The 143,178-nt window shown below is 45.8% G+C and overlaps 2 protein-coding genes across 4 annotated transcripts in view; one reads left to right on the top strand and one right to left on the bottom strand.

The window, feature by feature from the left end:
• Positions 1-17,312, top strand: part of ATAD1 (ATPase family AAA domain containing 1) — a 49,239-nt gene extending 31,927 nt beyond the window's left edge. For all 3 annotated transcript variants that reach the window (XM_051982648.1, XM_051982649.1, XM_051982650.1), the window contains 6 exons: positions 3,782-3,982; positions 7,624-7,730; positions 10,070-10,159; positions 12,232-12,282; positions 15,576-15,709; positions 17,165-17,312. In XM_051982648.1, coding sequence (XP_051838608.1) covers positions 3,782-3,982; positions 7,624-7,730; positions 10,070-10,159; positions 12,232-12,282; positions 15,576-15,709; positions 17,165-17,285 — 704 coding nt within the window. In that variant the 3' untranslated portion in view covers positions 17,286-17,312. The remainder of the gene's footprint in view (positions 1-3,781; positions 3,983-7,623; positions 7,731-10,069; positions 10,160-12,231; positions 12,283-15,575; positions 15,710-17,164) is intronic.
• Positions 17,313-23,600: 6,288 nt separating this feature from the next.
• On the bottom strand, positions 23,601-86,766 carry PAPSS2 (3'-phosphoadenosine 5'-phosphosulfate synthase 2). The gene is made up of 12 exons (XM_051982640.1): positions 86,201-86,766; positions 41,783-41,900; positions 39,029-39,264; positions 38,122-38,260; positions 35,615-35,733; positions 35,383-35,496; positions 34,277-34,388; positions 31,443-31,648; positions 27,295-27,430; positions 26,670-26,938; positions 25,923-26,152; positions 23,601-25,006 (listed from the first exon to the last, which is right to left on the bottom strand). Exons 1-12 carry the CDS (start codon positions 86,225-86,227, stop codon positions 24,865-24,867), a joined length of 1,848 nt encoding a protein of 615 aa, XP_051838600.1. The 5' UTR covers positions 86,228-86,766; the 3' UTR covers positions 23,601-24,864.
• Positions 86,767-143,178: the final 56,412 nt, after the last annotated feature.

The following is a 143,178-nucleotide window of genomic DNA, read 5'->3' as shown; positions in this document are numbered from 1 at the left end:
ATAAATGAATATTATATTTTAAGTAAATACTCTATTTTATTGTTTCATTACCCAGATATTTAAAGAAATACTTTTTCCCCCCCTAGGTAGTTAATTGGGCAAATCATAAGTCCATTTTGTATATTTCAAATAAAATTTGAAAGACGGTGGTGGTAGAAATTGCAGAGCTCTAAGCCAGATTATTTCAGAGTTTTCTCATTCTAGATTTGAAATTGTAGAATTTTGACCTAGTTTTTAGATTGTAACGAGTCTTTATAAAGACAATGGCAAATTGCAAGTGACTTAGAACCTACAGTAAAGGTAAGCTAATTTTGAGACAAAGGATTAGGGAAAGAACATCCTTCTGATCTGAAACCAAGTTCTTAATGTGCCCATCGGCAATAATCTACTTGATTATCTTGTCTCTCTTAATCTCGTGCTCAGGAGTTGATGGGGTTTGTTGATCTGTTTTCAAGGCGGACAGTGCATTTTTAATTTACATTTTTAAAATTTTGTACTTAAAAAAAAAAAAACCGGAGCTTTTCCATATATAAAATAGGAGAAAGAAGATGAGTGTGCCTGAAACTAGCCATCTGTGTGCTTATTTTTAAAAGTACTTAGAATGTGCTGGTTGTCCTGCTCGGTTCGCTCTCCCACGTGGCGGGGGCAGCACTGATGCACCAATGGCGCCATTGGCCCTCTTTCAGTGACCCTGGATGACTGTTTTCTGACTCATGTTTACGGGTTTAGTTGTCTTTGAGTTTGCCAGAGCTCTCGCAAAGAGCAGAAAATGAAAAGTGACCCAGAGGAGCCGTCCTTAGCCAGGAGCAGGCAGTCTGACCTGGGATTGTAGACCCAGCCCTGGAGGCCACTTTGGCACTGTGGGCACAGAAACAGTGGGTTTGGTTCCCCTCGTTTGCCAGGGAGACTCAGTCTGATCCCTTGGGGCACTCGGTTGTTATGTCTTGTGCTCCACTCTCCCTTGGGCTAGGTCATGAGAAGTGACCACTCCCCTGGAAACCATCTCAGCAGATGCGCTAAACCAGGTTGAGGGTCACCAGAGGGGAGGTAGGGAGATGGCTGTCCCTAAGCATCTGAAGACCTCCCCAGCAGAGAGGGCAGATGGAGCAGTGTATCCCAGCAGAAAGCGGCTGGAGCGAGCGCCATCAAGGATGGCTGGGTCACACGCTGCCTCCTGGGCTGTCGCCGGCCATCCTGACCGCTGTCCTGCCTTCGGACTTTGACGGCAGGAAGAGAGCTCTGGGCAGCTCTGCCTCCTATCCCAGTCCACACGAGACAACATGATGATGTCGGTCCTTTTCGAGAACGAATATGAAGGGCGAAAAATGGCTCCCACTTTCTGGAAAGGGGCCCTTGCTGCCTTAAGAGTGAGTAATCTCACTACCTCAGAAACCGCATTCAGATACTTACTCAACCATTAGTTGAGCAAAGCAATTGAGTACAATTATACAGAGTTAATTTGTCAGTGATAAAATTGGCAGCAGCTCTTGAACAGTGTTTGGATCATGCTTGAAGGTGTTTGCACCTCGCTGGCAGGACGGGAGATCCACCCCTCTGTCTTGGGGCTCCTACTCCAGCACATGCCTCATTCACCATTCGCTGTGTAGCCAGAATTCCATTTTAGGGTCAGATTGAGTCTTACGTGGGTCTGAACAAAGTCTGTCCAGAGCAGTGCTTAGCTGGAGGGCCTGAAGGACCAGCTCCCAAAGTGTCTAGGGGAGGGTCCTGGGGCCCCAACGTGGCTGCCTTCCATTACAAATGGGAAATGGCGCCCAAATGGGACCAAGGACCCCATCAGAGAAATGTCTAATTAGAAAAAAGGCCAAGAGCACATTGGGAGCTGCCTCTCGTCTGCCTCCTTCCCCATCTGTGTCGAATAACACGCACCTGAATTGCCAGGATCCTTGGATGGGGCACTGGGAGAAGCCACCAGTCTTTCCGGCCTGTGTCCCGGAGCACGTCCCATCTTTACACCCCCCAAGGGATGAATGAATGAGGAAATGAAATCCTGGGAAGCGCTTCGCTGATGGACTTCATTCAGGCTTTTGAGTTTGTTAGAAGGAAATTCCATATTGAAGGGCCTGCTTGATCACCAAAGTGTGTCTGATGCTATGGGAGCAGTTGACAATATTCCCTGAACATTGTTACCAAGCCAGGGATGGAAGACAGGAAACTTGGTGCTGGAGAAGGCCTGCCTCCAGAAATCTCTGTTCCTGAGTTCTGAGAAAGGGAGGGCCTTGGACCAGTCAGCCTTTGACACACCTTCCAGTCTATAACTGAAGAGATGTGTTCCCATAAGGGTTTCTGACCGTCCAGGAAACCATTCTGTCCGGAGGCGAGAGGGAGTTTCTTTCCAAGGCAAAGTCTTCTGAATGCTTCTTGGGATGAGAGGATGCTGATTTCAGTCACCCTTGTTACTTAGGGAGCAAAGTCTCCCCGGTGAGATAATCGTTCAAATAATTTTGTCTTTCCACACCAGCAGTAAAGAAGGGATTAAGGGTACCTGTTTATAAACTGAGCGTTGAACAAATGACCTGGGCTGCTCATACATACATCAGTGTATGTATCTTGGACATTCGCTGTAAGTGGACAGTGAGCTTTACCCACAATAGACCGAGGGAGAGAGCACTGCTCTTTTATTGATCTCAAGCTTTTCTCTGAGAGAGGGGGCCGTCTTTTAAACAGCTGTATTCTTCTCGTGATGATGTGAGCCCAAAAATCGGCAGAGAAGTGCATTGTGGGCACAAATCAGCCAAAACACGTGGTAGATGCCCTCTTACATAAGAAAATGTACCACAAAGGATGTTATCAGAGAAACGTAGGAGCAAAAACACAGATTGGGGAACCATATTATATAGCCCTTGTGTTCTCTTGTTCTTAGGAGGTCTTGAGAATTTGGGAAAGGTCCTAATTTGTTGGCATTTTAATGAGCCCATGGGATGACATGGAGAAGGGTTCACAGGATTGATTGAAGTCCGCATTATCGGTTCGTGGATTCGTCCCATGGAGGGAGGTCGCAGCTGCTTTGGCACATATTTCACGCTAGTTGGAATCGGCAAGTCCAAGGAACTTGCTCAAGATTGAAACCCTAGGGCTTTGTGTACAAAAGTAGCTCAGGTTGTAATCAGAAGTCAGTCTTGCCAACTTCTGATGGGATAGAATAGAGTGGGCCTTTGGAAGTTCCAAGCAAGGCTCGCTCTTGTGGAGAAGTCCTCACCTCTTTGGAGAGACTCCGGGAGCAGGGAGAGAGAGCGCTGCTGGTCACTGTCCTGGTAGCCTCCATAGGCTTTATCTGTTCTAGGGCATCTGACTACCTTGGTGACCTGTGAGAGTGGGGTTGATTTCAGTGTATCAACAGAAAGGACTGAGAGGTCACTGGGCCTTGACATGAGATAATGGTCATTGTCACTCCACCCACAGATCAGGTGTCCGTGTCAGCTGCGCAGAATAACCCATTTAAATCACATTATTGCATCTCTTAGGATAAACGTTTCATGAAAGGGCCCATAAAGAGAGAGTCTGTGTGTCTGCTTAACAGTAGACAAACACTCCCTTTAAATCCACTTGAAAACTTTAAATCAGATATTCTGTGTTAATGTCTGGCAGTGGAAATCGACAGTCACGTGTCACGTGCGAGTGAGACAAAGCGGGATCGGAGTGTTGTTCGTCACTGAGGTCTTGGGTGACGGGCAGTCACTGCCGGCCGCCACGTAGGAGGGAGCCCGGGGTTAGAGCCCTCTAAAGCCAAACTGACCTTCATTCTCTGTGTGTTCCTTTTCAGGAGTTCTTCTCTATGGGCCTCCAGGCTGTGGTAAGACATTGATCGCCAAGGCTACTGCCAAGGAGGCAGGGTGCCGATTTATTAACCTTCAGCCTTCCACCCTGACGGATAAGTGGTACGGAGAGTCCCAGAAGCTGGCTGCGGCCGTGTTTTCCCTTGCTATCAAGCTCCAGCCTTCGATCATCTTTATCGATGAAATAGGTACAAGTGCCTTCTCTGTGTTACCAGAAAAGCAGCCTTAAACAGATTGCACATTTGTATTTGCCGACGAATGATGCAGGGTGATTCTGGAATAAAATAGGTGTTATACTGAAATGTCTGCCTACTTTCAAGTTCAATAGGATTTTAAAATGTTATGGTCTCTCTCTTATGTTGTTAATGTTTTGAGCATGGACAAAATTTTAGGTATAATTTAGGGGGAAAAACTTAATCTATATTAGCATGAAAACAGAGGTTTTTAAAAGTATGATTTCCTTACCTCTGCTTTCCATTCTTAAAAAGCAAACTGCAGCGTCTCATCAGGGATTGTTCTGGGTCATTGAATTTACCACATAACCAAAGCTGCTCCTTTAAACCTGTAACTATGATTATTGTGAAAATGGCCTCTTTTTTAAACCTTTTTTTAAAAAATTATTGCATTTCCTACCTTGACCAGAGTGGATGGATGGAATCTAACTTTCTCTGGACTCAGGGTTGTGGTTCCGAAGGGCAGTTGGCACGCAGGGCTCAAAGCAAGCTGAGGCCCCGGGCAGCAAGGATTGAGGTCTCTGGGCCTCAGGGCCGCTGAGAGGGGCCACTTCTGCCTTTTCTGGATTCTCCCTTGATGTCTGCGGCTGTCATTTGGAGGGAGTTGAGTTCCTCACGAGTCCGCAGTCCACTGTCACCTAAGAGGAAGCTGGATCTTTGAGTTGATAAAAAATAAATTTCTGATTTAGAAGCCGATGGGTTCAGTACAATCCCTGAAACCTCGAAGGCACCGGCATCCCTACTGATTCTAACACGGAATCCCGAGCCCTGCTGCCCCCTGATCATGTCATCCCTCACAACATTGGGCTAAACTCCGTAGCACTTAGCGGGTAGGGTAAAAAGGAACAATCGCTGGTGAGAACGACACAACTTAGAAAAGCGAAACGATTTAGGTCATCGTCACTCCTAGATTAGTGAAGGAGCCAATAGAATGCCAGGGCAGGGCAGTAGAAAGCAGGCTGACCTCAAAGACCAGAAGATCCGAGGTCAAGTTGCATCTCTGCATTCACTTGACCTGGTGATCCTTAGAGTGAGTGAGTGCCTTCACCTTTGGGGTCTGGGCAGATAGAAGCTGGACCAATGGAAGGAGGTTCTCAGTGGGGGTCCCTACACCAACGGGAGTACCTTTCCACCACCCCCTCCACCAGAGCCATTAAGATTTCACTCAGGTTAGCATATTTCTACCTTAGAATTTCTTGAAATTACTTTTATGGGAATTCAATTTTATTAAATTTTGTTACATTTACAGTTTAATTCCGTGTACACTTTAAAAGCTCATGTAACAGGGTCTGCTTTTTTTTTTTTTTTTTTTTTTTCTCCACCCCCACAAGGAACTAACTTTTTTGGTGAATGTAATTTTGCTTTCAGAGACACCCATCCACCTTCTCTTCTTCCCATCTTCCCCTGCCCATGAAAAAGCAAAAAAAAAAAAAAAATGCAAACTGTTGTACAATACAAATATATATAGTCAAGTCAAACAAATTCTGGCATTGTCCCCTTCTACATGCTTGTCTGGGTATCTACTTGAACCCATTACCTCTTTATTAGGAGGTGAGTGCGTGTTTCAGCGTCACCCTCTGGAATCATGTCTGGTCATTGCATTGATCAGAGTTCTTGTGGCTTTCAAAGTCTTTACAGTATTATATGATTTGAATTCCTGGTTCTTCTCACTACCGTCAGCATCATTTCATACAAGTCTTCTCAGTTTTCTCTAAAACAATCATCTTCATTTAAAAAAAAACTTCTAAAAATTATTATTGATATATTTTTAAAATTCTGAGTTCTAAATTCTCTTTCTCTAACCCCTCCTTCATCCATGGAGAAGGTAGAAACTGATCAGTTATACATGTGAAATCATACAAAACATTTAAAATATTAAACCATGTCTATCCCATTCCTCCCTCTCCCCCCCCAAAAAAAGTGCTTCCATCTGCACTCAGAGTTGGTTGAATCAGTTGAGTTTCATCAGCTTTCCCATGTCACTCAATATTTCACCTCTTCCTGGAGGTGGATAGCACTTTGAAATTGTCTTGCATTATTTTATTGTTCAGTGACTAAGTCTTTCGTGGTTGATCATCATTACAATATTACTGTTGCTGTATATGATGATCTGGTTATACTTGCTTCACTTTGCATCAGTTCATAAAATTCTTCCCAAGTTTTTCTGGAGCCATCTTGCTCGTCATTTTTTATAGCACAGTAGCATTTCTTTATAACCATATAATACAACTTGTTCGGCCTTTTCCTACTTGATGAGCATCCCCTCTGTTTCCAGTCTTTGCCACTTTAAAAGAGCTGCTCTGAATATTTTTGTGCATGTGGGTCTTTTTCTTTGATTTCCTTGGGATACTAAAATACTAGTGATACTGCTAAATCAAAGGGTTTGCAGAATTTGGAGCCCCTGGTTGTTCTCCAGAATGGTTGGACCAGTTCACAACTCCACCATTAATGTACCTGTTTTTATATTCCCCCTGCAGCAATTGGCATTTTCCTTTTTTGTCAGGTTAGCCAATCTTAGGAGGGGGTGAGGAGGCCCCCCAGAATTGTTTTTAATTTGCATTTCTCTAATTATTAGTGATTTGGGGCATTTTTTCATGTGACCGTATCTACTTTTCAATAATGAAAATCTCAAGCAGTTATCAAGAGGACTGGGGGTGGCAATGGCTCATTCCGTTGCTCACTGTTGAATTATGGACATTTAGTTATATTTCCCCTCTTGCCCCCCTTGACCTTCCTAGAGCCTCAGGTTCCTGAGGTGAAGCTTGATGCATCATGTTTAAAGGTCTAGGAGTACAACATGAAGCAGATTTCTGTTTGTTAGTAAAAATAGGTAGAAGAGGAGAGACAGCAAGACCCTAATCTTAAGGGGAAACAGCAAGGAGAAATCCTTGGGAAAATTGGGTCCAGGGTCCATCCATCTTTCCTAGAGCTTTCCCCTTAGTCCCCCAACTCTTAGGATCTGTTCTACATTCATTTTGAGAGGCCGGTGAATTTTTAGAAAACATTTTCATGAAATGTTTCAGTAGAATTGATTTACATTGTAATCCTCTGTTTTGTGTATTTAATAATTTGCTTCCAAATTTAATCCTTTGCATCCAAAAGCTTCACTGGACTGCCACGGAGGTCTGGGGCACACCCGAGGCAAAGAGCCCTTCCTGTAGAGCAGGCTGAGGGGTCTGAGCCTTTGGTGGTGGGTAGGAAGTAGGCGGGAAGACTGCATGGGCTCCCTGGCCATGCGGACAGAGCATTCCCTCAGTTTAACAAATAAAGGAATCCGAGAAAGCGTTATGGGGTGACTTTTTCCCTTTAATTCTCCAAGGGCTTTATTGAATGGTGTTTAAAATGCATTTTTACAGCACTTAAGAGGGTCTCCCTTGCAGTAACTCCATGGCTTGCATCACACACGTGGTCACTTCACACCACACGTGAGCAGAACTGAGGCTCTGGAGGTGGGATTCGGACTATGGGTGTCCAGGGCAGCATGGGCGCTTGTGTCTTCTCTCTCACATCAGCTTTCCCATATCACTCAAGCTTTGACTTAGATTTACAAGAATGACTTCTGCCTTTCTAAGATGAACATGTTCTATTCCTTTTAGACTCTTTCCTCCGAAGCCGTTCGAGTTCGGATCATGAAGCTACCGCCATGATGAAGGCTCAGTTCATGAGCCTCTGGGATGGGCTGGATACAGACTACAGCTGTCAGGTGGGTGAGGAGCTGGGGCTCTCAGAGACCAGCGGCCGGCCGTCAGGAAGCCTTTGTAGTTAGTGCTTCTTAGAATAGAACACGTTTCTTCAGAGTGACCCTGTTTCATAAAATATGAATGGATTGCATTTGTTGTAGATTTTTAACAGCAGGTAGAAGTGTCTTCATTTATGAAGGAAGGAAACGACCAGTTGCCCTGGGCCTTACAAGGATCAACCTTCTCATCTGGTCTCTTTTTTTTTCTCGTTTCAGTACCTTCTGTTGCTTTTAGATGTTTTCACCTTAGTAATTTTTACCATTTTCTCGTTTCCTCCCAGAATTCATCTGTTCTTTTGACTCAGCATCTCCCTTTTCACCTTTCCTCAGTATTTCTTCTTTCCTTCTCCCCTCTACAAAAACAAAACAAAACAAAAGGGAACCTGTTTTTGGCTTAACTTTTAGCTTGTTCCATTTGGGAGTTGGTTTCTTGTGTTCTGTTTTTAGGAAAACAAATCTTCCTCTTGTTCTCTTCTACCTTACATTCTATAAGTAAATGTGGATGACGGGTGCAGGGGGAATTAGAATCCCTAAATATAATTCAGTTGTTTTGGTAGGGAATAAAACCCAGCCAAGAGATAGTTTTCTTAAAAGTGTCTGAAGTGACCAGTTATTGGTTCTGAAAAGTCTTCTAATTGAACCAATTTTTTGCCTTTTTGAAGGGTTTCTAATTTCAGTGTGGGCCCATCGACACTTCTTCATTTCCAGTCTTTGCCCTTGACTTTTAGCTCTTTTCTAGAGGATCAGCCTGGTCTCTGAAACTGCTTTCTAGGCCTTCTCCCCCTTTGCGGGGCCAATGGAGACCTGGCCTTGAGTGTCTATGGTCCCACACGTGCCTCCTTCCTTTCCATTCATAGCATTTCTTGATAGGGTCTTCAAGCCTATGACAAGTAAGTCAGTCATCACTGGGAATTGGTTGGTCCTTGATGCCCCCACATCTTCTGTTTGCTGGGGATTCTTCTGCTTCTGTTTATCTCCAGAATGTCAGGATTGATAGGATTCAGGCCTTCCTGCCTAACGCCCATTTCCCGAAATGATCCATTTCCCTCTAACGTTTGGGGAGACTCCATGTTGAGATTGCCCGGCCTTGGCGATCAGATTGTGCCTGCTGGGATTTTTCTGGTCATCTGCTTTCTCAATGCCCAGCTCTTATTGGTGAATAGGAAATTCTTCCCTCAGAGTTTGAATTCTTGAATTTACATCTGATGGTTGCAAGGATGTTAATATCATCTCTTCTCTTTTTTTATTTATTGCCAGATAGTCTGGACAGTGATGCTTTGCATTTGTGTTTTCGATCAGGCAACACCAAACCTACTTCCAAAAATACTTTTTTTTTTTAACACTTGATCTTCTTAACCCCTTTGTTCCTCCACATATATTTTATTTTATCTGTTTCTGCGAAGCAGCCATTTGTGATTTGCCCAGCTTCAAAGGTAAATTTGAAAAATTCCATTTTTATTGTATTGACATGGCCAAGCAATGAATAATGACAATCTCTCTGGTTATTTCCTTTATTTCAAGAAGAATTATTTCTTATTTTCTTGGCCCATTAGCTCCCAGCAATTTAATGCATTTTGTTATTTTAAAATGGATTTTATCTTTTTGTCTATTTATTTATTTTGGGATTTTTTAGTTTCTTTAAAAAAAAAAAACCACTGATGATTTTGGGTTATTTTGCTTTCCTGCTAACTTTTATTTCTTGATTCATTTGTTAATTCTTACAGGTTTTCTAACTAAACTTTGATCTCAGAAAAAGAGATCATTCTGCCCTCTTTGTTTCTTTTTTCATCATAACTGACATTCATAGCGTGGGGTCTTGGTAGCAAAGCCTGAACATCTCTGTGAAGGTCCAAAAGCTCAGAAAGATGTCATCAAGGTTCTCATGAAACCTTTCCATTGATCATGAGGCAGTGAATCAGTGATCAGAGGCCTGAAGCAGCAATCCTAACAAATCCCATCTTAATTGGTTTATTTTCTTTTAAAATGGAAGCCTGATGCTCTGACTTGACCATTGAAAAGGAGAGTCTGTTCCAGAGGACTTTGCTTAAGGCAGATGCCGAGCTCCTTCTCTTTCCCCAGGTGGCAGCCTCGCTCAGCCCCGGACAGGAGCCCAGGGGGCGCAGGGAGTGCTGGGGGTGGCCACACGCTCCCCTTTGTCTTAGCGCTAGGAATAAAACGAGCCTCGGCTCCCGTGGAGACCTGTGTGGAAGGCGGGCTCAGCCAGGCCGTTAGCTGCAGCTGTAAGGGGGGTATGGAAGAGCTGTTGTTGGTGGAGTTGACTCTCTTCTCCTCGTACCATTTAGGTCATAGTGATGGGAGCGACCAACCGTCCTCAGGATCTTGACTCGGCTATCATGAGGAGAATGCCGACGAGGTTTCACATCAACCAGCCAGTAAGTTGGCGGCCGTGGCGCTGGGGCAGGCGCGCCTTGTTAATGGACCTCTCTGGTCTTGGGGATCCGGGCTCAGCTTTCTCTGTGTCCCCTGCCCTTGGGCTCTGCCTGAAGCGGGGACCCAGGAGGAGGAGCCAAGCTCCCTGTCAGCTCCCACTCGGCGGGCACCCGCTGCAGAAAGGACAGTTGCCAAACGTTCCTCCGCGGTCTGGCGGCTTTGCCTGAGATGGACGTGGCGCGTTGCTCGTTCTCTCCGTGGCTGCTGCGTGGCAGCTCCCTGACGGCCAGGTCCCTGAGCCAGGAAATGAGCCTCAGGGGCTTGTTTTGTCGTCCCTCCCGCAGCAGGGGCTGGTCTTCCCCCAAAACGAGCCGGGGACCTGGTAGGCCACACTTTACCAAGGGCCCAGATGGTGACCCCCTGCCTCTGGAGTGGCCCTGGGAGCCCAGAAGGGACCCAGGAGAGAGCGAGAGGGCGGCAGCTGACCAGCTGCTGGAACGCTCCGCAAGCCATCCTGGCCGAGCTTGCAGGAGGAGGGAGCCAGGGCAGACTCCTTTCCCCAGAGCAACCTGTCTGCAGAGTCACATGTACCAGTGTTGCCTGAACTTTGGAACTTCAAAGAAACTGGAGATGGAGTTTTCTTGTACTTTTCTTTTTTGTTTGGGACCGGTTCGTTCCCGAAGCTCCCTTCTAGCCCTAACCTCTGCTAACTCCTGAACGAGTTTCTTCTGGGTGGGGAATGCAGGTGGGGACTTGAGGGCAGCCATTCATGGGAGCCATTTTTAGAGCTCAGGAATTCACTTTGATCTTCCGGCTGCCGGAAGGGCCTGAGCAGTTACTGGTGCCGCGCTCCAAGAACGATTCTTGCCCCTCTTGGCCCTGGGTTCCCCAAACACCCCAAGCCAGTGCTGGGCAGGACTTGGAGTGCTCTTGGCAGTGCATGAGGGGCCCCTGCCACGGCTGATTTTTCAGTCTTTCCTCAAAGATTAAAGTTCAGTAGGTGACCCATGGGAGCCTGTTAATGGCTTGTTAATGGCTTCCTCACGTGTCCATTTCCTAATTAAACAAGATTGTTCAGTGTGTTCGTATTGCCTCACCAGGGCGTAAGAGTGGATGAGTAGCTATTGAAAACCCCTCCCTGAACCAAGTGGGTCTTTTTTTTTTTTTAATTTAAAACTTAAATCTGAGTTCTCAGCTGCCTTCCTGAGCAGGCCCCAAATAGCCGGACACCAGGTACTTTTATAACTTTTGAATCCATATTCATTGCACCTAATTCTGTCCTCAGTGATGATTGGGTAAGAGATATTTAAAAAAAAAATTCAGGCTCCCTAGTTCTGCCAGATCCTTTCCCCTGGAATCAGCAGATAACTTGCTGCTCATAACTGACATCGTTGAGAGACAAAAACTGCTTAGGTTTCTGCACGAGCACGGCTGCAGGCCTGTGAAGAGAACACTTGGACCAGGACGTGGGGGTCTGGCGAGTTCAGGGCAGGGGATTTTTGCTCTTTTTAAATGGTTTAAGGATTTCTTGGAGAGGTGAGATGACAAAAGCTTCCTTAGTGAACGCTTTCCTTTCAGGAGTTCACAAGCGCTGGCTTCCCTTCCTTTTTTAGAAGGGGGACCCTGCTTTAACATCACGGCTGTCATTGTGCTGTCAGGAACTCCCCATGTGGAAGAGTGGCCGACCAAAAACCTTGTCTTCAATAAGCACTTGGAACTCCAAAGTCCTGCCAGCCCCAGGCACAGGCGGTTAAAGAGAAAGGGCAAAGTGCCCAAGGGGCCGCCCCAAAGGCACCTGACCCTGGGGCTCCCTTCGAGGCCTCGCCCGGGCTGGAAGGATTTTGGAGTTGGGACATTGCCAGAGCCTTTAGCCGGTGCTGGGTTTTAGCCCACGGGATGCTTTACTCGAGTTGCCGCGGCACTAAAACAGATTTGAATGTATCTCCCTACTGGGACCCACCTTGTCACGGAGCTGATGGCGGCGTCCACGTGGCAGGGAATTGGGAGGAAAGTAGAACGGCTCGCTGAGGCTTTCTAAAACATGGCGGCTGAATTATCTCATTTCTGTTACCAGGCTTTAAAGCAGAGAGAGGCCATCCTGAAGCTGATTCTCAAGAATGAAAATGTAAGTAGAGAATTATTCCCTTTTTTTTACCATGTTTGTGGAGGTCAAAAGCTTTGGTGGCAGTTTTCTTGAAAGCGTTTGCTTGGGGGCTCTGCGTGTAAATGCTAATCTTGTTTCTGTAAAGGAGCTGATCTCGGTGCTGGGTGATTGCCACCCAAAATTTAAGCTCCACTCACCTTTATTTTGGACCTTACAAGGTCCTCAGAAGTCTCGAGAGGCCTGGGAATGGCCCGAAAGGAAGGAATCAGGGCATTTGTTCTTGTCTCATGGCTTTGAGTCAGAAAGAGTCAGGGGGACCTGGAGGGACCCTGGCAGAAGTATAAAGGAGCCCCGGGCAGGGAGCTCAAGTCCTGTGCTGTCTACACCGCCTTCTCGTCCCTAGTCCTAAGCCCATGGCCACGGACCCCAAGACATCTCTGCTCATAGGCCCGACAGAGGAGACTGCGAATCCTCCCCCAGCATGAGGACAAAAGCACCTCAGGCCTGAAGGAGGGCAGGCAATCTCTCCGATTCCTGCTCCAGGGGGATCCTGGGCAAGTCCCCGATCCCCGGGTCCTCGCTTCCCTCACGGGCCGTGGGCCCCTTGGATGGCGCAGGGGGAAGGGATGGGTGTGACGAGCGCGCTCACACCCAGAACACCCAGGAGTCAGGATCAGCAAAAGTCCCTAGTCTTTATTCTTGGTCCTAAGAGGTAGAAGTGAACAGGATGGAAGCAGAATCTCCATGACCCCTTCTTCCTCATCTATCGCCAAAGTGACTCTGGCCGGTCTCACTCCACCCTCCAGTCCCTCCCACAACCCTCTGAATGCACCAATCATCGAGCCGGCACAGGATGGGAAGGCCATTTCCCAAGCACATGCCCATAGAGCACTGTCCAGCCAGGAGTTAGCCCCAAGTGCTCGGCACTCCCGACCTCAGCGCTCGGACTCGAGAGTTCCAGCCTCTACAGCTGGGAAGGCCTGTAAGTCTGAGCATTTCTTCCTGAGGGCCTCGTGCGGCCAGTTAATAAGGAGGCGTCATTGAGGCACAAGCTGCCGTGTTCCCATAGGGCAGGAGCCAGCCGGTGCGCAGACTGGCCGGCCTCTCTCTCTCGAGGCACACGCAGAACTGGGGGGCCTTCTCTGCAGGAGAGACACCTGTGAGGCCCCGGGCCCTGCCCTTCTGCAGGGCTGTTACCAGCTCCAGCGGATGCCCTCCTGCCTGTTCCCACAGGAGACGCGCTCTGGGAATCCTTGGCCCCAGAGGAACCCCCCCCATCTCTCACTGTTGATCTCTGCAGGAGCCCAGAGCCTGAGTTCCTCTGGTCACCAGCCCGGGGGGTAGCTCACAGGCCCTGCCGAAGGTGGGGGTGACCAAAGGGCCGTAGGCCGCTTACAGCCCCCACTGCCACAGGGGGCCGAAGGCCGGCCCTCTCCGGCACAAGGAGAGAAATCGCCCTTGTTTCATGACACTCTGCTTCCCAAGGCCAGGTTTGGGGATGCCAAATGGCTGCCCCGTTCTGCGGGTTGTTTCTTGTCCGGAGGAAGATCGGGCTTTTTGCAGGGATGTTTTCTGTTGCTCTTTCCTTACTGCGAGCAGTGCTCGATGGGAAGATGAAACAGCCTCTCGGCAAAAGCAAAAAGTACAAAGGAACTATTAATTAGTCCGGTCAGTTTTATAACTAATTATTAAATGTTCTTCAAATATATTTTTAAGAGCAAACTTAAAAAAAAAAAAAACCTGAGTATTTTTCTTCTTCGAAGTTTCAAACCAGAGCTACAAACTGAAATTTCTACCTGGCTCAACTTTGAACTGTGGTTATAAAGTAAAGAAATGGGTTTATTTAAACATGTAGCAGAATTGCTCCATCCAAATCCCTGCTTTTCTTGAGAAAAGAGGCTCTGTGGGGTTCTCTAGGGGCCGCTAGGGGGCGCAGTGGAGAGAGCACCAGCCCTGAAGTCAGGAGGACCTGAGTTTAAATCTGGTCTCAGACACTGAACACTTCCTAGCTGTGGGACCCTGGGCCAGTCACTTAACTCCAATTGCCTCAGAGAAAAAAGAGAGAGAAGAGGCTCTGGGGAGGCTTTGCTTTGTTTCAAAGAAATACAGAAGCGGAGGGAGCCATCTGTGCCCCGAGCCCCCAGCCTCGCCCCTGCGCCTTCAGAGTCCTCAGACTCTAATCAGTTGTTCTAATCCAGGTCTTCATTGACCTAAACAGAGCTTTGATTGGTAGAATACGGGGGAGGCCGGGAAGTTGTGCCTGCTTGCCCTCAGATGCCCCCAGAGCAGAAGGGGAGGGGGCTACCCTGGGCTGGGTCTTTCCTCTCAGCCCCAGAAAGAAAGGCTAATCTGTGGCTCCTCGGGCCTGTCTGTCAAAGGAGGCCGATCTGGATTCAGAAAGAACCGTTGAAATCCTGCCTTGGGCCGGTAACTTCTCCTCTCTCTGCCTCAATTTCCTCATTTATAGAATGGGAATAATAATGGCCCGCACCTCCAGAATCATTGTGAAATCTTTGCACAGGGCTTTGCCCTCTGCGGGGCTCTGGATAGATGCTGGCTGCAGGTAGAAACTTCTCCCGGCAAGGGGTGATGACGCATTCGAGATCAGGGGATCCCCCTCCCAAGGCTCTCTATGTCTCCAGCTCCTGGATTTCCTTCTTCCTGGTTAACAGCTTGGTTCTGAGCCTGAGTGGCTGTGAAGGGAGGCTTTTCTGGCTGAGTTCCTCTTGCAGATGGTCAGGCAAACTCCAGAGAGATGGCAGCCTTCACTGGTGGAGGGCCTGGCCCGCCCCCTGACCCGTTCCCTCCAGATCCGGTTGTTAAACAGAGGACAGAGAAGAGGTGCCGGCCCTAGTGGGCCGGAAGCCAGGCAGGCTTGGTAAAGAGACCAAGCCCCCGGGATACCCAGTGCCTTCCACTCCCACCCCGCTTCTCGGTCCCAGGTTGGTTCAGGAACCATCAAAGTTTGTTAGAAAATTCCCTTTATACTTGGCAAGAATTCCCGATTGATGGGCTCGACCCCGCCCCCAGCCGGTCCTGTTCTTCCCCAGCAGTGAAAGGGGTTTGGCGGCATTGAGCAACATTTCTTTTTTTTTTTTTTTCTTTCTTTCATCTTTTATTTTATGAAGCTTTTTATTTACAAAACATAATGCACGGATCATTTTTCAGCATGAACCCTTGCAGAACCTTGTGTTCCAAATTTCTCCCTCCCCGCCCTTCTCCTAGATGGTAAGTAATCCAATACATGTCAAACAGGTGTGACTTTCTATCCATATATCCACAAATTTCCTTCCCGGCCCTTGCCCCCACTTTAGGTGGACAGGCACGTGGACCTCCTAGAAGTCGCCAAAGAAACCGATGGATTCTCAGGAAGTGATTTGAAAGAAATGTGTCGGGACGCTGCCCTCCTCTGTGTCCGGGAGTATGTGAATTCCGCTTCGGAAGAATGGTGAGTGTTTGCGGGTGTCTCGGCCCTCGAGGCCGGGGAGCCGCCGCTCGCCCACGACACCCAAGGGGCCCGAAGCGAGAGCAGGTCCTTTCTCTGGGGTATCACCCATCCTCCCTCTGGGGGGGGTCACATTGGTGCTTCTGCCACCCTGGTGCCCATGGTCTCGTTTCCTTGGGCAAGAGAGGGAATGGCTCGGGACGGAACCTTGGGTCCTGGGGAGTCAGGGGACCAAGGACTGAGCTTCAGACCCTGAGGGTAGATGGCGAGCCAACCACAGCCAGGACAGGAATCCGCCGGACCTTCAGGGCCTGGAATCATGGGCCAGGCTTCTGTCCGGTGGCCAGAGTGCTGACCAGCACGGATTCTCTGAACTCTGGGAAGCCCAAGGCCGAGGTCACTGCTTAGCGGCCCCCTTGTGGGGTTTTAAAAGGGGAAACAGGGTGAGCATCTGCAGATTCTGTTATGGTGGTTTTTTAACAAAATGATTGGGAACTGCTCAGAATAGCAAAGGCGGTCAGAGCTGGCAGCCCCAGCAGCAGCCATTGGGCTGGCCCCAGGAGGGCTTCTCCGTCTTGCCCCATTTCCATGAGGGTTCAAGCCTTGGAGTGCAGGGTCTACTGAGGGTCTGAAAGGATTCACTGCCGTGGTGACACCGATTCGTCGTCGTGGCGGACTCAGCGTAACTATGAACTTGAAAAACTGACTTGTGCAGGTTAGGGGAGCAGCCAGCACGCTGCAGGGAGCCCCACGTGTGGTCCTGGGGACCTGCCAGGCTGTTCTGCTGGTGGAGGGCCGGCCCCAGTGACCAGCAGTGGCCCCAGGCCCATTGGGAACAGCTGGCCCACGGGCAAGTCCTTTCCGGGAGGACTGCTCACTTATCGTGGGCCCCCCAGGAAGTCTGTCTGTGACTCGGTACCTGACCCAATTAGCTGACGGCGTGCAGTCGCTCCCCTTCAGTTTCATGATCTCCTAAGCCACGCTTGATCCCCAAGCTGCCCAGTGTTCCCTCCAGTAGTTTCGCACACCAGCCTGGGCCCCCACTGCCCACAAGGGGGGCAGCAGCGCCACCTAGTTGTTGCTGGATTAAGCAGGCAATTGTGGAGCGGCAGACATCCTGGGGGATCTCAGACTTGTACAAGGTCGCACTTTTCTCCATATTAAATCACAAGCGAGAGAAAAGGCATCGCTGTGATGACTCTAGGAATGGTCCCTGGTTAAACCACAGAAGGAAGCGGGTGATGAAACCCATCCCCAGAGCGCCAGGCTCTCAGGCAGATCTCCATGGGAGCACAAACCACATTGTTGCCTTGTGGGGGACTCTTATTCCCGGCCGGGGACCTGGGGCTGGGAAGGACTTGGGCGCTGTCGGGGTCTCCCCGAGCCCTCCCACGTGGGAGAGTCTTTGGGCACCCCTGGTCATAGCCTGAACCTTTCGGGGCTTTGTTTGGTTTCTAGCCATGATGAAGATGAAATTCGGCCAGTGCAACAGCAGGACCTGCAGCGGGCGATCGAGAAGATGAAGAAATCAAAGGACGCCGCTTTTCAGAATGTTTTAACCCATGTTTGTTTAGATTAAGAGTAAAGGTCATTTGTTTGTATGGTTCCCTCGTGTCCTCTTGTCCCAGAGTGAAGGGAAGAGGGGGGGCGGGAGTGATCGGTGACGGGCCTGTGCCATCGGGCTGACTGGACCGAGCGGTCGTGTGAGTGATGGGGCCTCTGCCCGGGATCGTGGGGGGCTGAGGGGCTCGGCTCTGTGCCAGGGCAGCCTCTTGGGTCCCTGGGAGGAAGAGGAAGAGGAGGAGCTTGTGCCTGTATATAAGTGTGAGTATGTTTGTGTGAGAGAATTTGTGTGTGTGTGTGTGTGTGTGTGTGTGTGTGTGTGTGTGTGTGTGAGTATGTGCACGTGTGGTCGGTCGCACGTTTGATAGTGACTTTCTTTTGAAGAGATTTGAACACAGAATTTTTTTTTTTAAATCCAGCCACTGAATCAAAGGGCCTCAAACTCTGTAGGGAGGCTCGGTTCCGAGGTCTTTGTCTCCAGGGCCGCCACATCCATTGTTTTCCAGCTGAGTTCCTCCCTGGTTTTAGCTGTTGTTGGTTGAGCGCAGTGGTCGGCGGCTGCTGAGAACTCGGCAGTCTTTACGACCCTCGTAGCCGGATGTGACCCGGACGCGCTGTGAGGCTGGCCAGTTGTTACCGAGCGCTCTGGGACGGCGGAGGGAACCGAGCTGTCGCGCAAATGCGACCTCCCGGGCCTCGGGCCGGGCGCTGGGACTAGGGCTGCCGCACTTTTCCCACGTGGGCTTCTTTGGGATCTGCCGTGCCATTTAATCCAAGTTCCCAGTTAACGTGGGACTCATTTTTTCATTCAATCCAGCAGACATTTTTCTGTGGCAAAATGGATTTTTTTTAATGGTTTCAAGTTCTATTTTATTTGATTACGAGCAAATACAATTTACCAAACAGATTTTAAGTGGGTCTGCGTAAATCGAAAATAGACACATATGTAAAGCTACCGGATGTTAAATATTGTGCAGAAAGATTTCCTTTTGTAACTTTTTTTTTTTAATTTTCTTAGATCCTTGTTATAAATTGTGCACTTAGGCAAGTGTGGATACACTGATGAAGAGTTCCAAATATCTGCTTTGAGCCTAAGTGGATTCTTTGTACGGCAAATTCTCTGTCACCCATAATTCCATTCCGCCCAGTTTGGGTTTGGGGCTGGTTTTTTAAGCTTCATTCCACGCAGCAGCAATTACTGCGATCATTAGACCCTCAGTTACGGCACCGCCCATAACTGAAGCGCCTTCCCAGACATCCAGCAAACGCTGTCCCCTGTTTTCCACCAACTCCATGCTCCCCATCCACGGGCTGCTGGGTCTTTTTCTGTTAACTGGAATATTTGGCTAATTAGAATACCTCATGCTGGCTAAGAGAATTTACCGTGTGTCACTTAGGTTCCGAAGGGTCGCGGTTTGTGTGGAGAAAATGATGGAGAACAAAGCCATTTGTAAAGAGTTACTCACAACCATGTGGTGGATAATCCATCACGTGACACAAGACACCAAAAATAAGGAGTTTCATCTCAGTTGATGAGCACTGTGCTACACTTTTCTTTTGTAATGTGTAATAAAGGGGTCCTTGGTCATTGAGACTTTCTCCACCCACCGCGTGGTCTCCTGCATCAGTTCTTCCAAAGCTGCCCATGCTGCTCCCGTGGAACCGGGGGGGGGGGGGGGGGAAGGGGGTTGCCTGGAGGGTACAGCCTTTGGCAGGATCTGGATGGACCCCTTGGGGATAAATCAAAGGGACTGATTCCCTTTGATAAGGAGTGGGGAGCAGAGAGGCTGCTGGGGGCTTTTGGACTGCTGCACGGGTGCTCGGGGCTCTGGGCCCTTCCCAGGACCCGGGCCACCTCGGCAGTCCCAGGAGATGGAGAGCTCAAGGATCCTGCCCTGGTTTGCAGTTGCCTCTCGAGGTTAGGGATGGGCTTATGGGGGACCAGGTCCAGAGTCATTGCCCAAAGCCCGACTCCTCAGGGACCCCCAGCTCAGATAACTTGGCCCTGCAAGGCCCCCAAAGGCCACTCCGAGGACTGACCACTCTAGGGAGGGGCTGGCCACTCCGAGGCTGGACAGGATCTCTCTCGTTCCCAGGCTGTCTGAGCATCTTTTCAATTAAAACCAACTGGTCTGAGTGAAGATGGGGAGGGGGCTCTCCTGAAGTCGGGAAGGCCTGAGGTGGGGTCCTGCCCTTGATACGCTCTGGCCAGACCCAGCGCCCTCCCTGCAGCGTGCCTCAGACACCCTGAGGCCTTGAAGGATGAGTGAGTGACCTGACTGCCTCAATGGACAGCTCCTGTTCCAGAAGGTTCCCAGTGGGTGACTTTGCAGTCCAGACCCAAGCAAAATTTACCCGCCTGGTCCGGGGTGGGCAGACCCGGGGCCGGTCAGTGCTTCAGGCCCAGGCCTCCCCCAAGCTGCTTCCTTCAGAGGGGACACCTGGGAGGTGGCCAAGGACCCCGATCTTCCTCCCTCTGTGGAGCCTCCCATAATGCCTTAAGGCAAACAAACTCGCCCATTAAGCACCTAGTGTGTGCCGTGATGGGCACCTGGGAGCTGAGGCGGTCTGTGGCAGAGCCGCCATTCTAACAGCTCATCCATGTGGTACAGGGGGCCCTGCCCTCCCGCCAGACTCACTAGGGGCTTCCTCTCTATCGCTGCCTGCCCTCCTCTGCACGGGAGCCTCTGGCATCCTCTCCCAGACCCCTCTCACTGCCCCCTGGTTCTCGGGGCCCCTTTACATCTCAGGGGCCTTAACCTGCAGTCGGTGAAAAACCCTCTGGGGATCGTCCTTCCGTGGAAGTGGGTACTTTTGTCCTCCATGTGTCCCAGGGTCCCCAGCCTTCACTTCCCCCCACCCCTCAGGGCCCCGCGTCTTCTTCCCTAAGTGTTCCATAGCAGGACCCCTCATACCAAACCGGGGAGATGCGTTTATAAAGCACCTACTGGATGCCATGCCCGGCGCTTTTCCAAGAAGGGAAATGTTTCCAACCTAGTGCATGAGCTTAAAGGAAAAGGTTCTTTCCCCTGCAGCTGATCTGGTGCCGGAGCTCTCTTAAGCACCTACTGTATACCAGACACAGTACCAAGTAGGCCCTGGGGACGCAGAGAGGCAAAAGACAGTCGTCTTGGGGAGATCTGATGGGGGAGAAATCCCACGGACAGCTGCACAGATCGGGAGGCCCTGGGCCAGGCTGCAGATGACCTCAGAAAAAAGGCTCTCAGCTGGGACTCGCAGGAAGCCGGGGACAGGGGCCCAAGGAGCACCAAGGAAAGGTGGGCCGGCGACCCTTTGTTAGGGGGATGAGGAGAGAAGCCTTGTTCGGTGCCGCCCTTCCGACTCTTCTCCTGGCTCCTGGGGTCAAACTCCTGCGAGTAATCGGCACATGTGACTAATGGACATGTGTCCTCTCCAAAGTCAAGTTTAAGACTCTACTTGCCCGCAGTTGGGCCTCTGATAAGTCCATGCTGCTCTCCTGTTAAGTGGGCTGTTCAGTCTGCTTTCCTGGGGAAAACCCTTCCAGGCAGGGTCTCAACAGGGTCCCTTTAAGTGGGAGTAAAACAGCCGCTGCCATCTTGTTGGGAATGGACCAGCAGCCCCCGGGGGGCCTTCCCACTCTCAGACTGGTTCATTAATCCCAGGCAAGGAAACACCCGGTGTCCCCAGAGGCCCGACCCCGAAGGCTGGCCCAGCTTCCCTGAAGCGGCTCGGTTTCCCCCATAATTAAAGCTGGACTCGGCTGACAGGGCCTCGCCCCGCTCGGGTGGACATGAGTGTTCCTCCCCAGGTATAAGTTGCTCAGGCCCCTTACCCCCCCGGAGCTCAGACCCCCAGCAGACCCATTAAATCCTCAGCTGTCCCTGGGAGGTGTCCAAAGGTGGGTTCTGCTGCCGACACAGGGGACGGGTTCCGAGCCTCCAGCTTTTTGGCTGTTCAGTCTGAACTGCAGAATTTGTGTGGACATGGGGCCTTTCTCAGTCCCAGATGGTCCCCAGGCCACTTCTTCGTCCCCTCGCTGTCCCCCAGGCCCGACCCCTCTCCTCCCTAGTGACTACATGTTGGGAGCTTCTCCCCTCTCTCCCTGTGCACTCGGGTCTTCTTCCATGTCTTCGCAGCCTAATTCAGGCGCTCTTTGGGGCGACCAGGGCCGTGGTCTCCCTGAAGGCTCTTCTCCCCTCTGCCACAGCAACATCCCTGGCGCTCAGCCTGTGTCACCCCCTGCTCAAGAGGAGCCGATGGCTCCCTGCTGGCTCTAAGACGGGGATCCCTCCGGCAGCTGCACCTCCTCTCAAAATTGTGCTTTTAAAAGCAAATAAAAGACCGGGTCTAGTGAACTACAATGAACAAAATACTTATGTTCCTGATACCTCCCGGTTAAGGACCCCTGTTCTAGGTTAAGACCCTTTCCTTTGGCCCTAAAAGCCTTTTCTGATCCAGCCTCTACGTCTCACGCAGGATCGTTGCCCAAGCTTTTCCTTCCCCCACTGTGTTCTAGGCACGCTGGCATCTTGGAGGGCGGAAAGGTTGGTAAGATGTCCTTGTGCAGAACTGACCCGCCTCCCACGAGCCTTTGCATCGGGCCTTTCTCAATCCCAGACAGTGGGAGCTCTTAATCACAGGCTGACTCACTTTCCGAGCCCAACAAGGCAAAGCTTGCTGAGCAGGGCAGTCGGGTGACCCCCTCCCCTGACAGGAGTGTGGGTCGCGGGCGCGCCCTGCACACCCCGACCTCAGCCTTCTGGGTCGGTCCCGGGGCTCACGAGACTCCCCCTGATGGTCGGCCCAGGCCAAGGTGTTGGGGCTGCCCCAAGGATTTACCTTTTCCCTCCAAGGTGGGGTCTTCTTGGCACAAGACTGCCTCCCGAGGTCACGCTTTCCTTGTGTCAGCAGCATTTCTGCATATGGAGCCAGTGGTTGTTTTATGCTGTGCTATTAAAGTGATTTATTTAAGCTGAGCCAAGATGAACTTGACCACCGCGTTATCTCCTAAATTAATGGAGTGGAAGATGAGGTGGGGCTGGGGGCCGAGGGACTGAAAAAGAGCCGGAGCCACAGCATTCGGCAAATTTGTTGCTTTGGATGCGAATGGCTGTCACTTCTCCCAGCCACTGGACCACCGCCCAACTCAGAACCACCACCCAACCTTGGGACTTGGTATAAAGCCCACCTCCCCACGGCGAGTCCGGATGAGTCAGCCCCGCTGTGATAAATATGGCGATAAAAACAGCCCCGGCCCCCATTTACTTTCAGCAGATCCTGAATCGGATGGGAGAGCGGGGAAAAAGTCTACAAGGAAAACTCGCAGATGCCCTCCCCGCCTGCTCTGCAGTGCATCAGCCATGGCTCCTTGGGGAGCCCAGAGAAGTGAAGTGATCTGTAGAGCCTCGCAGCTCCTACGTGTGCGGCAGGGTTCGGAAAGGTCCTTGGAGACGCCGGCTCCGGTACCTGGCCGGGACACGCAGGTGGGCCCCGGCGCACTGGGAGGTGCCCGGGAGAATTATGGGAAGATGCAGGATGGGCACCGAGCTGCCTGTGGGAAGGAGCTGGAGTCGGTGTGAGAATGGGAAGGGACTTGGCCACTCTCTGAAAACTGCACCAAGGACCGACTTGAGGAAGCAGCTTTTCGTGAGCTGGTGGGGAAAGGAAGTGTGTCCCCGGCACGGGCCCAGTCGGAAGGTGGAGCTTGGGATGGGGGGGGAGGCACACGAAGAGACCCAAAGGACTTTCCAGGCTAACAAAGGCCAAAGAGAGCTGAGCCCAGGCCTGGGGTAAGAGGGAGCCACTGGGGTTTATGGAGCAGGGGCAGCGACAGGAGGTGCCGGAGTTGTGTGGAGGGAGGGGAGGAGTGGAGGAGGCTTGAGGTTATTGCAGATCGTTCAGGCGAGAGGCAGGGGCTGGGGTCAGGCAGTGGCTCTGGATGAAGAGAACAGGGTGGGGGTGGGGAAGACACTGGGGAGCTGGAAGTAACATGATCAGAGACCACGTTGAGGCTAGGAAAGCAAAAGGATGGTGATCCCGTCAGTAAGAGGGGCCGGGAGAGAATGAGAAATCAAGGGGTGTTTTGTCGAGAGAACCAAAACATGGTGAACACCTTCCCCCATCTTTCCCCGGCTCAGCGGGGGATGACTGTGTGCTCTAGCACTTAAGGGAGTCCTAGGGCACGCCATCGTGGATCGCTCTCCACCCAGCTACGGACAAGAGGCCAGAGCCTCGTCCCCGAGGACCCCGCATTCACCAAGAAAAGGGGCCAGACTCCATCGCGAACGGCGGGGACCCCCCCCCCAGCCTTTTCTCCTCTGTTCTGGACCAAGCACAGACAGACAGCACGTTCCATTTGCAAGATGTTTATTAAAGTAGGAAAAAGCGATCATCTGCGTACAGGAGTATTCATTGGCTGCGAGAGCAGTTGGGCGCCTACTTGGGGACCGCTACGCCATGAGCTACGGCAGCTAAGGCACTCAACCCATTCTCGTGGTTTTAATAAATATGCTACCAGAAAAAGGGGCCAGCAGTTCCTACTGAGAAACAGCGTCGCGGAAGCACGAGCGGGCGGCCGGGCGGGGTTTGCACCGAGGCACCTTGTGGTGAGAACTTTCAGAGACGAAGGCTCAGATTTGGAAAAGACACGCGGGAAACCAGAGAAGTCCCAGGATCCCCTTTCTCGTCCCCATCTCTCTCTGCACAAACCAAAAGCCACAGCAAGGGGACGAGCGGCTGCTCTCGGAGCTAGGAGGGCTCTTTTTGTGACAAAGACCCTGGAACAGACGTCTCGACACTAGCCGGGTCTCCTGCTCTCTGAAGGCCGGCAAGGCTCTTGGTGAGTCTCCGGCTCCTCTGGAAGGATAAAGGCACAGGGAGGACACAACAGCCGCCAGAGCCGCTGCTTATGCGGTGCTTGTCGGACCAGAATAAAATACAGTAAAAACAAAAGAAAATGATTTCTAAGCCAAAATGAGGCCAGAGAATCCACATTTGTATTCACATTTGAGCCCACTGTATAGCACGGCTCAGGAGCCCCCCTCTGGTACAGAGGCACCCGGGGTCTGACTTAGGGGGGACCCTTCTCTGGCCTCAGTTTCCTCATCTGCAGGAAGAGGGATTTGGAGCAGGAGACCTTTGGGCAGCTGAAGGACCTCGAGGACATCATGGCTCTTTGGGGGGTCGGAGTTCCAGAAAAGGCAGCAGGCATGTCTGAGACCACACACACAGTCACACACACACAGAGTCACACACACTCACATAAACACACAATCACACACACACATACACAATCACACACACACACACACACACCCTTTGGTCTCTGGGCCAGCATGTTTTTGGCTCAGGCAGATTTTCGGTCCCGCGTCTGGGCCTGTGGGGAGGGGGCTCGGGCTTCTCGGCTGGTCACAAAAGAGCAGAGACACAGAAGGGCAGTGGACAAGGTCTGGGGCCGGGCCGTTCTTCCAGAATGTCGGGCCTCAGGGGACCTGGGCAGAAAGGGTCTCTCAACGTCGGAAAGTAGCACAACTACTCAGCCTCTAATCACAAAAGCGGAAAGATGAAGAAGAGCGCTCGTTCCCTCCCGGGGGGCCGAGCGGAGGGCCCGGGGCCTAGTTGTTCTTCTCCAGGGACCTGTAGTAGTCCGTGAGCACCTGCCAGGCCTTGGGGGCCATGAAGCCGTCGGGAGGATTCTCTCCTTCCCGGGCGAGCTTCCTCATCCGGGTTCCTGAGATGAAGTCAAACTCATTGTGTCTGAAAGAGAACAAGAGCCCTAAGTTGGCAGGGTTTCGGCCCTCAGGAAGGCCTCGGCCCCTGCCCTGGGGCTGACAGCTGGCTGGGGACATGCTCTGTGAGGTGGAGGAGAAGGCTGGGAATCCCAGGGCATCATCCACGCAGAACGAGTGTGAGAAGGGAAAACTTTCATCTTCAGAAGCAGGGAGGGAGTCAGCATGGCAGACTGGCTGCCCCCCCCCCAAAAAAAAAGCGGGGTTATGGCTTCCGAGACAGCTAGTCTTATTTACGGAGAACCGACTTGTGAGTGACGGGCTAGAACGGAAAGCAGGCGCTCTGACTCCTATGCTGCTGGGAGAGCCATGAAATAAGCTGGAAAGGGGGGTGCCTTCTGATTCCAGAGGGCCCTCAGGGGAGTCAGAACTTTGCTTGGGAGTAGTAGGGAGCCACGGAGGATTTCTGAACAGAGTGAAAGAGCAGAGAAGGCTGCAGGCTCAGGGCAGCCAGGACTGGATGTGCCAACAGACGCAACGGGGCTTTGGAGGAAGAGCCTTTAGACTGGGACGGTCTTGGGGACAGATGCTGTGTCAACTTCTCAAGCAGCTCTAAAGTCGGCAGGAGCGTGGGGCAGGGAGGGGGAGACTTAGGAGGACACTAATGTCGGTCACACATTTCCCTGGTGCTTTATCTCGGGGATCTCTCCCGGGCCTCCACCGTGAACCCTCTGAAATGGGCACATGGCACGTAGCTAACACTCGCTGAGTGCTGGGGTGAAGACCGTGTAAGGGATAAGGATGGGGCGTCGGAGAGGCCCTGGTTCTAGCAGGCCCCTGCCCATCCCTTCAGACCACCCGGCCCCTCAGGTGGAGTTCAATGTCCCAAGGCCCAGGCTCCTGATTCCGGAGCTGGGGGACTGAGTCTGTTCCACAAAGCTTACCTTGCTGGGTCATAGAAGGCCATGGATTTCTGGGTCTTGTTGTAGGCAGCCACGCGGAAAGGGATGATTTCCACAGACGTGAGCCCCGGGGCCATGCTCAGCACTTTCCCCCCATGAGTGGGCTCATAAAGGTCTTTCTTGGTCTCGGGATGGGGCATTCCCGCAGGGTCCCGGCCCACGATGTAGAAGTTGGCCCCCGCGATCATTCGGCAGCGGCAGTGCCACTGAACCTGTGGGGAAAGAGAGGGGGTTCATTATGCCCCGTGGACAGAAAAACAGCCTCCCGTGGGAGGCCCTGTGGGGCTCGGGGGTGACCACGTATCCATGCAAGAAGGGGAGCTGGGCCTCGTGGGAGGCTGATCCCTGTCATCCCTTGGCCTTAAGGTCATCATCACCAAGAAAACTGGAGGGGACCTAGCAGGGAACTAAGGCCCAAAGCAGGGCTTTTGAAAGGAGTGGGGAGGAGGAAAAGTAGGGAGGGGGAGATGCCCCTGCTGGTTTCCGGTTCTTTTATTGGGACATTTACAGATATCAGTCTGAGGAGGGGCCCCGGCTGGCTACAGGGCCGGCCACAAAAAAGCTGAAGTAGCCCTGAGGCTATTGACAGGCGGCCTTAGCGTCTACTCCATCCCATTTTACAGGTGGGGAAGCTGAGGCTCGGAGCATCCTTGCGAGCCGGGTAAGAAGCCTGTTCTCTGCCTCTGAGGCCCGCCAGCCCCTTCCCCATGCCCCGGCGTAGCCCGTCACCTCGGTGGGGCCCGCGTAGAGCATCGGAGAGGGGAAGATGGCCACGATGGTGGACTTGGGGTCCAGGACGCCCTCCTCCAGCACGGCCGCGTGCTGCTTCATGCGCCACTGGAGCGGGACGTCGTCGTCCTTGGTCCAGCCGCCCAGGGGGTGCAGCAGGAGGACCGGGTGCTTGTAGCCTCTGTCCAGGAGGCGCCGCCGCGTGTCCTGCATCAGGAGCGCGTGGCCGTTGTGCACGGGATTGCGCAGCTGGAACGCGAACACGGCATCTGGGAAAGGACCGAGCCCTCGCAAGTCAGGGTCACAGGGCGGCCGGAACGTCCCTCACTGCGGGCCAGGCGCGGGGTCGAGAACCGAGACCGACGGCGGGAGTCGCCCGAGGACCCAGGCCCGCGCCCGCCTTCTGGTGAGGAGGGCTGGGGGAACAGGTCGGCGGCCAGACCCGAACCCCTGGCTGGGACACACTGCCCGCCCGGGGGTCACCGGCTTCTCCAAGAAGCAGCGGGAGGCCGAGAGTCCAGAGAGGACAGTTCTCCTGGAAATCCCAACTCCCTCCCCCTGGGGCTGCCCTCCGGGGATGGGGAGGGGCCGAGCCCTGGGCTGGCCGCGGAGGGACACCACAGACCTGCATTCATCTCTTTAAAGCGCTGCTTGAGCTCCAGGGGCGTGAGGCGGTACTGGTCCAGGCCGTCGTTCCAGCGGACTCTCTCCAGGACCTGGAGGTCTCCCCCAACCAGCCAGTCCCCACTCTCCATCACCATCTGCAAGGGAAACCAGGGATTTGAACTCGGCTCCAGTCAAGCAGCCATTTGTTTAGTGCCCACTGCGCACGTCAGGAACGGTCCCAGGGAGCGGCTCCCCAGGGACAGACAAGATGCCTGAGAGAGAGCTAACCCCGCAGGGGAGGCACCCACTGGGGCAGAACTGGACTCCTGCAAAATGGGGGGGGGGACAGGGGAGTCTGGGAGAGGGGATGAGGAAGGGGAGCGCTCTAGGCCCCTGAGCCCGCTAAGCGAGCTGGAATTCCCGTTCCCTCTCCTGCCAGCGCTGGGAGAAGGGCGGCTTTCTCACCATTTCATGGATGAGGAAACCGAGGCCCCTTTGTCTTTGCCCTCGAGGCTGGGAAGTGTGTGTAGTGGAGGGACTAGAGACAGCAGGGCATAAACCCAGGCTTTAACAGTCCTATTGTGCGCTCTGCCGGCCCAAGCCCCGGAGAGAGAGAGAGAGCCGGGCAGGTGAGTGGAGCAGGCAGGGCAGGCGCGGCCCCGGGCAGCACACATGCAGGCAGGATGCATCCTTGGCCCCGGAGGATCTCTGTTATTACCCAATGCTTGTGCGTCCTTCCAAGGGCCATGGAGGCAGGTCCTCAGCCTCCCCCAGTTTGCCTGGGGGGAGGGGGAGGGGGGCCTCATGAATAGCTGCTGTCAGTAACCTTGCACTCCCCAGGGGCCGATTCCCCCCCACCCCCATCCCAAGAGCCTGAGCTGTATCAGGCTCCTTGACCCCGGTTTAATTTCAAGGAGGCCCCGGGCAGGCCCAGTTCTCAGATCCGTTTGTGGAATGTGACTTCCTTGTCCAGTTTTTGTCATTAAGCAGTTGGGGCCCATTCAGGAGACTTGAAATCCATTATGTCTCAGTGAGGCTGAGTGGGCTCCCCCCAGAGCACCCCCAGGCAGCTGGGACCTCCACGATGCCCAAACAAAACAGAGGAGCCCTGATGTCCCGGGATCTCCGCTTTCTAAAGTTACTGCTTATTCCCACAGACTTGGGACAGAAAAGGCCATCTGCAGCCAGGGAACAACTCTGGAGACTGAATGAGGAGCAGAACACACTCTCCCCCTTTTGTTTGTTTGCTTTTTCTTTCTCGTGGTTTTTTTCTCTTTGTTCACAACAACAGATATGGAACTAGGTTTTAAATCGCTCACTGTCGTGGGGAGGAGGGAGGGAGAGGTGGAAGCAAAAATTGGAACTCAAAATCTTGCAAAAATGAATGTGGAAAACTAGCTTTACACGGAACTAGAAACCACAATAATAGTATTGAGGAAAACAAAGATAAAATTGCTGTTTTTGGTAATATCTGGTCCCAATGGTGAAGCAGCAGGTCAGGAAGGAAACCTCCCATTTCTAGGGCGCTTTTGTTTTGGATCCCATTTCATTGATGGCACAATTGAGTCCCAGAGAAGGGCAGTCTTAGGTGGGGATCCCTCCATCCCTGAAGCAGGTCTCCTTGTTGCCCAGTCTAGCGCTCTCTCTCTACTGGGCTATTCTCATAGTCTCTGCTGACCTCTCCCAAGCTCTCACTCACATGGGGAGGGGGGACCCTTAAAGGTCCCACCATTAAACTTTCATTCTTGGCCCCTACCTTGCCCCCGACTCCTCCTGAGACCACCGAGCAGCCACCTGCTTGATCAGTTTAGGAGGAGAGATAATGAGTGGTGGGCAAAGCTTTCAGAGCCCCAGATGAAAGGCAGCCCAGGTCCTCGGCTTTGGGAGGCTCCTCCTGTCCCCTCCTCTGAGCCCTTACTGCACCTCTGGGGTGAGTAGGGGGCAACATGTCTACACAGTCTCTCTGCCTTGGCCCCCAGCCCAATGGGGCCATTAGTCTGTACAGGAAGAGGACAGAGCTAGCCCCACGGTGGGGGGATCACTGCTGGCCCCCCTGCAGCACAGGGCTCCTGGAGGATTTCTTGGCAGCAGTTGGACCTGACGGTGGCCCCCAAACGAGGAAAGAAGTGTGAGATTGGAATCCTGACCTGGCCCCTCACTGTGTGTCCCCTTAGATGTCACTTCACCTGGTGGCCCTGAGGGGGGTGGGATTTAATGGCTTCTGAATTCCCTTTGAGCTTGGAGTCCGTGGCTCACACACCAGCTGTGGGATCCTGGGGCTGTGGAAAGAGCCGCGGCTTTGGAGTCGGGTCATTGAGTCTAGCCTTGGGCAAGGGCCTTGCTCCGGCTCTCACAAACACTGGGCTGGCCAGGGTGCTCTTCGAGCTTCGATCTCTGATTTCTCAGGAGGGGGAAGGACTTGAGCAATGACAATGCGGGCTGCCCTCCTCGGGAGGTTCTGGGTAAAGAGCTTTGGGCCGTCCAGAGCTGCCGGGTGATTGCAGATGTCCCCAGGCCAATGCAGTGAGAGGTGAGACTATTCCTTTCCCCTTCCTCCCTCCTGCCCCCTCTCATCCTCATCCTCCTCACTCAGGTTACGGATTCTCCTTTTTCTGAGTCAGAAGAAGTCTTGGCTTGATACTTCTGACTTCTGGAGCCAGGAGCAAGTCACATCTCTCCAAGCCTCTGTATTCCCCTCTGTAAAATGGGGGCTTAGCATAAATCAGAGACGCCTTTGGTAGGCAGTGGAGGCAGACATGGATGGAGTCTTCTTGGAATTAGGTTTTCAAGCACAAAGATGGTGGGATTACAGAGGAAACGGATCATATTGAAATACAGAGATCCATTTTTAAAGGCTAAGGATTCTTCGATTAGATCGTCTCTAAGATCTAAACCCCTAAAATCCTGCAGTCAGATTAAATGGAAGGCTCCTTCTCTGTGTCTCTGGGTGGAGGGAAAATCACCAGTCTGTATAATTACAACTAGGGAAGGGATGAAAAAGATGCGGGATTAAGGTGATTAGAGACTTCGGCCCAGCTCAGTGGGTGCCCAAGGCTGCCCAAGTCCCGTCTGGCCGAGGGCCCCCCACCCTTCCCTTTGCTGAAATCTGCACATCCCGTGTAGTTTCAAGGAGGAATACGCTGAGCCTGAGGGTTTGCAGGCAGCAAGCTGGCTCTTGCCTTCTGTTCAGTCTTTCGTTCTTAGAGAGAAGGGAAAGTAGAGGCAGGAAAGGGGCTGGCGAAAAGGTGAAAGATCTGCCGCTGGTGGGGCTGGGGGAAGGCAGGCTCTCTGACACCGAATGGGCCCAGCCATTCTGGAAGGCAGTGGGGAATATCATGCTTTTAAAAGTGATGGCAACGGCTCTGACCGGAGTTCTCTCCCCGGGCGGCAGCTGGCGACCAGAACACAAGGCCCAAGGGCCCGATTCACCCTCATCCTCCATCTTGAAAGCAGCTCATTCTTTCTGTGCCGTTTGGCTTCCCTCGGGAGTCCCAGACTCACAGCGGAGGCCGGTTCCTCCCAGTGGAAGACAAAGAAATTCAGTGTAATCTACTTCCAGCCCAGCTCCTTTTTAAAAAAAATAATTCTGAACTTGGCGAACACTAAAAAAGAGCCTTTTTTCCACGTGCATCGGGGAGCGGGAGAGGACTTACAGAAACTGCAAATCTGCCACGGGGAGCTTGTTTTTCTTTTTAAGTATATAATAACTGCAGCCTGACGCTCACAAAGCCCCGCCCTTCTCGGGGACCCCTTCTCTTTTGGTTTTCCCATTTTAGGAGGGAGGGTGAGGTAAGAAACACCTCAGTACAGGATAGGGAGGAAATCCTATCCCTCCTCTCTCCCCCGTTTAAAAAAACAAGAAGCTTTCATAACAAACGAGCCCATCGAACAAAACAAATCCCTTCATCGGCCATGTCCCAAAGCTCATTCTGCAGTCGGATCCCATCCCTTCTGTCTGGTGGGGGCTCCAGCTGACCCCTGCCCTGGTCAAAGACCCTAAGTCATCCAAAGCTGCTGCCTCTCCCTGCTGATGGTACCCTCTCCCCCTGCTCCCTCCTCCCCTCCTCTGCCTCTTGGGTTCCTGTCCGGCCTTCAGTGCTCCCATCTGTTATGGAACAAACCTTAAAGCCCCTGGAACTAAGCGGCGCTGGGCTCCTCCGGACGTACCTTGATGTGGGGGTGCTGGGCACAGGTGGTCCCCCAGATGCGGGCGCACCGCTCCTCCTTCCTGTGCTCGTAGAACTCCGGGTCTCTCAGGATGGCCACCTTCCGCCCCTCGTATTCCAGAGCGAACTCGCTGCAGCTCTGGAGGCGCTTCTTGTCATCCTCGGAGACGGGGAGCACGATGGGAACGCTGAGGTTGATGACTCCGTCTGTGGGGAGAACCCGGCGGCGTCAGCACGCGGCACGTCCCAGCCCCAGTGGGCAGGAGGAGACAGAGCTGGGAGGGAGCTCAGTGGTCAGCTCCGGGCCAAACCGGTAGCCGTAGGGATTTATCCTCAGACCCAGGAGGACCCCAAAGAAGGGACTCGACCACTCACAACCCTGTCCCAGCTGGGCCTCCGTTTTCTCCTCTGCAAAATGGCGGCTGGGATCGGCCTCCTTGGGGCTAAAGATCCTGACTCGAGTCTCATTTGGCTTCTCACAAACCAGTCCTGTCCCAGAATCCCCGCTTCCTCCCCTGTGGCCAGTCCTTGCCCTGCCCCTGCCAGCCCTCCGAGCCCCGCCTTCCAGCTCCGTAACAAGGGGTCTGTGCTCCCCGTCCTCCTTACAGGGAAGTTCTCTGGAAGCCTTCCAAAAACGGGAGCAGAGAATTATTTTAATCATACGAGAAACAGTTTAAAAAATGGCCTGCTCTTGTTGGGTTAATCAGCACGGCCTCCGGGGGTAGTGATTGGCTGACACGTGAGCACTGGGGAGATCTCCCATCGCAAGGACCTTTTCCGAGGACAGAGATCCTGCACTGAGCCCCCCAACCCCCTCCCCAACTCCAACACCGTCTCAGGATGGGATTGTCAGAAGCCAAATGGAACCCGAGTCACAGCATCCGGAGGTCTCTGGTCCAGCCTGCCGTGCTCCAATTATCGGGAGCACTCATTTATCCCGGAGACCTTGGTCCCCAGGGATGCCCGACAAGTGATAGCTCAGAGCATTTGCCCTGTCCCCATGTCCCTTGTACACGAACAAGGGCTTCTTGGGGCCACCATGCTTGGAAGCATGGTTTCCTCATCTGTAAAATGGGTTGAGCTTCCTTTCAGCTCCAAGTCTCTGGTCCTCTCACTCCCCATGCAATTTCCCTCTGTGGTCTCTAAGGTCACATGCATCACTCATCTATGATGAAGGAACCCTGGGCATGGCTTTGTAGCACTGACTAGCCTTATTAGGGAAAAATCAAAGTCTTCTCCATACCTCAGTTTTCTCCCCTGTAAAATGGATCATCAAGGGGATGGCAAACTACACCCTGAGGGCAAAATCCAACCCACCCTGGCCTGAGAGCTAAAATGCTTTTCCATTTTAAAAATACATAAAACTAGGGGCAGCTAGGTGGCGCAGTGGGCAGAGCACCAGCCCTGAAGTCAGGAGGACCCGAGTTCAAATCTGGTCTCAGACACTTAACACTTCCTGGCTGTGTGACCCTGAGCAAGTCACTGAACCCTGATTGCCTCAGGAAATATTTATATACATGTCCCAGGGGCCTTCATTGATTCACAGTGCTGTCATCGTCTTGATGATGATTGAGGTTTTGAAATTACTTTCATGCAAAATCACGTGTCTGCAGTTCATGCAAAATCCAACCAGATGTGTCCACTCCAAGCCCCACTAAAGCCAGCTCAACCTGAAGGGCCAGAAAAGCACAAGGAAAACAGTCCTGGGGTCCAGTGACCAGAGAGGAGTTCGGGCCAGCGGCCAAAGGCCGTGTGGCTGAGGGCAGGCCCGAGATCCCCCCGCGGCCTCCCCCCCCAGTTATTCTGAGCCCACAGGTCTTCCGCCGGCCAAAGACGGCCGAGCAAACCGTGGCCTGGATGTGGCGACTCCTGAGCTCGCGGGCCCAGCGCTTTGGCTTCCCCAATCACTTCGCATTTACTCTCCACACCTGGTTGGATCATGAACTTCAGTCAATTAGCACTGGCTAATTTGAACTCATTTTTTTTTTTTTTTTGCTATTAAAAACTCTAGTTCTGATTAATGGAAAATATCTAATTATAATAATTTGACTACTTGCAAAGGTATCAAAGTACATACCAGGAAGGGCCACGCCTGGGGAAACATAAACACAATTAACAGACATGTTTTCAACCCCCATTGGAATCATCTCAGTCATTTCCAGGCCGAGAGCCCATCGGGAACTTCCCGGCCGTGTCCATCACACACCACACAATTTGGAAGTCTAATTTCTGTCCCGACATGAAAGCCTCGGGTGATACTCTCGGAAGACGTGACCAGGAGAAAACTCTGTGCCATGTGCCCAGAAACCGTGTCCGTCTGGTAAATGGCCATTGGGATCCCAACGGAGGAGCTGCGCTGAATGGCTTCTAAACCGGGTTTTGGGCAAAGTAGACAGGGGACATTCTGGCCAGAGCACCCCGAAGCCCCCAGAAGCACTGACAGCACCGTAAAAATGGCGGCTCCCCTTGGGAAGCTGAACCCGGAGCCGGAGGTGGGCGTGACAACGGGCCTACAAGTCCCTGCACTGGCCACGGACAGTCGTGGCCTTTGGTGACAGGACACGTTGGCAGCTCCAGATGGCAGAAGGAGCCAGGGCCGGAGCCTCAGTTTCTGTTTGTGTCAAACAAGGGGATTCCCTTCCAGCCCTCAGTCCTGTGACCTTATACCTGACGCGTTCAGAGCAGGAAAAGCTGTGCTAAAAACCAGCTAGACCGACCCCAGCCAAGACCGTCTTCTGCCCTCCGGTGTTTTCAGCCCAACCTAGAACCTCTCTGGGGGCCTCGGGGGCTTCACGCCCACCCCCCGACAAGATACAGCGGGAGGGGGAAGCCTACCGTCCAGCAGCGTGTCAAAGTGCAGCACTTGCAGAAACTCCTTCTCTCTCATGAAGCCCTTGAGAGGCGTGGCCCAGCCTTCGCTCAGCACTTGGACCCACTGCAAATCCAACTGCAGAAGGGGAAGAGGCAGGTGAGAGGGGGCGAGGGGCGGGCGGGCTGTTTCCCTGGGGTCTGCTCTGCCCTTGAGGCTGCGCCACCTTAGGGAGCTGTTCCAGGCTCTGAGCTCCCTTCTGCCCTAGAGGCTCAAGCTCAGGACGTAAAGGTGATGATGGAGGTCTCCTCTGACCCCCACCCAGGATAAGGGGGCTCAGAGACCTCCTGGGCTGCCTGGCCTGACTGAGACTGTCATTGAGGGCAGGGGCCTGTCTTACCTAAGCTTTGTCTCTGCCCCAGCTCTGCCCATGGAGGGGCAGGGCTCAATAAACGTTTGGTGAATGAAGGGATGACTGCATGGAGTGGGTGAGAAGGATGGGTGGCTAAGTGGGATGGAGAGATGGAGAGATGAGATAGACGGATCACTGAATGGAATGGAGAGATGGATGGAGGGTGGATGGCTAAGTGGAATGGATGGGTGGATGGATGAATGGGTGGGTGGATGGGTGGACAGATGGAGAAAGGGATAGAACAAGTCTTTTACATGAGGCAGAAATAGCCTGAGGTCGGGGATGCTGACAGAAAACAGTGGGAAGAATGGCAGTTGAAAGGTGGAAGAAGTCTGCCCTGTCACTCGTTAGCTCTGGGACCCTGGGCGAGTCTTGGTTTGGTGACCCCAGACATGGCACTTCACTTGGTCTCAGTTTCCTCATCTGTCCTGGATGGGATCTCTGAGCTGTCTTCCAGGTCTACCTCAATGATCCTAGGCCTCTGAGGTCTCTTTCAGTCTAAATCCTAAATCCTTTTAGACTGTTCCACTCAACATTTAACACAGTGCCTGGTACATAGTAGGTGCTTAATAAATGCTCGTTGCCCTGCTGCTCTCACCAAATCCAAAGCAGTCAGACAGAAGGAAGTGGGGCATCTCTGGGACGAGACGCCCCAAGGAACGCTCTCGGCGTCTCCTTCGAAGCCCCTTCCCTGCCCCCCACTCCGGCCCCCTCAGTCACCTTGGTGATGGGTAAGGAAGGCAGCTTCTCGGCTTCAGCCCGGGCCGCGTCCAGTTTGTTTTCGGGCACGAAAAGCTCGTGGATGCCTTTGATTGCGGAGTGGGGCACGATGGTCTGTGGAAACAGAGACGCCCCCCGTGAAACGCGCTGGTCTTCCAAGGCCGGCTTCCACGGGGCCTCCCCTCCCCCAGCTCGCCTCCATCGGGGGGCAACCCCTCCGAAGCCCACGCACCTGCTCCTGCAGCAAGTCCACCACCTGCTGCACACAGTCACTCACGGACGACAAGTTGGTCTTCACGACCAGCTCGGGGGTTTCTGGCTTTTCGTATTCAGAGTCAATTCCCGTGAACCCTGCAGAGGGGACAGAGGAAAATGGCTTCCAGGAGGAGGATGGGATGATCCAAGAGGGACCACGTCGCTTGCCAGGGTAAGGACCAGAAATAAATGTCAATGGCGACTCTCCATCTCCGGTTAATACACTTAGGAAGGACGAGGGAGATGGGCTTTGTGCCCCACCCCCAGTAGAGCCTGAGCTCCTTGGGGGCATTCTTCTTTTTGGATTGGGGCAGCTGGGAGGTACAGTAGGAGGAGGACTGGGCTTGGAGGCAGAGAAAGTGAGCTCAAATCTGGCCTCGGACGCGTAAAACTGGCCCTCGGCTCATCCTGTTGGCTTCTCATCTCCACCTCCCTTGCGGAATCCTTCTTGGTCCATACCATGATCTCCAGTCCCTTGACTCTCATTTCTCTCCCAGGCCGTCTCCTCTACACCAGCCAGTCTTATTTTCTGTCCATCTTGACTCCATGATGAACCAATTCAACTAGACACTGTCTTCCTTTGTGGGATCCCCTTATCTTTTGATGTGCCGTCTTCTCCCCTCTCCCTCTTCCCCCCTTTCCTTCTTTTCCTCCTCCTTCTTTTCCTCCTCCCTCTTTTCCTTCTTCTCCCCTTTCCCTCTTCTTCCCTCTAATGCTCTGCCTCTCCCTTTTTCTCTTCTCCCTCTTTGCTCTCTTTCTCCATTCCCTCTCCCTCTTCTCCCCTTCTTTTCCTCCTCCCTCTTTTCCCTCTCTCTCTATTCCCTCTTCTCCTCTTTCCCTCTTCTTCCCTCTAACGCTCTGCCTCTCCCTTTTTCCCTTCTCCCTCTTTGTTCTCTTTCTCCATTCCCTCTCCCTCTTCCCCCCTTCTTTTCCTCCTCCTTCTTTTCCTCCTCCCTCTTTTCCTCTTCTCCCCTTTCCCTTTTCTTCCTCTAACGCTCTGCCTCTCCCTTTTTCCCTTCTCCCTCTTTGCTCGCTTTCTCCATTCCCTCTCCCTCTCCCCTTCTTTTCCTCCTCCTCTTTCCCTCTCTCTCTATTCCCTCTTCTCCTCTTTTCCTCTTCTTCGCTCTAACTCTCTGTCCTCTCCTTTTTCCCTTCTCCCTCTTTGTTCTCTTTCTCCATTCCCTCTCCCTCTCCCCCCTTCTTTTCCTCCTCCCTCTTTTCCCTCTCTCTCTATTCCTCTTCTCCTCTTTTCCCTCTTCTTCGCTCTAACTCTCTGTCCTCTCCCTTTTTCCCTTCTCCCTCTTTGTTCTCTTTCTCCATTCCCTCTCCCTCTTCCCCCCTTCTTTTCCTCCTCCCTCTTTTCCCTCTCTCTCTATTCCCTCTTCTCCTCTTTCTCTCTTCTTCCCTCTAACTCTCTGTCCTCTCCCTTTTTCCCTTCTCCTTCTTTGCTCTCTTTCTCCATTCCCTCTCCTTCTTCCCCCCTTTCCCTCTCCTCCCCTCTCCCTCTTCCCTCTTTTCTTTTCCCCCTTCCCCTCTCCCTCATGTCTCATGATGAAGAAGCCTTTCTCCTTAACAAGGCCGACCCCTCTCTGTCCTATTCCATCCTGTCCCTTCCAACAGCTTACCACACTCCTCCCCCCACCCTGTACCCATTCTCTCTACTGGCTCAGGAGCCATCCTGAAAACAAGCAACCCTCCTCTAGTCTGGCTTCTAACCTTTCTTTCCCACCAAGTCTTCTCCCTCCAAAGTCACTAGGGATTCTCAGTGGCCAGATCCAGTGGCCTTTTCTCCCTCCTCATTCTCCTTGACCTCTGCAGCCCTTGACACTGAGGAACACTCTCTCCTCCTTGGGACTCTCCTCTAGCTAAATTTTCAGGGCGACATTTTCTCCTGGTTCTCCTCCTCCCTCTCTGACCTCTCCTTCTCTGTCTCCTTCACTGAATTAGCCTCCAGATCTCGCCTTCTAACACGGGTGTCCCTCGGGACTCTGTCCTGGGTCCTCTGCTCCTCTCCCCCCACTACTTCACTGGGGGATCTCCTCAGTTTTCGCGGATTTAAGGACCGAGGCCCATCCACGCCACCTTTGCAACCTCTTTAGTAACATGGCCCCCACCCGTGTGCGGGACCCCCCCACCTCAGGACTGCTGCAGCAGCCGATACCAGACTCAGAGCACGAAGGGATCTCAGAGGCCACGTATCCCCATCCCTCATTTTACAGATGAGCAAACTGAGGCCTTGGAAGCAGAGGGGACCTTGGAGTGTTGTTCCATCGTTGTCCCCCAGTGCCAAGGACAGGGCCTAGCACTCAGGAGGCCCCCGAGGGCTGGGCTCTGAACCCAGTCTCTGGTCGGATTCTACAGCTGCCAAAGGGTCCAAAGCACCAAGATGGATGTTTCCTTCTTATATAACTTGGGAAAGGGCCATTGTTGCTCCTTCGGGGCAAGGAGGGAGAAATTGGGAAAAACCCCCCTGGACCTTCCTACCTTTGATTTCCCCAGCCCTGGCTTTCTTGTAGAGGCCTTTCACGTCTCTGCTTTCACAGATGTTCAGAGGGGCATCGACAAAGATTTCAAAGAAGGGGAGACCCGCCGACTCATGAATCTTCCGTGCGTTCTCCCGGTCCTGTAAAAGCCAGAAGACGACGGGCGGTCTGTCTCTGCCCCACTGTGAGTCTCTACAGTGACCACTGTGGTCTCACGGTGAAAGGCGCTTCCCACGGGGCCCTTTCTGCTCCTTTCCGGTGTGAGGGGTGGGGGTGCCCCTCCTCTCCACCTCTCAGAAGCCTTAGGGGCGCCAGGAAGGTGGAAAGATGGTGCCATTGATAGGAAAGGGGAAGGCGGAAGATGAGGAGAGAGGTCACTTTTAGGGAGAGAAAGGAAGCCCTTTGATGTCTGACCCTTCCTCCAGGTGCTGCTATCTTTGCACCAAACTTGGATCTGCTCATCTGCATAACATGGTAACCGCCCCAAAAGAATGCAAGTTCCTCCAGGTCGGGGACTGTAAGAACACGGGGATGAAAAGCTAGAAGAGATCTTAGAAGCCATTCTTGTCTGTTTTCCTCATTACAGACAGTCCGGCTAGCCTGAATGGCCCCCGTCCATTTCCCGCCTGCGAGCCTTTGTCCAAAATGCCTGAATTTCACCGGACAAAATTTCCAGTTTCCCCCAAGGTAGCCCTCTCATACAAGGCCCCTATTATTCCTCTGGCTGTGCCATGCGATAATCTGTCATTACTTTGCATTCACTGATGTCTAGGCCCTCGTTGTGTCTTCTCAATAGAACGTGAGCTCCCCGAGGGCAGGAAACCCCGACCTGCGCCTTTGCACCCCCAGCTCCCCCCACAGATCGCTGCGTTTGTCACCAGATGGGTCCCTGGCAGCAAATTTCTCACCTTTGCAAACGGAGAGATGAAGCTGGTGATGCAAACCAGCCCCGCGTCGGCAAAGAGCTTGGCCACCTCGGCGATCCGACGGATGTTTTCTTCCCGGTCGCCGGCGGAGAAGCCGAGGTTCTTGTTGAGTCCGTGGCGCACGTTGTCTCCATCCAGGGAGTAGCAAGGGATGGCGTGGGACACCAGGTACTCCTCCAGAGCGAAGCTGATGGTGGTTTTTCCAGCACCAGAGAGCCCTGGGTGGAAGTGGAGGCAGGTGAGAATCTCCTGAGATGGGACCGGGACCTAATTACATACTGTTAACGAGGCATTGGCCAAATCAAGCTCGTTCAGCCGTTAGCCGGGTACGCTTCCCCTCCGCGCAGCTATGATGTCTTCAAACTCGCTCCAAATACGCCCCCCCCAACCAAATGCCTCAGAGACCCCAACTCCCAGGGCAGGATCCCAACACTTTGCGCTCCTCAGGGCCTGACATGGCTGCATTGGAAATGCTTAAGAACCATATGTTGAGGGATTGCTAGGTGGCACAGTGTGCTAGGTACACAGAGCACCAGCCATGTAGTCAGGAGGACCTGAGGAAATGGAAGGAAGGAAGGAAGGAAGGAAGGAAGGAAGGAAGGAAGGAAGGAAGGAAGGAAGGAAGGAAGGAAGGAAGGAAGGAAGGAAGAGATGTATGTCGATTAAGTTGCTGAATTGAAGTCACCCTTTTCCTTTAGAAAGGAGGAAGCTGGAGGTCCAATAAGGCAAGCCATGTGGCTCATAAATAGGAGGATATGTAGCAGGATGATTTCAGAAAGGCCTGGAGAGACTGACAGGAACTGATGCTGAGTGAAATGAGCATGACCAGGAGGACTATATGAGGATCAATTCTGATGGGCCTGGCCCTCTTCAACAATGAGATGAATCAAATCAGTTCCAATGGAGTAGGAATGAACTGATCCAGCTACACCCGGCAAAAGAACTCTGGGAGATGACTAAGAACTACTACATAGAATTCCCAATCCCTCTATTTTTATCCGCCTGCATCTTTGATTTCCTTCACAGGCTAATTGTATACTATTTCAGAGTCCGATTCTTTTTGTACAGCAAAATAACTGTATGGACATATATACTTAAGTTGTATTTAATTTATACTTTAACATACTTAACATGTATTGGTCAACCTGCCATCTGGGGGAAGGGATGGGGGGAAGGAGGAAAAAGTTGGAACAAAAGTATTTGCAATTGTCAATGCTGAAAAATTACCCATGTATATATTTTGTAAATAAAAAGCTATAATAATAAAAAAAAAAAAGAAAAAGAAATAAATAGGAGGGTCTGGGCAGTGCAGAGGGCTAAGTCAGGTTCCTTCAATGCCTGCTCCAGGGAGCTCAGGGAATAGCTGCTGGTCCGGCTTCTCGGGAACGGCGAGGACATGAAGGGCAACAATGAGACAAGAGACTTCAAAGGTAGCTAGAACCAGGTTGATGAAGATCTTCACTCCCAGGCTGAGGATACCACAGTGCATAGTGCATTGGGCTTAAGACCAGGAAGGCTCATCTTCCTGAGTTCAAATTCAGCCTCAGGGACTTCCTGACTGTGGCTTAAGTCACTTAATCCTGCTTGTATCAGTTTGCTCTCTTATAAAATGAGCTGCAGGGAGAAATAGCAAAGCATTCTGGTACTTTTTCATATCAATGGAGTTTTGGGAGGAGGAGGTTTTAGGTGCCTCTTAATAGGCACAAGTCCCATTTGTAGATGGACCTGAAACATTTTCCTTGCTGTAAACCTTGGAGATAATGGCATCACGTGTTGGGTCAGCTGCAGCCAGAGCCATCATCACTATGGGAAGGCTTGGGCACATGGAGATTGGATACTGGGAGTGGAGGGAGTGGGGAGCAGCTCTGGGTAAGGGAGGATCGAGCAAAGAAATGCCAGAACAGGGGATGACGGAGGACAGGTTCTCACTTGCTGAATGCTCTCGAATTGCCTTGAGGTTGGGAGCCACATGCCAGACAGACACATTAAGTAGTTATATAATAACCTGGATCAGCACGGTATTGCATATTGGCTTGGGTCCTTGATAGGCTGGATACAAAAAAGCCCTCGAGTCTCCACTACCTCTTCAGGGCCTCAACAAAACTCTTTTCCTTCCTTAGATCCACTAAAGTTCAATCTTTTCCATCATGTCCGACTCTTCATGGCTCCATTTTCTCATCAAAGATCATGGAGTTGTCATTTATTTCTCCAGCTCATTTTGCAAATGAGGAAACTGAGGCAAGAAGGATTAAGTGACTTGTCTGGGATCACACAGTTCGTAAGTGTCTGAGGTCAGATTTGAACTCGGTCTTCCTGCCTGCAAACCTGGCACTCTATTCACGGCACCACCTAGCTGCTTCCCTGGACCCATTACACCATGGTAAAGAACCAACACCAAGGTGGAGGATGATTTTAAATGTCCAAAGAGGCAGAGAATATCTTTTTGAAGATTCGCCACGAGGGGTAGCCACCACCTTCCCCAGCAGCTCATTACACTTTTGGACAGCTCCTATTGCCAACAAGTTAATTCTTCCCTATATCAAGCCTAAATCTGTCTCTACAATTTTTCTCCATTGTTCTTTGTTCTCTCCTGAGAAGCCAATGACTGAGTCCAGATGGACAAACCCTCCCCTCCACCCCAGAGTTAGCATGGAGTTCATCTGAACCAATAGGGGTCCTTCCCTACATTAGACAAATGGCCGCACCAAATTTCAAAGACAGAACTGGCTGACTCACCGGTTAGCCACACGGTGCAGCCTCGGAATCCTCCCCTGGTCCCAACGACCTGGCCTCTCTTGTTCCTGCTCACGTGGTGAGCCTGATAGACCACATTTGTGGATTTCTGTTGGGTGTCCTGCAAGATAAAATGTCATTTTTTTTTTGGTTAATGAAACAAGGTTTTATCCTTTGTGGAAACACTGCAAAACATAATCTAATCAAAATTCAGTGATGGGATTTGGTGAGCTCCTACTCTGCACAGGCCAGATGACCTACAGCTGGTGTGAGACACCACTAACTCCCTTTGTAAGGGAAGAAATGTTTTGGAGAGCACAATTCTAAGCATGTGTCGTGGGCGCCATATTGCCGTCCGGGGTCATAGCCACGTCAGGGATTCGTTTGTCTAACCCATGATGGGCACTGGGGGCTCTGTTCCCTCTGAGGGTATATGGTCAATTTGCATGGCTTTGTAAAGTCTGGAGAGGGGAAGGGAGAAAGAGCTGCTGCGGCTGGGCAGCCGAGGCGAAGAGCTGAGAGTGGCCTTTGTGTATGGATGTGGCACTCTCTTGAGCATGGCTGGAAGAACCAATCGGGCTGCAGCTAAGGTCTCCTGAGGGAAGGGTTTGAGTCAATGGCAGGGCCCTAGTCAGGACACATAAATGACCCTAAAAGGCAAATGAACTAGCATGAATCCCTGTGAGTGATCTTGGCTCCAGGGAATAAGAGATGAGACACGGTTTCTTTTGTTTGACACATGGAGGCCATAGGATCCGAGCATGGCACATACAGTTAAGTCCCATTGGTTTTGATGATCAGTCTTGTCTGGTTTTTTTTTGTTGTTGTTGTTACTATGGAGGATTCAATGAGAGGGAGGTGGGGGGAAATTATCAGGAAATATAATGGTATTAAAATAAAAAAACAAAAAGCATTCTAAAAAAAAACAAAGGAAAGAAGTAAAGAAGGGAGGGAGGAAGAGAGGAAGGGAAGAAAGTAAAGGGGAAAAAAGGAAGGAAAGAGAGGGAAGAAGGAGAGGGAGGAGAGGAAGAGAAGATAGGAGGGAGGGAGGAAAGGAAGAAGGTAAAGAGGAAAAAAGGAAGGAAGGAAGGAAGGAGAGGGAGGAAGGAAGGAAGGAAGGAAGGAAGGAAGGAAGGAAGGAAGGAAGGAAGGAAGGAAGGAAGGAAGGAAGGAGAAGGAGGGAGGAAGGAAGGAAGGAGAGGGAGGAGAGGAAGAGAAGATAGGAGGGAGGGAGGAAAGGAAGAAGGTAAAGAGGAAAAAAGGAAGGAAGGAAGGAAGGAAGGAAGGAAGGAAGGAAGGAGTGAGGGAGGGAGGGAGGGAGGAGGAGAAAGAGTAAAAAAGATCTCCCAATGACCCTTTGTAGTCTGAGCAGGAAATTATCATTCCTAAAGGAAGTCTGTCATCTCAGCCTTGCCACAAGAATTTTGGGGTTTTGTGCCAGACTTATGACTTCTCTAGATCAGGAAACTCCCAGTACCCACACTTTCTCTCCCAGTGCAGATTTGCACCTCAGACTTTGGAAGTTAAATGACCTGCCCAAGGTGATCCCGACTGAAATTAATTTTCATCCATGTTTACAGGGGGCCTTCCAGGATTCACATTTTGCAGATGAAGAAATGAAAATTTAGCGAAATTAGGCTCCTTGCCTAGGACATACAAATAGTGAGAGTCTCCTAGAGGAGAGGTTTCAACCTGACTCAGGTGCCGAGTGCTTTCCACTACCTTGTGCCTTCTGAATAATAAAGGGAGGTGGCTCAGAGAGCCCCAAAAAGTCTCCTGAAGGCCCAGTGGAGGCAGCCAGGACAGGTTCAGCAGCACTGATGAGGAGCGAACCAGCCCCCCATCCCTACCCAGCACAGCCCCATGCCCACTTCTGGACACTGGCTTTAGATCTTGCCCTCCTGTCTCCTTATTCCCATTCTGGAATCTTCTGCTAAGAATGGCCAGTTTTGACCCTGTTCCACTTTTGATAACGTCCCCACTGGCCCCTAAATGCAGACTGCTCAGTGCCAGCCTTTCTGGTGTGTCAGTCTCCCTTCTCCCTAAGAGGAAGGGTCCTTCCCTCTTACAGTTCCCCACCCCTGCTTCAATGGCAGGAATCGGGGGAAGGGCATCAGTTACGTGACCCCAGCCTGGGGCCTGGCCAGAGAACCAGAGACACAAAGATTGTTCATAATTTTCCACAGGTTATTTATTCATCCATCTGTCTGTCATGATTCCTCTATCATTGCATTTATCTGTCAATATGCCCATTTGTCTGTCTGTCTATCCATCTGTCTGTCCACCTATCTATCTGTTCATCCATTTATTTACCTATTATCTATTTGTCCATCCATTTGATTATCTCTACTGTCTATCAATCATCTCTCCTCTATCCTTCTATTTATGGGTCAATATGTCCATTTGTCTATCTGTCTGTCTATCCATCTATCTACTTATTATCTGTTTATCATCATTTGATTTGTCCATCCATTTGATTATCATCAAGAATTCAGTGATTATAACTACTGTCTATCAATCATCCCTCCTCTATCCTTCTATTTATGTGTCAATATGTCCATTTGTCTGTCTGTTTGTCCCTCTATCTATCTGTCCATCCATTTGATCATCTCTACTGTCTATCAATCATCTATCCTCTATCATTCTATTTCTGTGTCAATATGTCCATTTGTCTATTTGTCCATCTGTCTGTATATCCACCTGTCCATCTATCTATCTGTCCATCCATCCATCTGTGTATCTCTGCTATCTATCAATCATCTATCCTTTAACATTCTATTTATCTGTCAGTCCATCCATTTGTCCATCAATTTATCTGTCTGTCTCTTTACTATCTGTAAGTCTCTCTGTTTATCTAGCCATAGAGCTATCTCCGTTGACATGTGAGTCCCGGAAATGGCCAAGCTACGCAGTCCTCAGTCAGCACCCGGAGCTGCTCCCTCTCCATTTTATAAATGGTGACTCTCAGTCTTAGGGGCCCTCCCTGGCTTAGTCCACCACAGTGTCCAATGCCCAGAGCACATTCTCCCAGAAGCTCTCTTCCAGCCTCCGGTTAATCCTTTAAGCTCTCGCAAATCACATCCCAGATGTCCCCAGCTGGTGATGAGTCTTACTCTCTAAGGTTCATGGTCTGAAAACAAGAGCTCACTCTCTGTCCCCCAGACTCTACCCCCCACTAAAAGCTCCCTCTGCCTGAAATGCTCACTTGTCGCTTTGCTGTCCCATTCCCCCCAGCTGACCCACCTCTCCGCTTGGGTCCCCTCATGCCCTCTTACATTCCCCAGAGGCCTGAAGCCCAGCACTTAGCACTCTGGGCTGCTGTCAGACAGATGAACAGGCCAGCTGATGCTGGAGGAAGTCACAATTTTTTCTACGAGGTCAGATGAAAAAACAAAATACCAAATTCCCAAAGGGCTTGGGATTTAATCTTGTCAAGGGATGATGATGATGACATGTCTGGAACAGGAAGAGAAAAAGTCAAAAAGCCGGACCAAACCACAGAAACGCTCGCGATATTTTGAGAACAAATTTGGAGAGGAAACGGACATTCTTGGCGGTGACTTCTACCCAGCCCTGCCCAAAAGGAAAACACAGTCCTCATTTTTCTTCAGAAAAAATATCGCCATCTGTGGCAAAGACGCTGTGCTACCTGGACCAGGTATCATGGAGCAAAAGCACCAGGGCCCTCTCCCCTCCCACCTTCCACCTCTACCAACCACTCAGCTTTTGTACCTCAAACAACAGGTCCTTTGGAAAAACTAATACATTTTTTACTCAGTTTCCTAAAGTGTCACTATTATTGCTCAGCTGAAGCTCCATCTCTCCAAAAAGAATTCCCTCTCACAAGAAAGAGTAGCCATGAAAAGCAGAAGGTCAGGGCCATGCCCCAAAGGACCCCAAGGTGCAATCTGCAACACTGGCACAACTGGATGGAGGGATAGGAAGTAGTTCTCCAAGGGAGTGCTTGAGAGAACGAGAGAGACAGACACACAGAAAGAGAGAGGGAGGGAGGAAGGGAGGGAAAGAAGGACAGAGAGAAGGAGGGAGAAAGGAGAAAGGGAAGAAGGGAAGGAAGGAGGAATGAAGGGAAATAGGAAAAGAGAGAGGGATGGAGGGAGGGAAAGGAGGGAGGAAAGGAAAGAAGAAGGAAAAAGGGAGAGAGGGAGGGAAGAAAGGAGGGAGAGAGGGAAAGAAGGAGGGAGGGGAGGAAAGAAGGAGGGAAAGAAAGGAAGAGAAGGAGGGAGGAAGGAAAAAGGGAGGGAGAGAGGGAAAGACATGGAGGGTTTTCGGCCATCTCACAGAAAAGCATGTTGTTCAACTGGCTCTAGATTAAGAATTCCTCCCAGTTGAGAGGCCTTCTGGGATGGACCAGCTGTTTGAGACCAGGTTTCTGGAGGCCAGCGAAGTTCTTTGGCTTGTCCTGAGGTCAGAGGCTCTCTCCGGCGGGATTTGTCATGGAAAAAGTCCATCTCCCAGCCCAGGTTACACAATAGTGCTTTGGATGTTGTTGTTATTGTTTTGGGGAGGTCAGGAAGTCAATGGGAGTAGACTAATCTTATTCTCCGGACCATGGTACAGGACTCAATTTGATTAAATAGGTGATGAGGCAGCAGCGACCCTCAATGAGTGAAAACAGATGGCTTTCAAAAATCCTTTTAGGATGCTCTGAAATATGACATTTATTTCTGTAAAATGGCCTCTGGGGTGCAGGGAGGAGGAAGAGGCTGGTCTTGGGAGGAAACAGCTGGCTTCTCGGGAGCTTCCCAACAGGCCAAGCTTCTTAAACTGGCTGATTCCGTTTTCTGCCCTTCTTCCTCTACCTCCTCAGTTCAACTTCCATGGACTTCAGTTTCAAAGCCTATTAGGATGTCCACGGGCCCAGCTCTTTCTGCCTGAAATAGCGTTCTCCCCTCTTCAGCTGCTGAATTTCTTGATCATCCCACAAAGTCCGGCTCATCTGTCAGTGATGTCCTTCCTCCCACCTCTCCCCCAGAGTCTTTCAGCCAAACTCTATTCCATATCACTTTGACAGGCCTAGAACCGGGGCCCACAGACCACTACTCATCTCCCAGAATTTTCCCTACAGTTTGGATGATGATGATGATGATTTAAAGGGACCCAGTGGCAGCCCAAGGATGCTGATGATCACCCAAAGCTCCCTCATCATCAGTCTGACCTGTTTCCCATGTCGGGAACTCTCTTTCCTCATCACCGCCTCCTGGATCCCTTCAAATCCCCAATAAAATCCCACCATCTTCTGCAAAGAGCCTTTCACAATCTCTGTTAATGTCTAAGTTACCTTCTCTATATGTTCTTTCTAGATAACCATTCACACGTTACTGATCTCTAAGTTACCTTCTCTGTATGTTCTTTCTAGATAATCATCCACACGTTACTGATCTCTAAGTTACTTCTCTGTATGTTCTTTCTAGGTAATCATCCACACGTTACTGATCTCTAAGTTACCTTCTCTATATGTTCTTTCTAGATAATCATCCACACGTTACTGATCTCTAAGTTACCTTCTCTATGTGTTCTTTCTAGATAATCATTCACACGTTACTGATCTCTAAGTTACCTTCTCTATATGTTCTTTCTAGATAATCATTCACACATTACTGATCTCTAAGTTACCTTCTCTATATGTTCTTTCTAGATAAGTTACTGATCTCTAAGTTACCGTCTCTATGTTTTTTCTAGATAATCATTCACGTTACTGATCTCTAAGTTACCTTCTCTATATGTTCTTTCTAGATAATCATTCACACGTTACTGATCTCTAAGTTACCGTCTCTATGTTTTTTCTAGATAATCATTCATGTTACTGCTCTCTAAGTCACCTTCTCTATATGTTCTTTCTAGATAATCATTCACACGTTACTGATCTCTAAGTTACTGTCTCTATGTTTTTTCTAGATAATCATTCATGTTACTGATCTCTAAGTCACCTTCTCTATATGTTCTTTCTAGATAATCATTCACACGTTACTGATCTCTAAGTTACCTTCTCTATATGTTCTTTCTAGATAAGTTACTGATCTCTAAGTTACCGTCTCTATGTTTTTTCTAGATAATCATTCACGTTACTGATCTCTAAGTTACCTTCTCTATATGTTCTTTCTAGATAATCATTCACACGTTACTGATCTCTAAGTTACCGTCTCTATGTTTTTTCTAGATAATCATTCATGTTACTGCTCTCTAAGTCACCTTCTCTATATGTTCTTTCTAGATAATCATTCACACGTTACTGATCTCTAAGTTACCGTCTCTATGTTTTTTCTAGATAATCATTCACGTTACTGATCTCTAAGTCACCTTCTCTATATGTTCTTTCTAGATAATCATTCACACGTTACTGATCTCTAAGTTACCTTCTCTATATGTTCTTTCTAGATAAGTTACTGATCTCTAAGTTACCATCTCTATGTTTTTTCTAGATAATCATTCACGTTACTGATCTCTTAAGTTACCTTCTCTATATGTTTCTTCTAGATAATCATTTACACGTTACTGATCTCTAAGTTACTGTCTGTTTTTTCTAGATAATCATTCACGTTACTGATCTCTAAGTTACCTTCTCTATATGTTTTTTCTAGATAATCATTCACACGTTATTGATCTCTAAGTTACCTTCTCTATATGTGCTTTCTATGTAATCATTCACATGTGAGAGCAAAGTCTGTCTCTTGTCTCTTTTTGTATGCACAACACTTAGGATGGTTCCAGGCCCCCAGAAGGCCCTCAAGAAAAGCCTGATGAGCTGGTGATCTTTAACTGTTGCCATCGGCCCAACCCCCACCCAGCTAGAGGCAGGAGGCCATGGGAAAGGATGAAACAGTGATGAGAGTGTAGCAAAGGGGACATCCTATTCCTTCCTTGTTTCCTTCTTATGGGACTAATGCCAAGGGACGCCAGGGTGCCAGGCAATGGGGTGACAAATGACTCAGAAATCATTAGGCCCAGTAGCGAAATCATTGCAGCCCAAGGGAGACAAGGTTTCATAAAGAGCTCAGAGCTTCAATAATGTGAATATACAAGTGTCAAAACTGGAAATCCCCAAGGGCAATCAGGGAGGCAGGGAAGGACTAGGTAAAATCCTGTTTTTATCATCTGAAGCAATCATTTTGTTTCAGGGCCTAGTTTTAGACAGAAGTCAACAAGCATCTTCCCCCCTCGGGTCTCTGAAGACAAGATCTTGGCAGACTAGCGCCATGTACACATACCCACAGAGACAATCTTCTGAGTGGGTATAAACCTCTGGGATGGTCATTGTAGCAAAGTGCCACCTAGTGGGCAATACTATAAACTCTGTTCCCAGACTGGTAAAGGCCGAAGGGAAATCCTTTCTGGAGCAGCCAGGAAGGCAAGACAAATAAATAAAGTTGTCATTGTTGTTGTAGCCTTAAGCGTCGCCTGGGATGCCTGAAGTGTACAATATGGCCCTGTGTCACAGACATTTGTATAATTTTTTAAAAATAGCTTTTTTCAAGTATATACAATTTCTAATATTCTTTTTTTTATTTTGAGTTTATATGATGTCTTAAGGCATATAAGGAGTAGTATACATATTATTAGCTTCATTTTACTGAAAGGACTTGTCTATAGTCAGGAAATGTCATTATCACCACTATTATTTGACAATAGTCTTAGAAATGCTAACTATAACAAGAAAATAAGTATTGAGAGAGAAGACATATTATGATCTACGTAGATGAACCCTAGAGAGTCAAGTCAAATTATTGGAATCATTATCAATTAGCAGGGCTCAAAATTAACTTACACAACTCATGAGACTTCCTATATTCTACCAGCAAAATGCGGAAGTTAGAGATAAAAGAAAAATCTCATCCAAAAGCACCACCAAATATATAAAATATTTAGAAATCTGTCTGTAAAGATACACACAAACTATAGGAATACAAGTCAAGTCAGCAAGCATTTATTAAGTGCCTACTGTGTGCCTTGTACAGAGTCAAGTGATGGGAATACAAAGAAAAGAAGGGGAAAGAAATCCCTGCTTTCAAGGGGCTAATGTTCTAATGGAGAAGACCAGGAAACTGTGTACAAAATATATACAAGTTGAACTGGAGATGGTCTTAGAAGAAAAGCCTGCACTAGCATTAAGGAGAATCAGGGAAGACTCTTTGCAGAAGGTGGGATTTTAGTTGGGACTGAAAGGAAGCCAGAGAAGCCAGAAGACAGAGGTGAGGAGGGGTGAGGATTTCAGGCATAAGGAACAGCTAAGAATGTGCACAAAGATGGGAGATGCAACGTTGTGTTTGAGGAACAACAAAGAGGCTGCTATCACAGTATGGCACAGAGGAATAATGTGTATGAAGACTGAAAAGATAGAAAGGGGCCGTGAATAAAACTGTAAAACATTCTTGACAGAATTGACATATTTAAATAAGTAGACAGGATTAAGTGCTCATGGTTGGGCTGTGCCAATATAAGGAAAAGGATGTTATTTCCTAGATCAATTTATTTATTCAGTATCACATCAATCAAAGGATCATTTAGAAAGCTAGAAAAAATAACAAAATTTATCTGGAAGAAGAAAAGATCAAGAGAAATAATGAAAAAATTGTTAAGGACGGGATCTCACAGTACCCTACAAATTAGTAAGTGTTAAAAAGTATTTGGTCCTGGCTAACACATCAAAAAGTCAACCAGTTGAACCCAATAGGTGCACAGACATCAAAAGCAAATGAATGTGGTAGCTCTGAGGCTGCAAAGTAAAAGTTAAAACAGCCCCTGCACTCAACAAACTCCTATTACAATGGAGAAAACAATGGGCAACTAATGGACTGCCTACGATTTACATCGACACTCCCTCCTTAATTTATGTCTACACTCTTGCAATAGCTTTGAATAATCCCTGAGCCTCTATCCTGCTTGGCTGATTCTAGTCTTTCCCATCTCTAATTCATCCTGCAGCCAGCTTGAGGGTCACCAACCACTCCCTTCAGAGTGGGACTTCATGCTTTAAAACAATCAGTGGGGAAGAACAAGTTGGCAAACATATTTGTCCTTCTAGGCTTTAACATGTATTTTATTTTATTATTTTTTTATTGTTAACTTTTTATTTACAAGATATATGCATGGGTAATTTTTCAGCATTGATAATTGCAAATCTTTTGTTCCAACTTTTCCCCTCCTTCCTCCCACCCCCTCCCCCAGATGGCAAATTAATCAATACATGTTAAATATAACATGTATTTTAAAGGGCAAAGACCAAACTAAGGAGAAGAGAGAACCCAGAAAGAACCAAAAGAGAGGGGTGTGTGTGTGTGTGTGTGTGTGTGTGTGTGTGTGTGTGTGTGTATCACAACAAACTCCACTTGGATTCATGGGTCAAATAAATTTTAAAAATATTTTTCAAATGGAAAGAAAATGGAATAGAGTTATTTCCCCAAACATGAAGGGGGTGGAGAAGCACATTATGTCTTTGCTGTTGCAGCAATAGCATTTGTAAGGCAAAGGTTCATTAAAGATCATGTAACTATTTTTATAGTTTACTCAAACTGAGATAAAGAGAAAAAATAGAGTGAGTATGTTCTTGAAAGTTCCCCTAATCTATGTGTACTGTGTCCAATCTCTAATGGGCACAGACAGAAACTGATAACTCCAACATTCAGCAAAGACTCAAAAAGACTCACACCTCATTAATGAGTAACAAAATCCCAAGCAAAGCAAACAGCACCCATTCATTAACGCCCATTGGTTTGGCAAAGCTAAATCAAAGCGATTAGCAAGGCCCCTGTTGGCAGGGCACTGGATCCACTTTTGGCAATGATATTGATTGATGAAACCTTTTTTGGAAATAAGTACCAAGAGAATACCTTCTTCCTTGGGAGTTGAGAACCTTCCTATTGCCAAGATACCCAAAGGAAGTCATTGATTGGGGGTAGGGATGGGTATACAGAGAAAGAGGGAGGGGGGATGACTTGTTTGAAGATATTTCCAGCTGTGTTATATGCAACATCAGAAAGAAAGAGAGGGGAGAGAGGGAGCAGGGAGGGAGGGAGGAAAAATGGAAGGAAGGAAGGAAGGGAGGAAGAAGGAAGGGAGGGAGAAGGGAGAAGGAAGGAAGGAAGGAAGCAAGGAAGGAAGGAAGGAAGGAAAAACTAGAAACAATTCAAAAGCTAGAAAATGACTAAATGAATTATGAGCTATATGAAATAACAAAAACAAAGACTGGAGGAAAGCTAGATATACCTGGGAAAAAACTACACAGAAAAGGTGCAGAAGAGAGAGATGATTACATGTTATTTTTCCATGAGAGAAAATGGTTTATATTTATAACTTTTACTTCACAAATGTATATATTTATTTTGTTTTTATGTATGTAACATACATATAAATAAATAAATATAAACATGTGTATATATCTCTTTTAAGGAAGGAGTTCTAAAATAAGTTTGTAAAGATAGTCCCAGATATCTGTATGTTTATATTTTGTTATAAAATCAAACAAACAATTCAAAAGGAACCTACAAAATAAACCTCAACTTTGAATGGTTCCTCATCCCTTGATTAACATGCCTGGGCTACTACTCAAGACCTTCTAATATCGACTTTCCAATTCTAGAACCACAGGGATGTTCCTCAGCAAATACAGCCTATTTTTACTTACTTGTTTATTTATTTTTTAGACCTCAAGTGAGAAATCTGCTGATCACTGAAGATGGAAGACTTTGCCTCGATGATTCACTTTCCAGTGACTCAGATCAGGTATTTAGAGGCACAGGGTTAAAGTTGGATAGAAGTAATGAGCTGGGCAGAGGAGAAGAGAAAAAACAAACACCCACCCTTTGCCCGGTTTGCTTCTCACCACTCCCCAGTGTGAATTCTTTGCCCTTGGCTGAGCGATCTACTCATATTTTCCTAACAGTGTCTCTTTATAGCTTCCGAATCTTTGCTCATGCTGTGCCTCTTGCCCAGAATTCCCTCACTCTTCTGAGTCTTTGCTTTTCTGGTCCTACATTCCTGGATTCCTTCATTTCTGAGTCCACTAAACTAATTCCATTCAACAAGAATTTATTTAAAAACATCCATCTCTATCACAGGCGCTAATTATAGGTTTTCCCCACGACTGTGTCCTGGGCCTCTTCTCCTGCTATACAGGTGGAGGAAAAGCACACCCTTCTCCCAATAACTTCATCAGCTTCCTTAACTGTCTTCTCAATACAGATGACTGCTAGACCTTTATCAGCTGACATTGCCTCTGTTCCTCTCCTGCTCATCCCTCTGACCTGTCTCTAGCCTCTGCACTTTTGCCTTAGCTGTCCACACACCTGGAATGCCTTGTCACCTCTTGTTTGCTCCACTCCTGGACCATTTGTCAGTTGTCTCGAGTTTTGTATTGCCTTCGAACTTCAGTGACTCAGGAAGAGAGTGAGAGTTCAGCTCTGCCTCACTTAAATCCAATTCATGAACCAGTTAAGACATCTCCATGATGTCACTGATCCTCTTAGAAAATGGACAAACAACAAAGAACTCCCGTATTTCTTGAGACATAACTCACTCTCGCCTACCCGAAGCTTTCCCGGATCCCTTCACCTGCCAGCACCCTCTCTCCCAAACCGCCTTCTATCTAATTATTTTGTTTGGATTTGTATTCAGTGTGCTGTATTACACACACACTTGTCTTTCCTCCATTAGACTGGATGCTCCCTGCAAGTAGGGATTGGTTGAGTCTTTGCACTTGTATATCCAGGGCCTGGCACAAAGTAGGAGCTTAACACAAATTTGTTGATTGATGGATGGCAATGTAGCAAGCTCAAAGCTAGGCGCTAGAGATGAAAAGATACACAAAACTAAAAATAGCCCTCTGCCTTTGAGGACAGGATGGTCCAGGGAGGTGGGGGGTCCCCTCCACAGAGATCAAGGCAAAAACTATACAAAAGGATTTCAGGAGAGACTGATGACTAAGAATGGGGGGGGGGGGGGCAAGGGAAGGTGAGAGGATCAGAAAAGGCCCTGAGTGGTGCTTGGGAGGAAGCCTTTTTCTGAATGATGTCTGCCACGACTCTCCTTAGACACAAGCCATCACCAACCAGTAGCCTGGGCCTGTTTCCTCTTGCCACTCTGCTCCCATGTCTGGAATACTCTTCATACTTTTCTTTTCCTTCTCTGGCTTCCTGCAACTCTCAGCCAAAATCCTATATTCTTCAAGAAGACTAGTGAAACAAGGTTGCCCACTATCACCATTACTATTTAATATTGTATTAGAAATGCTAGTTCTGGCAATAAGAGTTGAGAAAGAGATTAAAGGAATTAGAGTAGGCAATGAGGACACCAAACTATCACTCTTTGCAGATGATACTTAGAGAACCCCAGAGAATCTATCAAAAAAAAAAAAAAACTATTAGAAATAATCCACACCTTTAGCAAAATTGCAGGATACAAAATAAACCCACATAAGTCATCAGCATTCTTATATATCACTAACAAAATCCAACAGCTAGAGATACAAAGAGAAATTCCATTTAAAGTAACTATGATTGTATAAGCTATTTAGGAATCTCTCTGCCAAGGGAAAGTCAGGAACTTTATGAGCAAAACTACAAAACACTTTCCACACAAATTAAGTCTGATCTAACCAACTGGAAAAATATTAAATGCCCTTGGATAGGGTAAGCAAATATAATAAAGATGACAATACTCCCTAAACTAATCTATTTGTTTAGCGCTATACCAATCAGAACTCCCAAAAAACTATTTTAATGACCTAGAAAAAATAACAACAAAATTCATCTGGAAGAACAAAAGGTCAAGACTTTCAAGGGAACTAATGAAAAAAAAAATCAAATGAAGATGTCCTAGCTGTACTAGATCTAAAATTATATCATAAAGCAGCAGTTACCAAAACCATTTGGTATTAGGTAAGAAATAGACTAGTTGATCAGAGGAATAGGTTAGGTTCAAAGGACAAAATAGTCAATAACTTTAATAATCTAGTGTTTGACAAACCCAAGACCCCAGCTCTTGGGATAAGAATTCACTGTTTGACAAAAATTGCTGGGAAAATTGGAAATCAGTATGGCAGAAACTAGGCATTGACCCACACTTAACACCACACACCAAGATAAGGTCAAAATGGGTTCATGACCTAGGCATAAAGAATGAGATTATAAATAAATTAGAACAACATAGGATAATTTACCTCTCAGACCTGTGGAAGAGGGAGGAACTTATGACCAAAGAAGAACTAGAGATCACTATTGACCACAAAATAGAAAAATTTGACTATATCAAATTGAAAAGCTTTTGTACAAATAAAACTAATGTAGACAAGATTAGAAGGGAAACAATAAACTGGGAAAACATTTCTACAGTCAAAGGTTCTGATAAAGGCCTCATTTCCAAAATAGAGAGAACTGGCTCTAATTTATAAGAAATCAAACCATTCTCCAATTGACAAATGGCCAAAGGATATGAACAGACAATTCTCAGACAAAGAAATTCAAACTATTTCTAGCCATATGAAAAGATGCTCCAAGTCATTATTAATCAGAGAAATGCAAATTAAGACACCTCTGAGATACCACTACACACCTGTCAGATTGGCTAGGATGATAGGAAAAGACAATGTTGAATGTTGGAGGAGATGTGGGAAAACTGGGACATTGATGCATTGTTGGTGGAATTGTGAACACATCCAGCCATTCTGGAGAGCAATTTGGAACTATGCTCAAAAAGCTATCAAACTGTGCATACTCTTTGATCCAGCAGTGCTACTACTGGGCTTATGCCTCAAAGAGATACTAAAGAAGGGAAAGGGACCTGTATGTGCCAAAATGTTTGTGGCAGCCCTTTTTGTAGTGGCCAGAAACTGGAAACTGAGTGGATGCCCATCAATTGGAGAATGGCTGAATAAACTGTGGTATATGAATAATATGGAATATTATTGTTCGATAAGAAATGACCAACATGATGATTTCAGAGAGGCCTGGAGAGACTTGCATGACTCAGCATGATGCTGAGGGAAGTGAGCAGGACCAGAAGATCATTATACATTATACAAGATACATTATACATATACAACAATACTATATGATGATCAATTCTGATGGACGTGGCCCTCTCCAGAAATAAGACAAATTAAATCAGTTCTATTTGTTCAATAGTGAATAGAACCAGCTACATCCAGCAAAAGAACCCTGGAAAATGTGTGTGAACCACTACATAGCATTTCCAATCCCTCTGTTTTTATCCATTTGTATTTTTTATTTCCTTCACAGGTTAATTGTATTATTTCAAAATCTGTATGGATATGTATACATATATTGTATTTAATTTATACTTTAACATATTTAACATGTATTGGTCAACCTGCCATCTGGGGGAGAGGGTGGGGGGAAGGAGGGAATAATTGGAACAAAAGGTTTTGCAATTGTCAATGCTGAAAAATTACCCATACATATATCTTGTAAGTAAAAAGCTATAATAATAAAAAAGAAGACTCTCCTGGCTCTTCCCCTCCCCAAAATTCATGCCTTCCATCTCAGATTCCTTATCAATTATACATATGTGTCTTGTATGTGTGCAGTTGTTTAGAGGTGAGCTCCCCCAACAGGCAGTGGGCTCCTTGAAGACTGGGACTGGGTTTTTTTTTTTTTTTTTTTTTTTTTTTTTTGTTTTGTTTTGTTTTGTTTTTGTCTTCCTATGTATCCCCAGTGCTTGGCACAGTGTCCAGCACACAGTAGGTCTTTAGTCAAAGTTTGTTGATATTGAGAAGGGTTAGGATTAGTACTTCAGTGAGTTAGAGTGACCAGAGTCAGAAGCAGGAATAAAACCCAGCTCACTCTGAACTCCATGCCTCATCCCATGCTGTTTGTTGCTCTTAACAGGAGGTCCTTTTCTTTTGGTCACTTCACTAATAATATGAAATACCACTTATGTGAATAAAATCATTATTTAAAAAACTAATAATAACTACTCATAGAACCTGGAAGGGTTCCTTCTATTCATTGAGTTTGTTGCTCGAGTATATTGGACTAAAAATTAATGAAAAACCATTTGCTGAATTCTTATTATGAGCCAGGAAGTGTGTTAAGAACTGGGGATACAAATAGAAAACAGCCATTCCCTGCCTTTGAGGTGTTTGTATCCTATGAGGACAAGGCAGTACAGACAGGGGAGTTGAGGCTTGAGAGGGCTGTTTTGGTCTGGGAAGTCTCAGGGACGGTGGATGAGCAGTGCCGTTGGGAAGGCAACTGATGTACCATTTCCTTCTATGCCAAGGATGGGATTCACTGGGAAAGAAGGAGGAATTTCTGATGACTGAAATGCAGATTCCCCTTCCCATTTGGAGGCCATTTGTTGTGCAAGTGGACAAGGGATAGTAGTGACCGCTACAGGGGAAAATCCCAGCCAAGCATTTTTGCCATTTTCTTCAAGTTAAGGAGAAGAGTCTCATGGGACACTGGATAAGGCACAAATAGGTTGCAATCTGAACCTGGGAGAGGAAAACCTACACTGATAAGATCATGGATCTCTTACTGCCATAACTTACTCCACCTAGTTAAGCACCAAAATAAGAATTTTTCATCTTCTCATTTGTTCATTCCCTATAGAATGGTAACATGACAAAATGGATAGATTTGGAGGTCAGGAAGCGCTGGGTTCAAATCCCAACTCTGACACTTAATAGCTATGTGACTATGAACAAATCATTTTCCTCTCCTCTGTTGTCCTGCTGCAACCGCCTGCGGTATGGGGTACTACAGTAGAGCTGTAGGCAAAAAAGCTGATTGTGTTATCTACAACCTGCCCGATCTTCTGACCTCTTCATCTATTAAAAGGGAAGGGCCGGATTAATGCCAGGCTTCTAGCTCAAAGTCTGAGACTCTTGTAGTTTCTGTGTTACAATTTTGCTGTTACTGTTATTTCCTTATGTTATTTGTAGCCTTCCTGTAGCCTCGCAGTATCTTTGGGTGAGCTACAAACTGTTTAGCTCACTGCAGACTGTATCATGCTAGGGTTCTTTGTAAGACTCTTGGGCGTCGTTGCCATCAGCCAGCTAGCTTTGGGTTTTGCCACTGAGATTTGTCCGATCGCGTACTCAGTACAAAAATACCCTCGGCCCCTCGATGGCACTGGAAACTGAGTCACTGAAACACTCTGTCATGGGATGCTCCGTACAATGGCACTGACTGGAAATGGGGCTTTATTTTCAAGGGTAACATGGTATCCCAGTCTACCAGAATGTTCTTTCTTTTGTTGGTCAAGTTTTGCTGTATACTCGGATATTTGTGCTGTATCATTATGAATCTCCAGCACATCCTGGTTGACTTTTGCAGGGACTGTAAAATTTCTGAACCCGGGGAACAGGAAAATAGTCCTTCTCCTGTGAATGACCCTGTGGAGGCACTCAATCAGGTGTCATCCTTGAATTCATCAGTCGGTGATGTATTTGAACATGGCTTTCTAGAACTGTTTTCTGAAGGGTTTCTGGGAAAGAGAAGCCGGAAACATACAGTCCCCCCTCACACAGAGAAGAAAGGAGGAAGGTCAAGAAGGATGTCAAACATCTCTATACATCTGCCCTCCTCACCCCACTGGGACTCCATAGATAAACAATGGCGTCAGACACTTAGAAACCAACCTGAAAACTGATGAATGAGCATTGTTGAGATTGGAGAGGAGCCAGGGGAAGCTACTCATTTCCTTTCCCTTGCATATAAAAGAGAGACTTAATCAAAGCTCCTCTCCCCATTAAGGGAGAATTTCTCCTCCATTTGAGGGAGGGCAGAGCCCAGGAGAAGTTTCTACAGTCAGACTTGTTCAGTCACTGGCTTCTTCCTATCCCACTGAACTACTCTCCCATTGCCCACTGTTCTTTCACTGCTATTAAATTATTTTATGAACTACTCTCCCATTGCCTACTGTTCTTTCACTGCTATTAAATTATTTTACGAACTATTCCCCCATTGCCCACTGTACTTTCACTGCTATTCAGTTATTTTATTTTCCCTTTTACGTAAAAGAAAATACAGCCATTGATAAGCCATGATTTTGTGATAGAGATTTGGGGAAAGGCTTGGATCTCAGTAGAGGGAAAAACATGGAAGAATAAAGAGTTTCTCTTCAGAAATCACAAATCCAAGAGAGACACATTGAAATTTTCCCTCTAAGAAAGCACAAGTTTCTACAAGCAGGGAGTGAGATTAATTCTATAAATGCAAATTGATCTCTAACCCTGGTACAGATAAGCTCTTGAAACAACAGTGAGTCAAGCCCAGAAAAGGGGAATCGCTATCATTGTTGAGACACCTGTCTTGCTGCTTCTTCAAAGGGGATATACCCTCCGAGTGCTACAAAGGACACCAAATGCTACACATGGAAGCTCAACAACCTCAGTCCATGTGGGAGCCAAAGGTGATGGGCCAGCTGAGGCTCCGTGTCTATTTTTTGTATTCTGATGCTACAACTTGTTTACTAGGTCACAGAGATGGTTCCGTAGGGCTTGATGGGGGGGACTTCCCATACTGTGAGTCCTATAGCAGAAAGAGAGCACCATATACTGAGTTCAAAACCCTGTCCCACCTTAAGCTTCCCTGTAAAATGAGGTTAGGTGGCCTCTAGGTCCCAGCTGTAATGCTAAGATCCAGGATGATTGATTTCCCCATGATCCCAGCTCCTTTCCCCATTTCTGAACATCTGTAAAGTCCTTGAGAATAGGGCCCACACTTTGAAGTCAAAGTAATTCAGCTTCATGACTAGTTCCCAAAGCCTCCTTTGCAGGGGACTGCCCTGTGTTCTCTGGGAATGAAGCAAAGAAGAGGAGAAAGCTCTCAGGGACGCACAAAAACAGCTGCAATGTGCCTAGGACAGTGTTTTGTCCTTGGTGCATGTTCCCAAAGATGCCTGGGCTGCCTGAAAATGTGTTGCAATAACAATGAACTTGGGAAAGTCTGCATAGCAAGGGGTGTGTTCCTCAGAAAATATGTCCTAATCTTGGCTTTGGGTCACGCCTGAATAAACAATATGAGCCCTGAGGAGGGGAGAGTTCACTGGGCTTCCCTTCCCAAAGCACAAAAGTTCAGCGAAATGCTTCTCTGGCCCGCTAGCCGCAAGCCCACTTCTAAATTGTTCCAAGCTGAAAGGAGCTGCATTATTTATACATGATTCACTTTCAGACAATAACCCGGTTTCCCCCCAAAGACACTTTCAGAAAAGCAGATTCTATTCCCAGTCAGTCAGTAGCCAGACTCTGGGGAAATTTCTTCCCTTCTCTAGGTCTCAGTTTCTTTATCTGTCAAAGAAGGAGATTAAGGAAGATGATCTCCAAGGTCAAGGTCATTCCCAGCTCCAATAAGTCTCTGATCTGAAGTCCAAGTATTTGAGACCATTTGAGATCTTAGGAAACATACAGCGTAACACAAAGTCTTCAGGAAATTGGAGTGGGGTGGGGAGGGGTTCTCTTCCTGAAGATTGAGGACATTCTTTAGACAAAAGGGGCTAATTGTTTGCCTTTATCCATCCCAAGAAAATCCCGGCCTGCTGACTCCACTGGCCAGCTGATGGGGGAGATAAACAACAGGAAAGCTCGAAGAACTGCAGAGGAGAAAGAAGGGGAAGGGGGGGAGTCAGAGAGCAGGAGAGAGAGAGAGGGAAGGAGAGATGGGGAGGGAGAGACAGACAGAGACAGACACAGAGACAAAGAGAGACACAGACAAAAATAGAGACACAAAGAGAAACAGAGAGACAGAAACAGACACACAGAGAGACAGAGATAAAATTAGAGACAGAGACAAAGAGAGACAGACAGAAACAGCAAACACAGAGACAGAGAGAGACAGACAGACAAAAATAGAGACACAAAGAGAAACAGAGAGACAGAAACAGATACACACACAGAGACAGAGATAAAATTAGAGACAGAGACAAAGAGAGACAGACAGAAACAGCAAACACAGAGACAGAGACAGAGACACACATAGAGAAGACAGAAATAGTGAGACAGAGAGACAAGGAGAACACAGAGACAGCCAGACAGATGGAAAAAGAGAAAGTGAGAGGGACACAGAGAGACTACAACCCCACAAAGCCAGAAATCAGGCTTAGGCAGAAGCAGCTCTGCCATCATCTCAGGCAATGAATACAGGAAAGAGACTCCTTCTGCAGGCCGGCTGCCGGCCTCCCCCTGGCCTTGGCAGAAAGGAGTGTCTGGGAGGAAAATGTCCGGTTCTGCAGACAGAGAAGCAGCTGGTGTGAGAGAAAATGAGCATCTGGGGGAATCTTTGGAAAGCCACTTTGGGGTGCCTCTTCTCTGCTTCAAGTTCTTTAAAACACACACACACACACACACACACACACACACACACTCTCACACACTTACACCCACACACTCACACACACTCACACACAGAGACATACACACTCACTCACACAGATTGGACCCTGGCCAGACCCAGGCCAAAAGAAAAGCAAACTTTGCAAGCTTTAAAGTGCTTTCTCCCAGAGCAGCGGCCGACCCTTCTGTGCAAAGCTCAGTCTTGGATTTCTTGGAGGACTTGTGCGCAGGCGTGCTGTCTGCCCCAGAGAATGGAAGCGCCTGGAGGTCAGGGGCTGTTTCACTCCGGAGTGAGTCCCTAACAGCGGGCACAGTGCCGGGCACCGGGAAGGCGCCCAATGAATGCTTGGTCATCCATCGCCATTGACTCAGCTCCAGGGGGATGATAAAATCTACTGGAGATGTTTGTGTCTGGGATCGGAACATCATCTCTTACAGATACCAAGTGATGCCACAAACAGGGCCCTTCAGTTCCCAAAGCACATGTGTCTTCTCTCATTTGCGCCTCAACAACCACCCTGGGAGGGAGCTGGGATGAGCCCATTTGGGGTTATGGAAACTGAGGCTCAGAGGCATTAAATGACGTGTGTGTGTGTGTGTGTGTGTGTGTGTGTGTGTGTGTGCAGATAGAGTAGATAGAAAGGAAGATTTGGATGAGGGTCTTCCTGGCTCCAAGCCCAGCCTCCAGCCCACAGCATCCCCTGGAGCTTCCTTAGACTTGCCGAAATAGATGCTGTGCACCCATTGGCTATGCCGGCCGTGGCGCCTCCTCTGAAGTGTCCTTCTGCTCTTTGATTGGCTTATGAAGATCAGCTCAAAGCCTGGCAGACCCTGGGAGTGGGGAACCCGGGGGTATCTGTCCCCCAAGGCATTGACCAGCCTGGTTCCGTCTAGAGAGCGGGAGCAGCCAGCAGCCACTGAAGGATGGCTTTCTTTCCCCCTCCCACCTGGGGTGGTGAGGAGGGGGACGTGTTATACCGGCAACATGGAGCCATGAAGTGCCGTGATGAACATGGCTTTCTTCCCCAATGGGGCATTCTTAGGGTGATGGCCTTGAAGTCAGAGAGTTCAGATCCTACCTCAGAAAGTTAGCAGATGCATGACCTCAGGCTGCCAGGAAAGGAACTTCTCTGAGCCTGGGTTTCATCACCTCCAAACGAAGGGATTAGATGGGGTCATTCTGAAGTCCTGGTAGCTCTAAATCTGTGATCCCGGGACACGGGCAAGGTGGTAACCTCGTCACTTCACGGGATGCTGGATTTAGGGCACGGACCAGCCAGTTCCTCTGGCCCAACCTGTTCTGTTAACCGAGGAACAAGTCGAAGCCCAGGAAAGGGTGTGGCTTATTCCCATCCTATAATCAATGACACCGTGTAGAGTTTGGACTTGGAAGGATCTTCTGGATGCCTGTGTTACTTTACAGAGAGAGACACTGTCTAGGGCTTTAACTGTCGATGATATTTAGCTGGTTCATTATTTTTCATTGGAAAACCTACAAAGTGGCCTTTCATGTCCCCATCTGCGTGGAGGAGGCCGCCTGTGGGGATCTTTCCACCGAATCCTGACCATTTCAAGGTGGGAAAGGGGAGGCACTGAGCCCAACCTATAATTGCAGGATTCTCTCTAACACGTGCCCGACCAGTGAGTTGGGCAGCCTCTTTCTGGAAACCCTGCGGGCAGCCCAGTCCGTTTCAGAACCTGCTCTCACTGTTAGGGAAGTTTTTGTGACATTGAGTCTCAATTTACATCTTTGTAAATCCCCTCCCATTCCTGCTGGTCCTGTGGGGCCAAATGGTGGGACCTCCTCTATGCGACAGTCCTTCCACATCCCACCTTCCTTTAATCCATCCTCTTGAGCCATGAATCCAAGGCCCTTCCTCACTTTGTTTCCCTTTTTTGGATGGTCAGCTCATCAATATCCTTTCTAAGATGGTGCCCAGAGCTGATCCTCATTCTCCAGAAGGGTCCGGCCAGGGCAGAGAATGGTGGAACTCCCGCCTCCTTATTCCTGAGCCTTTTATTTTTCTTTGGCTTACAAACAAGGGCTATTCCAGAGGGGGGTTATACTCTTAAAGAGAAGCTTCCATATGGAAAAAGGGCCATTTCCGATCACATGACCAACCTAGATGCTGGCAACGGGAGGAAACACTGGGCAGGCTGCCCACCGAGCCACAACTTCGAGTCTGGGGGAAGCAGAGCAGCAGAGAAGGGCTGGTAAAATCCTGGGTGTTCCCTCAAGCATTCTAAAACCCCTCCCAGGCCTGAATGAACTCAAATGGAGATGAGGGCAGGCCCAGGGCAATGCCCTGGAGCACGGGCACACTGCAGGGAAGCCCTCATTATTACCACATAGAGTGAGGGGAACTAGAGAGCATCTCAAGCATAAGGAGCCAGACTGTCCCCCTGCAGGGATTGGCCAGTCAAGCCCATCCTAGGGACCCTCTGCCTTCAAAACCCAGCTCCAATAATTACTCCCAATCTGCCCCGGGCACCTTGGGTCACCCCTCTTGGCCCCAGTTTCCCGATGTAAGATGAGGGGTTTGAAAGTCACCGCCAGCTCTAAATCTCACGACTTGTTGCCAGATGTCATTGTGGCTTTCCACGAGAAGCCCCCTGACCCTTTTGCTTCCTTCCCCCAGCGCCCTACTCACTTCCGGCTCACTCATTCTGTAGAGAAGGTAAAAGAAGGAACTGGACCCTCCGCTCCTTAGCTGCCTTCTACCCCGAGAGATCTCCACCAGTGCCTTCCCACGAGATTATGGTCCCTCTTCACCAAGGAGAGCATCTCGTGCACAGGAGGGAGCCCATTGGCTCTCCCATTACCTGGAGAGCACCTTAAAGGCAGGGAATGTGCTCTGTCTTTCTTTGGACTCCCCCGCACCCTTGTCCAGGATCTGACACATAGTAGGCATTTTAATGAATTGATTAATTGGGAGCCGGCGCCATGTCATTTCTGGCTTTGTATACCCAGCCTTACTGGCTGGCACACAGTAGGTCTTTCCTAAAGGCCTGCTGACTGGTTAATTAGTGCAGGGAGGTCTCCATTTCTTGGTGGCGTGTGGTTTTCCATGTTTCTCCTCTAACACAAGGACTCTGAGACCTCATCAAACAGCTTAGAAGAGCTCAGCCACTTTGCAGGCTGTGACTCAGGTCAGACTCTCGCTGGCTTAAATGGCTGTTGCCTGAGGAAAATCACACACATCCCTTCTTCCTCCCTTTCCCCCTTCTCCCTTAGCTACAGTTTTGGGGAAACCGTGTTGGGATGAATCCGAGAGCCTTGCCAGCTTGCTGACACAACCCAGCCTTTGGGTCCCACATATGATCCCTTACACAGATGTCACTCGCTCAGTTCTGCCAACAAGCCCGGAGCATTTTCATTAACACTCCCATGGGAGAACCTTCTCTCAGCAAACCTAGATTTTGGGTGAGCTTAACGACCAGACTGTGGCCCATGGGAAGTCATCGGGGAATTCCTGACAGAGTGAATCCCCGCCCTGAGGAAGCTCCAGTTGTCCTGGGTCACTTTTTGGTTGTCGTTTTTTTTTCTTCCCAAAGGTGAATTTTAAAGGGCATCCCCATAATTCCTGAATGCAGGGATGTGCCTGTGAGAAATCCACCCTTTTCATGGCATTTGACGGAGGTCTTTGGACTCCTGACACACAGAATGGCAGCAATGCCCACTTTCATCCACCTTGAGAAAATTGGGACTCTTCATGGGGACAGCCAAAGGGGACTAAGGTTCTGACTAGCCCAAGAACAACTCCCAGAGGACTCAAAGGGCAGCAGGAAACCAACTGAGGAGACAGATACAAACAGACTGTGCCATTCAGCCAAAACAGAAGGGAGAAGGATTGATTGGCAAAAAGTAGCACAAAGACATTGGCAAGAACAGATATGACCGAAAAATGAAGGTCTCTTAGCAGGAAGGTAGAAGATAAATGGTCTGCTATTCAAAGAGTCAGACAAGACCATTAAGTCAGGAAGAGGTTCTAGGGAGGGATTTGGACTTGGACCCAGAAGCCTGGTTCTCAGTTTCCCCAACCTATGAGACTGCATTCGATGGTTTTCCTTGCCCCTCCAGGCTCCAGAGCCATGAGCTTGTGATCCCATGGATACTTAATTATTTATATTCATCGGCCATTTTTTCCATTTTCCATTTATATTTCAAAACCTAGAATAATGTCTTGCATAGAGCAGGCGCTTTATAATTGCGAAAGCCACAGAGCCATTGGTAGAGCAGGATATGGAGCCAGAGCACCTGGGTGATCTTGGCAATGCTTCTACCTCTTTAGCCTGTTTCTACCCCGATAAAATGAGGAGCTTGGACTGGACGGTCCCTCTAAGTCAATGATCCCTGACTCCCGGCCAGGGTTCTTTTTTCTCCTCCAGTGTCCCAAACAGAAACCTCTTCTCCAAGATCCCTGAGAGACACCATCCAGTACTGACTTTAATACCATAAGCACAGTGTCTGGCACTTAGTAAGCACTTAATAAATGTTGATTGGCTGAAGAAAATACGCATTATAATAGAGAGTTCATTACCTAAAGGAATCGTCAACCCTGTCCTTGAACAGTAACCGTCAGAAAATTCTTCCTTCTTTTCAAGTAAAACCTTTCTCCCCATCAATTATTAGTTTCCCCACTTAGTATCTTCTTATGAGTGGGTACACTGACCATACACAGAGCAATGGACTACACGGGCAACCTCACATTATTCTTCTTGTTCTTTAAGGTCCCCTCAGTTCCTGCTCCCCCTGTCCATTTCTGCTAGGCACTCTGGTCCCATTTCTAGAGCATGTTTCACAGAACTCATCAGCTGCTCCAACAATTCCCATTGAGGGAGGCTGAGTGATAGAAAGGGAGGCCTGGGGTGGGCATGGAGGGCTCTGGTGTAAAGGGAGGGCTGGGGTTTGTGGGGAAGGGCTCTAGTGTATAAGGAGGCCTGGGGCGTTAAGGGAAGGACTTTAGTGTAAAGGGAGGCTTGTGGTATAAAGGGAAGGACTTTGGTGTAAAAGGAGGCTTGTGGTATAATGGGAAGGACTTTGGTGTAAAAGGAGGCTTGTGGTATAAAGGGAAGGACTTTGGTGTAAAGGGAGGCTTGTGGTATAATGGGAAGGACTTTGGTGTAAAAGGAGGTTTGGGGTATAAAGGGAAGGGCTCTGGTGTAAAGGGAGGCCTAGAATGTAAAGGGAAGGACTTTGGTATAAAGAGAGGCCTGGGGCATGCAGGGAAGGGCCCAATCCAATCTATGGGTTGTTGGGGTTTTGCAGAGGTGAAGCCCTCCAGAAATGAGAATTCTTGGAAAGCACAGACGTCAGGGGTTTTCTCTGGTAATAAAATCGGGGTCTAGGCCCTCCTCGGCCCCTTTGACTTATAGAGAGCGGCAGCGCAGTGGGCAAGGTCACCTTGGAGTCTGAGGGGTCTGCGGTCACATGGGATGTCTTACATCCAAGGCCTTGGACCCCAACACGCCCAGGGGCCCAAGGGGTCCATCTGGAGGAGGAGGAGGGCCATGAAGAGGAGCGCAGATCTGCCTGGATGGAAGGAGCTTTCACTCTGGAGAGCCCAACTCTACTGAGACCATACTGCCAGTTAGCTCTTGGGGAAGGGGTGGGGGAAGCAAAGGAGATTTGGGGTGACAGCTGAGCTGGCTCCCTCCAACTAGCTAAAGCTTCCTGTGCTTTCAACTCAGCCCACCCTTCTTCCTGTTGGATTTCTTCCGAACACACTCCAAGGAGAGTCCCAAAGCATATCCCGGCTGCCCGAAGTCAATGGTGTCAGCTCGCCGCTCTGGAGCCGTCCTTGGCCGGCCTTCACCGGGACATCTGAGAAAAAGCCTGGGCGGTCATTTCCCCGCACCTGCCCACCCCTTCCGGTTCTTGCGGCAGCTGCCAGAGCCACCTTCCCACTTGTACCCAGGCCATGGACACGGGTCCCTCTCAGCCCCAGGACCACCCCCTCATTACACAGATCTTCCCCAGGTAAAAGCAGTTCCAGTCCGGCGGCCTCCCTGTCCCCAGCGAGCCTTAATCACTCCCCACACATCTGGGCATTCTTCCATGTGCCATGACTGTCCCTCCACAAGGGGAAGAATCCTCTCAGACGGAAGCAGGAGGGCCGGGGTGAGCGCCTCCAATTCCCGGGTGAGGAAGCTGGGAGCCAGCACTCCTCCGTCCCTCCCCACCAGGGCTCCGGTTCCTCATCCCCCTCTCCCACCATCAAAGGCCTGCGCCAGGTGGGTGAATGGGAGCTTTTGTCCCGGGCGCCGACAGCCAGACTGTTCTCTCCCAGAATTCACACTTGCCAACATCAGACACTAGTGGATTTCAGAAGTGAGCCAGCAGAGAAGGAGAAGGGATCAACACGGGCTCCCCAGCCGCAAGGCCAAAGAGAGGTAATCCTCTACCCGAGACACTGAGGGATTACTAAGAATCAAGTCTGTCTTTCATGGGAAATGAGAAGTTCAGTCTAGGGAAAGAGTGTGGGCTTTGAATCAGATTTGGCCTGGTCACTTACTACTCACGAGACCTTGAATAAAGTCTTGCTAGAGCCTCAGTTTCCTTCTCTGTAAGAAGATGGGATGGCAAAGAAAGAACACTGGGAAATGAATGTAAACTGCTTGCATTTTTGTTTTTCTTCCAGGGTTATTTCTACCTTCTGAATCCAATTCTCCCTGTGCAACAAGAGAACTGTTCAGTTCTGCACACATATATTGTATCTAGGATATACTGTAACCTATTCAACATGTAAAGGACTGCTTGCCATCTGGGGGAGAGGGTGGAAGGAAGGAGGGGAAAAATCGCAACAGAAGCGAGTGCAAGGGATAATGTTGTAAAAAAATTACCCTGGCATGGGTTCTGTCAATATAAAGTTATTAAAAAATTAAAAAAAAAAAAAAAAAGAAGATGGGATGGGCCCAGATGATCTCAGGCCCTTCCAGCTCTGGCTCTGTGAATTTATGCTGCGTGTGGAGCTGTTTTTCTAACACTGAGTTGTACTGAGGTGGTTCCAAAAATAATTTCCAAGAGGTGGAGGATAGGGTAAAAGGCACCAGTCACTGTCCCACTTTGTACGAAGGTCACTGGTTGGCTGAGGGGATAGTGATCTGTGCCGGACCAGCTGGTGAGGGTTTTCATCAATTGTCATAGCCATACTTATTAGCCCGGCAGAGCTTCCCAAGAAATCGGCTTCCTGTTCAATCCTGAGCCCGTCTCATTGCCCATGTGCTCTGCCATGTCCATACAGGATGGATGCGCTGATAAACTAAGTCTGGGAGGACCTGGGCAGAGACTGAGTGGCAACTTTGCAGGGATGCTGGTGAAGGATTTTTTTTTTTTTTTTTTTGCCAAGAAGGATTGCCACAGAACTTCTTCAACACTGAAGTCCCATGATTTGGGGTTCCTCCAGGCACCCAGTGTCGAGACATGGGGACACAAAAGACTAGGACTCTTTTAACGTCTTCTAAAATTAAAGGAGTCGCCTTGGCTGCCTTAAATTAAGTCTGCGTTCTATTAAGACCTCCAAGTCTTTCCCAGATACATGGCTTTTCAGCCATACCACCGCCATTTACACTAAGAACATTGTAATTTTTTAACCCAGATGTGAGATTTTATTTTTATTTCATTTTTTATCTTTTTTTTTTTTTCCTGAGGCAGTTGGGGTTAAATGACTTGCTAGACAGCTAGAACATGTTAAGTGTCTGAGATCACATTTGAACTCAGGTCCTCCTGACTTCAGGGCTGGTGCTCTATCCACTGCGCCACCCAGCTGCCCCCGGTTTTATATTTATTTCTTTTAAATTTCATTTTATTGTTCTTGACCTTATGTTTTAGATTATCAAGATCCTGGGTCATCCAATGCGTTAACTATGCCTCCCAGCTTGATGTCACAGACAATTGTGATGAGCATGGTTAATAATGCCTTGATCCAAGTTATTGTTTAAGATGCCCAAGAGCACAGGACCAAGTAAAGATTTCTAGGACACAATGGGACACCTCCTTCCATGCTAACGTCAAACTGCTCCCGACAATCTGGCCATCTGAATCTCGCTGCCCGTGTGGCCCTCTGGCCCCCTTCTCTCCCTCTGTTCTGCACAAATGCTAGGGGAGCATGGTTAAATGGCGTTTCTCTGCCCCACAAAAGGCACGGTCCATTCCTGGCAAAGTCACCTCGGCTCTGTAACCACCGCTACTTCCTTTTCTGGCTGGTCACTATCCCTTTAATAAAAATCTAGCATTTTTTCCCAGGAATCCAAGGCAAGCTTCATGACTTAGGGGTTATAGATTCTACTCTCTTCCTTTTTGTTGTTGTTTTTATTGTTTTGCTGAAGCCATCAGGGTTAAGTGCCCAGTTAAGTGCTAGGAAGTGCTAAATGTCTGAGGTCAGATTTGAACTGAAATCCTCCTGACTTCAGGGCTGGTGCTCTGTCCCCTGTGCCACCTAGCTGCCCCTATTTGTTTGCTTTTTAAGCAGAATACCATCCTGTAGCACATCATCTTCAAGGTTTTAAACATCCCTGACATGGTGGCTCAACAATTCTATCTGGTCTGCGTACCCCGGAATACAGTTCATCTGGACCAATGACCGAATCTCATCAAGAGCAACTAGGTGCCCTCCCACCACCTAGCTCTATTACCTAGGTATTCACCCCCATCTGTTAGTTTTTTATCTGTCCTTCTTGGGGGGAGGGAGAGGGAACAACCCTGAAGCAAGATGGAACTCCAAGCTCTTCCTTCTCCTGGATAACCATTATCATAAAAACCAGCCCAATCCTCCTACCTTTGATCCTCCTCCTTTCATGTCTAACAAAAACCACAGTCACCTCCCAATCCCTTTTCTGTTCTCTTGAGGTTTTTTTCCAGCCTCAGCTCACTCTGGGCTTTATCACTCCTGATTCTCATTCCACAACTCTGCTATGTAGCTTCCTTTACCTACCATTGCTGCCATTTTCTATTTGTATAGAACTTCAGCTAAACGCCACAGCTCACCAGAGAATTTTCTGCTCCCACAGCACACAACGGAAATCTCTCCAAATAATCAGGAGTTTCTATCAACAGTTAAACCTCCACTCTATCTCTTAATTACTATCAACAGGCTTATCTTTATCTACACACAAGGCCAGGAACAATGACCAAAAAAAATGTGAGGACAGCTAGATAGCAAAGTGGCCTCCAGAAATTCACTGGTACAGAACAAACTATCAACCAGGAAAGAATTTATGATTCAAAAAGAATCCTTGGAAGAACTTTAAAGTCACTTTAAAAACCAAATAAAAGAAATTGAGGAAAATTACAAAAAAATTAAGAGCAATCCAAGAAAATTATTAAAAGAAAGTCAACCAACTTGAGAAAGAGAATCAAAAATTTCAGGCAGAAAATAGTTCCTTGAAAACTAGAATTGGTCCCCAAAAAATCTGATACAAAAGAAGTTGTATAGGGGAGAGAGGGACTATGTAAATATGTATACATACACATATATGGAGAGGTTATATGTGTGTATATAGGAAGAGAGAGAAAGAATGAGGGGGGAGGGAAGGAAAAGGAATGGAAGGGGAAAGGGAGAGGGAGAGGAGGAAAGGGAAAGGGAAAAGGAGAGGGAGAAAGTCTAAATTCAAAAAGAAATAAGAGAGCAAGGGGATAGAGTAAGGAGAAAGGATGAGGGGGGGGACTTTTAGTGGGGTGGGTAAGTTAAGGAATAGGAAGGGTCAGGAGTGGGTAGAAGAAAAAGAGTGAGGAGAAATAAAGTAAATAGGATGAGGAGGAAGTGAGGAAAAGTAGGAAGAAGGAAAATATGCAAGTAATTGTAGCTTAGAATGTGAATGAGACAAATTTCCCCATTAAACAGAAATGGGTAGCAGATTAAAATTTTGAATTCAACAATATTTTGCTTTCAGGAAACATAAAAATATACAAAAATTAAAAGGGGCAGCAGAAGAATGTATTACTTAAAAAAGCAGGAATAGTAATCATGATCTTAAAGTTAAAATTAAAATAAATTTAATCAAAAGTGGAAAATAGAGAAACTACACAACGTGTCAGCAATAGTATACAATATTGTTTAAGACCATCTAAAAAATCTAGACAGTATAAAATACCTGAGGGCATACTTGCCAAATGTGACGAAGCGCTTACATTCTAATGAGGCTACATGTACAGAAATGTATTTGCACAAATGTAAAGGGAAGGTAACTTTAGAAGTTTTCTTCTCATATGAATTTAAATTTGCAATGACTCAGATTTACCCGCACAAAAGTGCAACTCAGTAAAAGCTTAGTATAACTTAATTATCCAATGTTATTTAAATCAATATTGCCAAAGGCCAGTTCACTAACCTCTACTTAGTTTGAAGATCTTGCTGTTTGATAATGAAATCCACAGGTTTCCAAAGTAGAAAGGAACTTAGAAATAAGCTAAATCAATAAGATCAGAGGCTGTTTAAACACCTGAAGATTCCTCTGGGATATATATTGACTTAGAAAACCACATATTAACATCATCTATATTCTATTACATCTCTCTATATTTTGTTAACTACTTACGAATTACACCTTAATCTAGTTCTGGCAACAAGACCACACATTTGCTGCCTCTGACATGCTCTAAAACTTATTTTCTAGCTAGTGAGAAGACAAGCTGGTTATGAACCCTAAATCCCAGGCTGCCTATCCCACGGTAGGCCAGGGTACCTCCAGGGAAGGAAATGAGCTGTGCCCCTCTCAGTTTATTCCCCCTGTGCCCCAGTTGGCAAGTCAAGATTGGAAATCAATCTGTGTTCTTGTAGGGGAGCCTGCACTAACTATTCCTCTGGCTGGGCCATTTGGTGCTTGCACCTGCCAGTGAGATCAACTAAGTACGCCTTTGTTTACATGAGGCATTGATAGCAGCTGTTGTTTCTATTACATTTACAATAGGATTTTAAAAACACCTTAATCCCATTATTGTGTTTGATGCTATAATGTTGAGGTTTGATATCTTCATTTAATAGAGAAGGAAATAAAGGCTCAAAAGTTTAAAAAGAAAAAAAACTTGCCCATGGTCACAGTGTTATCAAATACTATTGTTTGGATTTGAACCCAGGCTCTTTCTGAATCTAAGTTCAAGAATCCAAGTCCACTAACCCATCCAGCTTCTGTTCAGTGTTTCAGCCCTGTCCAACTTTTCATGATCCCATTTGAAATCTTTTTAGTTTTTTTTTTTTTTTTTTGGTTTGTTTTGTTTTTGCCATTTCCTTCTCCAGCCCATTTTACAAACGAGGAAACTGAAACAAACAGAATTAAGTGACTTGCACATAGATAGTAACTATCTGAGGCATGATTTGAACTCAGGTTTTTCGGATTCTGGGCCCACCCAGCTGTCCACCCTTCCTCTCGACTAACTCATGCTGCCTCTGAAACTGGAGAAGAGAGAAGACATGTGCAAATACAACTTCCCTACCTTCTATTGGATCAGCTGTTAGCCCAGCCAAGAAGGCTTGCCAACCGTTCAATCTTCAAAACCTTCTAGATTAATCATGGGCAGATGCAAGGGCTGCCCATTGGTTGGGTGTTCAGCACGCACCATCCTGAGCATTCCAACTACTAGAGCTTGGCTGGGAAGACCCAGGTTGGCATTCTATCAGATGGCACGTGAGTTCCCTCTGAAGGGAACATTAGCTAATAAGTGAGGTAGCTTCTGGAAGGAGGAAGCTGAGGTAGGAAGAAGCCCAGTAAGGTGCAAAGGAGTCAGAAGCCCTTGGTTCAAATCTCTGTGCCTCAGTCCCTTCATCTGTGAAATGAAGGGTCCCTTACAGCTAGAGCTGTCCCAATATGTTTATGAGTAACTTGTGAGAAGGAGCATTGGGTCTGGTCATGAAGAGCTTGCTTCAAACCCCCTCTCTGACACTTGCCAAGTCGATAAGCCTAGACAAGTCGCTTAAGGTTTTCAATCTCAATTTCCTTGTTTGGAAAATGGAGATGGTAAACCCCTATGCCTCACAGAGTTGCCACAAAATGGGGATAAAGGACGTCAGAAACTTGAGTGTGCTAAATAAATGTCAGTTTGGATTTTATTTTCTTGGGTCTGCTTTTTCCAATAAATGAACCTCGAAAGTCTCTTCTGAGAAATCATCACTTATTATACATGAGATATGAAGAAAGAATTCTATCTGAAGCTTCATCTTGCATTGCCCAAGTCTGCAAATGGCTGTAGAAGCCGATCATTCAGAGAGCTGTTCCTCGGTACGGAACATCACAAGGGATGTGGCCTTGCTGATGAACTTTTGCCACAAAAATTTTTTAACCCAAAAAGGGCACAAAATTCTAAATGCAGGAATGTTGATATGAAGAAATCAAAAATTAAAGCATAAAAAAATTTTCTGTTCCTTCTATAATCGTGGAGTATTTCTACTTTGTTATAATGAAATGGAAGGTTTGAAATTTCCTATCCAAATATAATCCATAGATGATTTCTGTTGGGAAAAGGAATTACGTAAGGCAGGGGTTAAGAAAACTATCATGGGTGGGAAAAAAAAAAAGGAACTAGTTAAGGAGGCAGGAGATAGAAGCCAGGAGTAACAGATGGATAGCCTGTGTGCTCACTTCCCATTATAAGAGAAATCAAAGAAGGCCCTCAGCCTATTGCATAGCCCTCTTAGGATGCACTTAAGGGAATCCACGGCCAAAAGTTGAAAAGGAGAAGAAGATATGGATGGGTCACAGTTTGTATCATAACAGGAAATTGTTATTTGTCCTTCATTCTCAAAGAGGACCATGATACCAGGAAGGTCATACCATGACCTGCAAGTCAGTTGACTTGAATGAGAGAGGTCTGTGCAAGGTCACCAAACTCTCTTTCTCCTCCTGAGCCATCTGAGTTCAGTGATACTATTCAGACCAGGCAGACTAGAGGTGGCCCTGCCTGCAATGGGAGAGCTTGACCTTTTTAACAGGGAATTATAGGATCATAGAATGTCACCAATTTTGAGCCAGAGGGCACTTCTGACATCAACTAGGCAAACGTCTTCATTTGACAGGAAGAAACTGTGCACAGAAGGATACGGTGGCCATGACCAGTCCAAGGCCATACGGGCCACACAGGCTGCTGACAGAGCCAGGAATTGAAACCAGGTCTTGAGATCATAGACTCCAGATGAGAGCGAGTTCTGACATATAAACCCGAGTTTCTGGATAAGTGAAGAGTTACACGGTACCATCTTTAGAGTTCTATTCAAAACCTTCCCTTTCATTCAACTGAGCCTGTCCTACATGCATGGCCCTGGGAGAGGTACTGAGGAGACAAGTTGTACAAATAGGAGCTTACAAGGAGGAAGGGATGGTACAAAGACAGACAGATGTTGAACAACTACTTATTGATGTTATTGACTTATGATTGGGCACCTATTTTGTGCCAGGCACTGCACTAAGCCCTTTGTAATTGTTATCTCACTTTATGTTCACATAAATTGGCTTCATCAGAGCCTGAAGGGAGGGAACTGCGAAGCTCTGACAGTGCCTGGGAAGGGATCAGAACATGGAGAGGAAAGGCCTAGCCTTTGGGCAGCAACTGGAGGAACCCTGAATATCTAGGTCACCAAAAATGAAAACACCAATTTCACCATTTTAAGGGTTTTAAGGCATTTGAATAATTATTAAGTGGTTTGGGTTTCATCTGGAAAGGGACCCTGTTGCTACACAATATGTCCACAACAAAACCGGGTAGGGATAAAGCTATCAACTTTTAATTATAACCTAAGTTTCTCACAATAAAGGGCCCAATCCAGAATGTGTACGGAAGCTAATTAGTGAATGTCAAAGAGAATCTGCATGACACAAAGCTCCCAGCCAAACGTTAAGATTCCTAATTACAAGGTGTCATCAGATCCTAGCCCAGGGTGTTATCTGGTAGAAGCAGATATCAATGGAATTTAAAAACATTCCTGATGGAGCAGGTACTTCGTGTTCTGCATGGCACTTGTGGAAAAAGAAACATAAGAAAGTACAGAAGTACATTAACTTTTCAAGGCTCTTCCCCCCAAAAAAAAACCTCTCAAATATGAATAGTAAAAAAAAAAAAAAAAAAAAAAGTTAAACAATTCAAAAGTCCAAATGGGGCACTTGGAATCTCAGAGGTGGATTCAGTTTAGTTTATTGAATGGACCTGAGCACACTTCCCAACTACCTTCTTAAAAAAACAAACACAAAAAGGAAATTATCTTAGTCCATAATGATGCCTGTATGAGGAGGGTAATTTGGACTATGGTGAAGTGGAAAGAGCCCTCAGTTTGGAGTCAGAAGCCTGGGCTTCAAATTCTAGTTCCACTCCCTTATGTTGAGGCCATGAGTCACTTTCCTTGCTGAGGTTTCAGTTTCCCTACCTGCAAAGGGAGGATAATAATAACACCAACTTCACAAAGTTCCAAGGAGATAACGTGGGATTTTTAGCAAATCCTAAAGTGACATAAATGTAAGCTCCTGTGGAGGATCAGAGCCAGGTGGGGTCTTGAGCATTTCTAGCCCCTCCCTCACTTTTATGGATGAGCACTCACTGAGGGCGCCTACCCCCTGGCCCAAGCACTGATGGGAGACCCAGCTCACAGAGGGCAGATTGTAGGTGTTTGGGGCTAAATCTGTGTCCTTTCTGAATACTTCGCCTGTTCTATTCCTGCTGGTTTCAGCCCCTCCATTGTGCATCCAAAGCAGGCTGCTGGATTCTGAGCTAAGGAAATGCCAAGGAAGCTTGTGGCCCACCCAGAGCCCAAGCCTGGAGCTCCTGAGGCTCCAGGACCTCATAAGTCATGAATAGCCGGCTGTGCAAAGCCCTGGGGACAGGCAGGGCGAGGTCTCGAGTTTCATAGAAGGCCTTGCAATTCATTTCATTCCAGGAGTCTTCTCCATGGACTGAGTCAACAGCTCTAACAAGGAGACTTTGTGTTGGGAAAGTGAGAACAGCTCGCTCACCGCTCTCCAAAAACCCTGGCTCCTGGCAGAGGCTAAAGGGCCTCGTGGAGGCTTGCTCAGGGAGAATGCTGGCCCCCTGGAAGAGATGGCACGGGGCAAGGGAGGTGGCCGTCCACGGCATCTTGGGGAGGGGCTGCTGAATCCAGTTACATTCGTCTTCTGACTGAGGGACTGGGGAGAGACCGTAATCACCTGGAGACTCACCACCACACTGACTAGGGGGGCGGAGAAGGGATTACCAGTGGGCGCCATCCCTCAGGTCTGAAGCAGAAACCGAGCAGAAAGAGACCTCAGAGGCCATGGGGTTTAATCCTCTCTTCTTACAAAGAAAGAAACTGAGGCTCTGACAGGGGAAGGAACCTGCCTCAGCTTATACACAGAGTTTTGGACTCCAATCTGGTTCCAAATCTGGTGGTCTGCTCCTCCCACCACAGTGCCTCATTAGGTGGCTCACCTTTTTTTTTTTTTTTTTTAACTTAAAAATATCCAAAGCAATCCTAATAGTCTTTGGACAGGAAACACCATCTGCTTCCAGAAAAAGAACTAAGGAGACTGAATGTAAATCAACCTGTGTTAGGTTCACTTCTTTTTTATGTTTTTTTATCTCTCCCATGGTTTTTCCCCTTTGCTCTGATTTTTCTCTCCCAACATGATTCATAAAGCAATGTGTATTAAAAAATACATAAATTTACTATCAAAAAACTTTTTAAAAATGCAGTTAGTAATAGCAGCTCATTCACATGTGCCTTCTTAATGGGAAGGAAGGGAGACAATCTGGAACTCAAATTTTTAAAAACAAAAGCAAAAAAAAACTGTTTTACATGTAACTGGGGAAAATAAATATATTAAAGAAAAAGAAAAAAAGAAAAATAATATTGGCAGCTCCATAAGGACAGGGGCTGTGTCCTCCCTAAAATGTGTATCTCCCTCCATAGTGCTTCCTTCACAGAAGGCATTTGTCAAATAAGTGAAAAATCAACAGCAACCGTTTATAATTCCATAGAGCTTTTAGTTATGTTTACATAATGTTTTCATTAACGCTGTGAGACAATCCCCATCCTACAGACCAGAACACTGAGATAGGAAGCAATTAAATAAGTTGCCCAAAAGGACCCCATGAGTAAATATTATTAAAAAAAAAAAACTATTACATTTCTATATCAAGTCTAGCCTTGTCGTGTTGCAAAGGAGGAAACTGAGACCTGAGGAGGGTGTGATCCTATAGAGCTATATGCTTAGGAAGCAGCAGAGTCAGAGATTTAAACTCAGATCTTTGCATTCCAAATCTCACTGTTTACTCCTCTCCATGTCGACTTAAGGAGCGTTATTCTGGCCCACTTCTCAGGCAGACAAGTTGGGGTAGGGTGACTCTGGCAGCCTCACCTACAGAGCCTGGCGGGAGACCCCGTGGCCTTGCAGTGGGGGCAATGAGAGACCATCACTCTAAGTGTACCCGTGGTCTCCTCCCCAGGGATGGCTGTGCTCAGGCAGCATCCTCAGTAATGGGCTGGTGGTCTGGCCTGGCCTGCAGAGGGGAAGCTGGGCTGCTTCTCACTCGGTGAAGGGTTCTTTGCAAACCCAGGAAGTCCTCACCTCCCACAGTACAGCCCAAAGAAGGGGCTGGGGGAGGAGACAGGGACCGAGCAGGCAAGGGAGGAAGGAGGCAAATGCTGTTCTCTGCTGCTGACTCCAGCCAAGCAAGTGGGAATTCAGGGCTCGGGCTAAATTCAATTGGTTGTTATTACCTGGAGATATTAGGGGAAAGGAGCTGCCAAGGCAGGTACCCAGTGAAGGAGGGATCTCTGCCAGGTGCCAGATGGGGCTGGGGGTGTGTGTGTGTGGGGGGGTGTATTCCCTTCCCAGTCCTGACGTCTCTCATTTCTGCAGAAACAAACAACCTGACTATTCCCAGAGGAGGGAGTCAGACTTTCCCCTCCCAAAGGTGGCCCTTTCAGTATAATGAGGTCCCTTCTGACTGTCTGCTGGCAAACAGCACACTTGGATTAGGAGCAGGGAGAGGTTTCCATCAGGCCCCAGCAAAGCCCTGAGCTGCCATCTCTGCCTGACCCAGAATCCTTCCGACCACACAGTGGCCCAGGGGACACCCAGCTGGAGGCCGCCCCCTGGCCCGGCAGCCCAGCCACTCGGGGACAGCTCCCACTGTTGGGAAGTTTGTCCTGCCCTCAAGCCTCCATCACCTGTTTTGTCTCTAGTTTGGTCCTCGAGGGCAAAGCTGATCATCCCGACCCCTTCTTTCCTGGGCTAGCCTTCTAAAACTCAAGAACAGCCTTGCCTCCCCTTTCTTATTTTCCAGGTTAAATACTGTCAGTAATGGCGGAAAAGGAGAACAGTCCCCCAGAATCACAGAAAAGCAGATGTTTCCATTTTTACAAAATCAAGAAAATGGCAGCTGCCAACCCAGCCTAGTGAACTTGACTTTGACTCCTGGCAGAATTCTAGGCTCTCTAATTAAAGGGGTGGTTAGTGAACATCTAGATAAGGAAGTAGTGATCCCAAGAGCACGCCCAGCTTCTCCAAGAACATGCCATACCCAAAGCACCTCATTTCTTTTGTTGCCACAGTCATCAAACTCATAGACCGGGAGAATTCTGGGAAAAGTTTTGCTCAATTTTGGCAAAGGGCCTTTTCACCAAAAGTCTCTGTTAACAGGCAAATGCACCCTAGTGTCTGGGTTTACTTTGTCTTCATCCCTTCCTATCTGTGTGGGCATTTCTTTTGAAAACAGATGACGTAATGAAAAATGATTTTTGAAACCTTTTGTTTCAAATACGTGACTAATGATGAAGTCTGGAAGATCTGTGTCCTTCTCTGGGATTTTAGGCCCCCTGGAAGACCTAGACAATGGCCATTGCTCCATTCTGTTCAGTTCCGTTCAATCAGTACCAGGGAAGTGCCCACTCTGTGCCAATGAAATCTAAGTTTGAGGGAAATCTAAGAGGCGGCAGAGAGGAAGAAGAGCAAGCCAAGAGTGGAGACCACGAGGAAAACATTGATTATATAAACAGGGGAAACAAGGAAAACAGGTGCTTCTGGGAGGGAAATATCAGCTTCTGGGACCTGCTAAGAATAGCTGATTTGATTGAACCTGCTCCAACCTACAGTCCTGGCATCGTGATCCCCCAGTTCATATTACTCAACGTGTGGAAGCTGCAAGTCTGCAGGTGCAGGCCATCCTTCCCTCACTGGGGTCATCCTGCCCTCACTGGGGTCATCTGTGCAAGCTGGACTTGGACAGAAGGAGAAGCCAATGAGAGCACAGAGGGAAGAACTTTAGCATCCCATGATTTCTCCAAACAGAAAAAGACCAAAAAAAAAAAAAAAAAAGGCGTTATAAGAACAAACTCAAAGTGAAGGAGAAAATCATATTTTTCATTCAAAAATATAAAACCAATCCTGTTATTTTGCCTAAATCACAGGACCATAAATTCATGGATTTAAAATAAGAAAAGAACTTATAGTTTATCAGGTTTTCCTTTTATAGAGAAGGAAACTGAGGCATGGGGTGAAAACAGGCACTTATATAGCACCTACTGTGTGCCAAGCTCTTTAGAAATGTCTCATCTGATCCATGTAGCAAGCTTGGAAAGTAGATGCTATTATTACTCCCCTCTGCTTACAGCTGAAGAAACTGAAGCAAACAGGGTTAACCGATTTGCCCGGATCACTCGGCCAGTGTCCAATTTGAAGTCAGGCCTTCCTTACTCGGGCCCAAAGCTCTAAACACTGCACAACCTCCCTCAGTACCTTGTGTACTGGTGTGGACAAACAAGATGTAAGAGGATCTCAGTGAGAGGAGAGCTCCTGATTGTTTGGAGGGAAGTGAAGTGTGAAATGGTAAGCGTCTTAGCCAAAAACGTGAAACCTGGCTTAAGGAAATGGGCGGAGGGACTGGTGGTCAACGTGACTCCAGGGCGTGAGAAAGGTCCCAAAGGAGACCAGGGCGAGCTGGTGGCCACACGGCAAAACGCTTAAGGTGGAAGCACATCCCGCCAGGCAGGAAAAGGGCAAACCCACACTCAGAAAACCAAAGTGAAGCCGGATCCCCAAACTCCAAAATCTGGGGCTCCTCTCTACCCCAACAGTCCCTGCTCGCTAAGGACAAAGTACCCTGAAGGATCGTGAACACTGATGAGATGCTGGCCTTGGGGGGAGAAAGAAAAGCACTGGGGTCACAGCAATTCAAAGGAATTCAGGGTTTATTAGTCTTAAGCACCTACTATGTGCCAGGATCAAAGATGAAACAAACAGTCCCTGCCCTCAAGGTGCTTGTGTTCTCCCGCGACCTTCACACAAGACTTAAAGGTAACAGAGCCTGGTCCAGCTGAGCCAGGGCTCTGAGGAGCTCTCCACGCCTCCTGCTCAGCCCCAGGTGGGCCACAGGCAGCTGCAGTGAAAGCTTTCCCTTGCCCTGCCTCCACTCCCACGGGCCCATCAGGCCCTCTTCTCCCCTGGTCTTGGAAATCTTTCCAGAATCCTGACCAAAATGACTCAGCAAGGCCCATTACCGCACGGTGATGGACGCTGAGATAAACAGCCCCCTCTCTGGGCACTCGGATGGAGAGCCGCAATTCCCTTCCTAGACTTGCCTCCCCTTAAGGCTCCAGCCCTGATGCTAATTATGTTAATACCAAGAGGAGGAGGGTAGCCAGTGGGAAGCAGCAGGAGGTAGTAGGAGAGGCGCTTAGCCTGGGATTTGGAAACCACCGGGAGTTAGAGACCTTCCACTTTCACCTCCCCTGACAATTAGCTGCGGGCCTAGGGCTGGGCCGATGCATTTGGTACCTTCAGTTCCCTGGTCCGAAAAATGGCCACTAAATGTCCTTTCACTTCTGGGTAAAAACTGAATTCAGAGGGTACCTTCTCTGGGAGGAGCCAGACAAGATAAGCTGGATTCAGGTCTTTCTCCAGTCGCTTCCTGGCCATGACACCTTTACAGATTAAAAACTAACATTGAGTTTTCAGTACCTTAGGCAATTAAGATAAAAAAGGGCCAACTTGCAGAGACAAGGGATTTCCCTATGAAATCACAAGGACGGCTCTGGAGCCCCCAAATGGGGCAAGGACTGTGCTGGAGGCACAAAAATAAAATGAAGCAATTTATGCCTCCAGGGAGCTGATATTCTACTGAGAGAGAGAGATTACAACACAATCCACGCTGAATTAGTAAGGGGTTACTTGAGAAGAGGGTAAAAATACTAATAGCCGGGATTGGGTGGGAGGACACACAGGACAGGCTTTCTAGAGGAGAGGTCCCTGAGCTGCAGCTTGAAGGATAACGAGGGTTCTGAGATCTGGAGCTGAGGAGGGCCAGCTGGAGATGGAATGGCAGGTTTGGGGCCACATTAAGTATTTCCATTTTTCCGTAACAGAGAAGTTGTGATGAAGAGAAATGGCCGGGCCAGATGGGTGGAGCCAATCAGATTGCAAAGTCCCTGTAATAGTCTGAGGGCTTCATCTTTTTTTTTTTTTTTTTAATTGTTGATTCAACAGGGAGGCGTTAAAGGTGTTTGAATAAAGAAGTGCCGTGGTCAGACCTCTGGCTTGAGAAAATTGGTTTATGGCTCTACGGAAGAAAGCTGGAGCGGGCAGAGCCCAGAAATGCGGAAGGGAGGTATGAAGGAAGAGACAACGCTAAGAGACCACATGGAGAAAGACTCGGCAACTTACTGGTGATGGCAGCTGAGGGAGGAAAGCGCCCAGGATGGTTCTGAGGTTGGGAACTTGAGCCTTGAACTGGAAATGGAGGGCTGGCAGTGCCCTGTGCAGAAGTGGGAGGGTGTGGAGAAAGGATGGGGGAGGGAAGAGACCGACAAGTTTGACCAAATTTGAGATGGCAATCTGGGGGGAAATGTTCCAGCACTCGTCTGTCAACGCAGAAGCGGGACTTGGGAAAGATATCAGGGATGGCTTTCGGATTGTGGCAGTCACCGGCTCAGCGATGAGCATGGAAGCTGATGAATTGTCCCCTGGAGAGGATGTAAAGGAGCAAGGAGCTCCAGGATATAGCTCTGGGGGACACCTGCCCTTGGGGTAGAAGAATGATGGTGAGAATTCAGCAAAGGGAGCAGAGAAACGGTCCCAGAGCAACATCCCAGCAGCAGAAAATGCCCAGGAGAAAAGGGGGAGGGGGACCAGCCCTGGGGAGTCGGCCTGAACTGCTCCTGCCATTTGCCACAAGGGAGTGGCCAGCTTATCTCTGCTCTTTGGCCATCCTCAGTTAACCCAAGTGTTGATGAGGAATTTCTGGATTTCCAAGTGTATTGTATTGTGGATCTTATATTCATTTGATGTCAGCTTTTTATGTGTGTTAAATTTTAACCTTCAAAATAAATAAAATAAAAGAGGTGAAAGTCCAGGAGAAAGGGTCCAAAAACCAATCAGCCTTCTCCTGACTGAGGATGGCCAACGCCATTTCTGGCCGTGAAATAGCCTCTGCTCCAAAGCCAGCAGCAGCCGCCCTTCCGGCAGCTCACACGCCCCCCACAGCCTCACCGGACAATGTTGGGGCGGGGGATGAATAGAGGGGAAGAGATTCGAGTGGATCTCAACCAGTTGGGAGAGACCCTGTGAGGATGATGATGGAAAGACGCTGGCTTGGGACTGGAAGGGAGGCAGCATGCATTTATGGAGCCCTTCATGTGGACCAGGCAGCCAGCTAAGTGCTGGGAATACAAATAAAAGGGAAAGGCAAGCCCTGCTTCTATTCTGGTGGGGAAGACAGTACCTGACGGAGCTGGAGGATGAAGAGAACTAGTTAGGGAAGTTAAAGACCTGAGGCTGGGGACTGAGCCTGGACCAGAAGAAAGGTCAGCCCAGGGCTGGCACAGAATGGAGGCCCCGGGGGGGGATTCCAGAATGGGAGAAGAGGGCCTGGCCCAAGGAAAGGGGCAGGCCTGAGTCAGGTTCCCTGGAAGGAGGCCCCAGACCTGAGGGAGATCCAGGAGATCCATAGTTTCAGAGGCCCCAAGCTGGAATCTCAGCTCTGTGTAAGAGATTGCGGCTTCTTGGGACTCAGTTTCCCTATCTGTTAAAACGAAAAGGCTAGACCACATGCCCTCTCCCATCCAAACCTTATGAGTCCATGAAATAACGAGATGTTTGCAGAATATTTGTCACTGGCGATTTCATGATTGCATGGAGATTCTTCAGTTTATAATCTTTATTGTCTATCTCCCCCTCCCCCCGTCTCCCCCATTCTAATGCTCAAGCCGTTCCCGGGAATGGGGTCCCCTTCCTAAGAGCCCTAGACCTGACACCCCCTCAATTAAGAGCCCCAAGCCGCCAGCCCAACTCTTCTCTCCTCCCTCCTCCAACCCACTAGAAGCTGTTCTAGGCAGGGCTTCCTCGGGGGCAGTTTAACTCTCCTTCCCTAGAGGGACTCTCTTCTCCAGGGTGCTATTATCATTTCTCCATTTTCACTAGGGATTAAATAGTCCCTTAGGGCAGGGTTAGGAACTCCTGTTTAGTGACAATGCCCAAGGAAAGTTCCAGATCCACACGGCCAAACTGACGAGCTTTTGGAGCTTATGGTAAATCTGGAGTGGGAGGGAGAGAAGAGGCCTGGGTTTGGAGCCCCAAGGAGGGCCTCCCCCCTGCTCAGGAGACTTTGGATAAAGCCTTCCAGCTCCTGGCCTTCCGTGTGAGGAGGGATTCAGGCTCCATGATCTTCAAAGATCTCTTTTCCATCTAAAATCTAAGATTCTGTGACCATTAGGGATCTTTTCATTTACCAAGTACAAGCACCAGTAACCCATGCTTTTCATCATATTCCACTTTTCACTGGGTCGTGCACAATCTTTCAGAAAGCAGCTTTGCCCTGGCTGTCTGCCCTGCCTTTCTTCCCTCTCCTTGTGGAAGCTGACATCCCTGGCCCCAGGAAGCCTGCCCTGGTCTCCTCAGTACCATTCCCTCCTCCCTGCTTCCATGACTTTGTCTTTCCTTCTGGGGGTACGGGCCCTGGTCGCGTGGGCCACTAAGTGGGCAGGAACCGAACCGTTTTTGTCTGTGGACCCTCGGAATTGGGTCTAATAGGGACCTAATAAATGCTTGTTCAGTTGAACTGAATTGACTATGCGCAGGAAGAAGCATTGATATGTCCAAGCAAGAAGCAACAGTTTTATAAAGAATTAGTCAATTCAACTCAATTTCTCCCCACTCTATCTGTCTCTCCCTCCTTTCCTCTTCCGGGGCTTTCTTTAAATTACTGTTGTCATTTAAAATACAATGACGTCAGCAAAGAAATAAGTCCCAGCTCAACCACCATCTAGTTTTCCATTTAGAAGCAGGAGGGAAACTAAGGCCAGTGTCCCCATTAAGCTCACAATGAAAGTAGGAAAAAAAAATGAGATCAGGAAGGATAAGGAAAGTCCCTTGCCAATCCGGCATGGTTTAGGAGCAGGAGGGAAACTAAGGCCAGTCCCCATTAAGCTCACAATGAAAGCAGGAAAAAAAAAAAAAATGAGAGGATCAGGAAGGATAAGGAAAGTCCCTTGCCAATCCGGCATGGTACAGTGGACAACAGAAAGCCAAGTCAAAGCCAAGTCTGAGGTCTGCCGGCCGTGTGACCCTGGACAAGTTACCTTTAACCCTTCAGTGTTCTAGATCAGAAGTATTACATAAACTTTGCGTGTGTTTCAAACCAAATTAAAACATAATTGAGAAACATTCTAAAAAAGGAAAATTCACCATAGTTAATGTGTGGTTTTCTAAGCCAATTTGTGCCAGCTTCATGTATGGTTTGGTGAGCCCATTTCCACTTGAGCCTGAAACTCAGCTCCTCGGGCCAATCCTGTAAGCCTTAAGTCACAGAGGAGGCGCTGCTGCCCTGTGTTAGTGGTGGGACTTTCCTCACCTGGGAGTTCCTTGGGCCAGGGAAGTCTCAGAGCCAGTCCCTTAGCCCTTTCAGAAGGACCCTCTGAAAGAGCAGCCAGAGCAGTTACTGAGCCCGCCCATGTGTGTACAGAAGCCTCCCAGCATCCGTCAGCAGAAACTTTGGCCAAACAGGACCATGGCGAGTCTGTGGCCCCGGTCAGTGTGAGCGAGTTCCCTATAAGAGCTGGGGCTTCACTGGGATGGGACTGAAAACCCGGGGTGCAGGGCCCCCGAGGGTGAATGGGCTTCAGCTACGCCCCATCCTGTGGTTGCCCCCCCTCTGCGGCCAGGGGCTGGACTCTGGCAGCAAAGTTAGGTGCCCAAACCTCGGCTCTGCTAAGTGAAGGCGATTGTCTCCTCTCTTTATTCTTGAGGCATCCTTAACCGGGCTTCCAGGCTCCAGAGAAAGAGCTCCAGACTGGAGGCCAGAGGCCTGGAATTGGGGTCAAATCCTGGCTTTGCCCCACTTACGAGCCCGGCAACTTTGGCTAAGTCATGTCACTTCTCTGTGCCTCAGTTTCCTCCTATAAAAACTGAGCTTGGGGAGGAAGAAGAGGAGAAAAAGAAGAAAGAAAAAAGAAGAAGAAGAAGAAGAAGAAGAAGAAGAAGAAGAAGAAGAAGAAGAAAAAAGAAGAAGAAGAAGAAGAAGAAGAAGAAAGAAGAAGAAGAAGAAGAGAAGAAGAAGAAGAAGAAGAAGAAGAAGAAGAAGAAGAGAAGAAGAAGAAGGAAGAAAGAAAAGAAGAAGAAGAGAAGAAGAAGAAGAAGAAGAAGAAGGAAGAAAGAAAAGAAGAAGAAGAAGAAGAAGAAGAAGAAGAAAAGAGAAGAAGAAGAAGAAGAAGAAGAAGAAGAAGAAGAGAAGAAGAAGAGAAGAAGAAGAAGAAGAAGAAGAGAAGAAGAAGAAGAAGAAGAAGAAGAAGAAGAAGAAGAAGAAGAAGAAGAAGAAGAAGAAGAAGAAGAAGAAGAAGAAGAAGAAGAAGAAGAAGAAGAGAAAGAGGAAAAGTGGAGGAAGACAAATTGACGAGAGCAAGTTGATGAAAGAGAGGGAGAGAAGTGACAAAACCTTTTCCTGGAAGACCTGCCCCACGAACCCGGGCGCCTCGCTCGCTCCCTCCTTCCCTCGCCGCCTACCCGGCGGGACAGGATCGGGGCGCCCGGAAAGGAAGGAGGCGGGGGAGCCGGGCCAGCGGGCACGGGCTGGGAAGGGGCACGGACCTCGGGCTCGGGCAGCTCCGCTCGCCCGGAGCCGCTCGGGGGCGGGCGGGGGCCGCCGGGGCGGCGGGGCCGAGTCCTACCGTCTTTTGCTTCTTGATCCCGGACATGCTGCGGGGGGCACGGGCGGCGGCGGCGGCGGCGGCGGGACGGGCGCGGGGCGGGATGGCAGCACTGGCGGCCGGACTCGCTCGGTCCCCGAGGAGGGAGGACTGGCGGACTGACGGAAGGAAGCCGGGCAAGCAGCGGGGAAGGAGCTTTAAAAAGGCTGGGAAGACACGTCGCACTTCCCTTGACCAACCCCCAAAGGCTTCCCTCCTCCGCCGCTGCTTCCTCCTCCCCTCTCCTCCCTCCTCCTCCTCCTCCTCCCTCCTCTTCCTCCTCCTCCCTCGTCCTCCTTCTCCTCCTCCTCCTCCTCCCTCGCCCTCCTCCTCCTCCTCCTCCTCCTCCCTCACCCTCCTCCCTCGTCCTCCTCCTTCTCCTCCTCCTCCTTCTCCTCCTCCTCCTCCCCCTTCTCCTTCCTCTCCCGCGGCGCCCTCCTCTCCACCCTCCCTGGGCACCGGCCACCTCTGGGCCGTGGAGCGGCCCGGGGCGTGGTCCCCGACCCGGGGGAAGGAGGCGAGGCCGGAGCTGGAGGTGGCGGGGGACCGTGGGGCTGCGCCCAACTAGGCTTCAGCCGGGACTGTCGGCGCCGGCATCACAGGAGCCGCAGGGGAGAACCCAGAGACCAGCCTTTTCCCGTTACAGCTGGGGAAACTGAGGCAGCCCACACCACCACCGAGTTTCGGGGATCCACGAACCACTCAGTGTAATAGCTGTCCTTTATACGGTGGAAAACCGATCCCCGGCTCCTCTTAAGAAACCGGGGTTAAAAAGACGCCCTGACCTGCCCCTCAGCTTGTAGATTGGGGAAGTGGGAACCGCCAAGGTGAATTCATTAACTTGGGATCACGGACTTTTGGGCTGGAGGGAACTTTACTGTCTACCAAGTCCAACTCCAGAGGCAAGTCGGCCCAGAGAGGGCGATAATTTGCTGAAGGTCACACAAGCAAGAAGTCGCTGAACCAAAATCATGAACCAAAGGAAAGAAACAGCTTCTGAAAAAGTCCTCAATTTGCAGTCGGAAGGCCTGGGTTCAAATTCTGTCTGCTGCTTGATGTCTTTGTGATCTCGAGCAAGTCACTTGGCCTCCTCAGGCCTCAGTTTCCTCAAATGCTCTTTTCAATCTATGTCCCCTGATCTAGAGTTCCCGGTCCCTCTTCTTGTCTCCAAGGGCCTCCCAAATGTTTCCTGCCCTGGGATTCTTCGAATCATTGAAAAATTCTTCCCCCCTCCCCCCAAATAGTATTTTATTTTTCCAAATAACGTAGACATCATTTTTGACACACATTTCAGTAGGGTTTTGTGTTCCAATTTTTTTCTCCCTCCTTCCCCTGCCTCCCCGAGAGGGCAGGCAAGCAAACTTATATGTTAAAAATGTACAATCATTCTACACATATTTCCCTATTTGTCTGGTTGTGCAAGAAAAATCAGACTAAAAGGGAGGAAAAGCACTAGAAAGAAAAGACAAAGACAAACCCCAAAGGTAAAAATATCCGGTCTCGCTCTATATTCAGTGCTCTCTCTGGATGTTCAGGGCATCTATTGGATGAGAAGTGCCGAGATGACCCCTGTTACAGTGCTGCTCTTACTGTATATATACTTTGTGTGTGTGTGTATGTTGCATACAATGTTGTCCTGCCCATTACAATGCTAATGTTAATGTGTGTGTGTATACTATATATATGTGTGTGTGTGTGTGTGTGTATATATGTATATGTATATATATATATATACACACACACACACATATATATAATGTATACAGTGTTGTCTTGTTACAGTGCTCCTGTTACTGTATAAATATATATACTCTGTGTGTGTGTGTATGTTGCATACAATGTTGTTCTGCCCATTACAATGCTAATGTTAATGTGTGTGTGTGTATACTATATATATGTGTGTATATATATATATATATATATAGTATACACACACATATATATAATGTATACAGTGTTGTCTTGTTACAGTGCTCCTGTTACTGTATAAATATATATACTCTGTGTGTGTGTATGTTGCATACAATGTTGTTCTGCCCCGTTACAGTGCTAATGTTAATGTTTATATACACACACACATATATATATAATGTATACAGTGTTGTCCTGTTACAGTGCTCCTGTTACTGTACAAATATATATACTCTGTGTGTGTGTGTGTGTGTGTATGTTGCATACAATGTTGTCCTGCCCGTGTTACAGTGTTAATGTTAATGTTTATACACACACACACACACACACACACACACACACACTGTATCCAGTGTTGTCCTGGTTCCGCTCCCGTCACTCAGCATGGGTTGTTGTAAATCTTTTCGGCAGCAGATTCTTTGAGATGGACCAGCTGGCCTTTCTAGCCCTCCCACCCCCTGCAAAGCGTGGGCATCCCTTCTCCTCCCTCTCCCTCAGTGGATTCCATTTAACATCTGAAGCTTACAGGTAAGTTAGGAAGCAAATTAAAACAGCCCCAAACCGAAAGCTCACTAGGCCGAAGAGTCGGATGGCTTGGGAGTCCAGGAAGAATCCCGACTTTCTGGTTCTGAGCCCCCTTAGGCGGCCTCTCCCCACATCCCTGTCCCAGAGCGGAGGACTGGACGGCTCTCTCCAGAGGTGCTCGGTGCTGTGTGGATCGGTTGTTTTGGCCAGCGATGGAGTAGAAGCCTTCCTGAATCGAGTGGCTTGAAGAGCAGGTATGTATCTGCATAGGTGGAGAGAATTTCCTCACAAGGGAGTTCTGCAGATCTATGAAAACTCAAGTCCAGGTCCCCTCCTCCCCAACACCCACAACAAGGTGTTGCAAAGTATTTTTATATGATTTTTTTCCTCCTCCCCCCCTCCAAGAAATAATTGGAAGGGAGAAAATAGATTTTCATTCATTAAGGACTCAAGTTAATTTTAAGCAGAAAGAAAGGGCGATGCGAGGCCCTGTGTTGGCCATGTGCTGGGGGGCCTGTGGCTCTGCCTAGAGAACTTGCCTTTCAGGCTGATGACACAAGCTCTTCATCTGTCTCTTGGTGCCATATTGGAGCCAACAGGCCAAAAGGAGGAGGGATGGGCCCTGAAGGAAGAACAAAGCCCTCAGAAACTTTAATGGGAAACCCCAACTCTGCTCCTGCTGGCTTCCTCTCTACAGAACGAAAGGGGTCAAGACTCTCTGGGACTCCCTCTCCCTCTGCCCTATGTGATGGCTGTTCCCCTGACATACTTAGTGATTTTAGGCTGAGTTCTGTCATTCCTAGGATGTGATGTCTTGTGATTTCCAGAGCTTGGGAGCTCCTGGGTCCCCGACCGGGGTCTGCTTAAGCAGAGGGAGTGCTCCCGGTTACTACCATGACACTTCTCAGCAAAGAAGATTGCCACTGGGAAGAGGATCAGCCTGAGCCTTGACCTGGCTTGCCAGAAGATATGGAAAAAGTGATTCTTCAACAATTGCACAATATGTGTCCTATTTTAACCTCTGGAGAGTCAACTTTTTAGGAGACTGTAATGGGAGCTGTCGGTGCTTGCAGTCAATACGTATTCGGGGTCTTTTGTATTTTTTGCTGAGGCAATTGGGGTTAAGTGATTTGCCCAGGGTCACATAGTTAAGAAGTGTTTTTAGTGTCTGAGACCAGATTTGAACTCAGGTCCTCCTGACTTCAGGGCTGGTGCTCTATCCACTGCACTACCCAGCTGCCCCCCCCCCCCCAGGTCTTTTGTATTTTAAGCATTTCTTGTGGGAAGGAAATAAGTGATGGTCCTATATCTGACCTATATTATTTCTGCTCCCCATTTCCTCTGTCTTGGGGAAAGCCAAGATCAGCCTTAAAAGATTTTAGCTAGGATTCTGGGGTGGGGGTGTACAGAGTCAGAGACAGGAGATGAGGAACTGGAGCCCTCTCTTTACAGGCTAGGGGCTCCTCAGCGGAAGACAGTGCTCTGGGTCCGAACATTCTGGGCTTAATGGGGAGGGCAGGGAAGGAAAAATAGTAAGTCTGACATAAGGAAAATGAATGAAAGAATAAAGGAGGAGAAGGCTTAAAGGAGGAGAGCTCATCTGAGCTGCACGCTGAAGAAAGACAGGGATTGGGGAACAGTGATAGGTAAGAGAGGGAATTCGAGATGTGGGGATGGGCTGTGCCAAGGGAAGGAGTTGGGAAACAGTGAAGCCATATCAGGGAACAAAGAGCGAGTCGACGGTCAGTCTGGATGGAATATAGAGGGTAGCAAGGGGCAGGTGAGTAGATTGTGGAAGGATTTCAAACACTCCTAGGCTGGGTGTGGGGGAGGGTAGATTGTGGGATGTGTATATATGGGAGGTGTGTGTTTGTGGTGGATGTATATGTGGGGGGAGTGGAATTGTGTATGTGGTGGATTGTGTGAGTGTGAGTGTGTGTGCGTGAGTGTGTGTGGTAGATTGTATGAGTGTATGTGTGGCAGATGTGTGTGAGTGTGTGTGTGTGAGTGTGTGTGGAGGGGGTGGGGTTGGATCTGTGTTATCTGTGGATGTGTGTATATGTTTGTGATTGTGTATGAGAGAGTGTGTGTGGTAGATGTGTGTGAGTGTGTGTGATTGTGTGTGTATGAGTGTGTGTGGTAGATTGTATGAGTGTGTATGTGTGATTGTGTATGTGTGAGTGTGAGAGAGTGTGTGTGTATGAGTGTGTATGTGTGATTGTGTATGTGTGAGTGTGAGAGAGAGTGTGTATGTATGTGGATGTGTGTGTGTGTGTGTGGTAGATGTGTGTGATTGTGTGTGTGTGTGATTGTGTGTGTGTGTGGATGTGTGTGAGTATGAGTGTGTGATTGTGTGTGACTGTGTGTGTGACTGTGTGTGTGAGAGAGAGTGTGTGTGGATTGGATGTGTGTGAGTGTGTGTGTGGAGGAAGTGGGGGTGGATCTGTGCTACCTGTGGATGTGTGTGTGAGTGTGTGTGTGGTAGATATGTATATGTATGTGAGAGTGTGTGTGTGTGTGTGTGTGTGGAGGGGGGGTGGATCTGTGTTACCTGTGGATGTGTGTGTGTGTGTGTGTGTGTGTGTGTGGATGTGTGTGTAGGGGATGGGGGTGGATCTGTGTTACCTGTGGATGTGTGTGTGTGTGTGTGTGTGTGTGTGAGATCTACTACAAACACGTCAGCCTCAGCCACACAGGGATACACACCCAGAGCGAACACCTTTGAACCTTCAAAGCGATCTTTAAAAAACAAATGAGGTGCTCCATATGGGGGAGGGAGGGGAGGAGAGGAGGAGAGGTGGAATTGGGTCCAACAGGCCTCCCCAGAACCGGGTTCACTCTCAGAGGAGTCCGGCCTCTAAGAGAGGCCTCCCCGCCCCCTTTCTGGCTCAGTCCAGCAGCCCCCACAGCTCTCAAACAAAGCTAGCAGGGCTTCCCCTCCTGGCCGCCCAGGGGCCCTTCTGGCAGGCAGAGCAAGGAGCGGCAGCGCCTCGGGAGAAGGCCACAGGGAGACTCTGGGTGACTCTGTGACCTGCGTCACCGTCCCAGCCCCGGTTTGACGTGGAACGAGGCTCAAACGGGGCCTCTGAGCAGCTGGGCAAACCTGTCCAAGGCGGGTATTAGGAGGAAAAGCAAATTAGGGAGCGAGAGCAGCAAGACTTTGCTTGTCAGGAAGCTGCCAGCCCATGTCCCCGGCGAGGAAGGGAAGGGCCAGGTGCCCACAGACAAGGTCACCACGAGGGTTCTGGTGGGGCCCGTGTGACTGGGCTCCCTCTGGGATCCTGCAGCACGTGCTAGACGTTTCCTTCCCGCTGACTCAGTCTCCCCCTCTGCCAAATGGGCACGTCGGAGGGGCATCTGGAACGCTCCTCAGAGAGGTGGCTGAAATCTCAAGGAGCGAATGCATGGAGGGGGCTTTGAAACCCAGAAGGGCATTGGAAGGGTCTGCTATTTGGGCTCTTCCGGAAGGACTGTTTTGTGGGGATCTCCGAAGGCTTCGTGGGAAGGAGGGACCTTCAGGGCTCATGCTATCACTCCTGGGGGGAAAAGGCAAGGACCTGAGTTTGAATTCAGCCTTTGTGAAAGTCACTTAAATTCTGCCTGCCTCAGTTTCTTCAACTATAGAATGGGGATGATAGTAACAGCATCTCTGTCATTTGGAAGGCCAGGACCGTCCGGCTCGCATGCTTTGTGTTCCCAGGCTTTGGCACAGTGTCTGCAACAATAAATGTTTGTTGATCGATTGAAAAGGAGGCGGGCTGGGATCCCAGATGGATAGCCTGAGCCCAGTCCTGTGACCTGCCGGGAGTGTCCCTAGAGCTGAGGAAGGCTGGAATCCTTTGGGGGAGGGGGTCTCTCCCAAAACAGGACAGACAAAATGGGGAGGCATGGGCGGGCTGCAATCAGCTCTGCTGAATGGGCTGCGGGGGGAGGTCAGAAGTCAATACCTCTCAGACCTGTAGGAGGACACCAGATCACCCCCTGGGAACAAGGGGTCGGCCAACCTCCATTTAATAACCTCTATTCCCTTATTGGGAAATACTTCCTTCCCTCCTGTCTACCTTCTCCTTCCCTGTGGTTCCTTCTATGGAGACTTCTGCGTTTGCTCCGGGTCTTCCCTGAGGGGCCAAAGAGAGCAAATACAATCTCTTCACCAGAATAGCCTGTTTCCTCCAAGGCCTGCTCAGGTTGGATTATCCTCTCCTTCTCCCACTGGTGAGCTCCTCCGGAAGCCTCCAGTTTGACTTCCTTCCCAGACAGCCCATTGCTGACTTTCTGGACTTCAGAATAGGTTCCCCCAAGCCCTTTCAGCTCCCAGAGATCAAAAGAGACAGACCGCAAACTCGTCTGAGGGCAGGGATTTGCATCTGTAGTCCCGGCACTCGTAGGCACTTAACAAATGCTTGTTTCATTCGTTCCTTCCTTATGACAACCTTTCAAACACTTGAGGATAGCTCTCATGTCCCCATCCTCAGCTTTCTCTCTGGGCTTAAACAAATCCAGTGCCCTTAATCTTTTCCTACCCTGCCTTCCATTCCTCCTGGTATTTGTGAAGTCTTCAATTTGCCTTCTCCTTAATCAAAATACTAAGCCTTGCTCCAGCCACGTCTGTCGGATTCTCTGTCTTCCATCCTTTTCATTGTTGTCCAACTCTCTGTGACCCCGCTGGGGGTTTTCTTGGCAAAGATACCGGGGTAGTTTGCCATTCCTTCTCCAGCTTATTTTACAGATGAGGAAACGGAAAGATCACCCAGCTAATAAGCATCGGAGGCCAAATTTAAATTCAGAAAGATGAGTCTTCCCGACTTCAGGTCTGCCGCTCTATCCATGGCCCTAGTGTCCCCAGTCCGGGCCCCTGCCAACCTCCTTGTGCAATCTTCAATGTATTATTATTATATTGCAATATAATATAGTGCAATATTAAACAGAGAAAATTCAAATGTTAAGAAGACATTTCGCCCTTAACCAAAAGGCATTTATTAAATATCGACTGTATGCACAGCGCTGAACTAAATACTGGGAATACAAAGAAAAAAGACCATCCCACTAATGCCCTCTTGGTGGAGTTCTGAACTGGTCCAAGCATTCTGGACAGCAATGTGGAACTGTGCCCAAAGGGCTATGGAAATATACACAACCTTTGACCCAGAAATACCACTACCAGTCTAAGAGAATACACTTTTTTCCAAGAGAAAAAGTCAAAGGAGTTACGTGTACAAAACTGCTGATAGCAGCTCTTTTTCTGGGGGCAAAATAAATGGAAACTGGGGAGATGTCCAACAACAACTGGGGAAGGCTGAACGAATTGTGGTGTATGATGGTGATGAAATATTGTTGTGTTATAAGAAATCATGAGCTGCATGGTTTCAGAAAGACCTGGGCAGATATAAACTGATGCAAAGTGAAATGAGCAGAACCAGGAGAGCTTTGGACACAGTGATAGTACTATTGGACAAGAATCGGCCATGAATGACTTAGCGATTCCCGGCAATCCAATGATCCAAGACAATCCTGAAAGACTTATGATGAAAAATGATATCCACCTCCAGAGAAAGAGCTGCTGGAGTCGGAGTGCAGATCAAAGTATTTTTTAAAACTTTATTTGTCTTGGGATTTTTTTGTCTTTTCTTTTGCTACATGACTAATATGAAAATAGGTTTTACATGATGGCACATGTATAACATTTATCCAGTTACTTGCCTTCTGGGTAATGGGGGAGAGGAGGAAGGGTGGGAGAGAATTTGAAACTCAAAATTGTAACCAAAAAAGAAAGAAAGAAAGAAAAAGAAATGAAGATGAAAACAGTTTTTATATGCAATTGGGAAAAATGGTAAAATAAAAAAAAAGAAAGAAAAGAAAAAGGGCAGTCTATTTTTCTCAAGTTGACATTGTAATGGGGAAGACAATGTGAACTTAATATGGCTATGTGTAAAGTACACAAAAGGTCCTTTGAATCACTTTAATGACCTTAAAACCCAGTTGGATGGATCGGGCAGATAAATACAAATAACAATATAAAAAGTGGATTTAGAAAGGAGGAAAGTGTTAGGAAGGAAGAGAACAAGAATTTACAAATTATCTGCTATGTGCCAGGCAACTGCTAAGCACTTTACAAATATTTGTTTCATTTGATACCTTGGGAGGTAGATGCTAGTATGATCTCCATTTTACAGTTGGGGAAACTAAGTCAGACAGAGGTTAAGTGATCATGTCTGAGGCTGGATTTGAACTCCAGGCCTTGTGCCCTAACCATTGCTCCACCAACTCCCTCCATTTCTATTAAGATAGACCAAAGGAGCATCTCCAGTGCTTCAACCTGGGCACATTTGACTTGCTTTGAAGAGTGGAGGATGGAAAGGAGTAAGGGAGAAGGTGGAGAGGTGGATGAGTTCAGAATACACCATTCTCCTTAGGGAGAACCTAGAATTACTTGCAGGGAGTAATGGGAGATGAAGCCACCATGCTGGCTGGGTGAGGATGACCGAACACTGTGAGGCAAGAGGTGCTGGGGCTCCTTTTGGTGGCTGTGTCTTTCAGACAGTGGGCGTTTCTTCTAGTAGAGAAGGAGTCTGGTGGACAGGCAGAGGACAGGGGCTCAAACCGTGTCTTTAATGCCATTTGTGTGAACCCACTTCCCTGGATCTGTTTTCTCATCTGTGAAGTGATGAATGTTCCTTCCAGTTCTAAAATCCATGTGCTGAACTTACAGATGTCCCAGAACCTGTCTCTGTGTGTGCCTGTTTTTTTCTCTCTGTGTCTCTATCTCTATCTTTATCTCTTGGTCTCTCTGTCTCTGTGTGTATGTGTGTGTCTGTCTCTGTTTTTATTTCTCTGTCTCTCTATTTCCTTTCTCAATCTCTTTCTGTGTGTGTCTCTGTCTTTTTGTTTCTCTGTCTCTGTTTGTCTCTGTCTGTCTCTCTTTGTCTCTGTCTCTGTCTGTCTCTCTGTCTGTCTCTCTGTTGGTCTATCTGCCTTTCTTTTGCAGAATCTCTTCAACCCTTCTTTTCCATACTCCCCTTGCTCTCTGGCTCAGAAATATGCATCTCTTTAGCCTCGATTTCATGATTCTATGACAATGACGATGAAATGCATTGGACAGAGAATGGCCTCTAAACCTAGAAGACCTCAGTTCAAGGCCCTGATACATGTTGATGGTATGACCCTGGGTAGTCATAACCTTTGGCAATGCTCTAAGACTAGAAGGTGCCTTCTTGCCTTGGTAGAGACACTCTCCTCCCCTGGAAGTTCCTTGAATAAATAAAATCCCAGATTTCATCCCAATTCCACATCCCATGAATTCATTGCAGCAGAGATAAAAGATTGAGCAGAAAGACCCAAAAAGGAATGGGAAGGGACATGATCGGGGTCTAGCTGTGGGTAGTGTTGGATCAGCTTTCAAAGCCCCTTAGAAATGTGGCCACTTCTTTTTTGTCTTTTGGACAATGGAGAGAGCATACCTACTGTGTCTTATCTCAAGTGGATGAAAGGAGAGAATCAGACAAAAAATCTAAATCCCATTACAAATATCCAACATTATTGTCACAGTATTCATTTAAGCTCCATTCAGTTACCCCAGTATATACTGGAGCCAGGTACTGATACAGACAAATGCAAACAGTCCTTGGTGTGAAGGAACTCCCCATTCTTCTGCTCTCACAGGACCCCAGATTGAGAAAAATGGATCCTAAATTTCCTTGGATCATCAGATCATATATTTAGACAATGAAAGGATCTCGGAGGGCATCATTTTACTCATGAGAATACAAGCCTGGTGAAGAGGCTTGCCCATTTTCATTACATGTCATAGGGGGAATTCAAACTTGGGCAGATCTTCTGAGCCCTCACCTAACTCTTCTTCCACTGCAGTATGTGAATGGGTCTCTTACATTATTTTAATTTAAGTCTCTTCTGTAACTTAACATATACATATAAGAAGGTAAAACTGAAAATGATCTTCCAAGCATCCCACTGCATTGATTTGACTATTGAGGTCCAATGATTGAATGACTATAGTTATTTGAGGCAGACATCGCTGATCACCATTGTCCAGCCTCCAGTCCAGTCTAATACTATCAGTCTATATCAGTGGCTATAAATTAATTTGGCCACAATCTGTCCTGGAGCTTGAAAAATATTAATGGAACGTAGACATTGGCTTGAATGGCTTGAAGGCATGGTGGACCCAAGAAATAAAGAGGGATTTGGGGAACGAGAGTGAAATAATGAAACTTAAACCTAGTGCAAAGTCCCAAATGCTCCGTATACCATATAACTTTATGTGTAAGTCATTTCCTAGGTAAGATGTGAGAGAAGAAAGCATCCCTAGCACAACCCATTTCGTCTCGGGGTGTGTGAAACAAAGTCTGAAATCTCCCACTTGAATCATCTCTGGGATGATGTCCCAACACTTCATCTCCCAAGCTAATTTTCTTAGCATTAGTTGGAAGCGTGCCCAACTAGAACGCAGGAGAAGGAAATGTCAGCTCATCTTCATTTACAAAGGGTCAAGTTTCTTTTGTTGGGATTTAGTTTTCCTGCCAGGAAGTATGCACAATTAGTCCCCGGGAGAGGGGAAGGGCCAAAGCAGGCCTCCCAAGGGTTACAAAAGATAAGGTTCAGTTCCTGCCAACCCGTGCCAATAACTTTATTCCCCTAACCAAAACATAAACAATCATGCACAAAAGTCAAGGGAATAAGAGCAGAGGTGCTTAAGCACATACATTGACAGGAATCCCCACAGCTTTTTTCTAGACCAACAGACCTTGCAGTGGATGGGCTTTCCTGGTTTCAAGTGTATTGATTGCACTGATTGTTGCCCTTCAGAAATACCCATAGTTACCATGTAATAATAAAGGAAGAGACTCCTTGAAGCCCCAGCATGATCTCGAGTTGACCCTGGCTTTTTTTTATTAAAGCTTTTTTATTTTTCAAAACATATGCATGGATTATTCTGCAACATTAGCCCTTGCAAAATCTTGTGTTTCAGTTTTCCTCCCTTCTCCCATTCCCTAGAAGGCAAGTAGTCTAATATATGTTAAACATGGTAGAAATTTATGTTAAATCCAATATATGCAGACATATTTATACAGTACTTGCTGTATCTTGCTGTATAAGAAAAATCAAATCAAGCCAGAAAAGAAAATGATGAAGCATGCATCAAACATGCAAGGAAACAACAAAAAGAGTGAGAATGCTGTGTTGCGAACCACATTCAGTTCCCACAGCCCTCTCTCTGGGTGCAGATGGCTCTCTCTCTACATTATTGAAACTGACCTGAATCATCTCATTGTTGAGAAGAGCCATGTCCATCAGAATTGATCATTGTATAATCTTGCTGTTGCCTTGTACAGTGATATCCTGGTCCTGCTCATTTCACTCAGCATCAGTTCCTGTAAGTCTCCCCAGATCTTTCTGAAATCCTCCTGCTGGTCATTTCTTACAGAACAATAATATTCCATAACATTCATATACCATAACTTATTCAGCCATTCTCCAACTGATGGGCAGCCACTCAATGTCTAGTTTCTGGCCACTACAAAAAGGGCCGCCACAAACATTTTTGCACATGTGGATCTCTTTCCCTCCTTTAGGATCTCTTTGGGATACAGGTCCAGTAGAAACATTGCTGGATCAGTGACCCTGGGTTTTAAAAGACTATACACAGTTTCACAAGTTTGAAGCGTCCTCACAAACCATTACTTAAAAAGTCTTGAGTGCAGAGCCTACAGTCAATTATTTAAGGACCATCTGAACTAATGGAAAAGTAGGGCTTGGGGGCCTTAGTTGATCAAGGTGAGGGGTGATTTAGCCACATCACCATCTGCTCATGAGTGGAAGGGTTTTCACCTCTTTTGATGGAAGGAATCACAGATCTTTTAAAGTAGTGAAGAAAGTGTATGAGTTCATCCTTCCTTTCAAAGAGGAACAAAGCCATCACAAGGGTGAGGTCCTGCCTTGTGCATGGATTGGATTTAAACAAGGCAGAGTGGCAAAGAGTCATCAGTCTTACTTTCTCTTCCAGAGTCACCAAAGTCCAATGGCAGGGTCAAAGTCAAGACAGCCTGGGATACAATGGACGATCTTGATTCCCGATCAGGTTCTAAGCACTCCAAGCTTCTGCTTCAGCCACCCTCATGGCATTGGAACAAATTGTTTTCATTCACCCATTCCACAAGGAGAAATCTTCACATGCTTGGGGCAGACATTTCCCTGATTCCCCAAGGAGTTTGAAGCTTATCAGCTATCCTTCATCTACTTTAGTCTATCTGCTGAGTTGTTTTTGTTTGTTTGTTTGTTTTTATCAGAGTGTACCTATTGAGCATGATACAGCTTCGTGGAGTCACAGGTGAAGGTTGGGTAAAAGGTGAATACCAAACATGGATGAGCTGTCCTGGAAAGAGTTCGAGAAGCCCTCACGCCAGAGGTGCTAGACCTCCCTGAATGCCCCATGTATCCCAAAGATTGTTGAACCCAGAGTAAGGAGTTGGGGATGACCACACGTTTCACTCTATCCAACTCTTCATGATCCTATTCGGGGTTTCCTTAGCAAAGATATTGCAGTGGCTTGCCATTTACTTCTTCAGCTCATTTTACAGATAAGGAAATTGAGGCAAACAGGATTAAGTGATTTGTTCAAGATCACACAGCTAAAACGCATCTGAGACTGGATTTAAACTTAGGAAGGTAAGTCTTTCTGCCTTTAGGTTCAATGTTTTATGCATTATGAGGCCAACTAGCTGCCCAGGAAAGGATGGAACCCTATTTTGTGCCTTTTGCTGACTGTGTGCAGTTTTATAAACTATGTAGATGGTTTTCTCCTTTTCTATTGACTCAGGCAACATAGCTTGTTGGGAAAAAAGAATCAAGCTCACTGAGCTCTGAAGAAATGCCTAGCATTCAATCTTTATTTGTGAATCTTAAACACATTAGACACTGGGGAAAGAGACCCAACAGCTAGCAATATGATAATATAATGTTGATGGTTCTGTGAATTGGTCTGGCTACTCTGGAATATAATTTGAACTGAGGGGAAATGCTTTATTATGCTGCTCAGAAAACTTATTATTATACTATTTAAATATCAGCAGACATTGTTGAGCCAAAAATGTTGTCCTGACCTCAGTAACTCTCCCAAAATATTAGAGATGGAAACAAGAAATTTGGGGTTCCCCCAGGTCCTGGATCCACCAAAACCACACACTCAAGTCTTCTTTTGGATCCATCCAAACTTGTGTTTTGCATTTATCAAATTTTATTGAGTGAACATTTGTTCACGTCCATCTCAATCTGCCTAGCTTTCCAAGTTGCTTCTCAGCAAGATTGCTTAATTGTGTACAGATGATCTATATGCTGGTACTCTTGTCTAAATCTTATGTAATAAACCTTCTAGAGCCTGGATGAGAGAGAGAGCGAGAGCCACACCTCCTTTTCAACTTGTTCTCTTCTACCAAATTACCTAAAATGTCTTTCTAAAACTATTTCAGATTTTGGAGTTTATCCTCATGAACAAGGGCCCATGCTAGAATAGTGACTAAATTTACAGGCCCCTTGATTTAGCAATCCCACTAAGAACATGTTCCAACAAAGTCAGAAGGAAAAGTCCTATATAGATCAAAATACTTGTAGCAGCACTTTTTAAAAAGTTATTTCTTTTCAAGTGACAAAAAAAAAAAAAATCTATCTTCTTTCCTTCCAACTTCCTCCCTCCCCATGAAGAAAGAAAGAAAAACAAAATCTTTGTTATAAACACGCATATGAAATAAAATTTCCCTTTGATCATGTTAAAAAAATGTTTCAGTCTGCACTCTATTATCCATCACCAATTTGTCAGGTGGTGGGTAGTATGCCTTCTTATAAATCCTCTAGAATTGGGGTTAGTCATTGTGTTGAGCAGAATTTCTCAGTCTTTCAAAGCTGTTTTACCAGATCAAATTGATGTCTTTACCATATTGTTGTTATTGTATGCTTCGTTCTCCTGGTTCTGCCTGCATCTTCATTCAGATCTTCCCAGGTTTCTCTAAAACCTTTCCCTTCATCATTTCAGCGTTTTAGTTGATTCACAACCCAAAATTTGTTCAGCCATTCCCCAATTAATAGACTACTCATACTCTAGTTCTTTGTTGAAAGAAAAAAAAAGGAGTGTTGGACATCATTTTGTGATAACAAAGAATTGGAAACAAAGTGGGTGCCCACTGATTGGAAAAAGGCTAAAAGCTGAGGTATATGGAATGGAATGCTGCAGCCTAAGAAATAAACAAGGAAATTTCAAAGAAACCCAAGAAGATTTGTATGAAGTGACATGCCCTCAAGGATTTTACATTTAAAATTTACATTTTCCACTCCCTCTGTTTGAGGAGGGAGTGGAACTGGGAAATGATAGCAATGTAAAAAATAAACAAATATTGAAAAAGATAAAATTCAGGATTATTCAAATTTTTCAGCATTTCAAAAGATTTTCTTTTTTGAGTCCAAATCAGAATTTTCCTTCTTTTATCGATAACTATGTTAAAAGTCCTAGTTTTTGTTCCTTCCTTGTTGTTAATCAGGATGGTCCCGGTGAATCTGGGGTTCTGGCTGGTCATGCCAAGGAAATTCAGTAGAAATTTGTTAGATGTTACATAAACAGAACAACACACTATGTTTTCCTACTCTAGGGGTTCTTGGGGAATCCAACCCAGGAATCCCAAGCCCATCCTGAGTCCTAGCACTGGCAGGTTTTTAAAGATGTTCAGGTAGGATGAAAGGTCAGTTCACAAGTTTTAAAAATTAATTTTAAAATTAAGCTGTGCAGTGTTTGGGCTCTGAGAAATTGTGCCTTGGGGAGCCAGGAAAAGAAAAAATCCTCCTCAGGACATGGAGAAATCTTTAAAAGGAGAGCAAACGAGCCAAAGAGAAAGCCAGGAAAAGAGAAAGTCTTGTAATCTTGGGGAGCACCACTTGATTGATTCATAGACCCATTGTCTCCTTGGTGAGAAAATAAACTCCCTAAAATCGTCCAGTTTTATTCTGGTTTGTGGGTCTTCTACATCTAGACAAAAGAAGAACTTAATGGGTATTTAAACAGAAAGTTCAGATCAATCCAGTACAAAAGGTCCCTTCCCTCAAGGAACTTACTTTCAGAAAGCAGCCAGAGAAAGTGCTGGCTCAAGATCTATGCTAATTAAGATTGGCCAGGGGGGTGTTTGGAAAAGCAGATGTTTTGGGAAGTTAAACTATCAGAGTCAGAATACACTGAACTCAGTTGACGCTCAAATGCTATCTAACCTAATTAATAATTAGCCGTGAGGTAGTGCAATGGACCTGGACCTGGAATTAAATCTGCCCTTTATTATTTGTGTGACTCTGGGTTAGCCATTAACTTCTGCCTCATTCTTCTCGATGTAAAAAGGAGATAGTACTAGCATCTACCTCAAAAAGTAGCTTTGGGGATCTAGCAGACTGCCTTGCACAAAGTAGGTACTTCATAATACTTATTTATTTCCACCATTCCTTCTACCTAGAGAACCTTTCTTTGGTTTAATGGGTATAGTTAGAGAAACAAGTCCAAAGTTTAGCCCTGAGTAAGTTATTTCATGTCTCCCAGCCTCAGTTTCCTCACCTATAAAATGAGAATCCTAAACCGAACTTGCTTCCTTCCTTGTAAATAGAAATTCAGGCTTAGAGAATTCAAGGGGACTTTTGCAGTCCTCTTGGCCCATTCACCATAAAGCCCTAATTAAAGCATAACTTAAGCTTTATATAAATAAGCGCTATTATAATTCAGAAATGTCCTCTGATTTCACAATAACACGCTTTTAAAAACAGCTTTTGGTGCACAATTGCCACAACTATTCTGATAGTTTAAACACGCAGCAGATAAGCCCCTAATTCTTTGCCTTGCCTTTTTGCCAAGGTGTGGATTAAGACTATCTCAGATTGCTGAATCTGAATCACCATGATGAGGAAGTTCTGGCACCAGAGCTCCACCCCTGACCTGACATTCCACTCAATTAATCCTACAAACTTCTATTATGCCATATTGTGGGCCAGAAACCATACCAGGCCGAGAGACCAAATCAATTCAATTAACAGGCATCCACCTGAGTGAGTGTTTGTTATGGGCCAGGTGCTGTGCCAGGCACTCATGGGGGAGACAAAGTCAGAAGTGAGACAATTCCTGCCCTCAAGGATTTTACATTAAAAAAATTTTTTTTTTAAACAACAAAAATCCATCTTTTCATCCTCTCACTTTCCTCCTGCCTCCATTGAAAAAGAAAGAACAAAAATAAAATATCTGTTAGAAATATATCAGTCAGAAAGAGAGAGAGAGAGAGAGAGAGAGAGAGAGAGAGAGAGAGAGAGAGAGAGAGAGAGAGAGAAAGGGAGGGAGGAAGGAAAGAAGATAGGAAGGCAAGTAAGAAGGTAGGAAGATGGAAGGAAGAAAGGTAGGAAGGAAAGGAGGGAAGGAGGGATGGAAGGAAGAAGAGAAAGGAAGGAAGGAAGGAAGGAAGGAAGGAAGGAAGGAAGGAAGGAAGGAAGGGAAGGAGGGATTGAGGGAGGGAAGAAGGAAGGAAGGAAAGGAGGGAGTGAGGGAGGGAAGAAGGAAGAGGGAAAGGAAGGAGGGAGAGAGGGAAGGAGGGAGGGAAATTCCCTCTTGACTATGTCCAAAAAATATGCCTCGATCTATATCTCTTTATCAAGAGATAGGTAGCATCTTTCATCTTGAATCCTTGGAAATCATAGTTGGTGACTATGGTCATTGGGTCCCAAGCCTTTCAAAGATGTTTGTCTTCACAGTAGTGCTGCTGTTGTGTCATTCTACTGGTCCTAAGGGTGATTGCATGCTATGGGGGTGTGGGGGTGAGAGTGGTTATATGGGATCCAGAGAAGGCAATACAAAGTAATTTGGTTAGGAGCCCTGGACAAGTGGGAAGATCAAGAAGGGCCTTCTTCAAGGAGGTCACTGAGCTGAGCCTCACTAATTTAGACATTTTACAGTGAACGAAGGGGAAGGAGGCCATTGTTTGAATGAAGACCTGGAGAGGAGTCACAGAATGGCAAATTCAGGGAGCATCGAGTGGACTGAGTTGGGCTGAGATCTTGTGTGTAAGGGGCAATAAATAATTATTTTCCCCCACTGGAATAAAGAATAAGTATTAATGATAAAGACTGAGCACTACTTACTGACCCATGGTTTTGAGCCCTTTTATTTATCCATGCATAAGTTTTGAAAATAAAAAATAAAGTTAAAGACAGGATTGAAACCTGACTGAATTCTGTCTTTAGAACATATAGCCACCCAAGCTAATTGGGTGAATATTGAGAAAAAACAATTTGGAGCCCATTCTAGAAAACATTTTGGCTTTATGTAAGAAAAATAATAAATATTCCAAGTTCACAATCCCACTATTAGTTTTAGACTCCAAGGAAATCATTGAAAGAAAGAATGGTCCTCTATGGACTAAAATGATCACAGCAGCTCTATTTGCAAGAGTTAAAGACAGAAATAAATTACTTTCCTACTCCTGGGCATAGGTGAACAAATTATTGATGAAAGCCTGAAGAGACAGGCAGCATGTGGTCCAGTGGGCAGGGAGCTGACCTTGAAGTCAGGGAGCCCCGAGTTCAAGAATTTTCCCTGACCTCTGCTGGTCATCTGAATCTAGATAAGTGGTTTACATTCTCTAGGAAACTTCTCCTCCACAGATAAGTTGTCCACGTGCATCTGGGGAGGGTGTTTCCATAATGGGAGCTCACCAAACAGATGAAATCTGAGGTCTAGACCAAAAGCAAAACAGGAAAGCTGAATTTGGAGAATTCAGAGAAACATGGAAGGCACATTCTGAAGCAAGGTTGGAAGATCATATAATAAAGCAATACAAGTCAGGTGAGAATTGTATACAAGAGAGCTATGCTAACTTGTTGCTAACTAAAGGCAAACTACATAAATGGAAGGTGCTCGCATCTTGTTACTTAATGGATAGGTGGCACCATGGACAGAGTGCAGGGCCTGCAGTCAGGAAGATCTGAGTTCAAATTTAGGCTCTTAACTAGCTGCGTGACTCTAAGCAAGTCACTAGATATTTACACCTGAGAAATGAAGTGCTGAAATAGCTGCCACTGAGACCCCTTCCAAGGCTAGATCTGGGTCTTCATGAACCTTGGGGTTTTTCTGGTTGCTGGAAGATGTCTTTTTGCAGGGAATAAGCAGCCTTTCCCTTCCCCACCCCCAAGCCAACTAGTCAGATGTGAATTAAAAAACAATAACCACATTCCACTACTACCAGCCCCTGATTTTTTTCTCCAAGGTATGTATTTATTGTGGACTTTTTTTTTTAATTAAAGTTTTTTATTTTCAAAATATATGTATGGATAATTTTCAACATTGCAAAATCTTGTGTTCCAATTTTCCCCCTCTTCCCCCACTCCCTCCCTAGCGAGTAATCCAATATATGTTAAACATGTTCAATTCTTTTATATATATTTCCACAACTATGTTGCACAATAAAATCATATCAAAAAGGGAAAAAAACGAGAAAGAAAACAAAAAACAAGTGAACAATGATAATAACAAAATTGTGATCTATACTCAGTTCCCACAATTCTTTCTCTGGCTCTCTCCATCACAAGATCAAAGGAACTGGCCTGAATCATCTCATTGTTGAAAAGAGCCACATCCACCAAAACTGATGATCATATAATCTTGTTTTTGCCATGTACACTGATCTCCTGGTTCTGCTCATGTAAGTCTCTCCAGGCCTCTCTGAAATCATTCTGCTGATCATTTCTTATAGAACCATAATATTCACTAAAACATCCATCTACTGTAACTTATTCAGCCATTCCCCAGCTGATGGGCAGCCACTCAGTTTCCAGTTTCTTGCCACTACAAAGAGGCCACAAACAATTTTGCACATGTAGATCCCTTTCCCTCCTTTAAGATCTCTTTGGGGTATAAGCCCAGAAGTAACACTGCTGGATCAAAGGGTATGCACAGTTTGATAACTTTTTGAGCATAGTTCCAGATTGCTCTCTAGAATGGCTGGATCCATCCACAGTTCCACCAACAATGTATCAGTGTCCCAGTTTTCCCACATCCCCATCCAACATTCGTCATTATCTTTTCCTATCACCTTAGCCAATCTGACAGGTGTGTAGTGGTATCTCAGAGTTGTCTTAATTGCATTTCTCTGATCAATAATGATTTAGAAAACCTTTTCATGTGAGTAGAAATAGTTTCAATTTCTCCATCTGAAAATTGTCTGTTCATATTCTTTAACCATTTATCAATTGGAGAATGGCTTGAATTCTTCTTTAACATTATTTTTTATAAAGTTTTTTTATTTTTAAACATATACATTGATAATTTTTCTTTTTTTTTTTTTTTTTTTTTTTTTTAATAATAAATTTTATTTTATTTAATAATAACTTCGCATTGACAGAATCCATGCCAGGATAATTTCTACACGACATTATCCCTTGCAATCACTTATGTTTCGTTTTTTCCCCTCCCTCCCTCCTCCCCCCCCCCCCCAGGATGGCAAGCAGTCCTATATATGCTAAACATGTTGCAGTATATCCTAGATACAATACATATTTGCAGAACCAAACAGTTCTCTTGTTGCACAGGGAGAATTGGATTCAGAAGGTAAAAATAACTCGGGAAGAAAATCAAAATTGCAAATAGTTCACATTCATTTCCCAGTATTCCTTCTTTGGGTGTAGCTGTTTCTGTCCATCATTTCTCCAATGAAACTCAGTTAAGTCTCTTTGTCAGAGAAATCCACTTCCATCAGAATACATCCTCATACAATATCGTTGTCGAAGTGTATAATGATCTCCTGGTTCTGCTCATCTCACTTAGCATCAGTCCATGTAGGTCTCTCCAAGCCTCTCTGTATTCATCCTGCTGGTCATTCCTTACAGAGCAATAATATTCCATAACGTTCATATACCACAATTTACCCAGCCATTCTCCAATTGATGGGCATCCATTCATTTTCCAGTTTCTAGCCACTACAAACAGGGCTGCTACAAACATTTTGGCACATACAGGTCCCCTTCCCTTTTTTAGTATCTCTTTGGGGTATAAGCCCAATAGAAACACTGTTGGATCAAAGGGTATGCACAGTTTGATAACTTTTTGGGCATAATTCCAGATCGCTCTCCAGAATGGCTGGATTCGTTCACAACTCCACCAACAATGCATCAATGTCCCCGTTTTCCCGCATCCCCTCCAACATTCATCATTGTTTTTTCCTGTCATCTTAGCCAATCTGACAGGAGTGTAGTGATATCTCAGAGTTGTCTTAATTTGCATTTCTCTGATCAATAGTGATTTGGAACACTCTTTCATGTGAGTGGTAATAGTTTCAATTTCTTCATCTGAAAATTGTCTGTTCATATCCTTTGACCATTTATCAATTGGAGAATGGCTTGATTTTTTATAAATTTGAGTCAGTTCTCTATATATTTTGGAAATGAGGCCTTTATCAGAACCTTTAATTGTAAAGATGTTTTCCCAGTTAGTTACTTCCCTACTAATCTTGTTTGCATTCGTTCTGTTTGTACAAAGGCTTTTTAATTTGATATAATCAAAATTTTCTATTTTGTGATTGGTAATGGTCTCTAGTTCATCTTTGGTCACAAATTTCTTTCTCCTCCACAAGTCTGAGAGATAAACTATCCTATGTTCTTCTAATTTATTTATAATCTCGTTCTTTATGCCTAGGTCATGGACCCATTTTGATCTTATCTTGGTATGTGGTGTTAAGTGTGGGTCCTTGCCTAATTTCTGCCATACTAATTTCCAGTTATCCCAGCAGTTTTTATCAAATAATGAAATCTTATCCCAAAATTTAGAATCTTTGGGTTTGTCAAACACTAGATTGCTATAGTTGACTATTCTGTCTTGTGAACCTAACCTTTTCCACTGATCAACTAATCTATTTCTAAGCCAATACCAGATGGTTTTGGTGACTGCTGCTTTATAATATAATTTTAGATCAGGTACAGCTAGACCACCTTCATTTGATTTTTTTTTCATTAATTCCCTTGAGATTCTCGACTTTTTATTGTTCCATATGAATTTTGTTGTTATTTTTTCTAAATCATTAAAATATTTTCTTGGAAGTCTGATTGGTATAGCACTAAATAAATAGATTAGTTTAGGGAGTATTGTCATCTTTATTATATTTGCTCGGCCTATCCAAGAGCACTTAATATTTTTCCAATTATTTAAGTCTGACTTTATTTGTGTGACAACTTTTTTGTAATTTTGCTCATATAATTCCTGACTTTCCTTTGGTAGGTAGATTCCCAAATATTTTATGCTATCAACAGTTATTTTGAATGGAATTTCTCTTTGTATCTCTTGCTCTTGGATTTTGTTGGTGGTGTATAAGAATGCTGAGGATTTATGGGGATTTATTTTGTATCCTGCTACTTTGCTAAAATTATGAATTATTTCTAATAGCTTTTTAGTAGAATCTCTGGGGTTTTCTAGGTATACCATCATATCATCTGCAAAGAGTGATAGTTTGGTTTCCTCATTGCCTACTCTAATTCCTTTAATCTCTTTCTCGACTCTTATTGCAGAGGCCAGTGTTTCTAATACAATATTGAATAATAATGGTGATAGTGGGCAACCTTGCTTCACTCCAGATCTTACCGGGAAAGGTTCCAGTTTTTCCCCATTGCATATGATGCTTACTGAAGGTTTAAAATATATGCTCCTAACTATTTTAAGGAAAAGTCCTTTTATTCCTATGCTCTCAAGTGTTTTTATTAGGAATGGCTGTTGGATTTTATCAAATGCTTTTTCTGCATCTATTGAAATGATCATATGGTTTTTGTTTGGTTGGTTGTTGATATAGTCAATTATGTTAATAGTTTTCCTAATATTGAACCAGCCCTGCATTCCTGGTATAAATCCTACTTGGTCATAGTGTATTATCCTGGGGATGATTTTCTGTAATCTTTTTGCTAATATTTTATTTAAGATTTTAGCATCAATATTCATTAGGGAGATTGGTCTATAATTTTCTTTCTCTGTTTTCAGCCTACCTGGTTTAGGTATCAGTACCATATCTGTGTCATAAAAGGAGTTTGGTAGGACTCCTTCAATCCCTACTTCTTCAAATAGTTTATTTAGCATTGGAGTTAATTGATCTTTAAATGTTTGATAGAATTCAGATGTAAATCCATCTGGTCCTGGGGTTTTTTTCTTAGGGAGTTGATTGATAGTTTGTTCTATTTCTTTTTCTGAGATAGGAGTGTTTAGGATATTTACTTCTTCCTCTGTTAGTTTAGGTAAGCTATATTTTTGGAGGTATTCTTCTATTTCATTTAAGTTGTCGAATTTATTGGCGTAAAGTTGGGCAAAGTAACTCCTAATTATTGCTCTAATTTCCTCTTCGTTAGTGGTGAGTTCTCCCTTTTCATTTTTAAGACTAACAATTTGATTTTCCTCTTTCCTTTTTTTAATCAGATTTACTAAGGGTTTGTCTATTTTGTTGGTTTTTTCATAGAACCAACTCTTAGTTTTATTAATCAATTCAATAGTTTTTTTACTTTCAATTTTATTGATCTCTCCTTTTATTTTTTGAATTTCAAGTTTAGTGTTTGATTGGGGGTTTTTAATTTGTTCCTTTTCTAGCATTTTTAGTTGCAAGCCCAATTCATTGACCTTCTCTTTCTCTATTTTATACAAATAGGCCTCTAGAGATATGAGATTTCCCCTTATTACCGCTTTGGCTGCATCCCATACATTTTGGTATGATGTCTCATTATTATCATTTTCTTGGATGAAGTTATTAATTATGTCTATAATTTGCTGTTTCACCCAATCATTCTTTAGTATGAGATTATTTAGTTTCCAATTATTTTTTGGTCTACTTTCCTGTGGCTTTTTATTGAATGTAATTTTCAATGCATCATGGTCTGAAAAGGATGCATTCACTATTTCTGCCTTACTGCATTTGAGTTTGAGGTTTTTATGTCCTAATATATGATCAATTTTTGTATAAGTTCCATGAACTGCTGAAAAGAAGGTGTACTCCTTTCTGTCCCCATTACATTTTCTCCAGAGATCTATCATATCTAATTTTTCTAGTATTCTATTTATCTCTTTGACTTCTTTCTTATTTATTTTGTGGTTTGATTTATCTAATTCTGAGAGTGCAAGGTTGAGATCTCCCACTATTATAGTTTTACTGTCTATTTCTTCTTGCAGCTCTCTTAATTTCTCTTTTAGGAATTTAGATGCTACACTACTTGGTGCATATATATTTAATATAGATACTTCTTCATTATTCATTCTACCCTTTAGCAAGATATAGTGCCCTTCCTTATCTCTTTTGATTAGATCAATTTTTGCTTTAGCTTGATCTGAGATCAGGATGGCTACCCCTGCTTTTTTGGCTTCACCTGAAGCATAGTAGATTTTGCTCCAACCTTTTACCTTTAACCTGCATGTATCACCCCGCTTCAGGTGTGTTTCCTGTATACAACATATTGTAGGATTCTGGCTTTTAATCCATTCTGCTAACCGCTTCCTCTTTGTAGAGGAGTTTACCCCGTTCACATTTATGGTTAAAATGACCAATTCTGTATTACTTGCCATCTTGTTGACCCCGGTTTATGCTTTTCTCCCTTCTTACTCCCTTACCCCCTCCCTTACCCCCCTTCCCAGTATTAAGCTTGTGAGCTCCCCTTGCTTCTCACAGCCCTCCCTTTTTCAGTATCCCTCCCCTCCCCTTAGAGTTCCCCCCCCCCTATCTTACCCCTTTCCCTCCCAGTTACCGTATTCCCTTCCACTTAGCTTATTCCTTCCTTTTTCACTTTTCCCTTCTCACTTTTCAATGAGGTGGGAGAAGTTTCACCATAGATTGAATATGTCTAAAATTCTTCTCTTACTGCCAATTCTGAAAGCAGTAAAATACTCACTATTTTCATTCCTCTCCATTCTTTCTCTCAGATATACTAGGTTTTCTTTGCCTCTTCATGAAATGTAGTACCCCCACTTTCCCTTTTTTCTAGTACAATGTCCTTTCCTCAACTAGTTTCTAGAACAAGGTATACATGTATTTTTTATACATCTTTACAGCCGAAATATAGTTCCCAAGATTAATCTTTACCTTTTTAGATTTCTCTTGAGTTCTGTGCTTGTAGATCAAATTTTTTGTTAAGTTCTGGCTTTTTCATCAGAAATAGATGAAATTCGCTTATTTCGTTGAATGTCCATCTTCTTCCCTGGAAAAAGATGCTCAATCTCGCTGGGTAAGTTATTTTTGGTTGCATACCAAGTTCCTTAGCCTTTCGGAATATCATATTCCAGGCCCTTCGATCTTTTAATGTGGATGCTGCCAGATCCTGGGTGATCCTTATTGTGGCTCCTTGATACTTGAATTGGGTTTTTCTAGCCGCTTGCAGTATTTTTTCCTTTGCCTGAGGGTTCTGGCATTTGGCCACTATATTCCTTGGTGTTTTGATTTTAGGATCCCTTTCAGTAGGGGATCGATGAATTCTTTCAATGTCTATTTTACCTTCTGTTTCTATGACTTCTGGGCAGTTCTCTTTGATAATTTCCTGGAAGATAGTGTTCAGGCTTTTTTTTTCATCATACTTTTCTGGAAGTCCGATGATTCTCAGGTTGTCTCTCCTGGATCTGTTTTCCAGGTCTGTTGTCTTCCCCAGAAGGTATTTCACATCCTTTTCCATTGTTTGATTTTTTTGGATTTGCTTGACTGATTCTTCTTGTCTCCTCCAGTCATTCAATTCCAATTGTTCGACCCTGATTTTCAGTGAGGTATTTTCTTCACTCACTTTTTTAAGATCTTTTTCTAATTGTCCAATTGAGTTCTTTTGTTCTGTGGAATTTTTTTCCATTTCGCCAATTTTGTTTTTTAGAGAGCTGTTTTCTGTTTCCAGTTCACTAATCCTATTTTTCAAGGATTTGGTTTCTTTATCCACTCTCTCTTTAACTGACTTCTCCAGGCTCTTTTGCCAAGCCTCCCTCTCCTTTTGCAGAGCCTCCCTCTCCTTTTCCCATTTTTCTTCTAGCTCCCTTGTGAGAGCCTTTTTAATTTCCTCCATGAGATTCATCTGTGCTGAGGGACATAAGGTCTCCTCCTTCGGGGATTCACCTGGGGACTGTTTGTTTTTAGTCTCCTCAGGGTTTGGAGTCTGCTCTTTATCTGTATAAAAGCTGTCCAGGGTTAAATTCTTTTTCAGTTTCTTGCTCATTCTGTCTATTTATCAAAGACAAACTATCAAAGAAACAGAAGGAAAAAAAACCCCTTGAATGGAGGCTGCTTTCTTTGGGGGAGGGGCAGGGTATTCGTGAGGCACAGGTCCTACTGTGCTATGGCGCCTGCGCGCTGAGATCCGAGCGCTCTGAGATCCGAGCGGGCTAAGACACTGTGGGGGAGGGGTGGCCAGGTCCCTAGAAACTCCAGCTGTTTGGGATTGTATTCTTCACCCCCGGTGTTTTTAGCTTCTCTGCTGGGCTGCTGACTTGCTCCTATAGCAAAGCTCTCACCGCAGAGACGGCTGCGGTCCTACCCCCTCTCCGCTCCACCCGGTTCTGAGCTGCTATCTGTGCTCTGGTTGCAGCTGCTGCTACCCGCAGACTGCTTCCAAATACCGTCCCCGCCCTCGCGCAAAAACAGACCTTTCTTGACGAGTCTCAAGGATGGTTTCTCTTGGTAAGTAATTGTATGGTTTTTTTTTCAGTCGAGCATTAATTCAGAGGCATGAAATGAAATGAATAGTGAGAGAAAAACACGGAGATTACACAGAAGTGTATTTCCTCTCCGCCATCTTGGCCGGAAGTCACATTGATAATTTTTCAACACTGATCCTTGCAAAACCTCATATTTCAAATTTCCCCTCCTTTCCCCCATCCCCTCCCCTAGATGGCAGGTAATCCAATATATGTTAAACATGTTAAAATATATGTTAAATCTGATATATGTACACACATTCATACAATTATCTTGCTGCACAAGAAAAATCAGATCAAAAAGGGAAAAAATGAGAAAGAAAACAAAATGTAAGCAAACAACAACAACAAAAGGAGTAAAAATACTATGTTGTGATTCACCCTCAGTTCCCACAGTTTTCTCTAGGTGTAGATGGCTCTCTTTATCACAAGACTATTGGAACTGGCCTGAATCATCTCATTGTTGAAGAGAGCCATGTCCATCAGAATTGATCATCATATAATCTTGCTGTTGCTGTTCACAAACATTCTTCTTTTTAAACAAATTATCTGCTTCTTGTTGATACTTTTTATTCTTATGTTGTCTCTTCTTCCACCCAATGAGAAATAACCCCCAACAAAAATTAAAGTTCAAAGAGACCAGTTGTACACATTGACTGTGATTGACAGGATCTAGGTCCTGTATCTGGGGGAACAGTGTGGGCAAGAGGAATTTCCTCCATTCCTTTTAGGATCTGTTTGGTTGTTATAACCACCCAGTGGTCAGATAGGGTCTGGTTTTCTGCTTGTTCTTTCTGTGTTGCATTCACTGTGCGCATGTATTTTTGGTATTATGGTTTCTTAGAGTACAGTAATATTCCATTATACTCATGAATATTTATTTAAGCTCATCTTAAATTTATGGATATTTACTTAACTGGAATCATCAGTTATAGTAAATGGTGAAGTTCTGAATGCTGTGGATAAGTTCCCTTACCTTGGCAGTGTACTTTCCAGGGATGTACATATTGATAATGAGTTTGACACACATATTGCCAGAATGAACTCAGTGTTTGGGAAGCTCCGAAGGAAAGTGTGGGAGAGAAGTATTAGACTGACTACCAAACTGAAGGGCAACAGGGCCATTGTGCTGACCTCCTTGTTGTGTGCCTGTGAAACCTGGAAGGTCTATCGGCACCAAGCCAGGAAACCGAATCGCTTCCATTTGAATTGTCTCAGGGAGATTCTGAAGATTACCCGGCAGGGTGAGATACTGGACACTGAGGTCCTTTTTCCAACAAAACTATCAAATATTCCAACTCTACTGAAGAGAGAAAAGTTCCATTGGGCTGGCCATTGTTTGAATGCCGAATGTATGCTTTCAAAAAATTATTTTATGGAAAACTCACACAGGGCAAACGCTCACAAGATGGTCAGAGAAAGCAATACGAGGACACACTCAAGGTATCTCTTGAGAACTTTAGAATCAATTATATGTCAAGGGAGACACTGGCACAGGACCGCCTGGCATGGCATGCCTTCATCAGAGAAGGGACCGTGCTCTATGAGCAAAGCAGGATTGAAGTAGCTCAGAAGAAATGTGAGATGCACCAAGTTAGAGAAGCCAGCCCAAGTATTCATAGGGACTATTTGTGTCTGACCTGTGGCAGAGCATTCTGGGTTTATATTGCTTTGATCAGCCTCAGTTGGACATATAGTAACTCCACTCTAATAAAATGACATCATTTTGGTCCTCTTCCAGAATAAAGGATGACAACCAACCAACCAACCTCTATTTGTTTGAATTTATGGGCATTTACTTATATTTCTTCCCAAGAAAGCTGAAAATAATACTTGACTTGGCACTGAGTAAGAAAATCACAGAGATAAAAAATTATAATGCATAAATATGTATATGTTTATATACAATATGTCTAGGAGGATAGACAGGTGCTACAATGGAAACAGGAAATCCGGAATTCAAATCAGACCTCAGATATTTATCAGCTGTGTGACCCTGAACAAGTCACTTAACCCTGCTTGCCTCAGTTTCCTCATCTGTAAAATGAGCTGGAGAAAAAATGACCAACCACTCCAGTGCCTTTGCCAAGAAAACCCCAAATGGGGTCACAGAGACACAACTGAAACAGTAGGATTATTGTCAAAGGCACCATCATCCCCTAGTTTCCCAGGTTTGAAACTTAAGTATTATACTTGACTCCTCACTTCCTCTCACCCTACCTCCATTTTTAATCTATTGCCAAAGCCCACCTATTTTTCCTCTGTAACAACTCATATACTCCCTTCTCTCCTCTGACACTAAAATCACCCTCATCATCTCACCCCTGAATGCTGCAGGGGTAGGTTCAATGTTGGCCTGGAAGAAACAGGGAGAAAATGTTCCAGCCTCCCTCCCTGCCTTGCAGAGGGAATGAAGGGGAGAAGAGAAAGGGTTTGACTCTGAATGGGTTGCTTACTTTAGCTGAAATAGTTTTCTTCTCTTTGTTCTTTTTTTCCCCTTCCTAACAAGATAAATATAGGTGGGACAGTGAATATGATACTAAAGCAAAAGGTGCCCCTTAATTAAAAAAAGGTTTTCCATATGTAACCATGATCTTATTTTTAATTCCCAGCACCTCTCCCAGCTGGGCAGAGAAAGAAAGTGATCAGCCTTAAGAAATAATGAGAAGAATTTAGAGAAATAAGAGATTTAAGTAATTTAAGTGAATGAGACAAGTAGAAACAAGAAAAATGTACACGACCATAATAATAAAAAGGACAAGGAAACTGAACTGGGAGAAGGCCTTCACTTACAAATATACACAGAACCCATTGTTGGGTGCCAAAATGTAATGTTCTTAGTTCGGTTTTCTGGAGGTCTCTGGAGCAGGCTTCGTTTCTGTTCAGTAATCACCACAAGAAAAGTCAGGTGTTGAAGTCCTTTATGGTCTCCTTATCTGGGGCTGGGAAGCTTTCTTAAGGGCCTTCCAGAGTCTTGGTTTCAGTGAAGAGATGAAGGAGAGACTGCCACCAGAAGCCTGACTGAAGGTGAAAATGAATCTTTCTCTCCTTCACTCTGAGAGCTTGAGCTCCTTGCTTCCAGTTCTCTTGTCTTCTCTGCTCTCTGAATGAATCCCACTTGGCTTATACGCTCTATACTGAGTATAAACCGATCATTATATCATTAGGAAACCATTATTTGTTGTAAGATTAAATCAATCATACAGAACTTAGAGAACTATTAATCACCATGCTAAATCACCATTGTCTCATCAATTCCACTGAATTAGCACCTTGTAAGAATCCTTGTTTCAAGGTCAAAGTTCTGGCCCATAAACAGGCAGTGGGAAAGAGAAAAGATTAGCAATAAGCACAAGGATAGTGAAGCACCAAATTGGTGTAGGAAGGAGATGCTGAGTACAGAGTCTTCTTAAAAACTGTTGAAGGGCATGGCACTTGGAATAAATGGGTTGCTTTGATTTTCAGCTGGGTTTGTTCCTAGTAGGACATGGCATCTCAGCCCAGTGAGGCAATCCACTACGGAACTGGCTCCTCACCAAGTTGGGCTTCTACAGGCTGGGTCAAGTTCTTCCCAGGGTGGAGCATTTCTTCTGCATGGGTCAATAAGTGAACAGTTATAGTTCCGTGAACAGCTACAGCCTTTGATCACCTTCTGCCACTGCCTTGGCTAGGTGGGACCACCCTCTTCACCTGGAGAGTTACAGCTCTCTTTTCAGGTAGAGCAATAACTGGTAGCCTGTGATGGGAATAATTCTCTTGTAGCTAAAAAGCAGGGGAAGTAGAGCTTTTGGGATTTGGTATTTCTTCCTGGTTCAAAGCCAGTTCTCAGGTTTTCTTTTTTTCCTTCCTTCCTTCCTTCCTTCCTTCCTTCCTTCCTTCCTTCCTTCCTTCCTTCCTTCCTTCCTTCCTTCCTTCCTTCCTTCCTTCCTTCCTTCCTTCCTTCCTTCCTTCTCATTAATGTACCTGCTTTCCCACAGCCCCTTTAGCATTTGCTATTTGCCCATTTTATCAATTTAGCTAATCTGATGGGTATGAGGTAGTGCCTCAGAGTTGTTTTAATTTGCATTATTCTTTTTAGTAATTTAGAGGATTTTTCACATGCTTATTCATGGCTTTGATGTCTTCCTCTGAAAACTGCCTGTTCCTATTCTTTAACAGTTGGGTGATATCTATCTCTTTTTCAAAAACAAATTAGACATACCTTTCTATATTAGAGAAATGAGATGTTTATCAGAGAAACTTGCTGTAAAGTTTTCTGCTTTTCTTCTCATTTCAGCTGCATTTTTTGTACAAGTTTTAAAGATATATATATATATATATATATATATATATATATATAGCCAAAATTATCCATTTTAGCTCCTATATACTTCATTCCTATTTAGTAATAAATGCTTCACCCATCCACAGATTTAATAAGTAATTTCTTTTTTTGTTCCACTAATTTGCTTATGATGTCACCCTTTATGCCTAAATCATATGCTTATGTGTATGTTCTGCTATATGATGAGATATTGGTCTATGTCTAGACTACTTTTCCAGTCTTTCCAAGAGTTTTTGTTGAATAGTGAGTTCTTGCCCCCAAATCTGGGGTTTTTGAGTTTGTCAAACATCAGGTTACTGTGCTCAACCACCGATCCCTCCTTCTGTTTCATACTCAGTATCAAATTGTTTTAATGATTGTGGCTTTATAGTATAGTTTGAGACTTAGTTGATGCCTTTTTCCTTTCCATTTTTTCATTCATTCCTTTGATAATCTTTTTGCTTCTCCAGATGAATTAAAAAAATTATTTTCTAGCTCTATAAAGTAATTTTTTGGTAGATTTATTAGTATGGCACTGAATAAGTAAATTAATTTAGGTATCTTGTCATTTTTATTATATTGATTCATCCTACTAAGGAAGAATTAATATTGCTCCAATTATTTAAATTTGTCTTTATTAGTGTGAAATGTTTTGTAATTGTGTTCATGTGTGTTTTTGTTGTTGTTATTGTTAAGTAGACTTCTAAGTATTTTAGAGTATTTGTAGTTATTTTAAATGGAATTTCTCTACCTGCTGGATTTTGTTTGTGATATAAAGAAATGTGGATGACTTATGAGAGTATATTTCATACATATATATGAGAGTATATATAAATGCTGCAGTCATTGTTTCAATTAGTTGCACTTTTTTAGTCGACTCTGTAGCATTCTTTAAGTAAACCATTACATTATCTTCCAATTCCATATCTCCAGCTCCCACAACCTCAAATCCTCCCTCAATTCATCTATGGTGCAATAGCCACTCTCTCCTCTTTTTCTCACCTTGACCCTTGGATGAACCAATTCAACTCTATACTTTCTCAATTGAACCCCTACCCCATTATCATTTTGTTGATTATACCCCACCAAACCTCAGCCTTAGATGTGCTTAATGAATGTTTATTGATTAAATGTGTGATGTAAGATGTGATTGATAGTTTTTATTTCCCTTTGCCTATGCTAATTCCTTCCATTTATTTTTTCTTGACATATTGCTATAGCTAGCACAGTAATGATAATAATGGACTTCCATGCTTTACCTTTGATCTTTTTCAAAAAGCTTCTAGCTCATTTCCATTATAGATGTTTGCTCTTGATTTTAGATGATTACTGCTTTAGCATTTTAAGGAACGTTTCACTGAGTCCTATGCTTGTGTGTGTGTATTGTATTTTTTTCAAAAGCTTTTCTTGCATCTATAGGAATAATCATAAGATCTTTGTTGTTTTTGTTGTTAATGTGGTCAATTATGTTTGTACCATTTTATTACTGAACCAATCCTGCATTCCCAGTATAAAACAGTCTGGCTGCAATATGTGATCTTTGTGATATATTGCTGAAGTCTCCTTAATTTTTTTATTTAAAATTTTTGCATCAATATTCATTAGAGAAATTGGTCTTTAGCTTTCTTTTTCTGTTTTGGCTCTTCCTGGTTTCACTATCAAGACCATATTTATGTCATAGGAAAAATTCATTTACCATTTCATTCACTATCACTCTATATACAAGTAGGATAACAAGTTGTTGAACTATGAAAAAAAAATGAGAAAGAAGTAATACTTCCAGTATTTACTACTAGAGATTATATATATGTGTGTGTATGAAATGTATGACCTAAAGTATTTCCAAATTTTCATAAGGTAAGGAACAGAAAGTCAATACTGCTTTTACACAAGGAAAGAGACTTGAGTCTTTTTTAGCAGGATGAGTATTCCATTTTGTAGATGGGTGGACAGAAAGCTACTTCATAAGCTCAAATAACAAAGCTACAGAGGAGACAAGGGCAGCTAAGACAATTTGTACCCTCTTTTACTGTTGGCTTTTAATCCAGGCTTCCTGTACAGGTTTTCTCATTTTGAGAGGACTGTCCATAAGATTTCACTGGAATAGGGAACTTCCTCCACCAGGAGAGGCCAGTCCTTGCTCTGCCATTAGTAGTTTTATTGAAACGAAACTTTATAGAAGTTTATTGGAGAGAGAGAGAGAGAGAGAGAGAGAGAGAGAGAGAGAGAGAGAAAGAGAAAGAAAAAGAAAGAAAGAAAGAAAGAGGAAGGAAGGAAGGAAGGAAGGAAGGAAGGAAGGAAGGAAGGAAAGAAGAAAGGAAGGAAGGAAGGAAGGAAGATATAGTTACATGGAGGAGGAGGTATGACTTGAACCCAATTCTTCCTGCTTCCAAAGCTAACTCTGCACAAGGGATTGGTGTAGGTTGAATTCCACCAGATGCTCTTATTCATTTCATTCTCAAATATCATTATGTTCTGGAAAACGAAAGCTGTGTCTAATATGTATTTTGAATTTGAAATAATTTCATTATATGTTGTTCTAGGTGCTGGAGAGGGCAATAAAGGCAAAACTAAGCTGTTTCTATGTTCAAGGAATTTATATTTTGCAAGTTTTGTTAACCTTGACCAGGCCATTTATCCTCTCTGAGTCTCAGTTTAACTATCTATAAAGTGAAAATGTTGGACTTTAATCACTAAGGTTGGAAAGTTACTCAGTTCTTTGAGTGGTGCTATCTCAAGCTAAATGATTAATTGTTCAATAAGCATTTATTAAAGGTCTACCATGGGCTAGCACCGTACTAATCCCCAAAGAAATAAAAAGAGGCAAAAGACAATGGGGGAGATAACATGCAAGCAAACAAATATAAGGTAAAGGTCTGCAGGAGAAATAGGAAATAATCAACTGGGGGAGGGAAGAACTGGAATGAAAAGAAATTGGGGAATGCTTCCAGGAAAAAGTAAGATTTCAATAAGGATTCAAAAGAAGCCAAGTAGGCTAGAAGACTGAGAGGAGGAGGAAAAGCCTTCTAGGCCTGTGAAAAAGCATGAGAAAATGCTCAAAGCTCAGAGATGGGGTGCCCTGTTCAGTGTGGAATGGCCACATGTCCTGACCAATGTCACTAAATCAAACACTAAGAGTCTCAGGAGGGAAAGTCAACCCGAAAGGTAGAAGGGGGCTAAGTTATAAAAGGCTCTGAATGACAAAAGTGGATTTGATCTTGGAGTTACTGGAATTTGTTGAGCAGGAGCAGACTTGTTCTTTAGGAAAATCATTTTAGGGGCTAAATTTGGATTGAATGGATTGGAACAGAGAAACTTGAGGCAGGCAGTCTTGAAGCTATTGCAATAGTCCAGGGTGAAATGATAAGGGACTGCCTCAGGGTGGGGGCAGTGTCAGAGGAGAGAAGGGAGTATTTGGAAAGATGCTGTGAAAGTGAAATGTATGAGAGATATTGCAAAGATAAAATTGACAAGAGGTGCTGCAGGGATGAAATCTAGGAGAGAGATTGCAAAGGCGAAACCCACAACAGGAGCTGCAGGAGTGAAATCTTGGAGAGATATAGCAAATATGAAATTGACAAGAGATGTTGCAGGGGTGAAATCTCGGAGTGATATAGAAAATATGAAATTGACAAGAGATGTTGCAGAGGTGAAATCTCGGAGTGATATAGAAAATATGAAATTGACAAGAGATGTTGCAGAGGTGAAATCTCGGAGAGATATAGCAAATATGAAATTGACAAGAGGAGCTGCAGGGGTGAAATCTAGGAGAGATATAGCAAATATGAAATTGACAAGAGGAGCTGCAGGGGTGAAATCTAGGAGAGATATAGCAAATATGAAATTGACAAGAGGAGCTGCAGGGGTGAAATCTCGGAGAGATATAGTAAATATGAAATTGACAAGAGATGTTGCAGGGGTGAAATCTCGGAGTGATATAGAAAATATGAAATTGACAAGAGATGTTGCAGAGGTGAAATCTCGGAGAGATATAGCAAATATGAAATTGACAAGAGAAGCTGCAGGGGTGAAATCTCGGAGAGATACAGTAAATATGAAATTGACAAGAGATGTTGCAGGGGTGAAATCTCGGAGAGATATAGCAAATATGAAATTGACAAGAGATGTTGCAGGGGTGAAATCTCGGAGAGATATTGCAAAGATAAAATTGACAAGAGGTGCTGCAGGGATGAAATCTAGGAGAGATACTGCAAAGGCGAAACCCACAACAGGAGCTGCAGGAGTGAAATCTTGGAGAGATATAGCAAATATGAAATTGACAAGAGATGTTGCAGGGGTGAAATCTCGGAGTGATATAGAAAATATGAAATTGACAAGAGATGTTGCAGAGGTGAAATCTCGGAGAGATATAGCAAATATGAAATTGACAAAAGAGCTGCAGGGGTGAAATCTCGGAGAGATATAGCAAATATGAAATTGACAAGAGGAGCTGCAGGGGTGAAATCTCGGAGAGATATAGCAAATATGAAATTGACAAGAGATGTTGCAGGGGTGAAATCTCAGAGAGATATAGCAAATATGAAATTGACAAGAGATGTTGCAGGGGTGAAATCTAGGAGAGATATAGTAAATATGAAATTGACAAGAGATGTTGCAGGGGTAAAATCTCGGAGAGATATAGCAAATATGAAATTGACAAGAGATGTTGCAGGGGTGAAATCTCGGAGTGATATAGAAAATATGAAATTGACAAGAGATGTTGCAGAGGTGAAATCTCGGAGAGATATAGCAAATATGAAATTGACAAAAGGAGCTGCAGGGGTGAAATCTCGGAGAGATATAGCAAATATGAAATTGACAAGAGGAGCTGCAGGGGTGAAATCTCGGAGAGATATAGCAAATATGAAATTGACAAGAGGAGCTGCAGGGGTGAAATCTCGAGAGATATAGCAAATATGAAATTGACAAGAGATGCTGCAGGGGTGAAATCTCGGAGAGATATAGCAAATATGAAATTGACAAGAGATGTTGCAGGGGTGAAATCTCAGAGAGATATAGCAAATATGAAATTGACAAGAGATGTTGCAGGGGTGAAATCTAGGAGAGATATAGTAAATATGAAATTGACAAGAGATGTTGCAGGGGTAAAATCTCGGAGAGATATAGCAAATATGAAATTGACAAGAGAGCTGCAGGGGTGAAATCTAGGAGAGATATAGCAAATATGAAATTGACAAGAGGAGCTGCAGGGGTGAAATCTCGGAGAGATATAGCAAATATGAAATTGACAAGAGGAGCTGCAGGGGTGAAATCTAGGAGAGATATAGTAAATATGAAATTGACAAGAGGAGCTGCAGGGGTGAAATCTCGGAGAGATATAGCAAATATGAAATTGACAAGAGATGTTGCAGGGGTGAAATCTCGGAGAGATATAGCAAATATGAAATTGACAAGAGATGTTGCAGGGGTGAAATCTCAGAGAGATATAGCAAATATGAAATTGACAAGAGATGTTGCAGGGGTGAAATCTAGGAGAGATATAGTAAATATGAAATTGACAAGAGATGTTGCAGGGGTGAAATCTCGGAGAGATATAGCAAATATGAAATTGACAAGAGATGCTGCAGGGGTGAAATCTAGGAGAGATATAGCAAATATGAAATTGACAAGAGGAGCTGCAGGGGTGAAATCTAGGAGAGATATAGCAAATATGAAATTGACAAGAGGAGCTGCAGGGGTGAAATCTAGGAGAGATATAGTAAATATGAAATTGACAAGAGGAGCTGCAGGGGTGAAATCTCGGAGAGATATAGCAAATATGAAATTGACAAGAGATGCTGCAGGGGTGAAATCTAGGAGAGATATAGCAAATATGAAATTGACAAGAGGAGCTGCAGGGGTGAAATCTAGGAGAGATATAGTAAATATGAAATTGACAAGAGATGTTGCAGGGGTGAAATCTAGGAGTGATATAGCAAATATGAAATTGACAAGAGGAGCTGCAGGGGTGAAATCTCGGAGAGATATAGCAAATATGAAATTGACAAGAGATGTTGCAGGGGTGAAATCTAGGAGTAATATAGCAAATATGAAATTGACAAGAGATGTTGCAGGGGTGAAATCTAGGAGTGATATAGCAAATATGAAATTGACAAGAGATGTTGCAGGGGTGAAATCTAGGAGAGATATTGCAAAGGTGAAACCCACAAGAGTAGCTGCAACGGGACCATCAGCAGATCTTGGCACCATATTGGAAGTGCAGGAGGAGAGAGAATGAGGAATAGAGGTCGTGGGCCTGAGAGACTGGGAGGACAATATTGCTAATCCTCAACAATTAATAAGGAAGGTAGGAAGTGAGGGAGACTCAAAGGAAAAGATAATGAATTTGGTTTTGGATATCTTGAGTTTTAGGTGTCTATTGGACATCTCATTTGAGATTCTGAAAGGCAGCAGCAGAGAGACTGGTAGATTTGAAAATTATCAAAATTAAAGTGGTCATTACCGTAGAGCCCACTTCAGCAATCTGTGTCCCCTGTGGTGGACAGCATTCCTTTACAGAAAAGCCCAGTTTTCATTTTAGGTAATCCCAAACTAAAAAGTAACTGAAATATTTACTTAGCAAATACTGGAATACTGGAAGTGCTGAGATACAAGCATCTTGTTTACACTATACATTTGCTTAGCAAATTCTTTCTTCCTGTGTAGGGAGCAAGTGAACCACCAGCTAAACCCAGGTGAAATAATTGAAGTCCCCAATATTCAATGTACAATGTTTCTCATAAAGATCTAATCTAAATACCAGGTTTTATTACCAATATTAGCCTGTAACTCACCTTCCAGTGTTGAACAGAGCTTAATTGTATTCCACAAGAGCAGGGTATGAGAATAAGGATTCCAAACACAGAGAGAACTCAGGGAATGATATTTACAATAACTACAAAAGTAAACAAAAGCAACATTTTAAGGTGGGAACTGAAGTAAATTAAATGTCCAGTTGTGTCCTAGAGAGGAGAAAAATAGAGAGGTAGGAGTCGGCTTTCAGAAGTGATAACTTTGTTGGTGATTTTTGCTTGTTTTCCTTTGTTACGAGGAGGGATTCAAACGAGGGTGTTCTGTGGTAGAGTAGTGGTGGTGGTGAAATAGGTCAGGGAATGGCCAATGCACAAAAGAACAGTTAATAGATAAGCACAGTGAATAAAGAGCTAGACCTGGAGTCAGGAAGACCCTAGCTGTGTGAGCCCGGACGAGTAACTTTCTGATTCAGTTACCTCATCTGTAAAATTGAGATAATAATAGTGCCTGCCTCCCACGAATGTAATTAAACAAACCTCTTTGCAAACCTTAAAGTGCTATATAAGTACTAGATATTATAATTATTTTATCATTACTATTAATAAAATAATAATATGCTTACCTGTTTACATGTTGCATTCTTCACCTTTCCCCAATTTAGATTCCTTGAGAGCAAAGGTTACTTTTTTTCATTCTTTTTTATTTTCTTGGTGGCTATCACAGGTCCTACACTTAATAAATGCTTGTTCAAACATAATCTTTGAAGGGCAATTCAAATAAGTCACGAATGAATTATCAAAGGGAAAAGAGAAGAAAATCTGGTTTAACCAAATTTATAAGTAAATTCTGTTCCAAACATTTAAAGAGAATTTGATAACTTTGTTTAAGCAATTTTATTCCCAAAATTTAAGAAGGAATTCATTCTGACCATTTCAGTGAGCCAAATATGGTTCTAATTTTCAAAATAAAGAAGGAGAAAGCAGAAAAAGAACTATAGACAAATAGGGAAGGAGAAGGCAGAAAAAGAATTATAGACAAATCTCATTAATGAACATTAGTGTTTTTTAAAGATAAACATATTTTATATGATTATATACCTATATCCTATATCAAATTGTTTACCTTCCTAATTGAGGGAAAGGGAATGAGAGGGAGAGAAGGAAAGTGAGAATCTGGAACTAAAAAAAAAGAATGTTAATAATTTTTACTTGTAATTGAGGGGGAAATTATCAAATTTTAAAAAAATATATATTTTAAAAGTCAAACAAAAAAAGAAAAAAAATAGACCTGGCTCTCTAAGAACTTCCTTTCTAATAGAAGAGCAACTTGGAAGATAAAGAGAGTAGATACAAGATAACCTGGGAGAGGAGATAGGAGACTAGTAAAGAAAGGATTTGAGCTGAGCCTTGAAAAAAGCCAGAGAATCTAAGATGTTCAGCATTCCAAGTGTAACCGAAAGGACCTGAAGACGGAAGAATATCAATGAGAATTCGAATAATACTGAAGCTCTCATTTTTCTGGTTCTTTTACACCTCACACCAGCTGGGGCATTCATCTCCATGATGAGAAGAGAGTCCAAATCCATGTGCTTTGAGACTGGAATTACATCACTAAATACAAACATGTGTGCATATATTTATTAATGTGTTTGCACATGTGTACACAAAGCTATACATGTATGTGAATACATGCACACACATTGTGTGTGATATATAATGTATGCTGGTTGTTGTCCTTTGTTTTCAAAGAGGACCAAAATGACATCATTACATTAGAGTTCATTTCGAGTGTGTCCCACTATGGCTGATCGGAGCAATTTGAGCTCAGGATTCTCTGCCACAGGTTGGACACAGATAGTCCTTATGAGCATTGGGGTAGCTTCTCTAACTCTGTGCATTTTTTGTTTCTTTTGAGCTATTTCATTCTGTTTTGCTCATAGAACATAGCACCTTCTCTGATGGGAGCACGCCATGCTGGGCAATCCTATGTCAGTATCTCTCATGTTATGCAATCAGTTCTAAAGTTCTTAAGAAAGATCTTGAGGGTGTCCTTGTAATTCTTTTTCTACCCACCTTGTGAGCTCTTGAAGCCATGTGTGAGTTCTCTACAAAATAGTCTTTATGACAAGCAAACATTTGACATTTGAACAATGTGGCCGGCCCAATGGAGTTGCGCTCTCTGTAGTGGAGATGGAATGTTCAGCAGACCTCAGTGTCTGGTATCTCATCCTGCCAAGTGATCTTCAGCATCTTCCCAAGACAATTCAAATGGAAGCAATTCAGTTTCTTGGCAAAAATGTAATATAATAATGTATGGATGTATATAATGTATATGTATATGCTAGTGTGTGTACATTTAAATATACACAAAAGATATATGTGTGTGTGTGTGTGTGTATTTCTGTATATGTATTGATCATCTATCTTAAGATGATAAGAAAAGAACCCAAGACTATGGTGCAAGACTATGGTTATTGCATGTGACCTGAATGAAGATGTTGCGAAGGAGACTGAGAAGAAATAGGTAAGAAAAGAACCAGGATAGATAATGCCTTGAAAACCTAGAAGGGAGGTGCAATAATGTTATTTGATGATGATACAATAATTTCTTAGAAAACCACAAAGAACCAACAGATATATAAATAACAGCTTTAGTCAATTCCAAGGATACAAAATTAATCCCTCAAAGTCATCCACATTTCTATATAATACTAACTATATAGTACAGAACAAAGGGAAGCTGCTAGGCTTACATGCTGGGATACAAAATGGCAGTAATGGTTGATAGATACAAAATGATAGTAATGGCTGATGGATACAAAATGGCAGTAATGGTTGATATACAAATTGTTACCATGTTTGGCTAGTGAGGCTCTCTTGCCATTGTTAAGTTCTTCCTGTACTTCCCATGTTGGGGAAGAGTCTAGACCAGATAGCCTCATTTTCTAGATGTAGCCACCATGCCCTGCCCACTACCTCCCATCCATCTCCTCTTCAGCTCCCATTTTCTGTATTGTTTTCCCCAATGAAATGTAAGCTCCTTGGGGGCTAAGGCTGCCTTCCTTTTAGATTATATTTCTGTCCCCAGCACTCAGCCCAGTGCTTGGCACATAGAAGCACTTAAGTACATATAAGCTTGTTGACTGACTGCTTACATGTGACTATGCTTCCTGAGACTGATGATTTGCTATAAAGAGAACCATTTCTTTCTTACAGCAGAACTTAGACTGTTCCAACTATAAGGGGCCAGACAGTGTTCCATAAACTTAATACAAACTATTGTGAAAGAAAGATTGTGCGCTCTGTGTTTTGGGTACAAACCCTTCCAAAACAAGTCTCTAAATAAAAGTGTTCTAATTCCAAGCCTTCTCTTTAGAGACAGAAATCCAAAGGGACAGAAATCCATCCTGCCATTGAGAACCTCTCTTGGACACCAGACGATTTCCTCAATGAGATAACACTCAGTTACTTGAGCTCTATAAAGTGGAGCATTCTGCTTCATCAGACAGAACAAAAGTCACTTAAAATGTCAAGTGAATCATTTCCCTAAAACCATTGAAGCCTTCTTCAACCACTCCCCATTCCCAGGATTCTCTTTCCCATCTGCTAACCTAATTCTATCCTCTGGGAGAACATAGTTATCCTTCCCTGAACCTCTTGCTCTCCAACTTTTAACTAATTTTCTTCAAAACAAGTGTTTGGTCTTTTGTAAAAAGTGGAGGAGGATTGCCTCCCAAACTGGGGAAGTTACCTTTATCAGGATAGTCTCAAAAGAACTGGGGAAATATTTTATTTCTTAATATTTTTAAAGAGGGAGAGGATGCATGGGGTTCTTTCATGCTATTAAGAAAAAGGGCTCTCTATTCAATAAGAACCAATTGCTTATGATACTTACATGAATTGATAATAAATAATATAATAAATAAAAAAATGAAACGAGCAGAACCAGGAGAACTGTGTACACAATAACAGCAATATTGTATGATGATCAACTGGGAATGATTTAGCTCTTCTTAGCAACACAATGATGCAAGGTAAATATGAAGGACTCATCATAAAAAAGTGCTGATCATCTCCAGAGAAAGAACTGATAGAGCCTGAATGCATACTTTTTCTTTATTTTTCTTTTTTTTTTTTGGGGGGGGGTTGCATTGTCTGTTTTTTTTCACACGACAAACATAAAAATATGTTTTACATGACTGCACATGTATAGTCTATGTCAAATTGTTTGCCTTCTCAATGGGGAGAAGAAAAGGAAGACAAAGAATTTAGAACTCAAAATTTTTTTACTGTTTTATTTTTTCTGGTAATACATATATATTAACTTTTAAAATACACATTTCTTTATAGATCATGTTGGGAGAGAAAAATAGAACAAAAAGAAAAAACGGGAGAGGGGAAAAATAGAAAAAAATGAACATAGTATGTGTTGAATTGCATTCAATCTCCATAGTTCTCTTTCTGATTGATGGTGTTTTCTATCCAGAGTTTATTGGGATTGCTTTAGATCACTGAACTGCTGAGAAGAACCAAATCTTTCACAGTTGATCACTGCATAATCTTGCTGCTATTGTGTACAATATATTCCTGGTTCTGCTTATTTCCCTCAGCATCAGTTTGTACAAATCTATCCAGGCCTTTCTAAAATCAGCTTGTTCATTTTTTATAGAACAATAATATTGCATTACTTTCATATACTATAATTTATGCAGCCATTCCCCAATTGATGGTCAATTTCCAATTCTTTGCCACCACAAAAAGAGCCATTATATTTTTGCACAAGTGGCTTCTTTTCCCTCCTTTATGATTTCCTTGGGATATAGATCCAGTAATGACACTGCTAGATCAAAGGGTATGCACAATTTTATAGCTCTTTGGGCATAGTTCCAGATTGCTCTCCAGAATGGTTGGGTCACTAAATAACTCCACCAACGATGCATTAGTGTCCCAGATTTCCTACACCCCCTCCAACATTTGTCATTCTTTTTCTGTCATCTCAGCCAATCTGAGAAGGGTGAGGTGATAACTCAGAGTTGTTTTAATTTGCATTTCTCTGATCATTAGTGAGTTAGAGTATTTTCTCATAAGACTATAGGTGACTTTAATTTCATTATTTGAAAATTGTCTGTTTGGCAATTTTCAGATGAAATTAAAACCATATCTAGTCATATAAAAATTATTTTTAAAAAATTGTTCCTATCCTTTGACCATTTATCATTTGGGGAATGACTTGTATTCTTATAAATTTGACACAGTTCTTTATATATTTTAGAAATGAGATCTTTATCAGAAACACTGGCTGTAAAGATTTTTTTCTAGCTTTGTGACTTCTCTTTTAATCTTATTTCTGTTGGTTTTGTTTGTGCAAAAACTTTTTAATTTAATATAATCAAAGTTTTCCTTTTTGCATTTCAAAATATTCTCTAATTTTCTTCTTTGGTCATAAATTCCTCCCTTCTCCAAAGATCTGATAGGAACTATCCCTTGCTCTCCTAATTTGCTTATGGTATCACCCTTTATGCCTAAACCATGTATCCATTTTGACCTTATTTTGGTATGAGGTGTGGGATGTAGGTCTATGCTGAGTTTCTGCCATATTATTTTACAGTTTTCTCAATAATTTTTTGTCAAATATGAGTTCTTATCCCAGAAGTTGGAGTTTGGGATAAGTTTTGGGGGTTGAATTGATCAACCCCCAAACACTAGATTGTATAGGCCTTGATTATTTTGTTGTGTGTATCTAATTGACTCCACTGATCTACCACTCTATTTCTTAGTCAGTACCAAATGGTTTTGATGACTACTGCTTTCTATTATAGTTTTAGGTCTGGTACTGCTAAGCCACCATCTTTTGTATTTTTTTTTCATTAATTTCCTTGAAAATCTTGTCCTTTTGTTCTTCCAGAGGAATTTTATTATTTTTTTCTAATCCTATAAAATAATTTTTTGGCACTTTGATAAATAGACCAATTTAGTCTATTTATCAGTTTAAGTAGAATTATCAGAAATAGCCTATGGTTTTTGTTGTTGTTGTTTTATGAGGCAATTGGGGTTAAGTGACTTGCCAAGGGTCATATAACTAGGAAAGTCCTCCTGACTCCAGGGCCAGTGTTCTATTCACTGTATTACTTGGCTGCCCCCAAATTTTTTTTTAAAAAGTTAGATCATTTTTAAGAAAAGAAGAAAGGGGGGAGAGAAGGAAGGAAGGAAATAAGAGAGAGAAAAGAGAAAGAAAGGAAAGAAAAGAAAAAAGAAAGCGGGAGGAAGGGAGGGAAGAAGGAAGTTAAAGATCTTAGAGAGCTCCCTAGAATCCTTAGATTCCTCAAACACATGAAAGTTTAAGACAGAGCAGTTTAAAAAGCCCACTACCTTCACCTACCTGCAGTGTCCGAGTCATTCCCTGAAATATCATGGAGGTTTGGCAAGGTTACAACCCTGATCCTATGACCTGTACCCTTCAATTACAGGGCAGTCATTTTCTTTCTCCAAATCACAGTTGAAGAAATCTTCTTCCTCATCCAGATTGATGTCCAGCCTCTGAACTTGGGAACTCTCAACATTGTGAGAACTTGACAACTCTCAAAAACCAGATCTTCTCTCAAGTTAAACCCTGGGAAATCCCATACTCAGGATCCCTAGCCTGTGACACATGCTCAGATGGTGGCCAGGGGCTAACTAGCAGTGCAGCAACTCCTCTCCCAGGCTTCCCGGGCTAAGTTTTGGCTACTCTCCATGCCCTCCTCCTCCAAGTCACTCCTTCCCAGCTCAGAGAAGAGAGGGAAGTCCTCTGGTTGCGGAAGAGTCTTGTTTGGAAGGCCAAAGAAGAAGGTTGGTTCCTGAATAGGAGCAAGTTCTTTCTCATCCTCTAATCTTAATTATCTGGAGGCAGCCTCAGTCACACAAAACCATCAGATGAGTACCCTAGGTAGTGAAGTGGCCCTGGTCCACTCTCCCAGAGCTGAGCCAGCTGCATCAGCCCTTCAGGGCTTGAGAGGTTACCCTGAGGAGTTGGAGATATCTATTCTCCAATGCCACCTGCTGATTCACCACCAGTTGTGTCACCTTTAGCCCTTCCACTGTTAGAAACCAGTAAGTAGCAGTCCAGTTTCTTTTTTTTAATAGTATTTGATTTGTATGCAAATGTATGCAAAGATAATTTTCCACATTCATTTTGGTAAGACTTTGTGTTCCAAATTTTTCTCCTTCTCTCTCCCTCTCTTACCTCCCCCCTTCCCAAGACAGAGAGCAATCCCATATAGATTAAATAGTGCTATTCTTTTAAACATATTTCCATATTTGTCACGCTGGTATGAAAAAGCAGATCAAAAGGGAAAAACCATGAGAAAGGGGGGAAAAAAACAACCAAACTACAACAATGAAAAAGGTGAAAATGCTATGCTTTGATCCACATTCAATCTTCATGGTTCTCTCTTTGGATGGAGATGGCTCCTTCCATCCCAAGTCTATTGGAATTGCCTTGAATCACCTCATTGTTGAGAAGAGTCAAGTCCATCACAGTTGATCACATAACCTTGCTGTTACAGTTCTCTTGAGTACCCCATTTCATTTAGCCACGAGAACAGATGTCATTGGAGATCTCTGTGCATAAGTCAGTCCCTGTTATATCTGCATTTTCACAGCTTGGAACTAGAACCCTTGCCTACTTCTGTAGAAGATGCTTTTAAGAGAAATCTGTCATCTTACCCTGCTGTTTGGGGGACTCACTAATCAAATTAAGCAGGGGTTCTCTTGAAGGAACCGCTGCATAATTGGAATGGGGTTCAAGGCATATTTTTCTATTTGACTGTCTTTACAGAAAATGTGAAGGGTTGTATTTATTAGAGAAAATAATTCAAGATCATAGCATAAATAAGAATGTTATTAAATTGGGGGAAAGACCAGCTGGACAAAAATGTTCATAACAACTTTATTGGTAAAATTGGTTAAAAAGAAAAGAAAACAAGTTCAGAATTTAATTGGTAAAATTGGTAGAAAGAAAAGAAAAGAAAGAAAAAAATTGGTTAAAAAAAGAAAAAAAATCCAATGGCCATTAGTAGAACAATGGATGGCACATTGACCCAACTATGTCACCTCATCATATAGAATGACAAGAATGAAGAATATGAATACAAAGGCATACAGGACTCCTCCAAAATGCTAGTGATGGAAGTAACTATGGTAAGAGAGACAATGACAACTGCAGCACCAGAAATAGAATCCAGAAAAAAAATGCAAAAATGAAAAAGAGATAAAAAAGGAATGCAGAGAATCAAAAAGAAAACCAAACAGTCTGTTATGATTCTTTTCAAGTTAACAAGCGTCTTTGAACAAATTCTAAGTAACCAGGAGCTTTGGGTGTTCTATGATTGTGTCAATGTTGGCTTGGGAGTTAGCAGGCACTGAGATCTGAGTCCTGCTTCTGAGAATTTTAGCAGAGCGCTGCGCCCTCATTTCTAAATAAATAAATTAAAAAAAAAAAAAAAGAGCAACACAGGGCTAGCTGTACTGCCTGTCTCACAAGGCTGATTCTGGGAAAGCCTTGAAAAAATGTTAAAGAATTATATCAAAGAACATTATTATTTATTTTTCTTGCACTGGCCCCTAACCAAACAGCTTTGTCCAAGGCTCTATTAGCAAAACCTTGTCCCTTTTCAAAGGATATTCTCTCATACTGAAAGCCCCTTTGCTGTTTCTCTAAATGATGAGATGGAATATGGTCTCAAGAAAGTGGGTCACCGCAAGTTCATCCTCCCCCTGGAACATGTGGGAATGTTGTATTGAGTTAAGAACCAGAAGGATCAGGAATACACAGAGCTTGCAAAAGCTACTTGGCTAACTCCCTTTTCCTTTCTCTTTGAGCTCCCAAACAAACTTGAAAAGGTCCATTTTTCTGCTCTAGGGCTTTTAACACCTACGGATTTCTTTCCTAGCCTCTCTTTCAATTGTTTAGGTGTCCTCCCAAGGTTTCATTCATGGCTTTCTGCCTTTTCCAATTTCTATAAATCTTGTTCTACCTATATTGCATAACAGCATCCATCTTCTCCTTCACTCGTTTACCAGTTCACTGGGAATGTTTTTCCAGTTGCCAAGGAAACTGGAGGTTTTCCAATCTCAGTCTTTACTTCTGGAGAACAGATCCCATCTCTCAAGAAAGAGTGTGGTTTCTTTATAAGCACATTGCCCGAGATGCAAAAGGCACTGTGGCAGGGCGAGGGGGTGGGGCGAGGTCCTTCAGGGGCTGCTCTGGCTGCTGTCTCCGGCCTCCCTCCAGCCTGTAAGGAAGGATGCCTCTTAGAGAGGCTTTAGCCTGCCAGCTCTTCAGTCCTGTACACGTAACATCTTGGAAGGAATATTTAAGTGTTAGGGAAGAAGAGAAGTAAAAGGAACCAAGGGGCAGCTAGTTAGTGCAGTGGATAGAGCACCAGCCCTGAAGTCAGGAGGACCCGAGTTCAAATCTGGTCTCAAGACAATTGACACTTCCCCACTATGTGACCCTGGGCAAGTCACTTAACCCCAATTGCTCCAGCGGCCCCCCCCCCCCCAAAAAAAAAAAAGAAAAGAAAAGAAAAAGAAAAAGAACCAAAAGATCTAGGAGAAAGACTTGATCATGGTTGAGCAACAAGAAGCTGTAAGGAAAGTCAGTGTTCCCAGTGAGAAGGTCCTGGCCCGGGGCTCAGGAGACCTACTCTGTTCTTCCTCAGAAGCCCTTTGGTTTGCCCCATTCTGATGATTATCTTTACTAATGTTTCTGTTTGTCTCTCCATCTCATGTTTTACTTTTTCCATCACACTTATCCCCAGTTATGTCTTCTTGTCGAACCCTCCTTTGTAATATAGAAAAACAATTAAGCCAAACCGGCCAATAGAGCAAGAATGGCCAGTGGTTTGTGGCTATTCTGCACCCACAATCCCCCACCTCTCTACTGAGAGCAGGGACATTTAATGCATCATCTGTCCTGTGGGGCCAAGGCTGATCATTACAATCACTTGAAGTTTTTCAGCCACCTCTCAGTGGAGTTTTCATTTACACAGTTGTAGGATTATGCGAGTTGTTCTGGTGTGTTGTGCACCAAACCCTCCGCTCACAACTACAACAAGGAGGCTACACTCCATCCTCCCTTTCAGTTGTCTTTCACGTTCCTGGAAAGCAAGCTCCCAGAAGGCAGGGATCGGCTTCCTTTTAGCTTGTATTTGGCTCCCCTATTCTCCCCTCCCTGAAGAAGGATCAAAGCCTGTGGGACTTTTTGCCTGGGATTCTTCAGGATGACTGCTAATGGTGGGCCTGGGGAGAGGGGGAAAGCTTCCAGTGTCCAGAGATCCTAGCAAGGAAGGAAAGGCCTCAGTGGTCAGTGTACCACTAATAAATGGATAAATGGAGGGCACATGTATGTGCAGGGGATCCTAAAAGTCTTGGCTTATATTGAGGTACTGCATTTCCTAGCAAGGGATATCAATTCGTTCCTGTTCTCCGGAGGGAAAGAAGAGCTCACAGTTACAGAATTCCAGGTATCACTATGATCAACTCTGATGGACGTGGCTCTCCTCGATGACGAGATGATTCAGACCAGTTCCAATTGTTCAGTAATGAAGAGAATCAGCTACACCCAGAGAGAGGACTCTGGGAAATGAGTATGGCCCACAACAGAGCATTTCTATTCTTTCTGTTATAGTTTGCTTGTATTTTTGTTTTCCTTCTCAGGTTTTTTTCTTTCTTTCTAGATCCAATTTTTCTTGTGCAGCAAGATATCTGTATAAATATGTATTCATATATTGGATTTAACATATACTTTAACATGTTTAACATGTATGGGACTGCCTGACATCTAGGGGAGGGGGTGGGGGGAAGGAAGGGAACAGAAGTTTTTGCAAAGGTCAATGTTGAAAAATTACCCATGCATGTTTTATCAATAAAAAGCTATAATAAAAATAAAATAAAAACTCATAAATATATATATATATGTATATATATATATATGTATATATATATATATATATAAAATTCCAGGATTCCAGGTGTCAAATGTGCTTAGGCCCATCCTAAGAAGGGCTGTAGAAAACACACACCAGAGCCTATCAAGAGAATCATAGGTCCCCAGATCCTATAATGGAGAAGCAACATATGTAGGAATAAACCAAAGTATATACAAAATAAGGGGGGGTGCAGGGGGCAGGACGTGACAACATGGAATTGGTGTGATCTCTCCCAGCAAGTACTAAAGAACTGGGCTCTCGTTTCACCATTTCATAACTTAGGTTACTAATTTCACATCGAATGGCAATTCTTGTTATTGGTTCTAATAATTTTGGATAGAAATTATCAGAAGAGACTCCAGGATCTGGCAGACCCTCTGCGTTCATCAGGCTCCGAGCTCCAGTTGACATGTGGATGATGGAAGTTGCCCAAATTAATTCTTGCCCCTTTGTCAGGTCTCTGCATCTGGGCTGGGAAGGCTTCATCCATATCTGCCACCTGTCTGGGTGGTCTGGAGTGTAATCCCCAACTTTATCCTTCCTGGGTGGGTGGGGGGAGGAAGAGACCCAATCCCAGCTGAAGACCACGTCATCACCCCCAGACGCCAACCGCGACAGGTCATAGATAGAGAGGGACAGGACTTCCCGAGCTGAGGAGGTGAATGTAATAGGTCAGATATTTAATACTGAGAGGGGCCTGCTTTGGAACAGCAGGCGAGAGCAGACCCTCTGGCTCTCAAATACAACGGGGCCCTTCTGTTTCCTTGGAAACCTTTCATGGCACTGATCTCAGTCTAGACTTTTCTAGATGGTTCAAGCCTGTCCAACTGTCTGAAGCCCATGGGTCTGAGTCATGGGTCCCAAACCTTGCTTTTGTTATTGTTATTATGATCCCATTTGGAGTTTTGTTGGCAAAGATTCTAGTTTGTCATTTCCTTAACAGCTCATTTTACAGATGAGGAAACTGAGGCAAATAGGATCACATAGCCAGGTGTCTGCTTCCAGGTCTGACACTATCTACTGCTCGCCCTAATTTGAATGGTTTTTGTCAGCTCTAAGGTGCTCCAGTCCTGATGAATCCTTCCATTCCCCACCCACTTTAAAGAGAGGTAGGCTCAGGTCTAATTCTAATTTGAACAAATTCCTTCCGTTCTCTGGGTCTCTCAGTTTCCTCATCTGTATGATGAGGGGGTCGGCCCCAAGCACCCCGAAGGGCTCTTCCAGTGCTACAGTTATGATCCCAGTGCAACCAGCCAGCACCAGGCCGTGTCCCCTCAGGCTTCCTGTGCTTATCTTTCCAGGATCCATGCTTTGGGTCTCTATGAACGGAGAGTCTTTCTGGGCTCCCCCTATAAGTGGCCATGGAAAAGATTAATCTCTTTTCTCTGATGTCTGGACAAAGGGGTCCTTGGGAAAACTCTCAAATGTGGATCTGGATTTTTGCTCTGATCTCCCCACATTCCTATTTTTCCCCGTGTCAAGAGCAAATGGCATTCACCCATTGCTTGGCATTTTACAGGCTGTCAACCTGGGATCCTCAGCACTTAAGCCTCATGAACACAGAGTATTATTCCACCATCTTCTTGTGCCTTTTTGCAATTAAACCAGCTACAGATCTGCACTGGAACTTAGCCTTTTGCCATCCATATAAGCCTGAAGTCAGAGATTTCTGAAAGATTGTGGAGGACAGGAAGGGCACAGGACTGTCTCTGTCTCTCTGTCTCTGTCTCTTGCTTAAAAGAGAATTTTGTAAAGGTGGGATTTTGTAAGCTATGGGCAGGAGTTTTAACTTTTCTGTGCCTTTTGAGTGGCTGCCCATCAGTTGGAGAATGGCTGAATAAATTATGGTATACGAATATAATGGAATAGTCTGTTCTATATAAGAGATGATGAACAGAGAAGCCTGGAGAGACTGACATGAGCTGATGTTTAGTGGAATGAGCACTACCAAGAGACCATTGTACACAGTAACAAGATTATGTGATGATCAATTCTGATGGATGTGGCTCTTTCCAACCAAGGAGGTGATTGAAGGCAAGTCCAGTAGACTTGTGGTTGTGCCATCCCACATCCAGAAAGGAACTATGGAGGCTGAATGTGGATTGAAGCATAATATTTTCATCTTTGTTGTTGTTGTTGTTTGTCCCCCCCACATTCCCCCTCCCCTTTGTATCTATTTTTCTTGTGCTGACATAACAAAATGGAAACATGTCTAGAAGAACTGCAGATTACTTGCAGTCTAAGGGAGTGGGGTGGAGGGGGAGAAAGTGAGAAAAATTTGCAACACAAGCTTTTGAATATTGAAAACTATCTTTGCATGTGTTTAGAAAATTAAAATACTATTTTTTTTTAAAAAAAACTGTCTCTGTGGCCTAGACCTTTCTGTCAGCCTAATGAAGCCTAGGGGTCCCTTCTCAGAATCCTATTTAAACTATGTAGAATTACAAGGGAAACCAATTAGATTCGATAACCAAAGGACAGTTGCCAAAATAGGGGGACAAAACCAACAAGTTGGTACTAGGTGAAGAACTCTGACCTGAAACCTGGCAAAATAATAGTGTATAGTATTAAAAAGATGGTTAATAAACATCTAGAGAAGAGGGCAGGGATCACTAGAACGAGGCTCTGTCTAGAACAAGGCAGCCAGATAAGTCTCTTTTCATTTAGTGATAGGGTTACTAAGGAGCTATATGGGGCAAATGCTCCAGACCCCCTTGCTTTCCTAGATTGCGGTGAAGTATCTTATACCGTCTCCTGTGCTGCTCTCAGAAGCCCAATGAAAGCACGTGGTCCATCCTACAGTCAGAGCTGGCTGACCAGCTAGATCAGAGAGTCATTTATGGTCAGCTTAGAAGCCAGTCTCCAATGGTGGCTCCAGAGAGGCAGCTTGGCCAGCCCAGGGCTATTTTACCTTCTTATCAGCGCATTAAACAAAGGCATAGAGGTGCTCCTATCAGATCTAAGAGAGACATAAAACAGCAGCATTTCTGCTTGACAGAGTTCAGACCTTTTAAAAAGCTCCCGACCCATGAGAGCCTTGGAACAATTTTTTTTTTCCATCTTCATAAATAAAATTTATTTTCTACTTTTTAAAGGTATAGCCACATTACAATCCAGAAAAAAATCATTTAAGGAATTATCTGAGAACTACTAACTCCAGTAGTACCTAAGTATTGTGTTTTAAAGCAAATATCAAAATGCTCATTTATTTGAAAAAAAATTAAATATTGATTGGTCCCGTGTGTCATTTCAAAAACCTGGAGGAAGGGTGAAAGGAGGGAAATAAATACAAGTATAAAAGAATTTTTAATTAAGTACAAACATCAGAGTTCAGATATATTATTTATGAGAGAAATTGCAGGAGGAAAATATGACAAACAAAAATTATCTAGTTAAACTAAACCTCTGGTTATTTTGAATTTTTTAAAATAAATTATTCAATTTAGTTGTTGATTAACATTTACTAATTATTTTTTAAATTTATTTGTTAGCAAATAGGCTAATATATGCACTATGCTTTAATTTAGATAAATGTTTATAATTTTTTATTCTTTATTACCCTTTCCTCAATCTTTATTTTTTTTTATTTTTAACCCATGCCAGGGTAATTTTTTTTTACAGCATTATCCCTTACACTCACTTCTGTGTCTTGGAACAAATCTAATAAAATATAATTTAATGAAAATAAATATCAAGTTCTATATCTGAGTTGAAATAATCAACTTCCCAAGGTCACCCTGGGTAAGATGCGGCTAGACAGCAATCTGTCTGAAAAAAAGACCTGGGAATGCTAGGGGTCTTCCAATCCAATATGGTTAGTGTGTGGCCCTCGGAGGTAACGGATGAGGTTAACAAATGCTTGTTGAGTTGGACTGAATGGAATAGTACAACTTGGCAGTTTAAAACCAAGTGCGGTTCTAGAGTGCTGTGAGAGAGACAGTGTCTAGGGCCGGAGACGCGGTGATCCCCCCAGACTTGGTGCCCATCAGACCGCATTTGGAATATTGTGGGACAGCACATTCTGGAAAGCTGGAGAGAAGTCTGAAGACAGCAAACAGGATAATAAAAGGCCTTGAGATAGGCTTGGGGAGAAAAAGAAAACTCAGAGAGAGTTAGGGGTCAGGGACACGGCCATCATGAGGAAGAGGTTCGGTCTGGTTCTTGGTTCTGCCCTCAGTTGGAGGAGGCAGACAGACGTGGTGACAGGTACCCAGAGGCGGATGGAAGCCAGCTGTCAGGAAGAGCTTCTTCATTTTCCCTCTCAGAGGGGACTAGGCTGCCATGGCATGACTCCCTGGGCAGGAAGACTCTTGTCCAGGCTCAGGCGGGGTTGGTTGGGGAGCAGGGGGAATTTGGACCAGAGAGGTTCCGTGCCATGGGAGGCAGGCACTCGGCTCTACAGTTCTCTCCTACCCCCCCTTGGCATCTTGACAACCACGCCCACTCTCCTTTCCCCGACTTCCCCCCTTGGAGACCTTTTCTTAGCCCTTGAGTTTATCTCTTTCTCCCTCACTTTGAATGGTTCCCCTTTTAATCAGGCCCTTCCACTGAGGTCCTTTCTCCTCCTCCTCCAGTTTCTCGGGTCCTCCCAAATTTCTCCTGAGCATCATCAACCCCCAACTTTCTTCATCAATTCCAGATCCTCCAAAGCTTCCATGGAAATGCAACTCTGTCTTCATCTAAAGTCCATTTCCTTCTTCTTCCACCATACCTAGAAGTTGTCCTGGAAGCTGAAACCTCTCAAATCTGTCCCCTTTTCTAGATCCCTCCTACCACGTGTCCTGGATCTCCTTATTCTTTTCTGTATAATGAAAGCAGTCTCCTAATTGGTCTCCAATTCTGGTCTTATGCAAACCTCATCCAGCTTTCCAGGATCCAATGTGATCCAGTCATTACTCTGCTCAAAAAGCTTTCGTGGCTCCCTCCCACCCATTAGACTAACAATATGCCTTAGTCTGACCTTAAAGGCAGACTCGGGTGGTCGAGAGAACACGGGTGGAGACGATGTGCACCCGGCCTCAATCGGCTCCCATCTGGACGGCCGTGTTCGGTTCAGGGAAAGCCGAGGAGTCTCCAGAAGGAGGCAGCGGATTGGAGAAGGACCTTGAGGTCATAGCTCTGGAAAACTGGTCAAGGACACAGACTAAAGAAGAGAAGGCTCAGGAGAATGACCGTCACCTAGCACCTGAAGGGCTGTTCTACCCAAGCAGGATCACACACATTCTGTTTGGGCCGAAACGGGAGCCATTAGGGAGAAGTCTTGGGATACAGGCTCCAGATTTGTAGTAATGAGAGCTCTCCCAGAATGGAAGGAACTGCTTGGAGAGGAGGAACCCTCCTCCCTGGAGGCTAAATCGCCCATTGTTGGGTGTTCTACCTAGGCCCTCCACCCTCCCTGAATGTGAGGAATGCTACCTTTTCCAGCTGGAGCTGGCTCACTCTTGAAAAATAATAAATAAACCTATTCATCAAAAACCATTTATTAATGTCGACTAGTTGCCAGCCAGGCCCTGGGCTGGGCCCTGGGCATATAAAGAAAGAAAATACTACGTGTCCTCCCTGGAAGGAGCCCGTGTTCTTTTAGAAAAATAAAAATGTACCCAAATAACATAATTAAAAGCAAACATGCAAACACATACACCGAATCTGCAAAGTTTTCGAGAGGAAGGAAGAGCTCGAGCCGAGCTTTTTTATCCGTTTACTTTTTTAAGGTCTGTGTTACCTCTCCCTCCCACACCCACTGAATAAAAAATACAAGTAAATAAAAATAGAGCCCTCGTCATAAGCATACATCATCCGGCCAAACCAGTTCCCAAACCGTGCAGCCTGAGAACGTGCATCTCCATCCTCGTTCCTCGGAGGGCAGACAGTGAGGGAGAGAGAGCTCCGGCTCCGGTCCTCCGGACTCAAGGCTCAGCACGGCTCTGGCCAGTTCTAAAATCTCTAGTTCTTTGAGTTCTGTGGAAGAATTCTGGGAAGTATAGGTGAGAAAGGAGACCTTTCCAGGAATGGGGCACGGTGTGGGCGATGGATGGAGAGGGAGATGGGAACGGGATGTCATGGATGAGGGACAGCCAGAAGCTCCTATAAAACGAGTAGAGGCGAGGGGTGAACGGATCATATTTCGGTTTGAAGCGGGAGCCCACAAGACCGTAGGTCTTCTTGGCAGAAAGGAGAAAAGGCCGAGGGGCCTGAGGAAGATTTCTGCCCTGCTCAGGTGCTTTGACAGCCACTGTGCCGCCCCTCGGTGCCACTGGCAAGTGGCACCTCCCACTGCGGGTCTGTGCAAGCTGTCCGTGTCTGGAGAGTCCCGAGGCGTGCCAGTTCCCTGTGATGCAAACCCTGCCCGCTGCCCAGGCCACGTGGCCATTCAGTTGGCAGAGCCGCCAGGCCCGGGACCCGGGCTCTGTTTCTTTCCCCAACTTGCCCTGGAAAAAGATAGAGGTGTCCTTGTTCCGGGCGAGCCGTTCTCCAAATGTCTGCCTGACCTCGGGGGCTGGGGATGCTCCGGGTCCCACAGAGACGGCAGCCGGGACACTCCGGAACATGACGCAGCAGGACCCGGACCTGCCCAGCCTGTCTGCCAGAAGCAGCTGCTGCTTGTTGGAGGGATGCTCGGCCGGGGAGGACTGGGAGAGGGCGAAAACCAGCGGCTCCAATCCTGGCCAGCAGCTACGCCTGCCCCACTGACCTGGGCCGGCTTCTCCTCTTACAGGCAAAGAAACTGAGGCGCAGAAGGGGAGAGTCTTGGCTGAGGGACCGAGTAGAAGAAGCGAGATTCAAATGAGCCTTCCAGGGCCCGTGCACAACCGCACCGAGTGGCAGATGGGTCTCGTGGCTGTTCAGAGGGCGCTGGGGGGAGGCAGCTTCTGCCCACTCTCCTTGGGGCTGCCCGGGCACTCAGCAGCGAAGCCAGAGATCCCTGCACTCCCCACGCTGCTCCCACTGGAGGAGGAGAGGGAGGGGAGAGAGGGGCAGGGCAGCTGCTCTCCAAGAGGCCACTTCTGGCCAGCTTGGCTGGCGTAGCCTGGGTCTACGTTCTGTCTCTGCCAGTGTCCCAGGGTCGTGCGTGGCTCCTGGCCCCGTATGTGCTGAATAAGTGTCTGTGCTGTGAATGAATAAGGGAACGACATCGCCTCTTAGGACCAGAACTGAGCCAATTCTCTCCATGTCCATTAGCCTGTTAGAGAACTAGGAGAGACCTATTTAGTTTCATATTCACCATTCTCTCTTGGTGTCTCCCCTTGTCTGTCTCTCCCCGTCCCCCTGTCTGTCTGTCTGTCTCTCCCCCTCCCCCTGTCTGTCTGTCTGTCTCTCCCCCTCCCCCTGTCTGTCTGTCTGTCTGTCTCTCCCCCTCCCCCTGTCTGTCTGTGTGTCTGTCTCTCCCCCTCCCCCTGTCTGTCTGTCTGTCTGTCTCTCCCCCTCCCCCTGTCTGTCTGTCTGTCTCTCTCCCCCTCCCCCTGTCTGTCTGTGTGTCCGTCTCTCCCCCTCCCCCTGTCTGTCTGTGTGTCTGTCTCTCCCCCTCCCCCTGTCTGTCTGTGTGTCTGTCTCTCCCCCTCCCCCTGTCTGTCTGTCTGTCTCTCCCCCTCCCCCTGTCTGTCTGTCTGTCTCTCCCCCTCCCCCTGTCTGTCTGTCTGTCTCTCCCCCTCCCCCTGTCTGTCTGTGTGTCTGTCTCTCCCCCTCCCCCTGTCTGTCTGTCTGTCTCTCCCCCTCCCCCTGTCTGTCTGTCTGTCCGTCTCTCCCCCTCCCCCTGTCTGTCTGTCTGTCCGTCTCTCCCCCTCCCCCTGTCTGTCTGTCTGTCCGTCTCTCCCCCTCCCCCTGTCTGTCTGTCTGTCCGTCTCTCCCCCTCCCCCTGTCTGTCTGTCTGTCCGTCTCTCCCCCTCCCCCTGTCTGTCTGTCTGTCCGTCTCTCCCCCTCCCCCTGTCTGTCTGTCTGTCCGTCTCTCCCCCTCCCCCTGTCTGTCTGTCTGTCCGTCTCTCCCCTGTCTGTCTGTCTGTCCGTCTCTCCCCCTCCCCTGTCTGTCTGTCTGTCTCTCCCCCTCCCCTGTCTGTCTGTCTGTCTCTCCCCCTCCCCTGTCTGTCTGTCTGTCTCTCCCCCTCCCCTGTCTGTCTGTCTGTCTCTCCCCCTCCCCTGTCTGTCTGTCTCTCTCCCCCTCCCCTGTCTGTCTGTCTGTCTCTCCCCCTCCCCTGTCTGTCTGTCTGTCTCTCCCCCTCCCCTGTCTGTCTGTCTGTCTCTCCCCCTCCCCTGTCTGTCTGTCTGTCTCTCCCCCTCCCCTGTCTGTCTGTCTGTCTCTCCCCCTCCCCTGTCTGTCTGTCTCTCCCCCTCCCCTGTCTGTCTGTCTCTCCCCCTTCCCCTGTCTGTCTGTCTCTCCCCCTCCCCTGTCTGTCTGTCTGTCTCTCACCCTTCCCCTGTCTGTCTCTCCCCCTCCCCTGTCTGTCTCTCCCCCTCCCCTGTCTGTCTGTCTCTCCCCCCCCCCCCCTGTCTGTCTGTCTCTCCCCCTTCCCCTGTCTGTCTGTCTCTCCCCCTCCCCCTGTCTGTCTGTCTGTCTCTCACCCTTCCCCTGTCTGTCTCTCCCCCTCCCCCTGTCTGTCTCTCCCCCTCCCCCTGTCTGTCTGTCTCTCCCCCTCCCCCTGTCTGTCTGTCTCTCTGATTTTCTGCACTTTCCTATATCCCCTCTCCACCTACTCCGATTTTGAAGAAAAACAATAAAAACATTTGTCTTGTCACCTGGTGTCTTTGAAACAGCAAACAGACAGAGATGGGGCAGTGTAAAGAAAGATCTAAATGAAGAGTGCTGG

The sequence above is a fragment of the Antechinus flavipes genome, chromosome 2 (genome assembly GCF_016432865.1).
Source record: "Antechinus flavipes isolate AdamAnt ecotype Samford, QLD, Australia chromosome 2, AdamAnt_v2, whole genome shotgun sequence".
Classification (NCBI taxonomy): Eukaryota; Metazoa; Chordata; class Mammalia; order Dasyuromorphia; family Dasyuridae; genus Antechinus; species Antechinus flavipes.
Note: the sequence above shows the minus strand (reverse complement) of the source record. Positions and strands in the feature narration are given on the sequence as shown.

Bases quoted from the DNA above. Each gene is read 5' to 3' on its own strand.
- PAPSS2 (XM_051982640.1), bottom strand. From the start codon at position 86,227: ATGTCCGGGATCAAGAAGCAAAAGACG. The intron at 27,431-31,442 runs GTACGTCCGGAG...TTTCCCTTGCAG, and splicing joins CCCAGCACCCCCACATCAAG to ATGGTGATGGAGAGTGGGGA. The intron at 26,153-26,669 runs GTGACGGGCTAC...CTTTCCCCACAG, and splicing joins TCTACGCGGGCCCCACCGAG to GTTCAGTGGCACTGCCGCTG.